At 38.1% G+C, this 144,179-nt stretch overlaps 1 protein-coding gene across 2 annotated transcripts; it reads left to right on the top strand.

Moving 5' to 3' along the window:
* The first annotated feature begins 63,883 nt into the window (after nt 1–63,883).
* On the top strand, nt 63,884–143,826 carry plxnb1a (plexin b1a). Of its 2 annotated transcripts, XM_085259038.1 has the most exons (39): nt 63,884–64,183; nt 102,957–103,062; nt 103,683–104,547; nt 104,865–105,104; nt 106,349–106,531; nt 110,492–110,620; nt 112,500–112,600; nt 112,736–112,868; nt 113,041–113,197; nt 113,538–113,646; nt 114,174–114,282; nt 114,648–115,343; nt 116,678–116,776; nt 116,955–117,077; nt 117,434–117,527; nt 117,664–117,833; nt 120,024–120,175; nt 120,260–120,365; nt 125,620–125,756; nt 125,839–126,012; nt 126,675–126,909; nt 127,017–127,259; nt 128,133–128,309; nt 128,431–128,579; nt 128,680–128,780; nt 128,866–129,083; nt 129,366–129,544; nt 129,639–129,705; nt 130,723–130,869; nt 131,827–132,001; nt 133,406–133,509; nt 133,629–133,713; nt 134,074–134,246; nt 136,309–136,469; nt 137,517–137,664; nt 138,563–138,627; nt 139,148–139,223; nt 139,450–139,524; nt 141,462–143,826. In XM_085259038.1, exons 3-39 carry the CDS (start codon nt 103,693–103,695, stop codon nt 141,564–141,566), a joined length of 6,450 nt encoding a protein of 2,149 aa, XP_085115164.1. In that variant the 5' UTR covers nt 63,884–64,183; nt 102,957–103,062; nt 103,683–103,692; the 3' UTR covers nt 141,567–143,826. The 2 variants fall into 2 exon arrangements, with proteins under 2 accessions (XP_085115164.1, XP_085115165.1); XM_085259039.1 differs by lacking the exon at nt 114,648–115,343.
* Nucleotides 143,827–144,179: the final 353 nt, after the last annotated feature.

Genomic DNA, 144,179 nt, shown 5'->3' with positions numbered 1-144,179 from the left:
ACGGAATTTTGAATGAAAACAACAGAATTTGAATAAAAAGAGTAGAATTAGAATGAAAACAAAAGCATTTGAATGAAAACAACCGAATTTCAATAAAAAGAACGGAATTAGAATGAAATGAATAGAATTTGAATGAAAACAACGGAATTAGAATGAACAGAACAGAGTTTGAATGAAAACAATGGAATTTGAATGAAAACAACAGAATTTAAATGTACAGAACAGAGTTTGAATTAAAACAATGGAATTAGGATGTACAGAACAGAGTTTGAATGAAAACAACGGAATTAGAATGTACAGAACAGAATTTGAATGAAAACAAAGGAATTAGAATGTGCAGAACAGACTTTGAATGAAAACAACGGAATTAGAATGTACAGAACAGAGTTTGAATGAAAACAACGGAATTAGAATGAACAGAACAGAATTTGAATGAAAACAATGGAATTTGAATGAAAACAACAGAATTTGAATGAAAACAATGGAAGTTTAAAACAAACAAAAGAAGTAGAATGAAAACAACAGAGTTTGAATGAAAACAACGGAATTAGAATGTACAGAACAGAGTTTGAATGAAAACAACAGAATTAGAATGAACAGAACAGAGTTTGAATCAAAACAATGGAATTAGAATGTACAGAACAGAGTTTGAATCAAAACAACGGAATTAGAATGTACAGAACAGAGTTTGAATCAAAACAACGGAATTAGAATGTAAAGAACAGAGTTTGAATGAAAACAACGGAATTAGAATGAACAGAACAGAATTTGAATAAAAAGAATGGAATTTGAATGAAAACAACAGAATTAGAATGTACAGAACAGAGTTTGAATCAAAACAACGGAATTAGAATGAACAGAACAGAATTTGAATCAAAACAATGGAATTTGAATGAAAACAATGGAATTTTAAAGCAAATAACAGAATTAGAATGAAAACAACAGTATTTGAATGAAAACAACGGAATTAGAATGTACAGAACAGAGTTTGAATGAAAACAACGGAATTTGAATCAAAACAATGGAATTTTAAAGCAAATAACAGAATTAGAATGAAAACAACAGTATTTGAATGAAAACAACAGAATTTGAATCAAAACAACGGAATTAACATGAAAACGACGGAATTTTGAATGAAAACAACAGAATTTGAATAAAAAGAGTAGAATTAGAATGAAAACAAAAGCATTTGAATGAAAACAACCGAATTTCAATAAAAAGAACGGAATTAGAATGAAATGAATAGAATTTGAATGAAAACAACGGAATTAGAATGAACAGAACAGAGTTTGAATGAAAACAATGGAATTTGAATGAAAACAACAGAATTTAAATGTACAGAACAGAGTTTGAATTAAAACAATGGAATTAGGATGTACAGAACAGAGTTTGAATGAAAACAACGGAATTAGAATGTACAGAACAGAATTTGAATGAAAACAAAGGAATTAGAATGTGCAGAACAGACTTTGAATGAAAACAACGGAATTAGAATGTACAGAACAGAGTTTGAATGAAAACAACGGAATTAGAATGAACAGAACAGAATTTGAATGAAAACAATGGAATTTGAATGAAAACAACAGAATTTGAATGAAAACAATGGAAGTTTAAAACAAACAAAAGAAGTAGAATGAAAACAACAGAGTTTGAATGAAAACAACGGAATTAGAATGTACAGAACAGAGTTTGAATGAAAACAACAGAATTAGAATGAACAGAACAGAGTTTGAATCAAAACAATGGAATTTGAATGAAAACAACAGAATTAGAATGTTCAGAACAGAGTTTGAATCAAAACAATGGAATTAGAATGTACAGAACAGAGTTTGAATCAAAACAACGGAATTAGAATGTACAGAACAGAGTTTGAATCAAAACAACGGAATTAGAATGTAAAGAACAGAGTTTGAATGAAAACAACGGAATTAGAATGAACAGAACAGAATTTGAATAAAAACAATGGAATTTGAATGAAAACAACAGAATTAGAATGTACAGAACAGAGTTTGAATGAAAACAACGGAATTAGAATGAACAGAACAGAATTTGAATCAAAACAATGGAATTTGAATGAAAACAACAGAATTAGAATGTACAGAACAGAGTTTGAATCAAAACAACGGAATTAGAATGAAAACAACAGAATTTGAATCAAAACAATGGAATTTGAATGAAAACAACAGAATTAGAATGTACAGAACAGAGTTTGAATGAAAACAACGGAATTAGAATGTACAGAACAGAGTTTGAATGAAAACAAAGGAATTAGAATGTGCAGAACAGACTTTGAATGAAAACAACGGAATTAGAATGTACAGAACAGAGTTTGAATGAAAACAACGGAATTAGAATGAACAGAACAGAATTTGAATGAAAACAATGGAATTTGAATGAAAACCCAGATAGCAAGGAAACATTGAAACAATGTTGAGTCAATATCAGGCTGTGTCATTGAATCAACGTTGAAGTGTGACGTTGACCTAACGTCACTCTTGCACCCTTTTTTAACGTTGAAACAACGTCAGGTTTTGATGTTGAATCAATGTTGAAACGTGACGTTGATTCAACGTTATATTTTCTAATACTGCTGACATTGAAACAATGTCAGATTCTGATATTGAAACACTGTTGAGCTATGGTGTTGATTTTCCACCTCTTTCGCATATTTGCTTTTTATTAAAACAACAGTTAAATCATGACTGGAAATCTACCTTTCTTTATAGGTATTTTAACCAATACTAAACTACTGCATGTTTCCATCAATACTTCAACCACCTAAACACATAATTGTACTTATTCCTTAAATTGGACACCCTTTATAAAAAAAACCCCAAATGTCTCACAATGTATCATGTCAATATTAATATCCTAAAATAAGAAAGCATTGCATGTGATGTAAGAGAGAAAAAAAATAAACAAAAAAAGGTCAATAGGCATGTTTCGCTTGCTAAATACTTTATTAAAAGACAGTTTCCTATTTACGTTTATATGATTCACAGAAGTTTGTAATTTTTTGCATGATGTGCGTCCTGCACCACCCAAATGATCTGGGGCGTATCGGAGCCATTTCTGCACTGCTTGTGCAAAGACAAACTCGGACATAGAGTTTGCCCCTAACTGCTGCGTCAGGCTCCAATCAAGGCAAAGCGTCTCACCTATAGACACATTTTAAGAGATGGAATTAGCGTGTCTCATGTCTTAAATGTGTATGCAAGTGCTTGTGTGTTTAACCAACAGGCCGTTGTTATGTATTTAAATCACATCTGACAGCTATTACACTTTATAGTTACAAAGTGTACATAACCTTTATATACTTACCATTGCCTTATTTGCCTCTTGTGATTGAAGAGCTGGCTCTGCATTGTTTAGCTCCTCAATGTTGTGCAAGGGCAAATCCAGAGGCAGTACCCCAGCATCTACCGATTCATTGCAGCCGGTATTGCGGATGGCTCTGACCTCCTCACGGAGTTCGTTAACAGCTCTCGTCAGGTCTGACAGAAAAAGATAAAAAAAAATTAAGTATTTAAGAATACAGACAACTTATCAAAAGTTTCCTTGTGTCACACACAGATATGTACAAAGACACTAGACAGTATTTTATTACCTGGTATTTTCACTCGAGGGGCCTGGGGAAACCATTTCTTTGTGGGCTGCTCATCCTCTGAGTCACTATATGTGTACAGGGGATTTGGTCTAAAGAAAAAAAGTTGAAAACGGTCATAAGTAATTACAAATGTGCTTTTGGAATATTTTTTCCTAAAGTTACAGTTTGATTTATAACAACACACACAGGAAACGGAGATGTGCAAGAAGGTACAGTATACAAGGAATTTTTGAAGTGCACAAGTGTACACGGCTTTGCATTTATAAAAAGTTTACAAGCTTCCACTTTTTGGACTATATTATGTGGTGATATAGCAGTATGCAAGCACCACAGATATGTATAAAAGACAAGATCATAAATTCTTAGCAATCAAAGATATGTTTGTGAAATAAAAAAAGTTTTACTTGTGCTTTCTTTTATGACTGGTCTGAGTTTCAGCTTCGGACTGAAGGTCAGACATATCACAGTGTTCACTTAGATATTTCTGAAGACTGCGTTCTGCTTCGTGAAATGTGTCTGGAAGTACAAACACAATGTATGGCCAGACATAAATTAGGACACGAAAAACTTGTTATTGTTACATTTATACAACACCAATCCAGATGATACCCACCATGGCTTATCAGAAGTCGGACTGGTGCATAGGTGAGCCATGTTGCACCAGGATGAACTCTCCTCTTTACTGTGTCGTGGATCCTGAATGTGTCTCACGGAGGATATGGAGGCCATGACAATTTCTCCCCATTTATCCATGATCTAGGGACTATTTCTGTACCACCAGTGCTAAACTGCACAATGCACCAGTCTTTCATTTTTAACTTTTTTTTTAATTTGGAGTCCTTTTTTGCCCTGTCTAGGATAAACAGGAAACAGATAATTACAATATATTTCATAGTCACTACAAAACTTGATCTATTGATTGAACTAAATAATAAATAATAGCTTAAAATGTATATAGGCAACAATTACAAGCAAACCCGTATATGTAAGCATTTAAACACTGAAGATAATAAAATTAACAGTATTTTGTCTAAGTCTGCCATTGTAGGAATTCATGGCACCGAGACAAAAACTTGGCGCACAGTGTGGCGTCAAAATAGGCGCACACCTTTGACGCTGCGTTTTCTCCGTCTTCCTCGTCCACACGTAAATGCTAAACGCAGTTTACGTGTGGACAAAAGGTGCAAACGCAAGTTAGGTGAGCGTGCAGCGTAAAGTTAGGTGAGCGTGCAACGTAAAGTTTGAATTGAGTGCGAATCGAAGCGGGTGCTCTCCAATCATTAAAAGTAACAAAGTCATTGAACATATTTATACAGTTACCTTTACGTTTATCAATCATATATCACAGATTTACAATTTTTTGTAGTACTATGCTAAAAAGCAACTACAGAGCGAAAGTCTGGGTCAAGCGCCGAGCTGACGGCAAGAACAAAGGAACCCTCGAAGCGTTAAAGCTAGCTTTGTAAGGGAATATAACGGAAAAGTATGAAACGAAAATGTTTTCTTTGTTGATAGACTTTGTTTGCAGTGCAATTTATTTGTTGCCGGATTGTAAGAAGAAAGTAGACACAATTTCGGGCTCCCACATTTTATCCGAAACTTTACATTAACAAGTTTTTTTTTTATTTTTTTACTGTTATCCAAATGCAACCGTGGAAATAACGAATAGAACAAAAGTCATTCATTCTTACCTTATACTAATCGTGGTGCAGGCCAGTGCAGTGCATGAACTGATGCCTTCTCCGGTCAATTCCGCTGAGAGTAAATCTAATGTCCCGCTCTACTGTACAAGACAATGGTTACCTGGAGGGATGTACCAATGTGATAGGGGTGCTGCGGAATAGTCCAAGTGGTAGCAGCTTTAATTTCCCGCTCAACCATAAATCGATGGTTTTTCAACGTGATTGTTGTCACCTTGTCAACTATAAATAGATCAACAATCAACGATGACAGAACAACAGTGAATCAATGTTATTTCAATGTCAGTGTCAGGTTTCATCAGTATTTCAATGTTGTTTCAACATTGGTTTTGTGTTGACATTTCAATCCTGACGATTCTGATGGTTCAGATGGAAAATCAACATCTGTTCAATGACTCCTTGCTATCTGGGAACAACAGAATTTGAATGAAAACAATGGAAGTTTAAAACAAACAAAAGAAGTAGAATGAAAACAACAGAGTTTGAATGAAAACAACGGAATTAGAATGTACAGAACAGAGTTTGAATGAAAACAACAGAATTAGAATGAACAGAACAGAGTTTGAATCAAAACAATGGAATTTGAATGAAAACAACAGAATTAGAATGTACAGAACAGAGTTTGAATCAAAACAATGGAATTAGAATGTACAGAACAGAGTTTGAATCAAAACAACGGAATTAGAATGTACAGAACAGAGTTTGAATCAAAACAACGGAATTAGAATGTAAAGAACAGAGTTTGAATGAAAACAACGGAATTAGAATGAACAGAACAGAATTTGAATAAAAACAATGGAATTTGAATGAAAACAATGAAATTAGAATGTACAGAACAGAGTTTGAATCAAAACAACGGAATTAGAATGTACAGAACAGAGTTTGAATCAAAACAACGGAATTAGAATGTAAAGAACAGAGTTTGAATGAAAACAACGGAATTAGAATGAACAGAACAGAATTTGAATAAAAACAATGGAATTTGAATGAAAACAACAGAATTAGAATGTACAGAACAGAGTTTGAATCAAAACAACGGAATTAGAATGAACAGAACAGAATTTGAATCAAAACAATGGAATTTGAATGAAAACAACAGAATTAGAATGTACAGAACAGAGTTTGAATGAAAACAACGGAATTAGAATGAACAGAACAGAATTTGAATCAAAACAATGGAATTTGAATGAAAACAACAGAATTTGAATGAAAACAATGGAAGTTTAAAACAAACAAAAGAAGTAGAATGAAAACAACAGAGTTTGAATGAAAACAACGGAATTAGAATGTACAGAACAGAGTTTGAATGAAAACAACAGAATTAGAATGAACAGAACAGAGTTTGAATCAAAACAATGGAATTTGAATGAAAACAACAGAATTAGAATGTACAGAACAGAGTTTGAATCAAAACAATGGAATTAGAATGTACAGAACAGAGTTTGAATGAAAACAACGGAATTAGAATGTACAGAACAGAGTTTGAATCAAAACAACGGAATTAGAATGTAAAGAACAGAGTTTGAATGAAAACAACGGAATTAGAATGAACAGAACAGAATTTGAATAAAAACAATGGAATTTGAATGAAAACAACAGAATTAGAATGTACAGAACAGAGTTTGAATCAAAACAACGGAATTAGAATGAACAGAACAGAATTTGAATGAAAACAATGGAATTTGAATGAAAACAACAGAATTAGAATGTACAGAACAGAGTTTGAATCAAAACAACGGAATTAGAATGAACAGAACAGAATTTGAATCAAAACAATGGAATTTGAATGAAAACAACAGAATTTGAATGAAAACAATGGAAGTTTAAAACAAACAAAAGAAGTAGAATGAAAACAACAGAGTTTGAATGAAAACAACGGAATTAGAATGTACAGAACAGAGTTTGAATGAAAACAACAGAATTAGAATGAACAGAACAGAGTTTGAATCAAAACAATGGAATTTGAATGAAAACAACAGAATTAGAATGTACAGAACAGAGTTTGAATCAAAACAATGGAATTAGAATGTACAGAACAGAGTTTGAATCAAAACAACGGAATTAGAATGTACAGAACAGAGTTTGAATCAAAACAACGGAATTAGAATGTAAAGAACAGAGTTTGAATGAAAACAACGGAATTAGAATGAACAGAACAGAATTTGAATAAAAACAATGGAATTTGAATGAAAACAACAGAATTAGAATGTACAGAACAGAGTTTGAATCAAAACAACGGAATTAGAATGAACAGAACAGAATTTGAATCAAAACAATGGAATTTGAATGAAAACAACAGAATTAGAATGTACAGAACAGAGTTTGAATCAAAACAACGGAATTAGAATGAACAGAACAGAATTTGAATCAAAACAATGGAATTTGAATGAAAACAACAGAATTAGAATGTACAGAACACAGTTTGAATGAAAACAACGGAATTAGAATGTACAGAACAGAATTTGAATGAAAACAAAGGAATTAGAATGTGCAGAACAGACTTTGAATGAAAACAACGGAATTAGAATGTACAGAACAGAGTTTGAATGAAAACAACGGAAGTAGAATGTACAGAACAGAGTTTGAATCAAAACAACGGAATTAGAATGAACGGAACAGAATTTGAATGAAAACAATGGAATTTGAATGAAAACAACAGAATTTGAATAAAAACAATGGAATTTGAATGAAAACAACAGAATTAGAATGTACAGAACAGAGTTTGAATCAAAACAAAGGAATTAGAATGAACAGAACAGAATTTGAATCAAAACAATGGAATTTGAATGAAAACAACAGAATTAGAATGTACAGAACAGAGTTTGAATCAAAACAACGGAATTAGAATGAACAGAACAGAATTTGAATCAAAACAATGGAATTTTAAAGCAAATAACAGAATTAGAATGAAAACAACAGAATTTGAATGAAAACAAAGGAATTAGAATGTGCAGAACAGAGTTTGAATCAAAACAACGGAATTAGAATGAACAGAACAGAATTTGAATCAAAACAATGGAATTTGAATGAAAACAACAGAATTAGAATGTACAGAACACAGTTTGAATGAAAACAACGGAATTAGAATGTACAGAACAGAATTTGAATGAAAACAAAGGAATTAGAATGTGCAGAACAGACTTTGAATGAAAACAACGGAATTAGAATGTACAGAACAGAGTTTGAATGAAAACAACGGAATTAGAATGTACAGAACAGAGTTTGAATCAAAACAACGGAATTAGAATGAACGGAACAGAATTTGAATGAAAACAATGGAATTTGAATGAAAACAACAGAATTTGAATAAAAACAATGGAATTTGAATGAAAACAACAGAATTAGAATGTACAGAACAGAGTTTGAATCAAAACAAAGGAATTAGAATGAACAGAACAGAATTTGAATCAAAACAATAGAATTTGAATGAAAACAACAGAATTAGAATGTACAGAACAGAGTTTGAATCAAAACAACGGAATTAGAATGAACAGAACAGAATTTGAATCAAAACAATGGAATTTTAAAGCAAATAACAGAATTAGAATGAAAACAACAGAATTTGAATGAAAACAAAGGAATTAGAATGTGCAGAACAGACTTTGAATGAAAACAATGGAATTAGAATGTAAAGAAGCGAATTTGAATAAAAACAATAGAATTTGAATGAAAACAACAGAATTTGAATCAAAACAACGGAATTAACATGAAAACGACGGAATTTTGAATGAAAACAACAGAATTTGAATAAAAAGAGTAGAATTAGAATGAAAACAAAAGCATTTGAATGAAAACAACGGAATTTCAATAAAAAGAACGGAATTAGAATGAAATGAATAGAATTTGAATGAAAACAACGGAATTAGAATGAACAGAACAGAGTTTGAATGAAAACAATGGAATTTGAATGAAAACAACAGAATTTAAATGTACAGAACAGAGTTTGAATGAAAACAATGGAATTAGAATGTACAGAACAGAGTTTGAATCAAAACAATGGAATTAGAATGTACAGAACAGAGTTTGAATCAAAACAACGGAATTAGAATGTACAGAACAGAGTTTGAATGAAAACAACGGAATTAGAATGTAAAGAACAGAGTTTGAATGAAAACAACGGAATTAGAATGAACAGAACAGAATTTGAATAAAAACAATGGAATTTGAATGAAAACAACAGAATCAGAATGTACAGAACAGAGTTTGAATCAAAACAACGGAATTAGAATGAACAGAACAGAATTTGAATCAAAACAATGGAATTTGAATGAAAACAACAGAATTAGAATGTACAGAACAGAGTTTGAATCAAAACAACGGAATTAGAATGAACAGAACAGAATTTGAATCAAAACAATGGAATTTGAATGAAAACAACAGAATTAGAATGTACAGAACAGAGTTTGAATGAAAACAACGGAATTAGAATGTACAGAACAGAGTTTGAATGAAAACAAAGGAATTAGAATGTGCAGAACAGACTTTGAATGAAAACAACGGAATTAGAATGTACAGAACAGAGTTTCAATGAAAACAACGGAATTAGAATGAACAGAACAGAATTTGAATGAAAACAATGGAATTTGAATGAAAACAACAGAATTTGAATGAAAACAATGGAAGTTTAAAACAAACAAAAGAAGTAGAATGAAAACAACAGAGTTTGAATGAAAACAACGGAATTAGAATGTACAGAACAGAGTTTGAATGAAAACAACAGAATTAGAATGAACAGAACAGAGTTTGAATCAAAACAATGGAATTTGAATGAAAACAACAGAATTAGAATGTACAGAACAGAGTTTGAATCAAAACAATGGAATTAGAATGTACAGAACAGAGTTTGAATCAAAACAACGGAATTAGAATGTACAGAACAGAGTTTGAATCAAAACAACGGAATTAGAATGTAAAGAACAGAGTTTGAATGAAAACAACGGAATTAGAATGAACAGAACAGAATTTGAATAAAAACAATGGAATTTGAATGAAAACAACAGAATTAGAATGTACAGAACAGAGTTTGAATCAAAACAACGGAATTAGAATGAACAGAACAGAATTTGAATGAAAACAATGGAATTTGAATGAAAACAACAGAATTAGAATGTACAGAACAGAGTTTGAATCAAAACAACGGAATTAGAATGAACAGAACAGAATTTGAATCAAAACAATGGAATTTGAATGAAAACAACAGAATTTGAATGAAAACAATGGAAGTTTAAAACAAACAAAAGAAGTAGAATGAAAACAACAGAGTTTGAATGAAAACAACGGAATTAGAATGTACAGAACAGAGTTTGAATGAAAACAACAGAATTAGAATGAACAGAACAGAGTTTGAATCAAAACAATGGAATTTGAATGAAAACAACAGAATTAGAATGTACAGAACAGAGTTTGAATCAAAACAATGGAATTAGAATGTACAGAACAGAGTTTGAATCAAAACAACGGAATTAGAATGTACAGAACAGAGTTTGAATCAAAACAACGGAATTAGAATGTAAAGAACAGAGTTTGAATGAAAACAACGGAATTAGAATGAACAGAACAGAATTTGAATAAAAACAATGGAATTTGAATGAAAACAACAGAATTAGAATGTACAGAACAGAGTTTGAATCAAAACAACGGAATTAGAATGAACAGAACAGAATTTGAATCAAAACAATGGAATTTGAATGAAAACAACAGAATTAGAATGTACAGAACAGAGTTTGAATCAAAACAACGGAATTAGAATGAACAGAACAGAATTTGAATCAAAACAATGGAATTTGAATGAAAACAACAGAATTAGAATGTACAGAACACAGTTTGAATGAAAACAACGGAATTAGAATGTACAGAACAGAATTTGAATGAAAACAAAGGAATTAGAATGTGCAGAACAGACTTTGAATGAAAACAACGGAATTAGAATGTACAGAACAGAGTTTGAATGAAAACAACGGAAGTAGAATGTACAGAACAGAGTTTGAATCAAAACAACGGAATTAGAATGAACGGAACAGAATTTGAATGAAAACAATGGAATTTGAATGAAAACAACAGAATTTGAATAAAAACAATGGAATTTGAATGAAAACAACAGAATTAGAATGTACAGAACAGAGTTTGAATCAAAACAAAGGAATTAGAATGAACAGAACAGAATTTGAATCAAAACAATGGAATTTGAATGAAAACAACAGAATTAGAATGTACAGAACAGAGTTTGAATCAAAACAACGGAATTAGAATGAACAGAACAGAATTTGAATCAAAACAATGGAATTTTAAAGCAAATAACAGAATTAGAATGAAAACAACAGAATTTGAATGAAAACAAAGGAATTAGAATGTGCAGAACAGAGTTTGAATCAAAACAACGGAATTAGAATGAACAGAACAGAATTTGAATCAAAACAATGGAATTTGAATGAAAACAACAGAATTAGAATGTACAGAACACAGTTTGAATGAAAACAACGGAATTAGAATGTACAGAACAGAATTTGAATGAAAACAAAGGAATTAGAATGTGCAGAACAGACTTTGAATGAAAACAACGGAATTAGAATGTACAGAACAGAGTTTGAATGAAAACAACGGAATTAGAATGTACAGAACAGAGTTTGAATCAAAACAACGGAATTAGAATGAACGGAACAGAATTTGAATGAAAACAATGGAATTTGAATGAAAACAACAGAATTTGAATAAAAACAATGGAATTTGAATGAAAACAACAGAATTAGAATGTACAGAACAGAGTTTGAATCAAAACAAAGGAATTAGAATGAACAGAACAGAATTTGAATCAAAACAATAGAATTTGAATGAAAACAACAGAATTAGAATGTACAGAACAGAGTTTGAATCAAAACAACGGAATTAGAATGAACAGAACAGAATTTGAATCAAAACAATGGAATTTTAAAGCAAATAACAGAATTAGAATGAAAACAACAGAATTTGAATGAAAACAAAGGAATTAGAATGTGCAGAACAGACTTTGAATGAAAACAATGGAATTAGAATGTAAAGAAGCGAATTTGAATAAAAACAATAGAATTTGAATGAAAACAACAGAATTTGAATCAAAACAACGGAATTAACATGAAAACGACGGAATTTTGAATGAAAACAACAGAATTTGAATAAAAAGAGTAGAATTAGAATGAAAACAAAAGCATTTGAATGAAAACAACGGAATTTCAATAAAAAGAACGGAATTAGAATGAAATGAATAGAATTTGAATGAAAACAACGGAATTAGAATGAACAGAACAGAGTTTGAATGAAAACAATGGAATTTGAATGAAAACAACAGAATTTAAATGTACAGAACAGAGTTTGAATGAAAACAATGGAATTAGAATGTACAGAACAGAGTTTGAATCAAAACAATGGAATTAGAATGTACAGAACAGAGTTTGAATCAAAACAACGGAATTAGAATGTACAGAACAGAGTTTGAATGAAAACAACGGAATTAGAATGTAAAGAACAGAGTTTGAATGAAAACAACGGAATTAGAATGAACAGAACAGAATTTGAATAAAAACAATGGAATTTGAATGAAAACAACAGAATCAGAATGTACAGAACAGAGTTTGAATCAAAACAACGGAATTAGAATGAACAGAACAGAATTTGAATCAAAACAATGGAATTTGAATGAAAACAACAGAATTAGAATGTACAGAACAGAGTTTGAATCAAAACAACGGAATTAGAATGAACAGAACAGAATTTGAATCAAAACAATGGAATTTGAATGAAAACAACAGAATTAGAATGTACAGAACAGAGTTTGAATGAAAACAACGGAATTAGAATGTACAGAACAGAGTTTGAATGAAAACAAAGGAATTAGAATGTGCAGAACAGACTTTGAATGAAAACAACGGAATTAGAATGTACAGAACAGAGTTTCAATGAAAACAACGGAATTAGAATGAACAGAACAGAATTTGAATGAAAACAATGGAATTTGAATGAAAACAACAGAATTTGAATGAAAACAATGGAAGTTTAAAACAAACAAAAGAAGTAGAATGAAAACAACAGAGTTTGAATGAAAACAACGGAATTAGAATGTACAGAACAGAGTTTGAATGAAAACAACAGAATTAGAATGAACAGAACAGAGTTTGAATCAAAACAATGGAATTTGAATGAAAACAACAGAATTAGAATGTACAGAACAGAGTTTGAATCAAAACAATGGAATTAGAATGTACAGAACAGAGTTTGAATCAAAACAACGGAATTAGAATGTACAGAACAGAGTTTGAATCAAAACAACGGAATTAGAATGTAAAGAACAGAGTTTGAATGAAAACAACGGAATTAGAATGAACAGAACAGAATTTGAATAAAAACAATGGAATTTGAATGAAAACAACAGAATTAGAATGTACAGAACAGAGTTTGAATCAAAACAACGGAATTAGAATGAACAGAACAGAATTTGAATGAAAACAATGGAATTTGAATGAAAACAACAGAATTAGAATGTACAGAACAGAGTTTGAATCAAAACAACGGAATTAGAATGAACAGAACAGAATTTGAATCAAAACAATGGAATTTGAATGAAAACAACAGAATTTGAATGAAAACAATGGAAGTTTAAAACAAACAAAAGAAGTAGAATGAAAACAACAGAGTTTGAATGAAAACAACGGAATTAGAATGTACAGAACAGAGTTTGAATGAAAACAACAGAATTAGAATGAACAGAACAGAGTTTGAATCAAAACAATGGAATTTGAATGAAAACAACAGAATTAGAATGTACAGAACAGAGTTTGAATCAAAACAATGGAATTAGAATGTACAGAACAGAGTTTGAATCAAAACAACGGAATTAGAATGTACAGAACAGAGTTTGAATCAAAACAACGGAATTAGAATGTAAAGAACAGAGTTTGAATGAAAACAACGGAATTAGAATGAACAGAACAGAATTTGAATAAAAACAATGGAATTTGAATGAAAACAACAGAATTAGAATGTACAGAACAGAGTTTGAATCAAAACAACGGAATTAGAATGAACAGAACAGAATTTGAATCAAAACAATGGAATTTGAATGAAAACAACAGAATTAGAATGTACAGAACAGAGTTTGAATCAAAACAACGGAATTAGAATGAACAGAACAGAATTTGAATCAAAACAATGGAATTTGAATGAAAACAACAGAATTAGAATGTACAGAACACAGTTTGAATGAAAACAACGGAATTAGAATGTACAGAACAGAATTTGAATGAAAACAAAGGAATTAGAATGTGCAGAACAGACTTTGAATGAAAACAACGGAATTAGAATGTACAGAACAGAGTTTGAATGAAAACAACGGAAGTAGAATGTACAGAACAGAGTTTGAATCAAAACAACGGAATTAGAATGAACGGAACAGAATTTGAATGAAAACAATGGAATTTGAATGAAAACAACAGAATTTGAATAAAAACAATGGAATTTGAATGAAAACAACAGAATTAGAATGTACAGAACAGAGTTTGAATCAAAACAAAGGAATTAGAATGAACAGAACAGAATTTGAATCAAAACAATGGAATTTGAATGAAAACAACAGAATTAGAATGTACAGAACAGAGTTTGAATCAAAACAACGGAATTAGAATGAACAGAACAGAGTTTGAATCAAAACAATGGAATTTGAATGAAAACAACAGAATTAGAATGTACAGAACAGAGTTTGAATCAAAACAATGGAATTAGAATGTACAGAACAGAGTTTGAATCAAAACAACGGAATTAGAATGTACAGAACAGAGTTTGAATCAAAACAACGGAATTAGAATGTAAAGAACAGAGTTTGAATGAAAACAACGGAATTAGAATGAACAGAACAGAATTTGAATAAAAACAATGGAATTTGAATGAAAACAACAGAATTAGAATGTACAGAACAGAGTTTGAATCAAAACAACGGAATTAGAATGAACAGAACAGAATTTGAATCAAAACAATGGAATTTGAATGAAAACAACAGAATTAGAATGTACAGAACAGAGTTTGAATCAAAACAACGGAATTAGAATGAACAGAACAGAATTTGAATCAAAACAATGGAATTTGAATGAAAACAACAGAATTAGAATGTACAGAACACAGTTTGAATGAAAACAACGGAATTAGAATGTACAGAACAGAATTTGAATGAAAACAAAGGAATTAGAATGTGCAGAACAGACTTTGAATGAAAACAACGGAATTAGAATGTACAGAACAGAGTTTGAATGAAAACAACGGAAGTAGAATGTACAGAACAGAGTTTGAATCAAAACAACGGAATTAGAATGAACGGAACAGAATTTGAATGAAAACAATGGAATTTGAATGAAAACAACAGAATTTGAATAAAAACAATGGAATTTGAATGAAAACAACAGAATTAGAATGTACAGAACAGAGTTTGAATCAAAACAAAGGAATTAGAATGAACAGAACAGAATTTGAATCAAAACAATGGAATTTGAATGAAAACAACAGAATTAGAATGTACAGAACAGAGTTTGAATCAAAACAACGGAATTAGAATGAACAGAACAGAATTTGAATCAAAACAATGGAATTTTAAAGCAAATAACAGAATTAGAATGAAAACAACAGAATTTGAATGAAAACAAAGGAATTAGAATGTGCAGAACAGAGTTTGAATCAAAACAACGGAATTAGAATGAACAGAACAGAATTTGAATCAAAACAATGGAATTTGAATGAAAACAACAGAATTAGAATGTACAGAACACAGTTTGAATGAAAACAACGGAATTAGAATGTACAGAACAGAATTTGAATGAAAACAAAGGAATTAGAATGTGCAGAACAGACTTTGAATGAAAACAACGGAATTAGAATGTACAGAACAGAGTTTGAATGAAAACAACGGAATTAGAATGTACAGAACAGAGTTTGAATCAAAACAACGGAATTAGAATGAACGGAACAGAATTTGAATGAAAACAATGGAATTTGAATGAAAACAACAGAATTTGAATAAAAACAATGGAATTTGAATGAAAACAACAGAATTAGAATGTACAGAACAGAGTTTGAATCAAAACAAAGGAATTAGAATGAACAGAACAGAATTTGAATCAAAACAATAGAATTTGAATGAAAACAACAGAATTAGAATGTACAGAACAGAGTTTGAATCAAAACAACGGAATTAGAATGAACAGAACAGAATTTGAATCAAAACAATGGAATTTTAAAGCAAATAACAGAATTAGAATGAAAACAACAGAATTTGAATGAAAACAAAGGAATTAGAATGTGCAGAACAGACTTTGAATGAAAACAATGGAATTAGAATGTAAAGAAGCGAATTTGAATAAAAACAATAGAATTTGAATGAAAACAACAGAATTTGAATCAAAACAACGGAATTAACATGAAAACGACGGAATTTTGAATGAAAACAACAGAATTTGAATAAAAAGAGTAGAATTAGAATGAAAACAAAAGCATTTGAATGAAAACAACGGAATTTCAATAAAAAGAACGGAATTAGAATGAAATGAATAGAATTTGAATGAAAACAACGGAATTAGAATGAACAGAACAGAGTTTGAATGAAAACAATGGAATTTGAATGAAAACAACAGAATTTAAATGTACAGAACAGAGTTTGAATGAAAACAATGGAATTAGAATGTACAGAACAGAGTTTGAATCAAAACAATGGAATTAGAATGTACAGAACAGAGTTTGAATCAAAACAACGGAATTAGAATGTACAGAACAGAGTTTGAATGAAAACAACGGAATTAGAATGTAAAGAACAGAGTTTGAATGAAAACAACGGAATTAGAATGAACAGAACAGAATTTGAATAAAAACAATGGAATTTGAATGAAAACAACAGAATCAGAATGTACAGAACAGAGTTTGAATCAAAACAACGGAATTAGAATGAACAGAACAGAATTTGAATCAAAACAATGGAATTTGAATGAAAACAACAGAATTAGAATGTACAGAACAGAGTTTGAATCAAAACAACGGAATTAGAATGAACAGAACAGAATTTGAATCAAAACAATGGAATTTGAATGAAAACAACAGAATTAGAATGTACAGAACAGAGTTTGAATGAAAACAACGGAATTAGAATGTACAGAACAGAGTTTGAATGAAAACAAAGGAATTAGAATGTGCAGAACAGACTTTGAATGAAAACAACGGAATTAGAATGTACAGAACAGAGTTTCAATGAAAACAACGGAATTAGAATGAACAGAACAGAATTTGAATGAAAACAATGGAATTTGAATGAAAACAACAGAATTTGAATGAAAACAATGGAAGTTTAAAACAAACAAAAGAAGTAGAATGAAAACAACAGAGTTTGAATGAAAACAACGGAATTAGAATGTACAGAACAGAGTTTGAATGAAAACAACAGAATTAGAATGAACAGAACAGAGTTTGAATCAAAACAATGGAATTTGAATGAAAACAACAGAATTAGAATGTACAGAACAGAGTTTGAATCAAAACAATGGAATTAGAATGTACAGAACAGAGTTTGAATCAAAACAACGGAATTAGAATGTACAGAACAGAGTTTGAATCAAAACAACGGAATTAGAATGTAAAGAACAGAGTTTGAATGAAAACAACGGAATTAGAATGAACAGAACAGAATTTGAATAAAAACAATGGAATTTGAATGAAAACAACAGAATTAGAATGTACAGAACAGAGTTTGAATCAAAACAACGGAATTAGAATGAACAGAACAGAATTTGAATGAAAACAATGGAATTTGAATGAAAACAACAGAATTAGAATGTACAGAACAGAGTTTGAATCAAAACAACGGAATTAGAATGAACAGAACAGAATTTGAATCAAAACAATGGAATTTGAATGAAAACAACAGAATTTGAATGAAAACAATGGAAGTTTAAAACAAACAAAAGAAGTAGAATGAAAACAACAGAGTTTGAATGAAAACAACGGAATTAGAATGTACAGAACAGAGTTTGAATGAAAACAACAGAATTAGAATGAACAGAACAGAGTTTGAATCAAAACAATGGAATTTGAATGAAAACAACAGAATTAGAATGTACAGAACAGAGTTTGAATCAAAACAATGGAATTAGAATGTACAGAACAGAGTTTGAATCAAAACAACGGAATTAGAATGTACAGAACAGAGTTTGAATCAAAACAACGGAATTAGAATGTAAAGAACAGAGTTTGAATGAAAACAACGGAATTAGAATGAACAGAACAGAATTTGAATAAAAACAATGGAATTTGAATGAAAACAACAGAATTAGAATGTACAGAACAGAGTTTGAATCAAAACAACGGAATTAGAATGAACAGAACAGAATTTGAATCAAAACAATGGAATTTGAATGAAAACAACAGAATTAGAATGTACAGAACAGAGTTTGAATCAAAACAACGGAATTAGAATGAACAGAACAGAATTTGAATCAAAACAATGGAATTTGAATGAAAACAACAGAATTAGAATGTACAGAACACAGTTTGAATGAAAACAACGGAATTAGAATGTACAGAACAGAATTTGAATGAAAACAAAGGAATTAGAATGTGCAGAACAGACTTTGAATGAAAACAACGGAATTAGAATGTACAGAACAGAGTTTGAATGAAAACAACGGAAGTAGAATGTACAGAACAGAGTTTGAATCAAAACAACGGAATTAGAATGAACGGAACAGAATTTGAATGAAAACAATGGAATTTGAATGAAAACAACAGAATTTGAATAAAAACAATGGAATTTGAATGAAAACAACAGAATTAGAATGTACAGAACAGAATTTGAATCAAAACAATGGAATTTGAATGAAAACAACAGAATTAGAATGTACAGAACAGAGTTTGAATCAAAACAACGGAATTAGAATGAACAGAACAGAATTTGAATCAAAACAATGGAATTTTAAAGCAAATAACAGAATTAGAATGAAAACAACAGAATTTGAATGAAAACAAAGGAATTAGAATGTGCAGAACAGAGTTTGAATCAAAACAACGGAATTAGAATGAACAGAACAGAATTTGAATCAAAACAATGGAATTTGAATGAAAACAACAGAATTAGAATGTACAGAACACAGTTTGAATGAAAACAACGGAATTAGAATGTACAGAACAGAATTTGAATGAAAACAAAGGAATTAGAATGTGCAGAACAGACTTTGAATGAAAACAACGGAATTAGAATGTACAGAACAGAGTTTGAATGAAAACAACGGAATTAGAATGTACAGAACAGAGTTTGAATCAAAACAACGGAATTAGAATGAACGGAACAGAATTTGAATGAAAACAATGGAATTTGAATGAAAACAACAGAATTTGAATAAAAACAATGGAATTTGAATGAAAACAACAGAATTAGAATGTACAGAACAGAGTTTGAATCAAAACAAAGGAATTAGAATGAACAGAACAGAATTTGAATCAAAACAATAGAATTTGAATGAAAACAACAGAATTAGAATGTACAGAACAGAGTTTGAATCAAAACAACGGAATTAGAATGAACAGAACAGAATTTGAATCAAAACAATGGAATTTTAAAGCAAATAACAGAATTAGAATGAAAACAACAGAATTTGAATGAAAACAAAGGAATTAGAATGTGCAGAACAGACTTTGAATGAAAACAATGGAATTAGAATGTAAAGAAGCGAATTTGAATAAAAACAATAGAATTTGAATGAAAACAACAGAATTTGAATCAAAACAACGGAATTAACATGAAAACGACGGAATTTTGAATGAAAACAACAGAATTTGAATAAAAAGAGTAGAATTAGAATGAAAACAAAAGCATTTGAATGAAAACAACGGAATTTCAATAAAAAGAACGGAATTAGAATGAAATGAATAGAATTTGAATGAAAACAACGGAATTAGAATGAACAGAACAGAGTTTGAATGAAAACAATGGAATTTGAATGAAAACAACAGAATTTAAATGTACAGAACAGAGTTTGAATGAAAACAATGGAATTAGAATGTACAGAACAGAGTTTGAATCAAAACAATGGAATTAGAATGTACAGAACAGAGTTTGAATCAAAACAACGGAATTAGAATGTACAGAACAGAGTTTGAATGAAAACAACGGAATTAGAATGTAAAGAACAGAGTTTGAATGAAAACAACGGAATTAGAATGAACAGAACAGAATTTGAATAAAAACAATGGAATTTGAATGAAAACAACAGAATTAGAATGTACAGAACAGAGTTTGAATCAAAACAACGGAATTAGAATGAACAGAACAGAATTTGAATCAAAACAATGGAATTTGAATGAAAACAACAGAATTAGAATGTACAGAACAGAGTTTGAATCAAAACAACGGAATTAGAATGAACAGAACAGAATTTGAATCAAAACAATGGAATTTGAATGAAAACAACAGAATTAGAATGTACAGAACAGAGTTTGAATGAAAACAACGGAATTAGAATGTACAGAACAGAGTTTGAATGAAAACAAAGGAATTAGAATGTGCAGAACAGACTTTGAATGAAAACAACGGAATTAGAATGTACAGAACAGAGTTTCAATGAAAACAACGGAATTAGAATGAACAGAACAGAATTTGAATGAAAACAATGGAATTTGAATGAAAACAACAGAATTTGAATGAAAACAATGGAAGTTTAAAACAAACAAAAGAAGTAGAATGAAAACAACAGAGTTTGAATGAAAACAACGGAATTAGAATGTACAGAACAGAGTTTGAATGAAAACAACAGAATTAGAATGAACAGAACAGAGTTTGAATCAAAACAATGGAATTTGAATGAAAACAACAGAATTAGAATGTACAGAACAGAGTTTGAATCAAAACAATGGAATTAGAATGTACAGAACAGAGTTTGAATCAAAACAACGGAATTAGAATGTACAGAACAGAGTTTGAATGAAAACAACGGAATTAGAATGAACAGAACAGAATTTGAATAAAAACAATGGAATTTGAATGAAAACAACAGAATTAGAATGTACAGAACAGAGTTTGAATCAAAACAACGGAATTAGAATGAACAGAACAGAATTTGAATGAAAACAATGGAATTTGAATGAAAACAACAGAATTAGAATGTACAGAACAGAGTTTGAATCAAAACAACGGAATTAGAATGAACAGAACAGAATTTGAATCAAAACAATGGAATTTGAATGAAAACAACAGAATTTGAATGAAAACAATGGAAGTTTAAAACAAACAAAAGAAGTAGAATGAAAACAACAGAGTTTGAATGAAAACAACGGAATTAGAATGTACAGAACAGAGTTTGAATGAAAACAACAGAATTAGAATGAACAGAACAGAGTTTGAATCAAAACAATGGAATTTGAATGAAAACAACAGAATTAGAATGTACAGAACAGAGTTTGAATCAAAACAATGGAATTAGAATGTACAGAACAGAGTTTGAATCAAAACAACGGAATTAGAATGTACAGAACAGAGTTTGAATCAAAACAACGGAATTAGAATGTAAAGAACAGAGTTTGAATGAAAACAACGGAATTAGAATGAACAGAACAGAATTTGAATAAAAACAATGGAATTTGAATGAAAACAACAGAATTAGAATGTACAGAACAGAGTTTGAATCAAAACAACGGAATTAGAATGAACAGAACAGAATTTGAATCAAAACAATGGAATTTGAATGAAAACAACAGAATTAGAATGTACAGAACAGAGTTTGAATCAAAACAACGGAATTAGAATGTAAAGAACAGAGTTTGAATCAAAACAACGGAATTAGAATGAACAGAACAGAATTTGAATCAAAACAATGGAATTTGAATGAAAACAACAGAATTAGAATGTACAGAACAGAGTTTGAATCAAAACAACGGAATTAGAATGAACAGAACAGAATTTGAATCAAAACAATGGAATTTGAATGAAAACAACAGAATTAGAATGAACAGAACAGAATTTGAATCAAAAACAATGGAATTTGAATGAAAACAACAGAATTAGAATGTACAGAACAGAGTGTGAATGAAAACGAAGGAATTAGAATGTACAGAACAGAATTTGAATGAAAACAAAGGAATTAGAATGTGCAGAACAGACTTTGAATGAAAACAATGGAATTAGAATGTAAAGAAGCGAATTTGAATCAAAACAATGGAATTTGAATGAAAACAACAGAATTTGAATCAAAACAACGGAATTAACATGAAAACGACGGAATTTTGAATGAAAACAACAGAATTTGAATAAAAAGAGTAGAATTAGAATGAAAACAAAAGCATTTGAATGAAAACAACCGAATTTCAATAAAAAGAACGGAATTAGAATGAAATGAATAGAATTTGAATCAAAACAACGGAATTAGAATGAACAGAACAGAGTTTGAATGAAAACAATGGAATTTGAATGAAAACAACAGAATTTAAATGTACAGAAGAGAGTTTGAATGAAAACAATGGAATTAGAATGTACAGAACAGAGTTTGAATCAAAACAATGGAATTAGAATGTAAAGAACAGAGTTTGAATGAAAACAACGGAATTAGAATGAACAGAACAGAATTTGAATAAAAACAATGGAATTTGAATGAAAACAACAGAATTAGAATGTACAGAACAGAGTTTGAATGAAAACAATGGAATTTGAATGAAAACAACAGAATTTAAATGTACAGAACAGAGTTTGAATGAAAACAATGGAATTAGAATGTACAGAACAGAGTTTGAATCAAAACAATGGAATTAGAATGTACAGAACAGAGTTTGAATCAAAACAACGGAATTAGAATGTACAGAACAGAGTTTGAATGAAAACAACGGAATTAGAATGTACAGAACAGAGTTTGAATCAAAACAATGGAATTTGAATGAAAACAACAGAATTAGAATGTACAGAACAGAGTTTGAATGAAAAAAATTGAATTAGAATGAACAGAACAGAATTTGAATCAAAACAATGGAATTTGAATGAAAACAACAGAATTAGAATGTACAGAACAGAGTTTGAATCAAAACAACGGAATTAGAATGAACAGAACAGAATTTGAATCAAAAACAATGGAATTTGAATGAAAACAACAGAATTAGAATGTACAGAACAGAGTTTGAATGAAAACAACGGAATTAGAATATACAGAACAGAGTTTGAATGAAAACAAAGGAATTAGAATGTGCAGAACAGACTTTGAATGAAAACAACGGAATTAGAATGTACAGAACAGAGTTTGAATGAAAACAACGGAATTAGAATGTACAGAACAGAGTTTGAATCAAAACAACGGAATTAGAATGAACAGAACAGAATTTGAATGAAAACAATGGTATTTGAATGAAAACAACAGAATTTGAATGAAAACAATGGAAGTTTAAAACAAACAAAAGAAGTAGAATGAAAACAACAGAGTTTGAATGAAAACAACGGAATTAGAATGTACAGAACAGAGTTTGAATGAAAACAACGGAATTAGAATGAACAGAACAGAGTTTGAATCAAAACAATGGAATTTGAATGAAAACAACAGAATTAGAATGTACAGAAAAGAGTTTGAATTAAAACAATGGAATTAGAATGTACAGAACAGAGTTTGAATGAAAACAATGGAATTTGAATGAAAACAACAGAATTTAAATGTACAGAACAGAGTTTGAATGAAAACAATGGAATTAGAATGTACAGAACAGAGTTTGAATCAAAACAATGGAATTAGAATGTACAGAACAGAGTTTGAATGAAAACAACGGAATTAGAATGAACAGAACAGAGTTTGAATCAAAACAATGGAATTTGAATGAAAACAACAGAATTAGAATGTACAGAACAGAGTTTGAATTAAAACAATGGAATTAGAATGTACAGAACAGAGTTTGAATGAAAACAATGGAATTTGAATGAAAACAACAGAATTTAAATGTACAGAACAGAGTTTGAATGAAAACAATGGAATTAGAATGTACAGAACAGAGTTTGAATCAAAACAATGGAATTAGAATGTACAGAACAGAGTTTGAATGAAAACAACGGAATTAGAATGTACAGAACAGAGTTTGAATCAAAACAACGGAATTAGAATGTAAAGAACAGAGTTTGAATCAAAACAACAGAATTAGAATGAACAGAACAGAATTTGAATAAAAACAATGGAATTTGAATGAAAACAACAGAATTTGAATCAAAACAACGGAATTAACATGAAAACGACGGAATTTTGAATGAAAACAACAGAATTTGAATAAAAAGAGTAGAATTAGAATGAAAACAAAAGCATTTGAATGAAAACAACCGAATTTCAATAAAAAGAACGGAATTAGAATGAAATGAATAGAATTTGAATCAAAACAACGGAATTAGAATGAACAGAACAGAGTTTGAATGAAAACAATGGAATTTGAATGAAAACAACAGAATTTAAATGTACAGAAGAGAGTTTGAATGAAAACAATGGAATTAGAATGTACAGAACAGAGTTTGAATCAAAACAATGGAATTAGAATGTAAAGAACAGAGTTTGAATGAAAACAACGGAATTAGAATGAACAGAACAGAATTTGAATAAAAACAATGGAATTTGAATGAAAACAACAGAATGAGAATGTACAGAACAGAGTTTGAATGAAAACAATGGAATTTGAATGAAAACAACAGAATTTAAATGTACAGAACAGAGTTTGAATGAAAACAATGGAATTAGAATGTACAGAACAGAGTTTGAATCAAAACAATGGAATTAGAATGTACAGAACAGAGTTTGAATCAAAACAACGGAATTAGAATGTACAGAACAGAGTTTGAATGAAAACAACGGAATTAGAATGTACAGAACAGAGTTTGAATCAAAACAATGGAATTTGAATGAAAACAACAGAATTAGAATGTACAGAACAGAGTTTGAATGAAAACAATGGAATTAGAATGAACAGAACAGAATTTGAATCAAAACAATGGAATTTGAATGAAAACAACAGAATTAGAATGTACAGAACAGAGTTTGAATCAAAACAACGGAATTAGAATGAACAGAACAGAATTTGAATCAAAAACAATGGAATTTGAATGAAAACAACAGAATTAGAATGTACAGAACAGAGTTTCAATGAAAACAACGGAATTAGAATATACAGAACAGAGTTTGAATGAAAACAAAGGAATTAGAATGTGCAGAACAGACTTTGAATGAAAACAACGGAATTAGAATGTACAGAACAGAGTTTGAATGAAAACAACGGAATTAGAATGTACAGAACAGAGTTTGAATCAAAACAACGGAATTAGAATGAACAGAACAGAATTTGAATGAAAACAATGGAATTTGAATGAAAACAACAGAATTTGAATGAAAACAATGGAAGTTTAAAACAAACAAAAGAAGTAGAATGAAAACAACAGAGTTTGAATGAAAACAACGGAATTAGAATGTACAGAACAGAGTTTGAATGAAAACAACGGAATTAGAATGAACAGAACAGAGTTTGAATCAAAACAATGGAATTTGAATGAAAACAACAGAATTAGAATGTACAGAACAGAGTTTGAATTAAAACAATGGAATTAGAATGTACAGAACAGAGTTTGAATGAAAACAATGGAATTTGAATGAAAACAACAGAATTTAAATGTACAGAACAGAGTTTGAATGAAAACAATGGAATTAGAATGTACAGAACAGAGTTTGAATCAAAACAATGGAATTAGAATGTACAGAACAGAGTTTGAATGAAAACAACGGAATTAGAATGAACAGAACAGAGTTTGAATCAAAACAATGGAATTTGAATGAAAACAACAGAATTAGAATGTACAGAACAGAGTTTGAATTAAAACAATGGAATTAGAATGTACAGAACAGAGTTTGAATGAAAACAATGGAATTTGAATGAAAACAACAGAATTTAAATGTACAGAACAGAGTTTGAATGAAAACAATGGAATTAGAATGTACAGAACAGAGTTTGAATCAAAACAATGGAATTAGAATGTACAGAACAGAGTTTGAATGAAAACAACGGAATTAGAATGTACAGAACAGAGTTTGAATCAAAACAACGGAATTAGAATGTAAAGAACAGAGTTTGAATCAAAACAACAGAATTAGAATGAACAGAACAGAATTTGAATAAAAACAATGGAATTTGAATGAAAACAACAGAATTAGAATGTACAGAACAGAGTTTGAATCAAAACAACGGAATTAGAATGAACAGAACAGAATTTGAATCAAAACAATGGAATTTGAATGAAAACAACAGAATTAGAATGTACAGAACAGAGTTTGAATCAAAACAACGGAATTAGAATGAACAGAACAGAATTTGAATCAAAACAATGGAATTTGAATGAAAACAACAGATTTAGAATGTACAGAACAGAGTTTGAATCAAAACAACGGAATTAGAATGAACAGAACAGAATTTGAATCAAAACAATGGAATTTGAATGAAAACAACAGAATTAGAATGTACAGAACAGAGTTTGAATCAAAACAACGGAATTAGAATGAACAGAAAAGAATTTGAATCAAAAACAATGGAATTTGAATGAAAACAACAGAATTAGAATGTACAGAACAGAGTGTGAATGAAAACGAAGGAATTAGAATGTACAGAACAGAATTTGAATGAAAACAAAGGAATTAGAATGTGCAGAACAGACTTTGAATGAAAACAATGGAATTAGAATGTAAAGAAGCGAATTTGAATCAAAACAATGGAATTTGAATGAAAACAACAGAATTTGAATCAAAACAACGGAATTAACATGAAAACGACGGAATTTTGAATGAAAACAACAGAATTTGAATAAAAAGAGTAGAATTAGAATGAAAACAAAAGCATTTGAATGAAAACAACCGAATTTCAATAAAAAGAACGGAATTAGAATGAAATGAATAGAATTTGAATCAAAACAACGGAATTAGAATGAACAGAACAGAGTTTGAATGAAAACAATGGAATTTGAATGAAAACAACAGAATTTAAATGTACAGAAGAGAGTTTGAATGAAAACAATGGAATTAGAATGTACAGAACAGAGTTTGAATCAAAACAATGGAATTAGAATGTAAAGAACAGAGTTTGAATGAAAACAACGGAATTAGAATGAACAGAACAGAATTTGAATAAAAACAATGGAATTTGAATGAAAACAACAGAATTAGAATGTACAGAACAGAGTTTGAATGAAAACAATGGAATTTGAATGAAAACAACAGAATTTAAATGTACAGAACAGAGTTTGAATGAAAACAATGGAATTAGAATGTACAGAACAGAGTTTGAATCAAAACAATGGAATTAGAATGTACAGAACAGAGTTTGAATCAAAACAACGGAATTAGAATGTACAGAACAGAGTTTGAATGAAAACAACGGAATTAGAATGTACAGAACAGAGTTTGAATCAAAACAATGGAATTTGAATGAAAACAACAGAATTAGAATGTACAGAACAGAGTTTGAATGAAAACAATGGAATTAGAATGAACAGAACAGAATTTGAATCAAAACAATGGAATTTGAATGAAAACAACAGAATTAGAATGTACAGAACAGAGTTTGAATCAAAACAACGGAATTAGAATGAACAGAACAGAATTTGAATCAAAAACAATGGAATTTGAATGAAAACAACAGAATTAGAATGTACAGAACAGAGTTTGAATGAAAACAACGGAATTAGAATATACAGAACAGAGTTTGAATGAAAACAAAGGAATTAGAATGTGCAGAACAGACTTTGAATGAAAACAACGGAATTAGAATGTACAGAACAGAGTTTGAATGAAAACAACGGAATTAGAATGTACAGAACAGAGTTTGAATCAAAACAACGGAATTAGAATGAACAGAACAGAATTTGAATGAAAACAATGGAATTTGAATGAAAACAACAGAATTTGAATGAAAACAATGGAAGTTTAAAACAAACAAAAGAAGTAGAATGAAAACAACAGAGTTTGAATGAAAACAACGGAATTAGAATGTACAGAACAGAGTTTGAATGAAAACAACGGAATTAGAATGAACAGAACAGAGTTTGAATCAAAACAATGGAATTTGAATGAAAACAACAGAATTAGAATGTACAGAACAGAGTTTGAATTAAAACAATGGAATTAGAATGTACAGAACAGAGTTTGAATGAAAACAATGGAATTTGAATGAAAACAACAGAATTTAAATGTACAGAACAGAGTTTGAATGAAAACAATGGAATTAGAATGTACAGAACAGAGTTTGAATCAAAACAATGGAATTAGAATGTACAGAACAGAGTTTGAATGAAAACAACGGAATTAGAATGAACAGAACAGAGTTTGAATCAAAACAATGGAATTTGAATGAAAACAACAGAATTAGAATGTACAGAACAGAGTTTGAATTAAAACAATGGAATTAGAATGTACAGAACAGAGTTTGAATGAAAACAATGGAATTTGAATGAAAACAACAGAATTTAAATGTACAGAACAGAGTTTGAATGAAAACAATGGAATTAGAATGTACAGAACAGAGTTTGAATCAAAACAATGGAATTAGAATGTACAGAACAGAGTTTGAATGAAAACAACGGAATTAGAATGTACAGAACAGAATTTGAATCAAAACAACGGAATTAGAATGTAAAGAACAGAGTTTGAATCAAAACAACAGAATTAGAATGAACAGAACAGAATTTGAATAAAAACAATGGAATTTGAATGAAAACAACAGAATTTGAATCAAAACAACGGAATTAACATGAAAACGACGGAATTTTGAATGAAAACAACAGAATTTGAATAAAAAGAGTAGAATTAGAATGAAAACAAAAGCATTTGAATGAAAACAACCGAATTTCAATAAAAAGAACGGAATTAGAATGAAATGAATAGAATTTGAATCAAAACAACGGAATTAGAATGAACAGAACAGAGTTTGAATGAAAACAATGGAATTTGAATGAAAACAACAGAATTTAAATGTACAGAAGAGAGTTTGAATGAAAACAATGGAATTAGAATGTACAGAACAGAGTTTGAATCAAAACAATGGAATTAGAATGTAAAGAACAGAGTTTGAATGAAAACAACGGAATTAGAATGAACAGAACAGAATTTGAATAAAAACAATGGAATTTGAATGAAAACAACAGAATTAGAATGTACAGAACAGAGTTTGAATGAAAACAATGGAATTTGAATGAAAACAACAGAATTTAAATGTACAGAACAGAGTTTGAATGAAAACAATGGAATTAGAATGTACAGAACAGAGTTTGAATCAAAACAATGGAATTAGAATGTACAGAACAGAGTTTGAATCAAAACAACGGAATTAGAATGTACAGAACAGAGTTTGAATGAAAACAACGGAATTAGAATGTACAGAACAGAGTTTGAATCAAAACAATGGAATTTGAATGAAAACAACAGAATTAGAATGTACAGAACAGAGTTTGAATGAAAACAATGGAATTAGAATGAACAGAACAGAATTTGAATCAAAACAATGGAATTTGAATGAAAACAACAGAATTAGAATGTACAGAACAGAGTTTGAATCAAAACAACGGAATTAGAATGAACAGAACAGAATTTGAATCAAAAACAATGGAATTTGAATGAAAACAACAGAATTAGAATGTACAGAACAGAGTTTGAATGAAAACAACGGAATTAGAATATACAGAACAGAGTTTGAATGAAAACAAAGGAATTAGAATGTGCAGAACAGACTTTGAATGAAAACAACGGAATTAGAATGTACAGAACAGAGTTTGAATGAAAACAACGGAATTAGAATGTACAGAACAGAGTTTGAATCAAAACAACGGAATTAGAATGAACAGAACAGAATTTGAATGAAAACAATGGAATTTGAATGAAAACAACAGAATTTGAATGAAAACAATGGAAGTTTAAAACAAACAAAAGAAGTAGAATGAAAACAACAGAGTTTGAATGAAAACAACGGAATTAGAATGTACAGAACAGAGTTTGAATGAAAACAACGGAATTAGAATGAACAGAACAGAGTTTGAATCAAAACAATGGAATTTGAATGAAAACAACAGAATTAGAATGTACAGAACAGAGTTTGAATTAAAACAATGGAATTAGAATGTACAGAACAGAGTTTGAATGAAAACAATGGAATTTGAATGAAAACAACAGAATTTAAATGTACAGAACAGAGTTTGAATGAAAACAATGGAATTAGAATGTACAGAACAGAGTTTGAATCAAAACAATGGAATTAGAATGTACAGAACAGAGTTTGAATGAAAACAACGGAATTAGAATGAACAGAACAGAGTTTGAATCAAAACAATGGAATTTGAATGAAAACAACAGAATTAGAATGTACAGAACAGAGTTTGAATTAAAACAATGGAATTAGAATGTACAGAACAGAGTTTGAATGAAAACAATGGAATTTGAATGAAAACAACAGAATTTAAATGTACAGAACAGAGTTTGAATGAAAACAATGGAATTAGAATGTACAGAACAGAGTTTGAATCAAAACAATGGAATTAGAATGTACAGAACAGAGTTTGAATGAAAACAACGGAATTAGAATGTACAGAACAGAGTTTGAATCAAAACAACGGAATTAGAATGTAAACAACAGAGTTTGAATCAAAACAACAGAATTAGAATGAACAGAACAGAATTTGAATAAAAACAATGGAATTTGAATGAAAACAACAGAATTAGAATGTACAGAACAGAGTTTGAATCAAAACAACGGAATTAGAATGAACAGAACAGAATTTGAATCAAAAACAATGGAATTTGAATGAAAACAACAGAATTAGAATGTACAGAACAGAGTTTGAATCAAAACAACGGAATTAGAATGAACAGAACAGAATTTGAATCAAAACAATGGAATTTGAATGAAAACAACAGAATTAGAATGTACAGAACAGAGTTTGAATCAAAACAACGGAATTAGAATGAACAGAACAGAATTTGAATCAAAACAATGGAATTTGAATGAAAACAACAGAATTAGAATGTACAGAACAGAGTTTGAATCAAAACAACGGAATTAGAATGAACAGAAAAGAATTTGAATCAAAAACAATGGAATTTGAATGAAAACAACAGAATTAGAATGTACAGAACAGAGTGTGAATGAAAACGAAGGAATTAGAATGTACAGAACAGAATTTGAATGAAAACAAAGGAATTAGAATGTGCAGAACAGACTTTGAATGAAAACAATGGAATTAGAATGTAAAGAAGCGAATTTGAATCAAAACAATGGAATTTGAATGAAAACAACAGAATTTGAATCAAAACAACGGAATTAACATGAAAACGACGGAATTTTGAATGAAAACAACAGAATTTGAATAAAAAGAGTAGAATTAGAATGAAAACAAAAGCATTTGAATGAAAACAACCGAATTTCAATAAAAAGAACGGAATTAGAATGAAATGAATAGAATTTGAATCAAAACAACGGAATTAGAATGAACAGAACAGAGTTTGAATGAAAACAATGGAATTTGAATGAAAACAACAGAATTTAAATGTACAGAAGAGAGTTTGAAGGAAAACAATGGAATTAGAATGTACAGAACAGAGTTTGAATCAAAACAATGGAATTAGAATGTAAAGAACAGAGTTTGAATGAAAACAACGGAATTAGAATGAACAGAACAGAATTTGAATAAAAACAATGGAATTTGAATGAAAACAACAGAATTAGAATGTACAGAACAGAGTTTGAATCAAAACAACGGAATTAGAATGAACAGAACAGAATTTGAATCAAAACAATGGAATTTGAATGAAAACAACAGAATTAGAATGTACAGAACAGAGTTTGAATCAAAACAACGGAATTAGAATGAACAGAACAGAATTTGAATCAAAACAATGGAATTTGAATGAAAACAACGGAATTAGAATGAACAGAACAGAGTTTGAATGAAAACAATGGAATTTGAATGAAAACAACAGAATTTAAATGTACAGAACAGAGTTTGAATGAAAACAATGGAATTAGAATGTACAGAACAGAGTTTGAATCAAAACAATGGAATTAGAATGTACAGAACAGAGTTTGAATGAAAACAACGGAATTAGAATGTACAGAACAGAGTTTGAATCAAAACAACGGAATTAGAATGTAAAGAACAGAGTTTGAATGAAAACAACGGAATTAGAATGAATAGAACAGAATTTGAATCAAAACAATGGAATTTGAATGAAAACAACAGAATTAGAATGTACAGAACAGAGTTTGAATGAAAACAACGGAATTAGAATGAACAGAACAGAATTTGAATCAAAACAATGGAATTTGAATGAAAACAACAGAATTAGAATGTACAGAACAGAGTTTGAATCAAAACAACGGAATTAGAATGAACAGAACAGAATTTGAATCAAAAACAATGGAATTTGAATGAAAACAACAGAATTAGAATGTACAGAACAGAGTTTGAATGAAAACAACGGAATTAGAATGTACAGAACAGAGTTTGAATGAAAACAAAGGAATTAGAATGTGCAGAACAGACTTTGAATGAAAACAACGGAATTAGAATGTACAGAACAGAGTTTGAATGAAAACAACGGAATTAGAATGTACAGAACAGAGTTTGAATCAAAACAACGGAATTAGAATGAACAGAACAGAATTTGAATGAAAACAATGGAATTTGAATGAAAACAACAGAGTTTGAATGAAAACAACGGAATTAGAATGAACAGAACAGAATTTGAATCAAAACAATGGAATTTGAATGAAAACAACAGAATTAGAATGTACAGAACAGAGTTTGAATCAAAACAACGGAATTAGAATGAACAGAACAGAATTTGAATCAAAAACAATGGAATTTGAATGAAAACAACAGAATTAGAATGTACAGAACAGAGTTTGAATGAAAACAACGGAATTAGAATGTACAGAACAGAGTTTGAATGAAAACAAAGGAATTAGAATGTGCAGAACAGACTTTGAATGAAAACAACGGAATTAGAATGTACAGAACAGAGTTTGAATGAAAACAACGGAATTAGAATGTACAGAACAGAGTTTGAATCAAAACAACAGAATTAGAATGTACAGAACAGAGTTTGAATTAAAACAATGGAATTAGAATGTACAGAACAGAGTTTGAATGAAAACAATGGAATTTGAATGAAAACAACAGAATTTAAATGTACAGAACAGAGTTTGAATGAAAACAATGGAATTAGAATGTACAGAACAGAGTTTGAATCAAAACAATGGAATTAGAATGTACAGAACAGAGTTTGAATGAAAACAACGGAATTAGAATGAACAGAACAGAGTTTGAATCAAAACAATGGAATTTGAATGAAAACAACAGAATTAGAATGTACAGAACAGAGTTTGAATTAAAACAATGGAATTAGAATGTACAGAACAGAGTTTGAATGAAAACAATGGAATTTGAATGAAAACAACAGAATTTGAATGAAAACAATGGAAGTTTAAAACAAACAAAAGAAGTAGAATGAAAACAACAGAGTTTGAATGAAAACAACGGAATTAGAATGTACAGAACAGAGTTTGAATGAAAACAACGGAATTAGAATGAACAGAACAGAGTTTGAATCAAAACAATGGAATTTGAATGAAAACAACAGAATTAGAATGTACAGAACAGAGTTTGAATTAAAACAATGGAATTAGAATGTACAGAACAGAGTTTGAATGAAAACAATGGAATTTGAATGAAAACAACAGAATTTAAATGTACAGAACAGAGTTTGAATGAAAACAATGGAATTAGAATGTACAGAACAGAGTTTGAATCAAAACAATGGAATTAGAATGTACAGAACAGAGTTTGAATGAAAACAACGGAATTAGAATGAACAGAACAGAGTTTGAATCAAAACAATGGAATTTGAATGAAAACAACAGAATTAGAATGTACAGAACAGAGTTTGAATTAAAACAATGGAATTAGAATGTACAGAACAGAGTTTGAATGAAAACAATGGAATTTGAATGAAAACAACAGAATTTAAATGTACAGAACAGAGTTTGAATGAAAACAATGGAATTAGAATGTACAGAACAGAGTTTGAATCAAAACAATGGAATTAGAATGTACAGAACAGAGTTTGAATGAAAACAACGGAATTAGAATGTACAGAACAGAGTTTGAATCAAAACAACGGAATTAGAATGTAAAGAACAGAGTTTGAATCAAAACAACAGAATTAGAATGAACAGAACAGAATTTGAATAAAAACAATGGAATTTGAATGAAAACAACAGAATTAGAATGTACAGAACAGAGTTTGAATCAAAACAACGGAATTAGAATGAACAGAACAGAATTTGAATCAAAACAATGGAATTTGAATGAAAACAACAGAATTAGAATGTACAGAACAGAGTTTGAATCAAAACAACGGAATTAGAATGAACAGAACAGAATTTGAATCAAAACAATGGAATTTGAATGAAAACAACAGAATTAGAATGTACAGAACAGAGTTTGAATCAAAACAACGGAATTAGAATGAACAGAACAGAATTTGAATCAAAAACAATGGAATTTGAATGAAAACAACAGAATTAGAATGTACAGAACAGAGTGTGAATGAAAACGAAGGAATTAGAATGTACAGAACAGAATTTGAATGAAAACAAAGGAATTAGAATGTGCAGAACAGACTTTGAATGAAAACAATGGAATTAGAATGTAAAGAAGCGAATTTGAATCAAAACAATGGAATTTGAATGAAAACAACAGAATTTGAATCAAAACAACGGAATTAACATGAAAACGACGGAATTTTGAATGAAAACAACAGAATTTGAATAAAAAGAGTAGAATTAGAATGAAAACAAAAGCATTTGAATGAAAACAACCGAATTTCAATAAAAAGAACGGAATTAGAATGAAATGAATAGAATTTGAATCAAAACAACGGAATTAGAATGAACAGAACAGAGTTTGAATGAAAACAATGGAATTTGAATGAAAACAACAGAATTTAAATGTACAGAAGAGAGTTTGAATGAAAACAATGGAATTAGAATGTACAGAACAGAGTTTGAATCAAAACAATGGAATTAGAATGTAAAGAACAGAGTTTGAATGAAAACAACGGAATTAGAATGAACAGAACAGAATTTGAATAAAAACAATGGAATTTGAATGAAAACAACAGAATTAGAATGTACAGAACAGAGTTTGAATCAAAACAACGGAATTAGAATGAACAGAACAGAATTTGAATCAAAACAATGGAATTTGAATGAAAACAACAGAATTAGAATGTACAGAACAGAGTTTGAATCAAAACAACGGAATTAGAATGAACAGAACAGAATTTGAATCAAAACAATGGAATTTGAATGAAAACAACGGAATTAGAATGAACAGAACAGAGTTTGAATGAAAACAATGGAATTTGAATGAAAACAACAGAATTTAAATGTACAGAACAGAGTTTGAATGAAAACAATGGAATTAGAATGTACAGAACAGAGTTTGAATCAAAACAATGGAATTAGAATGTACAGAACAGAGTTTGAATGAAAACAACGGAATTAGAATGTACAGAACAGAGTTTGAATCAAAACAACGGAATTAGAATGTAAAGAACAGAGTTTGAATGAAAACAACGGAATTAGAATGAACAGAACAGAATTTGAATCAAAACAATGGAATTTGAATGAAAACAACAGAATTAGAATGTACAGAACAGAGTTTGAATGAAAACAACGGAATTAGAATGAACAGAACAGAATTTGAATCAAAACAATGGAATTTGAATGAAAACAACAGAATTAGAATGTACAGAACAGAGTTTGAATCAAAACAACGGAATTAGAATGAACAGAACAGAATTTGAATCAAAAACAATGGAATTTGAATGAAAACAACAGAATTAGAATGTACAGAACAGAGTTTGAATGAAAACAACGGAATTAGAATGTACAGAACAGAGTTTGAATGAAAACAAAGGAATTAGAATGTGCAGAACAGACTTTGAATGAAAACAACGGAATTAGAATGTACAGAACAGAGTTTGAATGAAAACAACGGAATTAGAATGTACAGAACAGAGTTTGAATCAAAACAACGGAATTAGAATGAACAGAACAGAATTTGAATGAAAACAATGGAATTTGAATGAAAACAACAGAGTTTGAATGAAAACAACGGAATTAGAATGAACAGAACAGAATTTGAATCAAAACAATGGAATTTGAATGAAAACAACAGAATTAGAATGTACAGAACAGAGTTTGAATGAAAACAATGGAATTAGAATGAACAGAACAGAATTTGAATCAAAACAATGGAATTTGAATGAAAACAACAGAATTAGAATGTACAGAACAGAGTTTGAATCAAAACAACGGAATTAGAATGAACAGAACAGAATTTGAATCAAAAACAATGGAATTTGAATGAAAACAACAGAATTAGAATGTACAGAACAGAGTTTGAATGAAAACAACGGAATTAGAATATACAGAACAGAGTTTGAATGAAAACAAAGGAATTAGAATGTGCAGAACAGACTTTGAATGAAAACAACGGAATTAGAATGTACAGAACAGAGTTTGAATGAAAACAACGGAATTAGAATGTACAGAACAGAATTTGAATGAAAACAATGGAATTTGAATGAAAACAACAGAATTTGAATGAAAACAATGGAAGTTTAAAACAAACAAAAGAAGTAGAATGAAAACAACAGAGTTTGAATGAAAACAACGGAATTAGAATGAACAGAACAGAGTTTGAATCAAAACAATGGAATTTGAATGAAAACAACAGAATTAGAATGTACAGAACAGAGTTTGAATTAAAACAATGGAATTAGAATGTACAGAACAGAGTTTGAATGAAAACAATGGAATTTGAATGAAAACAACAGAATTTAAATGTACAGAACAGAGTTTGAATGAAAACAATGGAATTAGAATGTACAGAACAGAGTTTGAATCAAAACAATGGAATTAGAATGTACAGAACAGAGTTTGAATGAAAACAACGGAATTAGAATGAACAGAACAGAGTTTGAATCAAAACAATGGAATTTGAATGAAAACAACAGAATTAGAATGTACAGAACAGAGTTTGAATTAAAACAATGGAATTAGAATGTACAGAACAGAGTTTGAATGAAAACAATGGAATTTGAATGAAAACAACAGAATTTAAATGTACAGAACAGAGTTTGAATGAAAACAATGGAATTAGAATGTACAGAACAGAGTTTGAATCAAAACAATGGAATTAGAATGTACAGAACAGAGTTTGAATGAAAACAACGGAATTAGAATGTACAGAACAGAGTTTGAATCAAAACAACGGAATTAGAATGTAAAGAACAGAGTTTGAATCAAAACAACAGAATTAGAATGAACAGAACAGAATTTGAATAAAAACAATGGAATTTGAATGAAAACAACAGAATTAGAATGTACAGAACAGAGTTTGAATCAAAACAACGGAATTAGAATGAACAGAACAGAATTTGAATCAAAACAATGGAATTTGAATGAAAACAACAGAATTAGAATGTACAGAACAGAGTTTGAATCAAAACAACGGAATTAGAATGAACAGAACAGAATTTGAATCAAAACAATGGAATTTGAATGAAAACAACAGAATTAGAATGTACAGAACAGAGTTTGAATCAAAACAACGGAATTAGAATGAACAGAACAGAATTTGAATCAAAACAATGGAATTTGAATGAAAACAACAGAATTAGAATGTACAGAACAGAGTTTGAATCAAAACAACGGAATTAGAATGAACAGAACAGAATTTGAATCAAAAACAATGGAATTTGAATGAAAACAACAGAATTAGAATGTACAGAACAGAGTGTGAATGAAAACGAAGGAATTAGAATGTACAGAACAGAATTTGAATGAAAACAAAGGAATTAGAATGTGCAGAACAGACTTTGAATGAAAACAATGGAATTAGAATGTAAAGAAGCGAATTTGAATCAAAACAATGGAATTTGAATGAAAACAACAGAATTTGAATCAAAACAACGGAATTAACATGAAAACGACGGAATTTTGAATGAAAACAACAGAATTTGAATAAAAAGAGTAGAATTAGAATGAAAACAAAAGCATTTGAATGAAAACAACCGAATTTCAATAAAAAGAACGGAATTAGAATGAAATGAATAGAATTTGAATCAAAACAACGGAATTAGAATGAACAGAACAGAGTTTGAATGAAAACAATGGAATTTGAATGAAAACAACAGAATTTAAATGTACAAAAGAGAGTTTGAATGAAAACAATGGAATTAGAATGTACAGAACAGAGTTTGAATCAAAACAATGGAATTAGAATGTAAAGAACAGAGTTTGAATGAAAACAACGGAATTAGAATGAACAGAACAGAATTTGAATAAAAACAATGGAATTTGAATGAAAACAACAGAATTAGAATGTACAGAACAGAGTTTGAATCAAAACAACGGAATTAGAATGAACAGAACAGAATTTGAATCAAAACAATGGAATTTGAATGAAAACAACAGAATTAGAATGTACAGAACAGAGTTTGAATCAAAACAACGGAATTAGAATGAACAGAACAGAATTTGAATCAAAACAATGGAATTTGAATGAAAACAACGGAATTAGAATGAACAGAACAGAGTTTGAATGAAAACAATGGAATTTGAATGAAAACAACAGAATTTAAATGTACAGAACAGAGTTTGAATGAAAACAATGGAATTAGAATGTACAGAACAGAGTTTGAATCAAAACAATGGAATTAGAATGTACAGAACAGAGTTTGAATGAAAACAACGGAATTAGAATGTACAGAACAGAGTTTGAATCAAAACAACGGAATTAGAATGTAAAGAACAGAGTTTGAATGAAAACAACGGAATTAGAATGAACAGAACAGAATTTGAATCAAAACAATGGAATTTGAATGAAAACAACAGAATTAGAATGTACAGAACAGAGTTTGAATGAAAACAACGGAATTAGAATGAACAGAACAGAATTTGAATCAAAACAATGGAATTTGAATGAAAACAACAGAATTAGAATGTACAGAACAGAGTTTGAATCAAAACAACGGAATTAGAATGAACAGAACAGAATTTGAATCAAAAACAATGGAATTTGAATGAAAACAACAGAATTAGAATGTACAGAACAGAGTTTGAATGAAAACAACGGAATTAGAATGTACAGAACAGAGTTTGAATGAAAACAAAGGAATTAGAATGTGCAGAACAGACTTTGAATGAAAACAACGGAATTAGAATGTACAGAACAGAGTTTGAATGAAAACAACGGAATTAGAATGTACAGAACAGAGTTTGAATCAAAACAACGGAATTAGAATGAACAGAACAGAATTTGAATGAAAACAATGGAATTTGAATGAAAACAACAGAATTTGAATGAAAACAATGGAAGTTTAAAACAAACAAAAGAAGTAGAATGAAAACAACAGAGTTTGAATGAAAACAACGGAATTAGAATGAACAGAACAGAGTTTGAATCAAAACAATGGAATTTGAATGAAAACAACAGAATTAGAATGTACAGAACAGAGTTTGAATTAAAACAATGGAATTAGAATGTACAGAACAGAGTTTGAATGAAAACAATGGAATTTGAATGAAAACAACAGAATTTAAATGTACAGAACAGAGTTTGAATGAAAACAATGGAATTAGAATGTACAGAACAGAGTTTGAATCAAAACAATGGAATTAGAATGTACAGAACAGAGTTTGAATGAAAACAACGGAATTAGAATGAACAGAACAGAGTTTGAATCAAAACAATGGAATTTGAATGAAAACAACAGAATTAGAATGTACAGAACAGAGTTTGAATTAAAACAATGGAATTAGAATGTACAGAACAGAGTTTGAATGAAAACAATGGAATTTGAATGAAAACAACAGAATTTAAATGTACAGAACAGAGTTTGAATGAAAACAATGGAATTAGAATGTACAGAACAGAGTTTGAATCAAAACAATGGAATTAGAATGTACAGAACAGACTTTGAATGAAAACAACGGAATTAGAATGTACAGAACAGAGTTTGAATCAAAACAACGGAATTAGAATGTAAAGAACAGAGTTTGAATGAAAACAACGGAATTAGAATGAACAGAACAGAATTTGAATAAAAACAATGGAATTTGAATGAAAACAACAGAATTAGAATGTACAGAACAGAGTTTGAATCAAAACAACGGAATTAGAATGAACAGAACAGAATTTGAATAAAAACAATGGAATTTGAATGAAAACAACAGAATTAGAATGTACAGAACAGAGTTTGAATCAAAACAACGGAATTAGAATGAACAGAACAGAATTTGAATCAAAACAATGGAATTTGAATGAAAACAACAGAATTAGAATGTACAGAACAGAGTTTGAATCAAAACAACGGAATTAGAATGAACAGAACAGAATTTGAATCAAAACAATGGAATTTGAATGAAAACAACAGAATTAGAATGTACAGAACAGAGTTTGAATCAAAACAACGGAATTAGAATGAACAGAACAGAATTTGAATCAAAAACAATGGAATTTGAATGAAAACAACAGAATTAGAATGTACAGAACAGAGTGTGAATGAAAACGAAGGAATTACAATGTACAGAACAGAATTTGAATGAAAACAAAGGAATTAGAATGTGCAGAACAGACTTTGAATGAAAACAATGGAATTAGAATGTAAAGAAGCGAATTTGAATCAAAACAATGGAATTTGAATGAAAACAACAGAATTTAAATGTACAGAACAGAGTTTGAATGAAAACAATGGAATTAGAATGTACAGAACAGAGTTTGAATCAAAACAATGGAATTAGAATGTACAGAACAGAGTTTGAATGAAAACAACGGAATTAGAATGTACAGAACAGAGTTTGAATCAAAACAACGGAATTAGAATGTAAAGAACAGAGTTTGAATGAAAACAACGGAATTAGAATGAACAGAACAGAATTTGAATCAAAACAATGGAATTTGAATGAAAACAACAGAATTAGAATGTACAGAACAGAGTTTGAATGAAAACAACGGAATTAGAATGAACAGAACAGAATTTGAATCAAAACAATGGAATTTGAATGAAAACAACAGAATTAGAATGTACAGAACAGAGTTTGAATCAAAACAACGGAATTAGAATGAACAGAACAGAATTTGAATCAAAAACAATGGAATTTGAATGAAAACAACAGAATTAGAATGTACAGAACAGAGTTTGAATGAAAACAACGGAATTAGAATGTACAGAACAGAGTTTGAATGAAAACAAAGGAATTAGAATGTGCAGAACAGACTTTGAATGAAAACAACGGAATTAGAATGTACAGAACAGAGTTTGAATGAAAACAACGGAATTAGAATGTACAGAACAGAGTTTGAATCAAAACAACGGAATTAGAATGAACAGAACAGAATTTGAATGAAAACAATGGAAGTTTAAAACAAACAAAAGAAGTAGAATGAAAACAACAGAGTTTGAATGAAAACAACGGAATTAGAATGAACAGAACAGAGTTTGAATCAAAACAATGGAATTTGAATGAAAACAACAGAATTAGAATGTACAGAACAGAGTTTGAATTAAAACAATGGAATTAGAATGTACAGAACAGAGTTTGAATGAAAACAATGGAATTTGAATCAAAACAACAGAATTTAAATGTACAGAACAGAGTTTGAATGAAAACAATGGAATTAGAATGTACAGAACAGAGTTTGAATCAAAACAATGGAATTAGAATGTACAGAACAGAGTTTGAATGAAAACAACGGAATTAGAATGAACAGAACAGAGTTTGAATCAAAACAATGGAATTTGAATGAAAACAACAGAATTAGAATGTACAGAACAGAGTTTGAATTAAAACAATGGAATTAGAATGTACAGAACAGAGTTTGAATGAAAACAATGGAATTTGAATGAAAACAACAGAATTTAAATGTACAGAACAGAGTTTGAATGAAAACAATGGAATTAGAATGTACAGAACAGAGTTTGAATGAAAACAATGGAATTAGAATGTACAGAACAGAGTTTGAATGAAAACAACGGAATTAGAATGTACAGAACAGAGTTTGAATCAAAACAACGGAATTAGAATGTAAAGAACAGAGTTTGAATGAAAACAACGGAATTAGAATGAACAGAACAGAATTTGAATAAAAACAATGGAATTTGAATGAAAACAACAGAATTAGAATGTACAGAACAGAGTTTGAATCAAAACAACGGAATTAGAATGAACAGAACAGAATTTGAATAAAAACAATGGAATTTGAATGAAAACAACAGAATTAGAATGTACAGAACAGAGTTTGAATCAAAACAACGGAATTAGAATGAACAGAACAGAATTTGAATCAAAACAATGGAATTTGAATGAAAACAACAGAATTAGAATGTACAGAACAGAGTTTGAATCAAAACAACGGAATTAGAATGAACAGAACAGAATTTGAATCAAAACAATGGAATTTGAATGAAAACAACAGAATTAGAATGTACAGAACAGAGTTTGAATCAAAACAACGGAATTAGAATGAACAGAACAGAATTTGAATCAAAAACAATGGAATTTGAATGAAAACAACAGAATTAGAATGTACAGAACAGAGTGTGAATGAAAACGAAGGAATTACAATGTACAGAACAGAATTTGAATGAAAACAAAGGAATTAGAATGTGCAGAACAGACTTTGAATGAAAACAATGGAATTAGAATGTAAAGAAGCGAATTTGAATCAAAACAATGGAATTTGAATGAAAACAACAGAATTTGAATCAAAACAACGGAATTAACATGAAAACGATGGAATTTTGAATGAAAACAACAGAATTTGAATAAAAAGAGTAGAATTAGAATGAAAACAAAAGCATTTGAATGAAAACAACCGAATTTCAATAAAAAGAACGGAATTAGAATGAAATGAATAGAATTTGAATGAAAACAACGGAATTAGAATGAACAGAACAGAGTTTGAATGAAAACAATGGAATTTGAATGAAAACAACAGAATTTAAATGTACAGAACAGAGTTTAAATGAAAACAATGGAATTAGAATGTACAGAACAGAGTTTGAATCAAAACAATGGAATTAGAATGAACAGAACAGAATTTGAATCAAAAACAATGGAATTTGAATGAAAACAACAGAATTAGAATGTACAGAACAGAGTTTGAATGAAAACAACGGAATTAGAATGTACAGAACAGAGTTTGAATGAAAACAAAGGAATTAGAATGTGCAGAACAGACTTTGAATGAAAACAACGGAATTAGAATGTACAGAACAGAGTTTGAATGAAAACAACGGAATTAGAATGTACAGAACAGAGTTTGAATCAAAACAACGGAATTAGAATGAACAGAACAGAATTTGAATGAAAACAATGGAATTTGAATGAAAACAACAGAATTTGAATGAAAACAATGGAAGTTTAAAACAAACAAAAGAAGTAGAATGAAAACAACAGAGTTTGAATGAAAACAACAGAATTAGAATGTACAGAACAGAGTTTGAATCAAAACAACGGAATTAGAATGAACAGAACAGAATTTGAATCAAAACAATGGAATTTGAATGAAAACAACAGAATTAGAATGTACAGAACAGAGTTTGAATCAAAACAACGGAATTAGAATGAACAGAACAGAATTTGAATCAAAACAATGGAATTTGAATGAAAACAACAGAATTAGAATGTACAGAACAGAGTTTGAATCAAAACAACGGAATTAGAATGAACAGAACAGAATTTGAATCAAAACAATGGAATTTGAATGAAAACAACAGAATTAGAATGTACAGAACAGAGTTTGAATCAAAACAACGGAATTAGAATGAACAGAACAGAATTTGAATCAAAACAATGGAATTTGAATGAAAACAACAGAATTAGAATGTACAGAACAGAGTTTGAATCAAAACAACGGAATTAGAATGAACAGAACAGAATTTGAATCAAAACAATGGAATTAGAATGTACAGAACAGAGTTTGAATGAAAACAACGGAATTAGAATGAACAGAACAGAGTTTGAATGAAAACAACGGAATTAGAATGTACAGTACAGAATTTGAATCAAAACAATGGAATTTGAATGAAAACAACAGAGTTTGAATCAAAACAACGGAATTAACATGAAAACGACGGAATTTTAATGAAAACAACAGAATTTGAATAAAAAGAGTAGAAATAGAATGAAAACCAAAGCATTTGAATGAAAACAACCGAATTTCAATAAAAAGAACGGAATTAGAATGAAATGAATAGAATTTGAATCAAAACAATGGAATTTGAATGAAAACAACAGAATTTGAATGAAAACAATGGAATGAAAACAATGGAAGTTCGTCCTCCTGCTCCGTTCTCCTGCTCCTCGCAGGTGAGCGCTTAGCCTTATGGGCCTCGGGTTACGCGTAAACTGGCATTCGCGACGACCGGGGATGCTCTCTACTCCACGATTACTATGGGGTCAAATTGTACCCACGATGGGGTATTTCGCAACCCAATGCACATTCGTAAGTTACGATGGCAAACACTGGGGTCTGGAGGGACCCTGAACCGCCGGAGCAATCAACTCTCAACTTCACATCATCATCATCATCATCATCGTCGTCGTCTCCTTCTCGGCAGTGTTCGCGTAAACGGGTCTAAGTCAGGACCTCGGACTCTCCCTGCCTCCTAGTCCTCCTTCCTCCTTCTGCTCCGTTCTCCTGCTCCTCGCAGGTGAGTGCTTAGCCTTATGGGCCTCGGGTTATGCGTAAACCGGCCTTCGTGAGGACCGGGGATGCTCTCTACTCCATGATTACTATGGGGTCAAAGTGTACCCACGATGGGGTATTTCGCAACCCCAATGCACATTCGTAAGTTACGATTGCAAACACTGGGGTCTGGAGGGACCCCGAACCGCCAGAGGAAACAACTCTTAACTTCACATCATCATCATCATCATCGTCTCCTTCTCGAGAGTGTTCGCGTAAACCAGCCTAAGTGAGGACCTCGGACTCTCCCTGAGTCCCCTTCCTCCTTCTGCTCCATTCTCCTGCTCCTCGCATGCGAGCGCTTAGCCGAATGGGCCCCAAGTTACACGTAAACCGGCCTTCATGAAGATCGGGGGTGCTCTCTGCTCCGTGGGTACACTGTGACCCTTTTGTAATCGCGATGGGGTATTTCGCAACCCCAATGCACATTCGTAAGTTACGATGGCAAACACTGGGGTCTGGAGGGACCCTAAACCGCCGGAGCAAACAACTCTCAACTTCACATCATCATCATCATCAATGTCTCCTTCTCGGCAGTGTTCACATAAACTGGCCTAAGTGAGGACTTCAGACTCTCCCTGCCTCCTCGTCCCGCGACCTCCTTCTGCTACGTTCTCCTGCTCCTCGCAGGTGAGCGCTTTGACGGATGGGCCTTAGGTAACGCGTAAATGGGCCTAAGTGAGGACCACGGGTTCTCCGTTGCTCCTCGTCTTCCTTGCTCCTTCTCCATCGTTCTCCTGCGCCTCGCTAGTGAAAGAGCAGCTGCTTGGCCTGCCTATTACGCAAACACCGCCCTCCAGTTGGACCTCAGGCTCTCTGAGCCTCCTCGTCCTCCTTGCTCCCTCTACATCCTTGTCACGCTCCTCGCTTAGGTTTGCAGAGGGTGGGTTTTGCGAAAACCGCCGTCGGTGAGGACATCGAGCTCTCCGTTGCTCCTCGTCCTCCTTGCTCCTTCTCCATCGTTCTCCTGGGCCTCGCTAGTGAAAGAGCAGCTGCTTGGCCTGCCTATTACACGAACACCACTCTCTGTTTGGACTTCAGACACTCCTTGCCTCCTCCTCATCTATGCTCCCTTTACATCGTTCTGATGCTCCTCGCTAGCGTACACATAGGTCTGCGGAGGGCGGGTTTCGCGAACACCCCCTTCGGTGAGGACCTTGGGATCTCCGTTGCTCCCTGTCTTCCTTGCCCCCTCTACATTGATCTCAAGTGCCTCGCTAGTGAAAGAGCAGCTGCTTGGCCTGTCTATTACGCGAACACCGCCCTCCGTTTAGACTTCAGAAACTCCTTGCCTCCTCCTCATCCTTGCTCCCTCTACATCGTTCTCATGCTCCTCGCTTGCGTACGCTTAGGTCTGCGGAGGGCCGGTTTCACGAACACCCCCTTCGGTGAGGACCTCGGGCTCTCCATTGCTCCTTGTCCTCGTTGCTCCTTCTCTACCGTTGTCATGCCCCTCGCTAGTGAAAGAGAAGCTGTTTGGCCTTCCTATTACGTGAACACCGCCCTCCGTTTATGCTCCTCGCTAGCGTACACTTAGGTCTGCAGAGGGCCGGTTTCGTGAACACCCCCTTTGGTGAGGACCTCGGGCTCTCCGTTGCTCCTCGTCCTCCTTGCTCCTTCTCCTTCGTTTTCATGCGCCTCGCTAGTGAAAAAACAGCTGTGTGGCCTGCCTATTATGCGAACACCACCCTCCAGTTGGACCTGGGGCTCTCCATGCCTCCTTGTCCTCCTTGCTCCCTCTTCATCGCTCTCATGCTCCTCGCTAGTGAAAGAGAAGCTGTTTGGCCTACCTATTACGCAAACACCACCCTCCAGTTGGACCTCGGGCTCTCCGTTGCTCCTCATCCTCCTTGCTCCCTCTACATCGTTCTCAAGTGCCTCGCTAGTGAAAGAGAAGCTGTTTGGCCTGCCTATTACACGAACACCGCCCTCCAGTTGGACCTCGGGCTCTCCGTTGCTCCTCATCTTCCTTGCTCCCGCTACATCGTTCTCAAGTGCCTCGCTCGTGAAAGAGCAGCCGTTTGGCCTGCCCATTATGTGAACATGGCCCTCCGTTTATGCTCTTCGCGAGCGTACGCTTAGGTGTGCGAATGGCTGGTTTCGCGAACACCGCCCTCTAGTTGGACCTCGGGCTCTCCGTTGCTCCTCGTACTCCTTACTCCCTCTACATCGTTCTCAAGCGCCTCGCTAGTGAAAGAGCAGCTGCTTGACCTGCCTATTATGTGAACACCACCCTCCAGTTGGACCTGGGGCTCTCCATGCCCCTCGTCCTTCTTGCGCCCTCGCCTTCGTTCTCATCTGCCTCGCTAGTGAAAGACCAGCTATGTGGCCTGCCTATTACGCGAACACCGCCCTCCGTTTGGACTTCAGACACTCCTTGCCTCCTCCTCATCCTTGCTCCCTCTACATCATTCTCAAGAGCCTCGCTAGTGTACGCTTAGGTCTGCGGAGGGCGGGTTACCTGAACACAGCCTCCGTTTAGACCTCGGACCCTCAGTGTCTCCTCATCCTCCTTTCCCTTTTTAAAAACATTTTCCTCGCTCTCACGCGCCTCGCTGGCGAGCCCTTAGCTTTGGGGAGGGTGGGTTTCGCGAACACCACCGTCTGTGAGGAACCCAGTACCTCCTACACACACACACATACAGGAGGCAGTGAGGAGTAGAAGGAGGTTGTTGCTACGCCTGCGTCGCGACACCAGGGCTCATTGTGTGTGCGCCCGGAGCAGCTACGGGGGAAACACATGGGACAACCGACCAGTTTGGGGCCATGGTTTATTCAACGTGTATTTTCAGTGTGGTTTAACTTGCTAATCTGATCTGAAATACTTTCCTTGAATGTGCCTTAATTTCACCTCTTTTTTCTTTCTTCTATTCTTAGCTTACTGAAAATGTTGGCGACCAAAGGCCGGATCCAGGGATGTGTGCTGCTTGTGCTACTGGCGTTATGTGGGCAAACTGCTCGCTGTCAACATCGATACAAAGGTAAAGTGCAATCCCAGGGTTGTGTGCTGCTTGTGGTACTCGCTTTATGTGGACAAACTTCTTTCTGTCAACATCAATACAAAGATAACAAAAGAATAGCCTAGTGTAACGTAGTGTTTTATGTTTTTTTTTTCTAGAATGATTCAAATGTTACCATCATTTCCCCAACCCCGCAGGCTCTGCGACCCGTGAAGAACTGAGACTCCTTCTGGTCGGTAAAACAGGATCGGGAAAGAGTGCATCCGGAAACACCATCCTGGGGGATGCGAACGCTTTCAAAGAAGATGTTTTGCCTGAGTCTTTCACCGACGGCTGTCTCAGAAAAGAGGCAGAGGGCGAAGACGGTAGAAATATCGCTGTGATCGACACTCTGGGGCTGTCTTTTGGATGAAATAGATGAAATGGTGGATTTCAATGGAGGAAACCACTACACCAACGAGATGTATAAGGCGGCCCAGAAGAAACTCGAAGGAGAAAGGCTGAAGAGGAGAAAGGAGGAAGAACAAAGAAAAAGGGAAGAAGAAGAGAGGATCGAATTGAAGGAGCGGTGTAAATTCTTCCGCCTCGCTTCCCTGGGATTATTTGGCACAGGAGCGTACTTTACATCTTATGTTCTCATGGGGCTCAGTGGAGCCTTTGGATATTCTCAGTTAAAGACGCCAAATTTGACGGTTGGGCATCTTCTTTACTCGTCGATACCGTGAAAACTGCGTAGGTGTATCACCTACTCGACCTAGTGATCAACGAGTACCGCACCGAAGCATGCAACGGGTGCAAGACCAATCACCCCAGCTAGAGACAACACGAGTGTCTGCGAGTCTTGGTGTCAGGGTCCCTGTGCCTACCCGGTCGGCTCAGTATGGCTACATATGTTTTTCATTTTGTTCCTGCTCTCTCCCTTCCTCTCTTTCCCTCCTCCCTCTGCCAGGGCGGAGCTCACCTGTGGGCTTCTGCCCTTGGTCCACGCACCTGGTCGCCATCACGCACCTGTGGCTCGTTACGAGAGTGTTCCAGCTCCTTTGTAAGACGGCAGCTCTGTGTTTCTCGTCGCTGGACCGTTGCCGACCCGCATTCCCTGGACCAACCCTTGTGTTTCCTGAGTGATTGAGTGTGCGAGGAGTGGAGTACGTCATCGTGTTTTCTGTGGAGTGTGGAGAGGAGCGTGAGGAGTGGACGGAGTGCGTGTGGACTTTCAGCGTCTTTTCCCTTTGTGTGTGGACCCCCGGAGCCTGGCTTCCCCCTCACCTCTGTAAATAGATCACCTGGTGTGCTGTAATAAAGATTCTTGTGTTTCCCAACTCAGAGCCTGCGCGTGTGTCCGTTCTATCCCGCTGTGACACTTGGAGGATGACTTTTACGCTGAACATTATTACAGCATCAGGAAAAGACTCCTCACGCCGCGTTTCATTCCTTCCATTCAACGTCTCCTGATCATGTATTCACAGCCACCGAAGGCGCTGTACAGCACCGAGCACCTGAAACACGGACAGTTTGTTGATATTGTAATCAAAAATACAGCCCCGGGGGGGCATTTTAAAAACGCACCCTCCCTATTGCGCATGTCCCTTAAAAGTATGGCCTTCCAGATTGCCTCAGTTGTATCGTGAGTGTAATTTCAAATAAAATGAAATAAAACTCAGAAGCGTCTGTGTGTTGTATTCTTCTTTTTCTTCTTCTTCTTATTATTATCATCATTATTGTGATTATGCTTCATTTTTATGTACTGGGGTATCAATGACCCCCACGCTGCCACAGCAGATTCTGTGCGTGGCCCCCAAGTGCTACGTTTTGTTTCCCGATCCCCTGACGAACCTATTAGAATCGCTCTGGGGCACTCTTCGACCCCAAATGATCGTTCTGTTTTTTTCATTTTCATTCACCTGTCTCTACTGAGGGTGGGGTACTTTGGGACCCCCGGGGTCTGGGGCTGCCCCGAAGGGGAGCACAAGGGTTAACAGCGGCCTCCCATGGACGAACATGATAGAGCCTGCCTGAAACTAGGAGAAAAATTGAAACGGGAGTGGCATTCAGGGAGGGAAACATGGGTGTACGGGGCAGGAGCCAACCCTGATGCGCGGCCTGTGAAATGCGACCCAGGGGTACTCTGGGACCCCCGGGGTCCGGAGCTGCCCCAAAGGGGAGCACAAGGGTTAATACAACTCAGTGTTTATATAAGTAAAAATAAACTATGGGGGTGTCCAAATTCAGAGGCTGCATCCTCCTGAGGCCACATTTGTAGGCCGATTACGTCACAGCGATGCAACGAAGGCTGTCCAAATTCGTGGACTCCTCTAAATGCAGCCGACAAATGCGTCAGATTTGAAGGATGCGTTGGGTATGTCCATCGTGGCCCATCATATCCCACAATTCATAGCGTAGCCCAGCCGGCGGCAGCCACTTAGTTTTAATATTACTCTTATTACTCTTTCTGGGTCATAAAATAAACTTGTAAGATGTTTTCAATCTTACAAGAGAATGTAGCTGTGTAAACAAATATCTGCTCAGTTTATCAAGATATCACATATTTGCAAAAGTGCACTGACATTTTCAGAGACGGCTGTTACCCACCGGCTCGATAGCTAGCCGGGGGGTTCTCATTAGGTTTTCCTTCAACCCTCAGTTATGTATTGATGTATACACTGTGATGGAAACTTCATGGAAACAGCTGTTTAACAGCTGCACTGTAGTGATGTGTTGGTCGCAAACGAAATGGCTCTTAGGCTACGTTCACACTGCAGGCGAAAGCGCATCAAATTAGATTTTTTTTGACCCTATGCGACCCATATCCGATCATGGTATGACAGTGTGAACGGCACAAATCCGACATTTTCAAATCCGATCTGGGTCACTTTCGTATGTGGCACTGAATCCGATACATATCCGATGTTTCAGAAAATGACTGCTGTGTGAATGGTCAGGTCGCATCAAGTCCGTCTTTTATGTCACTGACACAAGACAGACGCCAATTATCAGCGCCAGAGAAGGCCCGATAAGACATCGCGAACGCTTCCTGGCCATCCAGTGTAGATGTTAGTGAAACTGTTGGGAAGACAACGTGAACATATTATTTGTACTGTATAATCTGCAGATTCTGACAGAAATCTGCAACTATCCTTTGAAGCACGGCTACTCTCTAAAACAGCAATAAGGATAATTATTAGGTTATTTACATTATTATGCAAATAATAAACAAAATAATTTAAAGCAAAGATTGGGAAACGTAAAGTCCGAAGTCTTTATATTAAGGGCCATCAGTCAAACAATATTGTTTGCTCTGGGTCTGAACAGAGCGCGTTGTGTGTGACGTCTTCTTTGGGCCGCTTTGAGGGTTCACACTAGAGCGCGTTTGCTGTCGCATTTTATTTCTAGTGTGAACAAGCAGACAAAAACATCAGATTTGATCAAAAAATCGGAATTGAGCATTAAGACCTGCAGTGTGAACGCAGCCTTAGAGCCGACTCTTTGAAGTGAACGACATGAACCAGCTCCTTATTGGGAGCCGTGGGGTTTTTTTTCTTTCTCTCACCCTCTGTCTCGCACTTTTTTTGCTTCACTCCGCACGCGAGCCTTGTGCTTTGCGCTGGGAAGCGGGGGGAGGGGTGGTACACTCGCAGTAGCACAGGAACAGAGCCGGAGCTAAAGAGAGAGGGAAAGAGAGCCAGGGACAACAACGTCACATTAGAAAGGTATAGTAATTATCCACAACTATTTTCAGTTGCGTATGATAAAAGATTTATTCATGCAGACCCATATGACAGAGAATGTGCATCTTCTTTTTGTTTTCATATTTGTTTATATTTATATTTAATTGTGTTGTGGTTTGCAGTGTTTTGTGTTGTTTCACTTTAAATTTGTTTAAAAGGAAAAAGCTGAAAATTTAAATAGTTAAAAGTTGAAATGTAAATAGTTGTTTTTTGTATTATATGACATATTTGTTACATTTTATTTGGAGTGAATAAATAAAAGTATATTTACGGTGGCCCCTAGAGACAAAGCATGTACAAACTCCAAAACACGTAAAAACTCTATAGCACGTACAAATCCCGAAGCACATATAAACTCCAAGACGCGTACAAACTCCAAAACACGTAAAAGCTCCATAGCACGTACAAACCCCGAAGCACATACAAACTCCAAGACACGTACAAAACATAACAGAAGTGCTCCAGGATGCTAGAGGCAGTGTCGAGCTTTTGTTACCTAGTTGGCTACACAAGCCAGGAAGTACCAACGCCCAGATTTGGTGTGTGGTAGTAACAGGTAAATGAATTTTTTTTAAATTATTTGAATATATATGAGTGCCTGTGTATAAATACACAAACAATACACATATGCTTTCAATTGTGTAATTTAAGTGATCTAGGTAGCTCTGTTTTGGAAGTTCAGTTAACGCTAGAAATGTGCTTTGGAGTTTGTACATGCTTTGGAATTTCTTGTGCTTTTTGGAGTTTGTACGTGCTTTGTCTCTAGGTGCCACCGTATATATTTATATATAAACATATATAAATAAAACCACAGGGTTTTTTTACATCAGTAATTCCTTTCGTGCATAATTTTATATTGTTGTTAATAATAAATTAATTAAAGCAACAAAACAACTTCAGTTTATCTCATTATACTCACTGATCTGGACCTCTTCAGGTCCTGCGTTTGGTGCAGCAGTGCAGTTGGTTATACTAATGGCTTATCAAAGGTTGTTGTACGTGTAATTCTATTTTATGTATTTGGAAGCAGTAATTAGCAAATACCTTGGAAGTGTTTCACAGAGCTGTTGAATCTATCCGTCAAAATGTTCTGACATCTTTAACACAAGCTGAAAATCTGAACCTTTTTCAGTGAGGATTCTTTCCATTACTGATATCAGGTCAGTGTAACTAATAAACTGACAGTTCTCGTAGGACAAAAACAGGGACATGTTGTCCTCTGGTCTGTGCGCTTCTCAAAATGGACCAATTTCATAAAAACTGGAGGAAGTGGGAGAGATTTGTTGAAGGTGCTAATGTGGGATGATGGGCAGTGGGTTATATAACCAGAGCTTAGCTTAGCTATGTTACTTAGTATTTTCACGCAACCACTGGAAGAAGGAAAGCTTGCTAAGGACGTGGCCACTGTTTTTAGAAGGCAGCTCTTAAAAGAGACTGGAAATACCCTTCCGAATATCACCAGGGGTGGACCGTAAAGTGCTCAGTGGACAGCAGTGTTGGGCAAGTTACTTTGAAAAAGTAATTAGTTAGAGTAACTAGTTACTTCTTCAAAAAAGTAACTCAGTTAGTAACTGAGTTACAATATTATAAAAGTATTTAATTACTAGGAAAAGTAACTATTGTGTTACTTTAAAAAAATGTTTAAATATGTAAAACAACTTGGATCCAGTCTTAATCAAAGTTACTAAAATAATAAAAAATAAATTACTAAACATACTTGAACATACTAAAACATATATGCAACTCTCTGTTATAAAACCAAATATATAATTGAAGTAAATAGGCACTTTACAGAAGGAACTAACAGTAAACATTAATATATATGTATACAAACTATTCAAATGTTACTGTGATAATATGACAAAACACCAATCAGATAATATTTTATAATTGTAGAGAGAAGTATTTTTTAAATTTGTCATAATTAATACAATAAAACACAACAGATGTGTCAGAACCTTTGATATTTATTGCACATAAACAGGCTGCAACTGACTGTCAAATAAGCATTAAATTAAATTATGCTTTTTAAGCAATGTAGTGCAAATTAAATGAGCCGAACTGTAACAGCTTTAGAGAACTCTGGCTAAACAAGTATTTTCCTCCATGCAAAAGTAAATAGTTGAGGTGATTTCAATTTAACACAGAAAAAATACACTGTATAATAAAACTAAAAATTTTTATAAGGTATAAAAATGTAAACAGATAATACAAAGTTTCAACTCCATGGCCATTTAAAATCTATTTGAAGTCAAACGTGCTGTTCTTGCAGTATAGGCATATTAGAGAGTACTGTTTTAATGTCCTCTGCGTTTTTAAAACATGGAGAATTCTTATTTGCCACATCCACGAACCCCTTACATCCATTCATCCTAGCCATTAAACCAGTGGTTGTATCTCAAAACAAGGAGCTTCTCAAATTTCTCATCAGAAAGTCTGTTCCTCTTTGGAGAGAAGATGAGCTTTCCCAAGCTAAACAGTCTTTCTACTGGTGCACTGGATGGCGTGGATGCATTGTATCTGAGTTAAATCCTGATTTGAAATAATCTATGACTTGACTTTCTGCAGTAGCAGAGGTGTCGTCCTCATCTTCAAAAGGGAAAAAAGTCATCCTCTGTGGCTGAGTCTGTGCTAAGTTGGCATGTTGGTGTGCTGGTACCTGCTCGCTGGTCTTGGTCAAGGACAAATTTCCGGCACTCTGCCAGCAGACTTGCCTTGGCCTTGTCCTTCCTTTCCTGTGTCCGCAGCCAACGTAGTTTGAACTTGGGCACAATCATAGCAGCCAAGAGAGCATCTTCACTTTCCAACACCTCTGAAAATCTTGTTTTGATTGCCTGAAAGTAAAGTATGTAAAGAATATATTATGCAACCTATCTATACACATAGACACACACACCACATTATATATCATGTGGATCTTTAAAAATATATTGCATTTAACATTACATTTTTCATAATTGTTCTTTTTAAAGTACATGGTTTCTGTTCTTGCTTTACAGCAAAAGGTCTGATCTCTAGTCATACAACTCTAAAGCGTAGAATAAGATGTATAAACGAATAATATGCATTTTCCATCCATATGTATAAAATACAATTGATTAAAAATACAAGTTCTTACTGTGACAACTGCCTCTGGAAGATTTTCAAGAATTTGCAGGCCACTGCTCAACTCCAGGGTCTTAAACATCAATGTCTCCAGTGTGGGTAGGAGTATCCCATAAAAAGTGTTGTCTTCTCCCTGAAAAATGTCCAGTGCCACTGTAAGTGGCCTCATGACAGTGCAGTACTCCCTGATGAACTGATGTTCCCACTCTGTCATGGCTGTCAACCCAAACTTGGAGAAGATGGTGTTCAGCTCAACAAGCGAAATCTCACAGATTCGAGCCAGGGAATCATAAAACGAATTCCATCTTGTAGTGCTAGGAACTAGCAGTTTCTTTCCAATAATGCCATCCACTGTCTCTGCAGCCACTGTTGAACGGCTGGCCTTGTTCTATAACCCTGTGCACTTTGTGGTAGCGCTTCTATATACTGCCTTTGTTTCTGATTGTGAAAGTAGCCACTTGTCAACATCATTACAAGAAACAAGACTTAATGTGTGTGATGCACATCTCTGGTGTGGCGGCAGAGTGATCATCACACCTACATTTTCGTCGTTGTCATTATCATCACCAACACTGTTTTTTTAAGGCATCGTTCATGTTTGTAAAAGTTACCTCATCCTCATCATTCTCAGAGTCATCCTCCTCAACTGGCTGGTACTTTTTAAAGGCCTTGACAAAATTAGAGCCATTGTCCGTCACAGTTGATGTTATGTTGTTTTTACTGTGCCATTATGTTATTGCCATTGTGTATTATGTTTTGTTTGTTTGTTTTTTGCTTTTGGTTTTTTTTTTGTTTTTTGTCTATTTATGTGGATGACTGTCATAATTATAAAACATAATAATCAATAAAAATAAAGTATAAAAAAAAGAAAGGTGGTGGATTAGCCAATTGGTCATGATCAACTGTAGGCTGGATCAATTACAATACATCTGTATTGAGGGGAAAAGGAACACGATTCGTCCCGTACTTCAGCTAGAATGGAAAAAAAAGACACAAAGCTGAAGTTATTCTGTGGCTTTGCTGCAATGCTGTTTCTTCTTCTCTCATTCTCTCCCCTCTCTCTCCTATTGCTACTTCAATCATGAAACTGATCGATGATCATCCGATCGTCTCTCTTGTTTGTTTATCGCCCACTTTGTGCCAGAAAAAGGAAACCAGCGGATGTTGTGCTAAACAACAGCAGCACGTTCAAGTTTGATCAGCTGTTGTTATAATTTATTTAATATTCCTTTCTAGTATCAGCTGATGTTTGCTGGAGTGACAGCTGTAAAAGCTGCTGCTCATGATATCGGTTTGGATATGTGGTGAGAGGGAAACATGAAGATGATACAAATCATACATATATACCAACAAGACAGTGTACAGCACTGTCACAACAGCGTTTGTTTTAGTTCAAAGGCTTTATGGTTTTTCCTATAATACCTGGTAGTGTAGTCGGACGATTTTTTGTCAGTTCAGCCTTATATATTATGTTTAACCCGAGTGACCACCCGGTCAGCTGGTGGGTAACAGGCATCTCCGAAAATGTTTAGAGCACTTGTGCAAATATGTGATGTCTTGATAAATTGAACAGATATTTGAAGTTTACACAGCACCATTCTCACATGAAAATATCTTAAAAGTTTATTTTGTGACCCAGAAAGAGTAATATTTCAAACTCTGCCACTCTGTGTTCCTCCGCCACTGCCTCGTTTGAGTTTTGGGTGAAATGGATTCTCGAATATTGCATTTCGTCATTTCGAGCTGATTGGAGACCAGAACAGCCAATCAGATTTTTTTACATCCAAGTCTGTGATTGGCTGGTTTTGTGGCACAAATATAACGGTGTATAGAAAGAGTTGAGCACGCACGGGCAGAAATGTTGAGAGCGCGAGCAACACATTGCGAGCGAGTGCAAATACAAAAACTGAGCGAGAGGGGCTGCTTTTGTGTGTCTGTATGGATAATAGAAAACACTGAAATACATTTTTTGCATGCAGCAATGAATTTGTTCATTCAAATTTAGCTTTTCTTTGCTCAAAATAAATTTCTCCTCAAAATGCAACACTTGCAACTGCAATTTTTTTTTTACGTTCGCTCAGAATAGTGGCACAAAAATAACGGCATACAAATCCTGGACATGGAGGAATGGTGGTTTGAGCGTGGAGTCAAGGAGGCAATTTACGTGAAAAGGGAAAGACCATCTCTAAATCGAGGAGGGGGCCTAAGGGTACATCTTTCGCCATCTAAGGCTACGTCCACACTAGCCCAGATAGATTTGAAAACTGCGTTTTCATCTGAAAATGCTCCGCGTCCACACTATCGTTTTCATTCGTTTTCACAGAGTTGTTCGCCCACATTGAAACGACCGAAAACCCTTACGTTCCAGTACTGCGCATGCCTGAAACGCAAGACAATTCCACCTGCCTCATTTCTGCCTGCGGTTTATTTACTTTCCGGCTCTTTGAAACGTCGCGGCAAAATGTCGAGGAAAAGCACCGAGTTTTTGAAATGGACTAACAATGAGGTGGAGTTGCTGCTGCGAGTAACACAAAAGGAAAAAGTTGCAAAAGCGAGTGAGAATTAAAGAATTTGAAGAAAAGTTATCTGGAGCATCTACAGACTGATATTAATCTTAAATAGGACTGTCAAAATTGAGAGCAAACAAATTAACTGCTGTATAATGCCCTCCGCTATCTTAGTTTAACCCTCCTGCCATCCTTTAAAAAACTCACACCCATGACCCTAGGGACCATTCTCAGCCACGCCATAAAAAGACCATATATCCATATTTTATTCCACTTTAAATTAGCCAACCTTGTTAAACTACTTCTCCCTGAAATATTAATGTAAAATTTTAATTATATTTTCGTTGTTTTAACCCTTCAAATCCCAGTGTTATTACATGAGCGCCCTGTGTTATAAGCCCCAAAAACCAAAAAACAAAACTAAATATTTCCACAAAAAACCAGTTGAAGTAATATGTGATTGTCATTATAAGTAGGCCTTTAGATGGACCAAAGATTGGCACCAACATACATTTTGACCTGCCATTATTTTTTTTTGCATTTTTTTTGCAATTTAAAAATGAAAACTTCAAGGCCCTGAGTCTTCATTGACATCCAAGAAAAGAAGAAAAAATAAAATCATATGATGATAATTTGGGGTTGAAAAATAGCGTTTATAATGGAAGTCAATGGGCAGAAAATGGTCCCCAGGGTGATGGGTGTGGGGATTTCTGCTGCTCAGCCATTTTAGGCTGATTTAAGGAATTCACACTGGAATATTAACATTGACAGGTAAAAACTATCCTGTGGCAAGTTTGGTTATATTCCACTGAACACAGTGGAAATGGCAGCCATTTAACACATAGCAGTGGCACAAAAAGGTCCCAAGAAGGCAGGAAGGTTAATTGGTCACATGACTGCAACACATGACTAAAATGTGTCGTCATTTTCAAAAAGTTTTTGCTGTCCACACTGCCCTGCGATTTCAAATGTATTTTTTTTGAGAGCGTTTTCCTTCAGCGAAAAGGCCGTCCCAGTGTGCACGGGAGGCCGAAATGGAGAAAAAACGATGTGTGGATGTAGCCTTACAGTGCTGTGATTGCAACCATTACCCAACTCTCTGTGAATGGTACTCAGGGGCTTTCATCAGTGGTTGTTGATCAATGGTCATGAGAATTTGCATATTAATGATCGAGGAACTGACCTCCCAGCCCTTCAGTGGTGCTAGTTTCAGTCATTACTGAACTGTACTGTTTATGAAGCTGGGGAAACCTGCAGTCAGCTGAGACTGAAGCAGTCACTTGGATGAGTGATGAAACGTTTCTCCCACTGAAAACGCTACGTCCAGATGAACAGACAGTGGCGTGTCCAGCGGGGTGGCCTGGGGGGGGGGGGCACAGGCCACCCCCCCAACCAGACTGACCACCCCAGGTGCCACCCCAAAGCTAAAACAATAAAATTCAATGAAATATCAAATGTACGATTATGTTTTCACAGTGAAGCTCAGATATCCGAGTGTAAGTGAATACAGCATCGGCTTCTGCACTATGAGCATCATGTTAGCAAAGGTAGGAGAGCCAAGCACGAAAGACGGCACCGCAGAAAACAGTTTTTCGGGGAAAGATTAACAGTTTAACATAGCTGGACTGGCCATCGGGTATACCGGGCATTTGCCCGGTGGGCTGATGACTTATTTTTTGTAACAGTATAAACAATGAGAGGTGGTGGATTGGCCAGATGCTGGCCGATGTGTAAAAATAAGTCAGTTGTTTGGTGGTGGCTATGGCGGAGCTTCCACAGAGGCCAGCAGGTGGATGAGGGAAGGGGAGGCAGGAGGAGGAGAGACACGAGGCAGCCGCCAGTCTGAGTGTCAGGTGAACTGAACTTCAGGTAAGAAGTTATGACCTGCAGTCTATCTGGGTCAAATATAAACCAAGTTTAGGTGTCGTTTATTTTTGTTGTGCTGACTTTTTACAGTCAGTTACAATAACTCGTACTGCGTGCTAGCTAGCATGACAGAGTTTCTATACAGCTGGGTGGGTGCTATGTTACTGATAGTGAACTTTATTTTATTCATAAGGTTAGTTAGTAGAGTTGCCAACGGCTCCTTAAAAAATGGAATGGTCTCGTATTCAGAGAAAATATTATGCGTTTTGTATTGAGCTGAGAAGAGACGCAGTTTGTCCCGGACTTCAGCTACAATGAAAAAGACACAAAGCTGGAGTTATTCTGTCTTTGCTGCACAGCTGCCTCTTCTTCTCTCATCCGCTCCCCCTCCCTCTCCTGTTGCTACTTCAATCATGAAACTGATCAATGATCAGCTGATCGGCTTTTCTCTCTTGTTTGTTTATCGCCCACTTCGCGCCAGAAAGAGGAAACCAGCGGATGTCGCGGTAAACAACAGCAGCACCTTTAAGCTTGATCAGCTGTTGTTAGAATTTATTTAATATTAATTTCTAGTATCAGCTGATGTTTGCTGGAGCCACAGCTGTAAAAGCTGCTGGTCATGATGGTTTGTATATCTGGTGAGAGGGAAACATGAAGATGAAACCAGGAGATGTCCTTACTGAATCATCAGAGCTGAACAGGTGATGGAGAAACGGGTTTACCTTTTAGGTGACATGAATGAGTTGAAGGGAAGTTATGAACTGTTTCTGAGAGACAAATAACACCAGGATCCTTTTCTATGTAGCTGACAGCTGATAACTGTGCAGGGGCGGGTCTAGCAAAGTGTTGCCAGGGGGGCCAGGTAGGGTATTAACAGGGAAAGGGGGGCACAAAGAAATACTTTTCTTTCTTATTCTCATTTAAAATATCTAGCTTTTATTAAATAATTATCTGAATCTTGCGAACAAAGTTTTTATCTGACGTAAAATTTATAGAAATCATACATATACCAAAAAGACAGTGTACATCACTGTCACAACAGCGTTTGTTTTCATTCAAAGGCTTTATGGCTTTAATACCTGGTGGGCCAGTCTGCAGTGAAAATTAGTGATGGTAAATTTGATTATTTTTACTGAATCGAGTTTTAATGAGTCACTCACCAAAGTGAATCAGGTTTTTTGAGTCATTTGATTCACTGAGTCAGTTGACCAGAGAGTGCAAAAAAAATGTACATTTTCACTCAAACTTAATTTGTTTCTCTTTTCATGTAAATCCTACTGCTAAGATGAATGATTCTAAAAAAAAAATCCAACTATTTTATAGAGCAAAAACATTTCTAAAATTAAGCAATTTCCTATAAAAATTGGTTAATAAACATTTATTTTGTTTATTTTTATTTTATTAGTATTTTCCTTAAATGTGTTAAATGTATATTTTCTCATCTAAATGTCCACTGAGCTGTGCGCCAGGGGGCGGTAATGCGCCTTAACATTGGTTGCCAACCAAGAAGAAGAAGAAGCTGTGAGCCAGGAGGGAGGGGTGAGTGAGTGAGTGAGTTTTTTAGTTTAACATTTATTTAAGTGCATTATACATAAAAATCTGATCACAGTGATTGTACAAGGTTTTAAAACATTTAGTCAACAAACAGTTTTGTGGAACTTAAAAACACTGCCCTGCATGTTAAAATACATCAAACACATCTAAATTTAGAAATGAATGAATTTAAAATACATTTTCCACATCTAGGAAGCAATTCTGAACACATAAATTGAGGCCACACTCTTGAAATCTTAAGTGGTAGCTGTTTTAAACAGACATTTGATGAAGTAAATTTGGCCCCTTCCTTTTTAATGCATAAAATGTAAAAAAATAAATAAAAAACTCACATAGATAACATATGTGGCATGCATAAGACATAATATTTTACTTAACAATAGTCTTCTCTTGTAAATCTGTTTCTGACTACCACTGACTTTCACAGCAATTACTAGAGCAAATATTCACATTTGTTTATTTTATAGTGCAACGTTCAAAACAGCATTCCATAGAATTTAGTCTTGCTCAGCATTTGCCCCTGAAACTTGGCATCTTTTAGCCTGCACTAGTGCATCAATATCAGGCATCGTATCCTGAGTAGCAGCCAGTTTCAGAATCTCATTTAAGTGCTTATGTGTGAGCTTTGAGCGTAGCTTTATTTTATTAATGGTCATGAGTGAGAAAACTTGCTCACCAAGGTAGGTAGTCCCAAACATGGACAACATTTTTGCAGCCAGTGCTGTCAATTTAGGATAGCGTGGTAGGAGATACTTGTAAAATGTGTCCAAGCCCACAGAGGCAAATTTGTCCTTCAATTCTACATCACACTGCAAATCAATGATTTCAAGTTGCATGTCAACAGGCACATCAGAAGCTCTGACTGTGAATGGTGAGCGAAAAACTGCGAATTCTGTCTCGAGTTCGCTAAAGACCTGAAATCGTTTCTCAAATTCACTCAGCAACCCTGAAATCTTGTCTTTGTACTGTTTCACGTCAGGATTAACACTGGCTGCGCACACATCTCGGAGCAGGGTCTCCGCTTGCTATCTGCGTCTCCCATAACGTGAGCTTTAACTTGAATGCATGTATGCTGTCATAATACTGTGTTACAATTTTTTTGCGTCCCTGCAACATTCTGTTCAGATTATTCAAGTGCTCTGTAATATCAACCATAAATGCAAGGTCCTGCAGCCAAAGTGGGAACTGTAATTCCTTAACAGGTTTTCCTTTTTTCTCCATAAATTGTCCGATTTCCCCACGTAGATCAAAGAAGCGCACAGCACCTCTGCTTAACCACCTTACCTCAGTGTGGTCTGGCAGACCATGGGTAATGTTACAGTCACTGAGAAGGCTGTCAAACTGACGATGATTGAGACCTCTGGCTCGGATGAAATTAACAGTTCGGACAACCACCTCCATGACGTGATCCATTTTTAAGGACTTGCAGCATAATGCCTCCTGATGCAAAATGCAATGAAATGTCCAAAAATCACCCCCTCCAGCAGTGTTCGTACAATATAAATATTATATTGTACGCACGTGATCCTATATTGTCCGAACGTGATAATTATGTATATTGTAATAACGTGATATTATGTTGTTCAAACGTGAAAAGTATATTGTACAAACATGATAGTATATTGTACAAACAGGAAAAGTATCTTGTTAGAACAATAAACCTTTCACGTTATAACGTGATACACTTGTATTTTTCTTTTGCCTGGGTGGCAGCTCTACGCTTCCGTAGGACAGCTCCAGATTTGACCTCACACTTTTACTGCTTTTTTTTTAAGACGTGTCAATAAAAAAAAATGTTCAGAATGGAATTTGTTCTTTTATGAAAATATCTCAGCACCAGAAACATTCAGGCACACGTCACACTTGGGAAGTAAAGCTGACCCTCTGCCAGCAGAGGGCAGTCACGCATCGTTGTGGTTGGTGCAGACAAGGAGGAGAGTCCCGGCTTTTGACGTCACTTCATTTTCATTCTGAAGGACTTCCAAACTAGACTTCACTGGAGATTTAAACAAACAAAAACAACCACAAAACTTCCTCAAAGATCCGTGACGACAGCTTTCTTCATCATGATCAGCTGCACCTTAGTGAACCCTTGTATGGTCACATACTGTTATCTAAACTAATAAGCACAGGGAATCCAGATAATGTGGAACTGTCAGAGAATATAAACTTTTCTCTCTGTATGTGGTCTGAGCAGGTTTGAATTACATCCGTGCTTCTGCGTGAAATCTGTCACCACGCTCCATGAACTTACACCCTGCTGTCAAGCCGCAGGAGAAGAGCAATACGTCTGATGTGGATTTTCAAAATAATCCTCTCATGTTATAGCGCCTTGATATAGAACACGGAAGTATGGATGAAGTTAAGATGGAGATGAGAAAATAAGCAAGATAAAGTGTGTGTGTGTGTGTGTGTGTGTGTGTGTGTGTGTGTGTGTGTGTGCGCGCGCGCGCGCGTGAGAGAGAGAGAGCAAGAGTTTTGGATAATGTTAATTGAACTTACTAGGGCACTTTTGAATCATTTCCATATTCCATTTCCATATTCCACGAACGAATAACATTATGTTATTCACAGCCGACTGCAGAAAGCATTCACCATGGTGAATGTAAATACAAATATCTGTGATCCTCAAGACTTACACACCTTTTACTGACAACTATTACTTCTTATAATAACAGCAATTATTATTAGTTAGGCTCCAGGCCTTAAGAGGGTCATATGATGGGGTTTTTCTCTGTATGTATCATTGTAGTTTCTACCTTAGAATATAAAACGCCTTGAGGCGACAGTTGTTGTGATTTGGTGCTGTATAAATAAAACTGAATTCAAATGAATTGACTTGATGGACTCTTCTGACAACTAATTGAGGGATTTGTTAAATTTCGACAGAAGTAGAGATATTTTCTACTAATACTACAGTCGAGGCTTTTATTTTGTAGGCTAGACTATCATCCGGTCTCGGGGTACAGACTCGGAGATTGACGCTCACTCAGCCTCACGCAAAGCTGTTGAACCCGCTCAGCTGAGTAGAGGTCCCCGTCCTGAGGCCAAACAACAGACCGCTCCTGGTTCTGAGGGGAACACCCACCCACACCCACAAAACCCACCGGACAGGACTGGGACTTTCTTTCTACGTTCAGTTGTTTTTTTCTAAACTGCGCTGAGAAATCCTTTCTTTCTCTTTTTTCCTCCCCGTCTGAATCGCGAAGTAGAGGTTAACCCCATCAGATACTTTCTGCTTGTTAGCGTGGATGTGAGTCTCCGTTTCACTGCAGTCAGCACTATGGACGGCTGATTCACCAGCTTTACACCTAACAGGTAAGTTCAAGGCCGTCCTTGATTAAAATTGATTAAAAAAACAACAACAAAAAACAAGCAGGAGTTGTGGCAAAAGAACCTCTTGTAAAATTAAGAATAATAGCCTGTTATTCTCATTCAGTTTTTCTTTGTTAAAGACAGAAACCTGCTTGGTGGCATAATGCGCATAATGTAATGTAAGTTTAATTCATATTAGATACTTGTTTGACATGGAAGGTGGGCCTGCTTTGTAATTTTGCAATATTGTGCTCACAGTTTGTTTGGATATAACAGAATTTGTCAGCGTAACGCACAGTCTCCGTGCCAGCTTACCCAGCACACTCAGACCAGATTGCTTTACAATGGACATAGAGCGGGGCCACCGTGCGCACTCTCTTTGTCAGCTGATGTAGGAATGTCCATGAGCTGTGCGAGCCCATGTCAAATGCCTTGCTCACCTGCTAACATTCTCCTGGACATACGCGGCTGCCTCTTTACTGCCTCGTTTAGAAAACAGAAATCATGCACTTTGTGTTCACTGAACTTGGACGGAGTTCACTGGCGTTTAGAGGCGTGAACATGGGCTCGCTCTCACTGTTGGGTAATGATTGTGGATGTTGTTTATGTCGCGTGTGGTGACGAGAAACATCTCACCAGCCTTTAGACAATGAGGAAGCTCACCCTAAGACAAAGACGTTTCTCTCATAGATTGATGTTCTTGAGTGCGGGGTGAATGCATGGTTTGGTTGAAATGGCTAAAAAAGGGAAGCTTGACTTTAGCTCAACAGCTGGTTCTCCTGTTTTAAAACAGCTGTCAGATTTAATCCAGCAACATGAGAAACAGCTTAGAGATTGATTAAATCAAATCAGAGCCTCCAGAAAAACTCTCCTCTAAGTATCGTGAGAGGTCAGTGATGGAAAGCAGGTTTTCTTCCCATTTTTTTAAAGGGGTCAAATGTTTTGATAGGACAATTCATATGCATTTTTAATGGCTGCATAGCCCGGTCTTGAACCTTGCTTATGTAGGTCCTGTCATCCAGACACTTTTGGAATAGCTGGCCATCTGCTTGCTGATGGTCTGTTCCAAAGCACGATATCGCATTACCCACGATGGACTGTGGGGGATGAAAGAAAGTGCTTTTTATTGCTTTATCACTTTGTAGAAAAGTTACACTGTTCATAGATTTAAAGCCAGTTTGTCAGTTGTGCAATGTAAGCTGACTGTAGAGATGCTTGAATGAAAAGTTTGTAAAAGGGAATATAAAACTTTGTTTCTTTGAGGGTTTTTATCTTACAATATAAAGTGCCTTGATGTGATTACTGTTGTGAATTGGGACCATATAAATAGAATAAAACAAATGTAAATGTTCTTTGAAGAAATATACCAATATAGCTTATGGTTGCCAGTATTTGTTGGTATCTACATTTTTGCGTGATATCAGACACACTGATTGGATTGCCTATTGGCAAACAATATATTACCAATTATGGTGGCTAAGGTTTTTGTCACAGTGTCACAAAATAAGGTGTTGAAGACCTGAAAGATTGTAAATCTGTTTCTTTTTGTAATGAATATTAGAGCCAAACTGCTATAGACATTTGAGGACAATATCGATATTTGGACACTTATCAATATATCAACCGATAGTTTATTTTTAAGCTAATTTCCTTAGCATTTTGTTTTAAAATCTAAAATGTGTTATTTATTCACTTGTTTATGCATGTGTGGCATTCCAACTAACTGTTGTCCTTATTAGGGAGTTGCAGAGTAACTTCTGGTGGACAAACTATGCAGCATCAATACTCATATCATGGCTGAATGATGATTTTCCCTGTCTCTTCTTTGCTTTTAAAATCTTTATTTATTGGCTATTAAAAATGATGATATTGGTAAATCATCATATACCTAATATCACCTGATAACATTAGTCTGTAAGTAAATTGGTAGAGTTTTAATGAATCATTTTGGTTTGGAACCAGTCTCCTGGAGAGGGGCTGGACTCTGTCTCAGTCTCAGTCTGGACTTGCCCCTGGTGAGAGGCGGCGAGCTGGGGTGGGTATTTTAATATCCCCTCGGCTTGCTGCCGGTATGTTGGGGTTTTTCCCGGTGGATGACAAGGTTTGTTCCCTGCGCCTTAGGGTCGGGGAACGGTTCCTGACTGTCATCTGTGCTTATGCGCCGATTGGCAGTTCAGAGTACCCAGCCTTCTTAGAGTCCCGGGGGGGGGGGGGGGGGGGGTGCTGGAAGGTGCTCCACCTGGAGACTCTGTTGTCCTGCTGGGAGACTTCAATGCTCACGTGGGTAACGACAGCGAGACCTGGAGGAGCGTGCTTGGGAGGAATGGCCTCCCTGATCTGAACCCAAGCGGTGTTTTGTTATTGGACTTCTGTGCAAATCACAGTTTGGCCATAGCGAACACCTTGTTTGAACATAAGAGTGTCCATAAGTGCACGTGGCACCAGGACGCTCTAGGCCGCAGGTCGATGATCGAGATCGATTTTGTAATTGTATCACCAGACCTGCGACCATATGTTCTGGACACTCGGGTAAAGAGAGGGGCTGAGCTGTCAACTGATCACCACCTGGTGGTGAGTTGGGTCAGGTGGCGGGGGAGGACGCTGGACAGACCCGGTACACCTAAACGCGTAGTGAGGGTGTGCTGGGAACGTCTAGCAGAGGCCCCAGTCCGCGAGATCTTCAGCGCACACCTCCAGCAGAGCTTCAACAGCATTCCGAGGGAGACTGGGGACATTGAGTCCGAATGGACCATGTTCAGCATCTCCATTGCCGAAGCTGCTGCATTGAGCTGCGGCCGCAAGGTGGTTGGTAATCCCCAAACCAAATGGTGGACACCAGAGGGGAAGGGAGCCACCAGGCTGAAGAAGGAGTCCTATCGGGCTTGGTTAGCCTGTGGGACTCTGGAGTCAGCCGACAGGTATCGACAGGCCAAGCGGAATGCGGCTCGGGCAGTGGCTGAAGCTAAAACTCGGTGTGGGAGGAGTTCGGAGAGGCTATGGAAAAAGACTTTCGGACTGCCTCGAAGAGATTCTGGCAAACCGTCAGGCGTCTCAGGAGGGGAAAGCGGTGCTTTACCTGCACTGTGTATAGTGCTGGTGGAGCGCTGCTGACGTTGACTGAGAAAATTGTCAGGCGATGGAAGGAATACTTCGAGGACCTCCTGAATCCCACTGACATGTCTTCCGAGGAGGAAGCAGAGTCTGGGGATGAGGGGAATGACCCACCAATTTCCGGGGGCGAGGTCACTGAGGCAGTTAAACAACCCCTTGGTGGCAGAGCCCCTGGTGTTCATGAGGTCCGCCCCGAGTTCCTGAAAGCTCTGGATGTTGTAGGGCTGTCCTGGTTGACACGCCTCTACAATGTTGCGTGGAGATCAGGGGCAGTACCCCTGGACTGGCAGACCGGGGTGGTGGTCCCCATCTTTAAGAAGGGAGACCGGAGGGTGTGTTCCAACTACAAGGGGATCACACTCCTCAGCCTCCCTGGGAAAGTCTATGCCAGGGTGCTGGAAAGGAGAGTTCGTCCGCTAGTCGAACCTCGGATACAGGAGGAACAATGCGGTTTTCGTCCTGGTCGCAGCCAAGTGGCGGAGGGCTTTCGCTTTGGTGGCCTCAGAATCTCATCTCTGCTTTTTGCGGATGATGTTCTGTTGGCTTCATCGGGTGAAGGCCTCCAGCTCGCACTGGAACGGTTCGCAGCCGAGTGTGAAGCAGCGGGAATGAGGATCAGCACCTCCAAATTTGAGGCCATGGTTCTCAGCCGGAAAAGGGTGGAGTGCCCACTCCGGGTCGGGGATGAGTTCCTGCCCCAAGTGGAGGAGTTCAAGTATCTCGGGGTCTTGTTCGCGAGTGATGGGAGAAGGGAGCCGGAGATCGACAGACGGATTGGGGCTGCGGCTGCAGTGATGCGGACGCTGCACCGGTCCGTCGTGGTGAAGAGGGAGCTGAGTGTAAAAGCGAAGCTCTCAATTTACCGGTCAATCTACGTCCCTACCCTCACCTATGGCCACGAGCTGTGGGTAGAGACCGAAAGAACGAGATCGCGGATACAAGCGGCAGAAATAAGCTTCCTCTGAACGGTGGCTGGCCTCTCCCTTAGAGATAGGGTGAGAAGTTCGGCCATCCGGGAGGGGCTCAGAGTAGAGCTGCTGCTCCTCCGCATGGAAAGGAGCCAGCTGAGGTGGTTCGGGCATCTGACAAGGATGCCTCCTGGGTGCCTCCTGGGTGAGGTGTTCCGGGCATGTCCCACTGGGAGGAGGCCCCGGGGCAGACCCAGGACACACTGGAGAGATTATATCTCTCGGCTGGCCTGGGAACGCCTTGGTATTCCCCCGGATAAGCTGGAGGAGGTGGCTGGGGAGAGGGAGGTCTGGGCTTCTCTGCTTAGGCTGCTGCCCCCGCGACCCGGCCTCGGATAAAGCGGATGAAGATGGATGGATGGATGGATTTTGGTTTTACCTAACACTAAAAGAGGAATAAAAACAACCAAAAGAAAATGGCGTTGTTGTTCATAGGTTTTTCTAAATACTGGTAGCCAAACTTTAACAGTCAGTGCATCCATGATCCGTATACTGCTGTACTGCCTTGAGCTGTAGCTAGTATAACCTAGCAAACATTTTAGCTTGAATTAGCTAATGAGAACTTGCATATATTCATATATTGTCTTCATTTTTAGCGACATCTTTCTTGTCTTTATCAAGGTCCACAGTAGTAATAAGTTGTGTATTCAGTCTGTTTAATGTATTGTAATTTTCTGAACTAACTTAAAAGTTGGAATCGACATTAGCTCATGTATTTTGTTAGCTTTAAATATTAGTCTATTTTACTTTACTGTTTCAAGTGTTTCTGATGTATGACTGACAATAGATAGTGAATCTATCTGGAAGGCTGAATCTATAGATAGTGAATCTATTGTCTATCTATTACACACACAGAGAGATCCAAAAGTAAAAAAAAAGAAATACATACAGTGGACATTCAAAAATATGGGAGTTTAAAAATTATAGTAAAAAGTGAATGATAATAGAAAGCCAGAATGGTTAAAATAACATGTAAGGATTTATATGCTTTCAACTAACACACATTAATTTAGTTCTGTTTATCACTTACAACCTTTTGTTAAATTTTGTTAGGCTTCAGACTCCATACAGCAAGAAATCTTCTGGGTCACACCCAAAACAGTATCGCAGGGCGGCTGCCATTTCTACATGGAGAGCTTTTGAAATCAAACTGTGGCTCATTATGCTCATTATATGTGGCATACAGCTAGCATTTAGGTTTCTTCCGGAGCTCAAACCTCTCAGACACACGGAGAGGAATGGGTCGAAGGCCACTTCAGCTGCAGCTGGTCATTGAAAAAGTGATGCTGCTCAAACCACCGCTTTCTAGCCCTTTCTGTGAGTCACAGAAGCAGGACTGCTCAGCACGCATGCAGCAAGGACAGGGCTTTTTGATTTATAGGTATCAAGTGTTGACTGCACTGTAGGTTAAGTAGTTTGCCTTTAAACAGTGAGAAAAGTGGAAATGAGTGGGAACAGTAAACGGAGTGCTTTTTCCTTTTGAAATCAGAAGCCTCCCCAGCAGGCCGTCTCATCCATAACCTTCTCGGGTGTCACATACCGTAGTAGGATGTGAGATATATTTTTAGCAGCATTTTTAGTAACACAGGCATCGGTTGCTAATCATAAAAACAGGAAAGGATGTGATCCCTTGCTGAGTTTTGATGAGCGCTTGTTAATGAGTAACTGTGTTGTTAAGTTGTTAGGTGATTTCAAGGCACTTGTTTGCTTAATCATAATCAGAAACATGAACTGGCATGGAAAGAAATGAGAGGGCAAACAGCCTATCCAAGTAGGTGCATCAGTGTTTGAGAGGGGGACAATGTGCACACCAGATTCTGATGATAGAAGTATTAGGGCGTTCCCCATATCGGTCACTGCAACAGCTGGTGGTCCCTTATGGTACATTCTTCTGAGTGTGTGTGTGTTTGTGGTAGTAGGGTGTGGGAGTGGAGAATCTGCAGAGAACACTTGCTGGGGCACCACTGTGGCCACAGGCATCCCTAGGAAGATAAAGGAAACTAAAAGGCATTGTTCAAGCTCTCGGCCTGTATTTTCTTCTCTTCTCTAACTCCAAGCTGCTTCTTTTATCGGTTTTCCAAGCTTAGTTAAGACAACTCACATTTGGTTGACCCTGCTTCAGATACGCTTGCTATCTCCTGGCTAGATTGGATCTTAGGCCTCAGTAAGCCCTCGCGGGAGTTGGCTGACAGTCAGATTGGCAGCCTAATAAATACTCCTTTTCATTAGGAGCAAGCTTTCATTCACTGTACTTAAATGGAAACCCCCTTTCAATTCCCCCATCCTATTGACCATACAGGATTTACAATAGAGGCGCAGGGCGTTTGTCAAGAAAAGCGCGCGAACACACACGCACGCACGCACGCGCACACACACACACACACACACACACACACACACACGTGTCACATACTGAATCTTGATTCATATCTTTGGTTCCGCTGGAAGGGTGCAATATAATTCAGCCTGAACTCTTCTTGGTAGAATCAGTTAACTAAGCAGATGGATGGGGGTGCCCAGATAACCACCAATCCACAGATAAGGTTTCTTTTCTTGGCGGTGTTAGGAAGTGGAAAGCTCGTTACTCATTGTCTACAACACCTTATCTAACAATTTATCTCCTATGATTTGGAACATGCCCCTTGGAAATTGTAGGAAAGATATTTTTTTAGTGGGAAATCTGACAGGTTTGTAGAAATTTGAATTAGATTGACTCAAAAAGTACAATTTCATTGTACTTTTGTTCTGAGGAACTCCACAAAGAAAAGTAGTAATATTCTAGAATAATTTAGAGAAATTTCAAAGGCAGACTTCTTGTTTTGTAGTGCTTGACTGACAGTGTCCTAAAAATGTTTCTGTAGTGTGGTGTACAATACCTGGTATTTCATTTGAGTTTAGAAGAAAGCATAATGTGTCCTATGTGGTTGCCCCTTAATTTGATTGAAGATGTGTTACTGCCCAGGTGTTAAGAATATTTACCACACTTACCTTTTTGTTCATGGACAGGAAACGGCATTTTTTATACAAATAAAATAATCTCACAATGAGTGTAGATGTGACAGTAACTTCTATTACTAATAATGTTTATTTTACAAAACTTTCCATTGAGCAAGCTACTTACCTCATCGCAGAATAATGCTGGCGGATAAAGGAGTGCCTCTTGTTCTCTTTGTTGTGTTAGCAGCTCTTTCCTAGCTGATATTTTATGAACACATTAGTAGTTTTTATCTTGCTGTCCGCCCTTTTTTTCTTTTTTCTTATCAACTTTTAATTGGGTTTTTTATTTTCCATAACTAAATTATTCATCTTCTCCCTTTGTTCTTTGGATTGCTTATCACACTTGCACATGAAGCTGGAAAGCTTGAATATTATACTGATGTTTTCTTGGGGGGGTTGATATTTCCGTAATTTTGGCCTGTAGGTGTTTGTGTACCGTGGCTGAATTGTAACTTTAATATTGCTCTCCCTTTCTGCCGGGCAGCTTCGTCTGAGAAGAAGATGTTCAGAATGAAGTATCAAAATTTGGATTAAAAAAAATTCAATATCCGGAATAGCATAGAATCCCTAGCTAATACAACAATAAGGTCAACATTAATCCTCATTCATGTAATCCTTTTTGAAAAGGTAATCTTCTTACAATAGGTCCGAAGAAGGCATGCCTTATTAAACCCAGAGGGTGTGGCTTTTATTGTTCTGAAGCAGCCCTCAGCCGTAGGACAGTTGTGCATGTGCCACTATCCACCAGTGCCCTGCCTCAGCCACATCCCTGGTCCCTTTACCAAGCTCCCTGGAGAGCCTCAGCTCTGGCTGCAGCTCATGCTCTAGACAAAACCCTAAACCCCCAGCTGCCCCATTCTGTATTACTGCTTTAGGCCCCTAACTCTCCCTCTTCACTACAGAGTTACAATACATATAAGGCACTCTTGCTGAATTGGGTTAATTAATTACAACAGCTAAAAGGAAATGACATCTTGATCTTGTTCATGTCAAAACCCAGAAGCCTTCAGAAGAAATGTCACTAATAAGCATAATTTATATTCTGCGTTGAAGGTTGAAATGACTCTGCTGTAAGAACTCGATCTGCATCCCCATCAAATGCCATTTTAGGGACTGTTCAAACAGCATCTGTTTGCTGTACATAATGCAACCATTTTTATTGGATTTCAGATTTGACTTTCCGCTCTTTTCCAGTTCTTTGTACAGGCTTGTGTCTGAGACATCACTGATGACGTTGGATCTGCTGATGGTAATCAGGGGTCTGACTGATTGCTGAGCCTAGTCCTTGGTGGCACTAAAGAGAGTTGTGTACATATTTGAGTCCATGCTGCCTAAACTTTTAGACAGTTACATGTATGTCCAGTTGCTGCAAAGCTGGAAACATAAACCCTCTTCCCACTAAACTGTTGTCCCTGAAATCCAGCCCTAGGCATCTGGGCAGTTGCCTTTGGACCCAGTAGAGTTATGCTAGTGATGTGGCTGACTCACAGGTGGAGCATTCCTTTTTTATAAGACATGCCTAAGCTGCTTGAGCTCTTTGGTATACTGGCAACTGCCATTTAATGCCATGGGTGTTATCAGTGTTTCACAGTTAGTTCTCAAGATCAGGCTTGAATTAATGACTGCTAGTAACAATTGAAAATCACCAGTGGTCAATGAATGATCAATATAATTTGCACAAATGTCAAGATAACATTGTGAGAATTGGCTGATCAAACACACCCAACTCAGCTGCTTCACTCTGCTGTCAGTTGAGCTAATGGATTACTTGTTTGTATATTTGAAAAGTAAGGTCCAGAGGCTTAGTCAGCTTTGCTTTCTTCATTGTCTGCAGGGGTCCGCTGTTACTCGGCTGTTTGTCTAATCCTCAGGTTTATCAGCAGTGAAAGGGATTTTTAGAGTGTCAGTCTAGATGTCAACAGACAGTAGATGGATTCAATCCCCTTAGGCTACTCAAGAGAGGGGATGAGGGCAGAGCTGTAACTGTCCAAGGCTATTGATCATCAGTAAACCATACTGCTGCCATTTACTTTGTCCGTGTTAAACAGTCACTGGTATTAATGAGGTTATTTGAGCAATAGCTCTTTGGATTTGAAAAAGTTGAATTTAGTTTAGACCCTACTGAAAATGCAACTCGCTACTTAACTGCTTCCTTAATTGGATAATATTTACATTTGCTGCTCTCGATTATTCTTTCACTTTCAAATCAGCTCACTTGGCACTTTTCATGGTGGATAAAACTAAAATCCTCTTATGATTAATGAGAAACTGGGGGAAAGTTATAAAAAGTTGAAGAGTAAACCATAAAACCTCAAGGAACGATCAGCATGAAGTCCACTTCAAACGGAGCGTAGGGAAGATAAAGCTGGCCTTTGCTAATTTAAAAACAAATCACAAACCACATGAAAGTTTTGATTGATGTTTGGACAGTCGCATGTGACAATGAGCCTTCCAGATTACATGTATGCTAACAGGATGTCAGAAAAGTCAAGGATATGGAAGGGCTGCGGTCTGTGGTCTGAAATAACTTAAAACTTGCAATAATGTTCCTGCAAACATTAGGTTAGCAACCATAGCTAGTTGTCTTGGTATTATCGTGTTGATGTACCTCACAGTCCCATCCTTCATAAACCAAACAATGCAGGACTTGAACCCTGTTGAATATATTGTTTTCCAAGTTATATTTTTTTCTCAATAGTCTGTTGGAAGTAATTGGCTTCACTTCTGCTTTTCTAATGAATGCAAACATCTGGGTAGCCTACTTCTGTGATTGCCATTGCTTTTTTGTACAGAAGTTACTTGATTTCCTGTGCAGCACGGATTCAACAGTTACATGCACAACTGACCTGACAGCTAATCTGCAAATTCTGGCTAGAATTTTTTAATCTGTCTGACAAGTAAATTCAGAAAGCTATGTTCTACAATCAATTAACTTAGTTTCTTTGCGTTGGTTGTATGTTTTATTTAGTTGTGCAATAAATGCTGGCCTTCCAATTATGCTTAAACAGTAACTCAGCAGGAAATGCTGATCTCATTCTATGTGAGATTTCTCTGGAAGGCTGGTATTGAACCTGAAAAGTGGCTTTAAATTACCCTGTTCTCTAGCTCATGGGAACTGACAGATAGATGCTTTTCTGCCAGACTGTTCCGAGCGTTTGAGTGGCTGCTCACTCAATGTTATATTAGATGAGGAGACGAGCAGAATGGTATAATTTAGTAAAGGATCTTGGCCTTGTGGGCGGAGTGTAGCAGAGAAAAACTGGGATTTGGTGTGTGCTTACTCCAAATGCAGCAGCTGCAGCAGAAAGAGGAGGAAATCATTTAGATGGTTTGTTTGAACGGTTCGACCGTGGCAGTCCACTAGTCTGCCGCATTTCTATGATCCAGTTGGCAGTCAGCCATAATCAAAACATGCCTTCTTATTAACATAAAGCCAAGGCTGTTGATATAAGGAAGCTAGAACCCTTGTGGAAATTGTATTTTTTCCTTGATTTGTGTATGTTCATGTCTAGGTCAGTGCTGAAGTTATGCACTGTAATAATCCTATAGTCAAATCCATTTTGAATTGGCTGAGATTTTTGTCTCCTTTCCCCCCTGCTATGGTAGATGCTACGTTTCACTTTAAAAACGCAGCTGGTTTTTAGAATCACTGAATTAAAAAAGTCATAATACATTTTTTTTTACCAATTTTATTTTATGTTTGAAAAAGAACTAAAGAAACTAAACTCCTGAACCCCTTTGTGCAGGTTTTAGAAAATATAGGCCCTAAAAGGAAGGGCCCATATGTCACGCAAGGACTATAAAGTAAAGTGAGAAATGGTCTGCTTAGGGAGTAAAGCTCCTACTGCTATACTGCTTCACTTAGTTAACATTTGTCCCTCTCCTCACCCCCAACCGGCCGCAGCAGATGGCTGCCCCTCGCTGTGCCTGTTTCTGCCCGAGGTTTCTTCCTGTTAAAAGGGAGTTCTTCCTTTCCACTGTCTGAGAAAACCCTAATAATCAGATGTCCTCCTATAAGCAAGGATTCAAAGGGGGTCAGCTGATTGTAGGGTCTTTACTATATAAATCGCATGTAGGTTATTTAGCACTATATAAATAAAACTGAATTAAATTTGACATGTGGCTGCTGTTATACATTTCTGGTTAACAGTGGCTGCAAGGTGTAGTGGTTTACACATTCACCTAAAAAGTAAAAGAACCCTGGTTTGATATCAGAAGGAAACACAGATCTCTTTGGGGTTGTGTCAGGAAGGGCATCTGGCATTAAAAACCGCCAAATCAAATACATGGAGCTACCTGCTGTGGCAAGCACTTGTGATTAAGCTTTAGTTGAGTCATAATTTGCTCCACGACATGTCACAGCATAGTGAATAATGCCTGCCAAAGCAAACTTTATAATTTGCTTCATTTACGTGATCAAAAGCCCCAAACTTTCCAACTTGCATTGGCTGATTTTGCATGATTATTTTTTTTCTTGTCTTGTGATAGTAAACCCTTTGAGGTCTAAGCCAACTCTAACCGTAACCATAGCCTAGCCGCAGACTTTGTTTGGGAAGTTTGTGAATTGTTTTGATGTTTGTCAGAATTATGTTTTCTTCTCTTCTTGCACAGAAGAAAAGAGGATGATAAGTGCATTAATCATATAGCAGTCATACACAATTTAAGTACCAAAAAATAAATTATTTGTAGCAGGATAAAACAGTATCAGTGTTATTTTCCTATCAGTCACTTCTGCACGGTTAAGATCTCAGTGGGTTCTTGAGTCATGGTTCATTAATAGATGGTGATCAACAATAACTCTTGTATGTATAATGGATAAAATATACATTGGGTTATTTATTTATTTATTGGCATGGAGTGTGGAAGTGTAATTTCCTGTTGCAGGAAACAAGTATATGGATGCTCTCAGCTATGTTTACTTAATATGTATGTAACAGAACAAGTGATGTGGCAGTGGGGAGGCTAACCAAAGTGAGCACAGTGTGTCTGGGTGTAGTCGGGGAGTATAGATTTTCATAGTGGTTACAGCATAGTCGACCACACAGTAAGTGAACAGGAGGAAATGATCCAAACACAGTAACTGAATCTTTATAGACACCTGAATGTTTGACAGCTTGATGTGCACCTCTGTAGTTCTGTCACACTCCGGGCTCACCTGCTCTGTTGGTCACAGCAAACTAGGTATTTGGAAAATAGCACAGTGTAAGAAAATGACTTATTTTCCCAACATGAACGAGTAAATCTGTTTTGTTGTACGATTCACAGGCTGTTGGTGCGAAGGAAGTGAAACTGATATAAAGATTTTTGCACAGCAATTCAACCGAAAGCAAGTGTCTCTATTGTGGGACTGTTTTCACTTCAGAAAAATGAATTTCATGTTCAGCAGTAGATTGAAGTAGTGACACATTTTTATATAAAGATTCTTACCACACCGGAAAATATAGAATGAGAATAGGTAATAGTTTAAGAAGACTTCTTTTTATATAAAAATAGTCAATTAATTTAACAATTAATAGGTGTGTTTGTGATATCTGAGGATTCACATAACTTAGTAACTCTAAACAAGGGAGTCACTAAAGCAAAAAGTTATTATTTGAAAGATAAGAGGATAGGCTAACCTTAGAGATTAAAAAAAAAAAGAGCTTCACCTGCACATAGTGGGTTTTTTTCTTTTCTTTTTCTTGGCCAAGTTATTTAACGTGAATGAATTTGCAACTTAAATGTTGCCTGCTAACCAAGGTCGCTAGCATTACCTGATAACTCCAGCCTCTTTCCCAAATATAGTAACTTGTAGTTCCAAAAAACTACCATGGTGGTAAAACATTAATGTTGAGGGTTCAGAATACACAGAATACCAGCGGGTGACTGTGTCCATCGTGTACAGTATGAGTCTTGGAAAAAGGAAGCTGCTTTTGAATCTCATGTCTGTGTGTTGGAGGTTTAAGTACACAGCAACACAACAATGTACCAAAGTATTGACATAAAACAATTTGAATTTATTACAGGCAGAAACATAACATAACAAATACAACATAACAGACATAATATAATACATAAAAGAAAATACTGCAGCAAAGTTACATGTCGGTGTAACAGTAGATGTACATACTGGAGTTGACAGAAACATACCAGCACCCTTATTTTTGCACCTCACCTACCTTTGCACCTTCCCTTTGGATGACATCAGGCTAGCTGTTTTTCCCAAGTTCATTGACACAGCGATATTTAATATATGGAGCTTGACTACATGGTTGTAGACAGAAGGTAGCTGCTACACGGCATCTATCTCCAGGTGGGGTCCTTGCCCCCTTTTATTGTTCTGAGTTTACACCAATGATACCTCCCAACAGGCTCAGCCCACAGGCTATGCAACCTGCTTATTATTCTAAGATCAAGCTTTCACATAAAAGAGGGTGCTGGCATTATGAGAAACGGCCCACAAGTTGTTGTTATTGAGCCTGTGTGTGTATGTGGTCTCCATTAGTTGAACAGTAGTCAGACCAAGTCTGTTTGTCCAGCTGCTGAAGGTCCCCCCCCACCCCACCAGACTCTAACTCATACACTCACACATCCACATCCACACACACGCACACACTTGCACACGTTTGCACTGGCTACAGTCATTCCCAATCCTAAACTAACTTTAACCCTTGACTAACCAAAGCTGATTTTTTTTTTAACATTTAGTATGCATTTATAAAAATCTTTTTGCCTTGAATATTGAACTGCTTTTTACAGACCAGATTATCCTTATCCCATCAGCATCACGACCACACACACACACACATATGCATACACACCTTGGCCTTCTGGCTTTGTGTTCCATTTAAATGGATCTTCCTCTACCCCCTCTTCTTACAGAGCCATATCTATACAGGCCATGTCTGCCTGCCTCTCTCTCCTCCCTCTGTCCCTCCCTTCTGTCATTCTTTGAATCTTTTCTTATCCTGGGGGTCCACAGTTTGACCCCAGTTGCCCTTGACACATGCACTTCTAAAGCTTCAGCCAATCAATAGAGACTCCAGTGTCCCGGTGTCAGATGTTGGCTCCGCTAATTGAAACCAACAACAACCCGTAGTGAGCACGAATGAGCATTTTTGCCTGTGTGTTGAGATGATGAATGAGGAGGATGGAGGAGCTGCCACATTCACATGGTGATCACCCAGTCATCAGCTATTGTCAGGACCTTCATTTTTGCAAGATTAGTGAGAAAAATTGTACCCCAGTCATGTCAGCTGTATGACAGCCAGACAAATGTGGCTCGAGAATTGTGGTTTTAAGGTAGCAGCAGCACTCTCACTTGCAGGCTGAGGCTGGCACTATTCTGTATTCTTCTTGTTTTCAAAAATACCTTAAAAACACCACTGCTTTACACCTCTGTATAACAGCTGGGCACAAAATGAAAAGCTTAAAGAGAAAGTGGAGGAATTGTTGATGCCAGCTTGGAGCTGTGCTTTGATACACACTGCTTATAGTGTAGAATGCCATGAAAGTGATTTTGGTATTGATAATTTTAAATAATCAGCTGTGTTATTGTTTGCCATGAACAGTGCATTTTTAGTTGTTTTTACTAATTTTACTAGTTTTTCAGCAAACAGTGGAACTTTTTGGCGTGACACGACAGACGTGCATCACGCTTATTGGTAGTTTTTGATTTTTCTTGGAATGTAATGACATTCAATTGTACACAGTGTAAAAGCAAAGCTATCAATTTACCAGTGTTATACTTCCCTATCACCTATGGTCACAAGATCTGGGTAGTGACCCAAAGAATGAGGTCACCGATACAAGCGTCAGAAATGAGTTTCCTTTGAAGGCTGGCTGGGTTCTCCCTTAGAGGTAGGGTGAGGAGCTTGGTCATTTGAGAGGGACTCAGAGTAGAGCCGGTTGAGGTGGTTCGACCGTCTTACTAGGATGGCTGCTGAAACGCCTCCTAGTCGAGGTGTTTTGGGGCCCGGGGCAGGCTTTATATTTCTTGGCCGGCTTGGAAAAATCTCAGCGTTACCCCGGATGAGCTGCAAGAGGTGGACAGGAATAGGGAAGTTTGCTTGTCTGTTTAGATATACTACGACCTGAACCTGGATAAGTGGTAGAAAATGGATTGATGGATGAGAATTGCTTTGGCTCAAACAAGGAATTTTACCTTCCTTCCCTCTCCCTTTAAACTAGGCTTCTTCTGATTGACTGCTGCTCTCAACCGAAAGATTTGACCAGCAGGTAGGTGGTGCCTTTGTGCTCACACCAACAGCTGCTGGCTCGAGATAACAATGTTAATATCTGCTCTCTGTGAGATCACACAGAGCTAAGAGTAAAAAAGAAAAAGGCGTTTTATTTGATTACAATAAATGATTATAAAGTGTGACAGCTGCAATTACCTTTAGTTATAAACTTATATATATTATTTTATTTTAGTTATATAAGTATAGTCCTATTTTTGTGTTGTTGTTTCTTTTTCTTTTCTTTTTTTTTGTTGTTGTTATTTTCATTTCAGAGGGAGAAATAATCTGGACATAGGGAGCCAAATAAAAGTGCAGGATATAAAGGTAGTGATCTAACCTACCTCAAATAACTGTAAAAATTCCAAAGAGGAACTCGGACTGATATGAGAATGATTTATTGCCTCATGTCGTTCATTTGGAGCATTTATTGCCTTAAATGAAATGATTCATAAAGCACTTATAAAAGCAAAGTCTCACTAAAAGAGCTTAAACACATGTTGGCTGTGCTATTGTGATGTCTCACCCAGCTGCATTATCAGGGAGCCTATTAACAGAAGAGGTTACAAGTGGTCTAAAGGGAAAAGGCTCTCAGCTTTTTAGCTCTTGACCATGTGACCAAGCAGGAGACAAAAACGCAGCCAGTGCAACTGTTGCTCTGCAAAGTGTAGAAAAATACGAGGCGTATGGCATGCTTTAGAGTGTGGAGTGCAAATTATCTAACCACACGGTAATGTTTTCACTATCAAGACTCTTGTAAACCACTTGCACTGTTTAATTTTCATCTTGAATGAAAAGACAAAAAATATTGCTGGGTTCATTGTTCCGACAAAAAAAGGGAAAGGGGGGGGGGGGTCCTTTCATAGCTACTGTAATTAATCCCAAGCATCAGTCAGACTATTCTCATTAATAATGCATTTCTTAGCAGCAGTGCTGACACAGGGAGTGGATTTGAGTCTTTATTCAGACATTCAGCAACAATGCCAGGCAACCCTCGGAGCCAATCTGCTTTACTCGAAAGCCAGCCGCTGAGAGAAGCAGGTTTCACTGCTCAGCCGTGCCCTACGTTTCCAAACAATGACGATTACAATACACGTGGAGCTCAACAACAACAGTCCCATAATCTGTCTTCTAAATAAAAACACACCACCCTTCTAGATTCAATGTATTAAAAAAAAATGTGTGCACTTTTTTCTACTTCCCTTTTCTGTACTTAAACCACCTAATGTGTTAAAGGTTCAGTTTGCAGGACTTTATCCAATAATACATTCAGCCCCAGTTTTACTCTTAGTTTTGTGTAATCAGACTCAAATACTATATACATTTCACTGAACTCAAGAGTACAAGACTATCTGCATTTGGATTTTAATAGATATTTGAGTCACATGTCTAGTTTGAACATAGTACCAAGCAGAGCAGCCAAGTAGCCAATGTAAGCTGCTATGCAGGGGTCTTTAGCAGTGGTTTGAGGTACTCAAGATCCTTTAAACGGCTTCATCAAATAAAGCATATTTAAAAATGCTCCATCTACATGAAGGGGAGCCTTTGACTCGAGTACACATCACTGGATTCTTGATACTGATGCATCACTGTGCCAGCCAGTATATGTATATGTCAGTGAAAACTGGCATATACATATGCCGAAATAACAAATAAACACTAATGCTGACTACAATTGACCAAGTGTAGCATTGGTAGACATTTCCTTTGCTCTCCCAGCTTTGTAGTGGTCACAGTAAGCAAGTCTCCATTTCAACTGTGAAGAGAAGTCTTCAAGCTGCAGGTTTGACAGGACGAGTTGCAGCAAGAAAGCCATCGCTAAGACATCAGAATAAGACAAAGAGGCTTGCCTGGGCCATGAAACACCATCACTGGACTACAGAAGACTGGAAGAAGGTTTTATGGATTGATGAATCAAAATTTGAAATCTTTGGTCCATCATATAGGATCTTTGTAGGTCGCTGAGTAGGCGAAAGGATGGTTCCACAGTGTGTGGCATCAACTGTCAAACGTGGAGGAGGAAGTGTGGGGCTGTTTTACTACATCCAGGGTCAGTGACTTGCACAGAGTGAGAGGCGCCCTGAACCAAAACTGCTACCACAGCATTCTGCAGCACTATGCAATACCCTCTGGTATGCGCGTAGTTGGTCAGGAGTTTATCCTCTACAGCAAGATAATGACCAAAAACACAAGTCCAAACTATGTCAGAACTACGTGAGGAAAAAAGAACAAGACTGTAAGCTTGAAAACATGGAGTGGCAGCACAGTCTCCAGACTTAAACCCCACCATGCTGGTTTGGGATGAACTGGACAGAAGAGTGAAAGCTAAGCAACCTACAATATCTGTTATATCTGTCAAAGTTGGCTGTATCAAAGGTTTTAGGATAAATTTTGATCTATAAATTGATTTGATGATTTCTTTTTAAACTCCAAATGCTTCTTTGTACTATGCTTTCATTTCAGAGTGCAATGAGACATTAAACTGCATAATTGGCAATAAAAAATGGAAAAACTGGGGTGTTCTAAAACGTGTGACTGGTAGTGTTTATGTTGAACTAGTGCAAAATAAAAAATTTAAATACATTTTATATGTACTTTACATTCAAAATGTAAAATATTAGAAATAAATATCTAGTTTCACTCATTAAAAGCTAAGAAAGGTCAAATAATGTTACTTAATTTAGTTTTATTTTGAACAAATGTATTAATCAACTTGAAATATATAAAAACAATGCCAACTTTATTATAGAAAGAACCCTCTTGTTTTGCAGTTTTAGAGTAGTTGTTGGAAGTTGCTCATTACCCATAGACATCTGAACATGACAATGGGCACAAAGGAAAACCACTTTAGCCTTATTATAGCAGATTTTGCATGGTAGCCTTTGAAATCGAAACGTAGTACTCTATTTGTGTAAATGGACTTAACCTACTTTCTACCGCTGGGGCCTTTTTTAAAGCTGGTGAAAGTAAAAGACATTCAGTTTTTGTTGTTGGTCTAGTCTGACCTGTCCAATGATGTAGTTTATATCTATATAAGTTACTCCCTCTCTCTCTCTGTGTGTGTGTGTGTGTGTGTGTACCTAGCATTATCTTCTAGCCCATACAGATCAGTCTAAGATTCTGTTTTCCTTTCACTGGTCTGAGCCCAGCCAAAACCATGTGGGCAGGCAGCGGGATCTCTTTGGGGCTGCAGCGGTTTGGCTTTGATGGGGATGTTTGCTTCCACAGCGGCCTCTCTTAGATTCACATACAATGAACTGAATCTGGCTTTCCTTTATCCTCTTTTGTTCTGGGGGTTTTTTTTTTTCTTTTTGCCCACTTTGGTTGTTTTTTTCTGGTCTTTTCTGTCTTTTGTCTTGTTAGAATTTGCTCTCTCTCTTTCTCTTTTATTATCACACATATAGGCACTCACACATAAAACAGCTTTCTTTGTATTTCTTGCCTCTTCACTCCCCCCCCCCCCCCCCCCCCCCTCCTTTCCAAACCCATCTCTCCCTTGGTTAAAGCATCTAGTTTGATCAATCATTGATGATCCCAGGTGTCCTAAGACCTCTGGGGAAATCCTGATTGGCTACACAGTCCCTATGCAGACTCCCCACCACACACACAGACCTGCAAGGCCCAAATATGCGTGTGCGCACACTCACACACACAAACACACACACCCTCCTTGCTGTTTCAAGATTTGAGTTAAATCTTATCCTAACCTTCTCCAGTCTCTCTCTGGGTCTCGCCTTTGCTCTTTCTTATCTCACCCTCTCCTCTCTGTACCCCACTCGATGTCAGAGAGCCAGCTTCAATTAAAGAAGCAGTGGGGTTCCTTAAGCCATTAGCCATATTAGTGTTGGGTCCTTGCCCGCGCCCCTTCTTGAACAAAGACCTCTGAATGCTTCCTGGAGTAGGTTGGTTGGCATTTGTTTGGATTCACTGATTTGCAGCCACGTACCCTCTTGACGACCCAGTCGGAGGTGGTTGTGGTTTGGCCATCTCATTATGGAGCACATTGTCTTTGTGGCTCCCTACATATTCAATTATGCTTTAACACATGTTAAAGAAAGCATTGATTGGATCACACTCTAAACCAGGGCTCGAGGGCTGGACTTTACCACAGTCGATGTTACTGCAGCTGATTACCACAAAATGTCAGTGACACTGTTGGTTATTGACTGAAATAGATGACATTTGAATATAAACAGCAGTTCTTGTGTGATTAATGATATCTAGGAGCCTCCTCTTGCCTTCCTGAGAGTTTCGTCATATGCTTAACCTTTGGCAATAATTCCTTTGTCCCCAGATCACAATCACACACCTTAGAGCTTCAACACAACCAGACTCCACTCATCAATCATCTTTGATTTTCTGCCACCTATTTAGATAGCAGGGTAATGTCTGCAAGTATGGACACTCTCTGTGTGTGTGTGTGTGTGTGTGTGTGTGTGTGTGTGTGTATTTGCATATTCCTGAGGAAGATGGAGAGAGCACAGTCTATTAAGCATTTGACAATTGAAGACCTCCCACTCTAAAAGACCTGCTCAGATTGTTCCCTCGCCCTATCCCAGGAAGCTGGGGGGTGGGGGTGGGGGTGGCATAGGCGTGTCCACGAATTGGTGGTGCGGGGGTGTGGGGCGTCCATTTTCTTTCTAATGAAGCTGTCCTTCACACGGCTTGTTGACAGAAGGCAAGGATGTTCCTTCCACCTGTCTACACTCCAATACCACTTTTGAAGCTAAATGAGCCGAAGACGTTTTTGAACATAAAGGAACCAACAGGAAATGGTAAACTGTCAAAATATTATGACTGAAGTCTTCAGTATTTAGCTCCCTCATTAAATGTACTCTTTCAATTGTTCCTCACCAGTGGGCATTTTCTACAGCAGTTGCTAAATCCTGCTACAAGCTTTGCAAAGTCAGTTAACTCCACAGTAATCTGGTAATCTGATGGTTTTTACATAGCATACATACATACACATACATATTTAATAGGTATTTCTTTGAAAGAATAGGTGTTTCAAGTGCAAAGAAAAAAATAGAGCTTAAATGAGAATATTAGACCAGTTGTTCTGACAAAGCATACTGGTGTAATATTTTATAATGTGCATCTGTTTTTTTTAATGCTCCATTTAAAAAAAATATTTGCTTTATCATGCAGGCCTACTTGTTGTTCCTAGAGTATTTAAAAGTAGAATGGGAGGGAGAGCCTTCAGTTTTCAGGCCCCTCTTCTGTGGAACCAGCTTCCAGTTTGGATTCAGGAGACAGACACTATCTCTACTTTTAAGATTAGGCTTAAAACTTTCCTTTTTGCTAAAGCATATAGTTAGGGCTGGACCAGGTGACCCTGAATCCTCCCTTAGTTATGCTGCAATAGACATAGGCTGCCGGGGGATTCCCATGATGCATTGAGTTTTTCCTTTCCAGTCACCTTTCTCGCTCACTATGTATTAACAGACCTCTCTGCATTGAATCATATCTGTTATTAACCTCTGTCTCTCTTCCACAGCATGTCTTTTATCTTGTCTTCCTTCTCTCACCCCAACCGGTCGCAGCAGATGGCCGCCCCTCCCTGAGCCTGGTTCTGCCAGAGGTTTCTTCCTGTTAAAAGGGAGTTTTTCCTTCCCACTGTTGCCAAAGTGCTTGCTCATAGGGGGTCATATGATTGTTGGGTTTTTCTCTGTATCTATGAAGCGCCTTGAGGCGACTTATGTTGTGATTTGGCGCTATATAAATAAAATTGAATTGAATTGAATTGAATGTTCTTTTTCATCAATGTCAATAATGACCTTCAATGTGGCATGACGTCAGGGTTTGCTGAGTAAGACCTTTACTCCACTCGTAACCACCAATACCTAGTTACGCCTTACTTGGTCAACATTGCTCAATCAATTACATAGATTTTGTTTCTACTTGGATAATTGCCCAACTATCTTTTGTTAGTGTTCATGACAACGTTTTGATATTAAAGCTGTTTAACCAACCATTTCTACCTTCTGTAAAGACCTCACCAGGACCAGGAAGTGCCCACCAGTAATGGACAAAAAAACCCCTGCTGGACTGTAGAGCATGATCCAGAATGAAATGTGAATTAGGAACGCCTGTCACTAGTCCCTTTTAGAGGCTTCAGGGGGATTATGTCAGCATGGGTGCCCTGGCTGCAGATGAAACACATCTTACATGAAAGTAGACTGCCTTTGCATGCATGCAAGGTTACTGACTTTCTAGTGACTTATTAGGGACAGGCAATGACATGTCAGGTGGTTCCTAACAACCAAGTAGCAGCAACCAATCCAAACAAGTTTTTCCTCGTCTTCCCAAGGCTGGGAGAAATTAATGGAGGAATGTTTATAGTCACCATAATTTGACATCCTTCATCAGAATCCTTTGCGTGAGGGCTAACACAAGTAGCCTAAAGTAGCCTATTCTCTTGCTGATATTTGATTTGTGCAAACATACAGAAGAGTCAGTGTGAAAGCAGAAGTGACCCAGCTCATTTATCAGTCTGCCAGTAGTTTCATATTTCCAACTGGCTTGACCATGTTTTCAAGTAAAGTTTAAAATGGGCCTCTCTAACCTCTAGAAATGATTTCTGTTGTTTTTAAGAACTGATATAATGATTTAATGGTGCAGGACAACAGCAGCAAAGAATCCCTCACCAAGCATTCAGAAAATGTGCGGCATTCAGATAGGCGCCTGAGATACCAGCATTGGTGGCGGGGGGGCTATGGTGAGAGAGAGAGGGAGAGAGAGAGGGAAAGACACAGGCGTGAGTATATATTGAGATGGGTGAGACAGGAGGGGATGCAGGACTGGCTCCACTTAGCATGTTATGAGTCAAGGGTTGGCTAGGGGTCATGAGCTGCATGAATAAAACAGATCATGTTCATGGGTCTTTCTTTCAAACTCAAACATCCAGCAATAAGTTCCTCTGGGAATAGAAGAGGGTTACTTTCAGCTTCTTCTGGGTCGCATCTGAGAAGACACACTGCGTGTTTCATAACCATAAAGCTTATTAAACTGAAGGTTTGGCACAAAGCAGAGCAGATTTTCTGGTTTCAGGCCAGGCATATTAACGGTTATTGGTCTCGTGGTTACATGTGGCACTTTCTTCTGTCATTGTCAGCTCTGTAATTCAATAATCCAGCTGAAAATCAGGGCTGATGTTGACCAGAGCCTCTGAATCATAAAATAATGGTAGAAAAAAAAAACTAATAAGAAGCAACTCTGGCTTAAAGAAGGGCAGAGGAGAGCTCAAGTGTTCTTAGTCCACAGACAGTGTGACAAGCTGATTAAAATGCCCACAGACTGGGAGAGCTGGACCTCCACTCTCTATTCACTGGATCCAGGCACGTCGTCACGACAACGAAGGACGACAAAGGACTTTTTCTCAGGCTATTGAGTGCCATGAAAGAAGAGGCAGTTGTGTGTGTGTGTGTGCGCGCAACTTTGAGTAGCGATGTGGTTGTACAAGTTGTAGGTGGTAATGTATGCAGGCCATCCGCAAACAAATGAATACACATGCACGTCCCATTGCTGCCTCCTTAGAATTCTGCCACACAATGAGCGTACTAGTGTGTCCTTGATGACGTGATGCTTCATCCGAGCATATGGCCGGTCTGAAATGAGACCCTCAGCTGGCACAGGGATGCTATTTAAACTTCCTTTGTCTGTTTGTTGACAGAATGCAAATGGCCTTTTGGGTCAGTTTTTGCCATAATTTTCAGTCTTTAGTATGATAAAACCTTATGAAACAAATGGAATAGAGCCTGTGTGTTTATTATAAAATATTAATGCAACTCTGCTATAGAATCAATTCTTCTTTCTCTCGTCATTAAGGAGTAGCAGCTCAGCCTAGCAAAGGTCTTGTTACTCTTTAAGCTTTAGAGACATCTACTGTACCCTGAGACTGTATAACAGATCTACTCAGTTCTGGATTTTGAATTTTGAAGCCTCAGTGTTAGGTTTTGGGTGTTTGTGTGTTTATTTTTTCATATTTAATTTTTTTAGATTTTTCATTTAATTACATTTTTAAGAATGACCACACATGGGTGAAAAAGTTAGCAGGGCATAAACTGCGTTACATACATACACTTTTTAGACAACCATATTGGGCCATACGCATCTTTGAATTCAGGTGTTGCCATTACTACAGGCATTAAAAATCATGCTACTTAGACAAACATTGGTGAAAGGATGGGTTGTTCTAAAAAGCTCACTGAATTCCAGTGTGGTACTTTAATGGTACTTTACCGTTCCAATAAGCCAGTCTCTGAAAATTCTGCCCTTTCCTCAAAGAGTTCCAAAGTGTTCAATGAACCATTGCAGCAGTATGCACACAATACATCAAAGTTACACTCTGTAACTGGAGTTCCAAACTTTTTCTGGGGTTAACATCAGCTCAAAACCTATGTGCTGGGAGCTTCATATTTGTGGTTAGTCTGGTACTTTGTCCATATGGTGTACTTTCTAATAACAATAAATGGCACACTTCACAAAAAATACATTACGATGAGCAAATTTCTAGTAACTTCTTGACTTGGCTGTACCTCACATGTCATATTATTTGTTAGATAATTGTATTAAAATGTATTAAAACAGGCCTAGTTGACTGTGACTGTCTACAGCTGCTCCTCTCAGCACATCTGTCCACCAAAAACTTTTTACTAACTTTTCAGCCTGAACAGTGTTCAAAAAGATGCGTTATGAAAATTTGCATACACTTTGCAGTTGTTATGAATGAGAAAAATATTAATAGAGGCTCAAACTGTGCTTTGTACCATACTGTAGAAATGCTTTTTAAAGCTATCAGGTTATGCATTTTAACAATGGAGTGTATGGGCTTTAATGTACTTTCAGAGCCAGCCTGAAGTGGCCCGTACAGAAACACTTCCTCCTTGCAAGGGGCAAGTCCCAATAATACAAAACATCCTACAATAATAGTGCAATGTTCCAGCTGACTCAAAATTCATACCTTGGAACTCGGGAGTGACGTCAGCCATGATGTCAGTCAGTGTGTTCTAGTTGGAAAGTTGGAAAAGCATGAAAAACACAGGACTTGTTTTGCTTCTGAGCAAGGTAGAGCCATTCATGCATTTGTCACTTAAAAGCTGTGGCACATTGATTGGTAGAGCCTGGTCAGAGTCACAGATACATAACATTGTTAGACAGATTTAAATCCTTAAAGTTTAACTACTGTTTATGTTATATGTCTGTGAAGATTCTCAGTCATCCAGGTCATCGTAGTCTAAGGAGCTTGGAAAGAAAAGCATCTGGACTTCTTTAAGTTGCTTGAAGACGTTTCACCTCTCATCTGAGAAGGATGAGAACTGAACTGAAGAAGCTTCTGGGATGAGAGGTGAAACGACTTCAAGCAACTTAAAGAAGTTCAGACGCTTTTCTTTCCAAGCTCCTTAGACTACTGTTTACATCCTACTCTAAGAAGTAGTCTTGGATTGTTATTGTTAGTTGGAAATCCGAGTTTAGGTGGCCTTACAGTTGAAAATTCCAGCTTCTGACTCAATCTGGAACGCAACGTCATTTCGTTAGCCCGTTTCAGCAGTTTCATACACTGCTTGAGTTCTGGTATTCACTTTAGATTGTCTTGAGTTTTAAGGACTAGTTCAGTACTTGGAAAGCTAAACAAAAATGTAATACCACTTAATAATATCTGTCCTTCGTTATATATAAGCTGCAGATGACAGGTGGTCGGCCTAACTGAAGATGGGCTTTAGGGCAGTTTTTGTTTTATCATCCTTTCCTGATTTTTTTTCTCATGTTGTCATTCCCGGTAAGGCTGACTGACTTACTCTCCTATGGAGGCCAGAGACTTGAGGTCTGTAATTGTGGCAGCATTTGTTGGCTGCTTTCCATGCTGTTGTGGTACAGCCCTTTCAGCAAAAGCTCCTTCCAAGGATCTGACCACGGGCCACTTAACACACTCTCTCTCACACACGGGACAATGAAAGCACACACTTTTCACTATTATTATCTTCATTTAACTATATGGTCCAGTTTCAGTTTTAGTTCAAAGTGTACCTCTTGAGATAGACGGGATTGTGGAGGCTGTGTATTTCATCAAAAACTATAATCAAATATCCACTTTGAGATTTATAGCAGACATAGTTATTAAGAAGCCATATTTTACTGCCCTCCAGAGCCAGTTAGGTCCCACAGCCGTTTGCTCCTCCCCGATTAAAGTTAAAATTGAGTCTCAGCTGCAATTGTCAATCACTCTCTGTCCTGTCTCTCTTTCTCTCCCTCCCTCTCGCTGAGCCCGTCCACCCCCTGCTTCCTTTTGACTGTTCTTTGATCCTTCTGCCTGTTGAATGTTGAATTGAAGAATTGCAGCACCATCGGTTCCAGTCTGTCATATGTCTGTGACAGCATAAGTTGCCCCTCTCTCCCACCTAGTCTACGTCAAAAGGTCAAAGACTTTGTGTTATGCACAGAGGAACCAGTTGCACCGTACAATGGAAATGTCACTCTCTCTCGTCAGAAGCTGACATGTAAACCTTTTGCACAGTGTGTGACACTAGAACTATTTATAAGAATTTCCAATGAGCAGGGTATATAAAATGGATGAAGATCAATGATACATCAAAGTGTTAAAAATAACTGATAGACTCATTTTCTCTTTCTTGCGATTCAGGAGATATTTGAGGCGCTGTCAGTTTCCTCTCTTATATTTTCCTCATGAGAAAAGTCAAATTTATTTCATCATGGGCATGGTGAAATCAATATTTAAACAAATATTATCATCATGATTGCTACCACCACCACAACTGTCAGTCAAAAGACCTTTTACATGTCATTACTAACAAAATGCATGCTAATAAAAGCAACCCAAACATTTGTAATTGCTGCATTACATCTATGCTTGGCATCTTTAAAATGACTTCCAAAAGACAAGAAGACGGCATCACTGTGCCATGAGTTTGTGACTGAATGGGGTCAAGTTGGCATTTAAATTAAAACTAAAATGTGGTGAATAGTTGTGATAAATCGTAAAAAATCTAATTGCCCTCAGAGTCCAGAATTTTGCACAAAAACATAGCTGCTTTGCATTGTTACAATTTAACTGTAAAATGATAAAGGTGCTTGACAACATTGGTTCTCCATTGCAGATGACATGGACTCACTGGCACAGAGTGACTGAGATTGATTGCAACCTGTCGACAATCATCTGTATTTATTCTGTATTTATTTATTGAGATTCTACGCGGCGCGGAGAACAACAAAGGCACAGAACAAAGAAGCGCCGGGGAAAACGCGCTGGTATTAGGAACAGACTGAGACAGCAGGCGCATCACGCACCACTGCCCAGTATCCTACTGGCCAATGTACAATCCATGGAGAACAAGCTCGATGATCTAAGAGCAAGGGTCACCTTCCAACGTGACATGAGGGACTGCAACATTCTGTGCTTCACGGAGACATGGCTGACCCCCACCGTGCCGGACCAGGCCGTAACTCCGTCGGATTCATTCTTTGTGCTCCGCGCGGACAGAACGGCAGAGTCGAACAAAACCAAAGGTGGGGGAGTGTGTTTCATGATAAACAGAAAGTGGTGTGATGCCAGGAGCATTTCTACTCTCTCCAGCGGCTGCTCGCCACATCTGGAGTTCCTGAGCATTAAGTGCCGCCCTTTCTATCTGCCCCGTGAGTTCACCTCAGTCATCGCCACGGCGGTCTACATCCCACCCCAAGCGGACACAGGTATGGCTTTGTCCGAATTACATGATGTGCTGAGCTCGCTTCAAAACAAGGACCCGGGCGCAGCCCTCATTGTAGCAGGAGACTTTAACAAAGCGAACCTCAGACAAGTCATGCCAAACTTTTACCAGCATGTCTCATGTCCAACGAGAGGGGATCGAATTTTGGACCACTGCTACACGCCATACAAGCAGGGCTACAAAGCTGTCTCACACCCGGCTTTTGGGAAGTCTGACCACAACGCCATCTTCCTCATTCCCCAGTATAAACAAAGCATACGGAGGGAAGACGTGACCAAGAGGGAGGTAAAACGGTGGACTGCCCAATCAGAAGCTACGCTACAGGACGCACTCAACGACGTAGACTGGGACATGTTCAGAGCATGCGCAGTCGACATCAACGAGTTTACGGAAGTAGCAGTATGCTTCGTCAATATGCTAGCGGAGGAGATTATCCCCACTGCGAGAGTCACCACATTCCCAAACCAGAAACCGTGGATGGACAGATCGATCCGCACTGCAGTAAACGCCAGGACCGCCTCCTACAACGCGGGTCTCGCCACTGGCGATATGAGCGCCTACAAAGCGGCCTCATACGGCGTGCGGCGCGCAGTGAGAGATGCCAAACGCCGGTACCGGGAACGTGTGGAGTCCCGCTTCCACCAGGGCGACACACGGAGTATGTGGCACGGACTACGCACCATTACGGACTACAAAGCCAGGGACACTGCGCCGATCAACGCCGACTCTGCATTCACCAACGAGCTGAATCGGTTCTACGCCCGTAGAGGGCAGGGATAGCTCAGTAGGTAGAGTGGTTGCCCCATGATCGGAAGGTCGGGGGTTCGATTCCCCTTAACAGCTACCCTGAGGTACCCCTGAGCAAGGTACCGTCCCTACACACTGCTCCCCGGGCGCCCAATGGCTGCCCACTGCTTCACTGAGTGAATGGGTTAAATGCAGAGAGCAATTTCCCCACGGGGCTCAATAAAGTACAATAATAATGTACAATAATGTTTCGAGGTTAGCCAGGCGGCTAATGCTATCTACCGCCTGACTACCGAGGACAGTGACGTCATCAGCGAGAGACCGGTGACCAGCATCGCGGAGCATGACGTCCGAGCGGCACTGAGGAGAGTGAACACAAGGAAAGCGGCGGGGCCAGACGGCATCACCGGCCGTCTGCTGCGCTGCTGTGCTGACCAGCTAGCAGGTGTGTTCACTTACATCTTCAACGAGTCCCTGGCGAAGTCTGTGGTCCCCACATGCTTCAAAAGATCCACCATCATCCCTGTGCCCAAGAACAGCAAACCCTGAACGATTACCGGCCAGTTGCACTGACCTCGGTAGTAATGAAGGTGTTTGAGAGGCTGCTGAAGAACATCATCTCCTCCTCCATCCCAGACACCACAGATCCGCTGCATTTCGCCTACAGATCCAACAGATCCACAGAGGATGCCATCGCCCACGTCCTACACACCACTCTCAGCCACGTGGACAAGAAACAGGGTAACTATGTGCGAATGCTGTTTGTTGATTACAGTTCAGCGTTTAACACAATAGTGCCCTGCAGACTGTTCACAAAGCTGAGGGATCTGGGACTTAACAGCCGTCTGTGTGCATGGGTGTTGGACTTCCTCACTGGCAGAACTCAGGTGGTGAGGGTGGGCAGGTGCTTCTCCAACAGCATCACCATCAACACAGGAGCACCTCAGGGATGTGTCCTCTCGCCACTGCTCTACTCCCTCTACACTTCAGACTGTGTGGCCACCCATGGCTCCAACACCATTGTGAAGTTTGCTGACGACACAGTGGTGTTGGGTGCCATCTCCAACAACGATGAGGCGGCCCACATTCATCAAGTGAAGAATCTGGCATCGTGGTGCCAGGACAACCACCTCCAGCTGAACGTCAGCAAGACCAAGGAGCTGGTGGTGGACTTCAGAAGGGGTCAGCACAGAGACTACAAGCCCATCATCATCAATGGAGCTCCAGTGGAGAGGGTGCAGTCCTTCAAGTATTATGGTGTCCACATCTCCTCAGACCTGACATGGGCTGCCCACATTCAGGTCCAGACCAAAAAGGCTAGGCAGCGCCTGTATCACCTACGACAACTGAGGAAGTTCAGGGTCTCTCCAAAGATCCTCAGGATTTTCTATACAGGCGCTGTGGAGAGCATCCTCACACAGAACATGACATCGTGGTTTGGGAACAGCTGTGTGAAGGACCAAAAAGCTCTCCAGAGAGTGATCCGTACAGCAGAACGCTGCTGCAGGATTGCTCTCCCCCCGCTTCAGGACACCTACACCAGGAGACGCCAGACTAGAGCAGCGCAGATACTGAAGGACCCGTCCCATCCAGGCAACAAACTGTTCCAACTTCTGCAATCTGGTAGAAGGTTCCGCATCTTCCGGGCAAGGACAGAGAGACTCAAGAGGAGCTTCTATCCCCAAGCCATCCGTGCCCTAAACACACACACCCGCCCGCTCACATCATCTATAATTGACTGAGACAGGACTCTTCCAGACACTCTAAACCAAGGCACAATGTACATTTCAATTCCTTTAATTTTAAATATGTTTATATTGTCTATCCTGTAAAATAGTCAGATGTCTATTCATATTAATGCACAGAATTCACCTGCTTGCTGCTACTACTGCACATTCACCCAGTGTATATACTATATGTGTATATATATATATATAACGTTCTTCCTCTACACCCCCCCCCCCCCCCCCCCCCCCAATTTTTGCACATGTCGAGGAGCGTGTCAGGCTACATTTCACTGTGTGTTATACTTGTATAACTATGCATGTGACAAATAAAGAACCTTGAACCTTATGTATTAGAAGACAGGTGTTTACAAACCTCCAACAGTCTAAGAGTGATTGTAGTCAGTCTGAGAGGGATAGTTTGGAGGCAGGTTGCCTCCCACCAATCAAAAGTGGTCGCCACAACTATTCTCAATCAATCGTTGACAGGAAAAAGTGATTGCCATGCTTTTTTTTTTTTTTTCTGTGTGTGTGACTGTGTCATTAGGTGAATGAGTTGGCTTTTTTAATGCATTTAATTAATGTCATATTTAAAGGCATTGGATTGTCCTTAACACATTCATTTTTTCTGCTAGGACTACTCTTAGCAACAAAAATATCCAGCTAACAATCTAGCTTATGTTGGCTGTACAAACCAAAACAGGAATATATTTTTTTGCTACGTCATGCATGTTTTTTTTAAAGCATCCTGTCTCTCATGAGTGAGTGAATTAAATAGCTGGATGCTGCTTAAGCTGTGGCTCTCAGTTTAACACTAGGTAGCACAGCAAATTGGCAAGTAAAGACCGTTAAGATAAATAGCAGCTACCTGATGCATATGAATCTCTAATGAAGGCTTAGCTGGCTAAAATATCAGAGCTTGACTGCCACTGAATCGTAGGTGCTGATGTCAATACAATATAATTCATCTCAATTAACTAATGACACATCTTTAAATGAGCCTTTATCTTTTTGTGTCTCATGTTAAAAGAAAACAAAATCCATGTTGGATTATATTAAACAACATTTTTCCTTTCCTAAATATCTGCTACCAGTTCAGCAGCAAATGCAGGTTGTTGAACTTTTAAACTTCTAATGCTGAGTTGTGCTTTTATACTTTAATTTACTGCACCAAGTAATTGTTTTTTTAATGATGTATACTATTTAAAGGTATTTTTATTTCAGTATTGCCTCATGCACAAAAGACATGTTAACATTTTGTAGCAGGAAAAGCTGCTGTAGTGTTAATGGCTCTTATATTTTGCTGTTTTAATCTTACACAGTGTGAACCAGTAAATAGAATTCAGCCTGCATTGCTTTATTTTTTACTGTGATGTGTTGTTATATCTTCTGTTAATGCAAGTTTAATTGTTTTTTTTAACACTTTGGTGATCTGATAAAATAAAGATAAAATTTGATTTTCTTTCTTTCATAGTGGCATCAACCTGCTATATTGACATGAATAGTCTTTTTTACTCATAGACCAGTTTTGTTAGCACACTGGTGCAGAGGTAGCAGGAGATAATTAGTATTAGATTTGGCAGATGAAAGCCAGTGGCGCTTACAATGCATCTCAGGTTGAGGGGGACACGCTGGACCAAGCAGCTAGGCTCAACACCTGCTTCTTCCGGGCAGAGCACTACTGCCTCCAGGGTGAAAGGATCCTGTCATAAAACGGGCTAAGTAAGTGCATGTGTGGGTAGACTCTCTTTTTAAGGGAAGTGGCTTTTATCCCGTGTCCGTTAACTGTAGCCACTTGGTCAGAGAGCTGTGAAAGGGACACTATTCCCTGCTGCAGCAGACAGAGAGCTCCTTCAGCACACCGGAGGGACAGAGAGAGAGACCCTCTGTGTCTGCATGTGAACTGCGGGGGGAGAAATGGCCATTGACCCTAAAGAGGGCAACGGATATGGAAAAAGGCCAAGCATGTGTGCATCTGCCTCTCATAATATTAGTGATCTAAACATACTGATCTAACTATCTAAGTGGAGAGACACAACCAGCAACCACACTGTTGTTCCAGTAGTTCTAGTATGCTATGCTTGCAGGACACACAACACTAGACAATGGCATCTTGTCTATCAGGGATATGCTCCGCTGTTGTTCATGTTGATGGTTGATTGGAAGACTCCAGCTGTCAAATCTTTGTTCTCTTCTTTGACAATCTAATCATCATTTGTATGAAAATATGAGCATCATGCTTCCAAGCACTCACACAACCAAAACACGATCCAGAACTTGCTGCAAATGAATAGTTTAATGTTGACTCATGGGTATTTTCACATCTGCATCCATGTTGTGGGGGCAGGAATCTAAGCAAAAATGACCAGACCTCCCTTCTTCCGTCCTGGGTCCAGAAAGCATTTCAATGAGATCCTTCAACCATCTCGACTGAATAGCTGAGCTCCTGTCCGGAGAACCTGTCTCTAAGTCTGAGCGCAGATACCCTCGTAAGATAACTAATGTCCCCTGATTGTATCTGTGATCTACCCCCTGTTCATGGTCATTGGTGAGCGTAGGACTGTAGAACATTATGTCCACAGTCATACATTCATTCTCAGATTGCACTTGACCACAACTGTGTGGAGACTTTCTGCTCAACTCTTCCCCTACTGGTGAACGTGATCCTGAGATACTTCAAGTCATCCACTTGGTAATAGGAACCCACTCTTTTTAGACTGAGAAAGTCAGTGAGTGCTAATTCTCATTACAGATATTTCACACTTGAACACCTCTGTTGATGCAGATTTTTTAAAATTATTAATTTACCCTTGTTCTTTTCTTCTTCTTGTTGTTGCTTCTACCTTTATATCAGGGCAGGGGTGTCCTACTCTAGACCTCGAGAGCCAGTGTCCTGCAGGTTTTAGATGTGTCCTTGATCCATCACAGCTGATTTAAATGGCTAAATTACCTCCTCAACATTTCTTGAAGTTCACCAGAGGCCTGGTAATGAACTAATAAGGGTGATATTTAAAACCTGCAGGACACCGGCTCTCGAGGCCTGGAGTTGGCCACCCCTGGGTCAGGGAAACTAGTGTACGCTACCACACACATTGTCAAAGAACTGAAGCTACTTCCAGCTACTCTCTGCTTCTGATCAGGATGCTGCTGAATTTGCTGTTTGTTGTTTATCTTTATCTGGATGTCTGCAACTGAAAAAATTCAGTTCTTCTCCACCATCATTAGAAACCTCACAAACACTGCAAGTGTTCTCATAGACTTTGTTTGTAGTGAGTCAGTCTCACAAAGCTCTCTGCAGTTTTTTTTGTCATAAATCGATTTCAAGCATTTCCTGATAAATACATGTTCCTGTTCTGTATATTCTCACTTGCATCCTATTTGCGTGTGGCCACTGAAAGCCCTGCTGATCTCTAACAGATCCTTTGCCACTTCCTCTACTGTATTCTCTGGAAGGGATCCACAGATGCTACTGTTGCAGAGCCCGGGGCCTGGGGCGAGACGCCAGCCAACCCACCACTACATAACAATGCAAGGCAGTGCTCCATGGCTCCGGGCCCAGTGTCCCCCCACTGTCTCTGCGCTGTTGAACTCACATATTTTATGGGGTCTTTGGTGGTCAGTGGGCTGTCGCGGCTCATTAGGAGCTTTAGAAATGATCTTGCACAGCAGACTCTCGCAGTGATTAATAAACATGGACAGAGAGAGAGCGCGACAGAAATGGGTAGGGTGAAAGTTCACAGATGAGACCGCATTCTGAGACATTTATAGAGGTCATTAAATATGCTGGGTAGCACAAACACAGTACAGTAAATCACCATTTCTCTTACAGTTTATTGGGTTAAACTAATTATCAGTAGCCAATCATCCAAAAAGAAACATGAAAATACAACATTTGTGAGAAAATCCCAGATAAACTTTTGCTTTTGCTTTGTTTACATGTCACAGTTTACTTCATAGTTTCTATATGACGACCCTTTCCCCTCCCCTTTTCAGCTGAAATGGGCCAACAAGAGGTTATTTATAGGTTGCTGGACTGCGTCCCATGGCTGAATATGCTGCATACCAGACACAACTGATGAACACTGGAGATTGTTGATGAAAGGCATGAGAGAGGCCGCCCCTTTGCAGCTCTAAAGGGTGTCACTGGTATTTGTTTGACTACCAAGCACTTCTACAGACCAGATGTCGTGAATAAAGCAGAGCTCAAGGACAGGAAACGTTTAAAAGTTATGAAATGAAAGTTGTTGGATGAAGTAAAAGACATGGAGTTAAATGATTTTTTTAGAAGAAGCAATCCAAATTTAATGATTGCTCATTTCATTGATGGATGAAGCGAAAATGTTGCTTATCTTTAAAAGGTCTTATACACTGACAGAAATATCCCAGATCGGACTTCCCCTCTTTGACTTTTACATTGACTACGACTCTATTTCTCACGTCTCTGTTCCTTCCCATCCCTCTCTACTCTGCCCCACACCACAGTCATTCAGTCTGATCTCATGGTAGCTTGTAGGAAGACATCACTGATGACTAGCAAGAGGAAGTTCCCATGGCAATGGGGTCACAGTTGGCTATAAATATGTTGACCTCGTCATGTTGTCCGGTCAAAGAGCAGGTGAGGACGCCTGTTAAGAGTGGCAGTGAGAATTTGTGTAGAATAGTTCCCAGGCTCTCCATTACAGAGGCTGGATAGGCCTAAAATATCCAGCTTAACAAGTTATTAGCCCTGACACAGTAATTGTTTTAAGTTAGTTTTAGATTGGAGTAGATTAAATTAGTCTTTATTGTCCCTCTTAAGAAAAAAAATTGTTCTGGGAAACGGCTGGCATAGTTCCATCCAAGTGCAATCAAATGCAGCATGCTGTATCACAACTAGACCAGAATATATTTCACAGTATGGTACACTGTACTTTACTGGATCCACTGAATTATAGTAGCTAGCTTCATTATTACGTTAACCTGTAAAATAAAAACAAACCCCTTTTAGTCTGAGCACCGCAGTGTTTCTATGATCCTAATGCGAGACTTTCAGTGACAACAACCGTTCTCTTACAGATGAAATCCCATTCATACGTAAACAAATATAAACCCCCCCCAAAAAACTAAATTTCGAAGCTTCCTCAAAGTAATTTTTTATGTTATAGCTGATTTAGTACAGGCAATAACAAAAGACAGCTAGTGTTATCCAATGTTGGCAAACCTTACCTATGAAGTTATAAGGAGAAGTCTTAAAGTCAACTTTATTACTGTGCTATGACTCTTTATGACTTATGCTTTATGCGACCATTGAGCATGTATTAAGTTCATGCTCATGAAGCCAGGCATAGCCGTTCACACTGAGCACAGCACCCACTAGAGGAGGTCGGGGTCTCAGGCCACCCTCAGTGTCCTGCTGGAGGTCATTTTTACATCCTTGGCAGTGCTCATCCTGTTCCTCCTTGCACAAAGGACCAGATACCATTCTTGTTGATGCGTTAAAGATCTTCTACAACCCTGTCCAGCTCTCCTAGAGTAACTGCATGTCTCCTGGAATCTCCTCCATGCTTTTGACACTGAGACATAGCAAACCTTATGGCAATGACATGTTTATTGATGTGCCATCCTGGAGGAGTTGGACTACCTGTGCAACCTCTGTAGGGTCCAGGTATTGCCTCATGCTGCTGGTAGTGAGAAAACAGTCAATAAAATATCAGAAGCATCCATGTGTAAAAGCATTTCTGTTTTGGGGATTGTCTCATTGTTGCCCCTCTAGTGCATTTCTTGTTAATTTCAATAACACCAAAGCAGCTGAAACAACCCCCTCTGCTACTTACCTGACCAGATCAGTATCTCACAAGTTTAGCTGACTTAAATCTACAGGGTGGGCCATTTATATGGATACACCGTAATAAAATGGGAATGGTTGGTGATATTGAAGTCCTGTTTGTGGCACATTAGTATATGTGAGGGGGTAAACTCCTCAAGATGGGTGGTGACCATGGTGGCCATTTAGAAGTCGGCCATCTTGGATACAACTTTTATTTTTTCAATAGGAAGAGGGCCATGTGACACATCAGACTTATTGGTAATGTCACAAGAAAAACAATGGTGTGCTTGGTTTCAACATAACTTTATTCTTTCATGAGTTATTTACAAGTTTCTGACCACTTATAAAATGTGTTCAATGTGCTGCCCATTGTGTTGGATTGTCAATGCAACCCTCTTCTCCCACTCTTCACACACTGATAACACTGCAGGAGAAATGCCAGCACAGGCATCCAGTATCCGTAGTTTCAGGTGCTGCACATCTCGTATCTTCAAACCATAGACAATTGCCTTCAGATGACCACAAAGATAAAAGTCTAAGGGTGTCAGATTGGGAGACCTTGGGGGCCATTCAATGGACCCACGACGACCAATCCACTTTCCAGGTAACTGTTCATCTAGGAATGCTCGGACCTGGCACCCATAATGTGGTGGTGCACCATCTTGCTGGAATGTGCCAGCTTCAGTGCATAAAGAGGGAAACACATCATCGTGTAGCAATTTCAAATGTCCAATGACCTTGAGGTTTCCATGAAGAATGGACCCACTATCGTTGTACCCCATATACCACACCAAACCATCACTTTTGTTGTTCCAACAGTCTTGGAGGGATCCATCCAATGTGGGTTAATGTCAGACCAATAGCGGTGGTTTTGTTTGTTTTTCTTCACCATTCACATAAAAGTTTGCCTCATCACTGAACAAAATATTCTGCGTGAACTGAGGGTCCTGTTCCAATTTTTGTTTTGCCCATTCTGCAAATTCTGTGCTGCAGTAGCTGGAGTTTGTAAGGGTGCCATTTGTGAGTAGCTAATATATTTACCGAAGAGATGTTCGACTAATGCCACTCTCCAGTGACATGCGGTGAGTGCTACGCTGTGGGCTCTTGCTGAATGAAGCTAGGACACCCACTGATGTTTCTTCATTAGTGACAGTTTTCTTGCGTCCACATTTTGGCAAATCCAACACTGAACCAGTTTCACGAAACTTAGCAAGCAGTTTGTTAACTGTAGCATGGGAGATGGGTGGTCCCGTAGGGTGTTTTGCATTGAAATCTGCTGCAATGACCCGGTATCACCAGATATCAACACAATTTCGATCCGCTCCTTACGTGTTAACCTCTTCGACATGTCAATGGCTGTGAACAAAGAGAAACTTGTAAATAACTCATGAAAGAATAAAGTTAAGTTGAAACCAAGCCCACCATTGTTTTTCTTGTGAAATTACCAATAAGTTTGATGTGTCACATGGCCCTCTTCCTATTGAAAAAGTTGTATCCAAGATGGCTGACTTCTTTTTTTTTTTTTTTTTTTTTGATATACAATTTTTATTCGTTTATCAAAAATAGCATAAAACAACACAACCAAACAGAGAAGAAGAAAGAAAAAAAAAACCCCCAAAAAAACAAAAAACGGCTGACTTCTAAATGGCCACCATGGTCACCACCCATCTTGAGGAGTTTGGCCCCTCACATATACTAATGTGCCACAAACAGGACTTCAATATCACCAACCATTCCCATTTTATTACGGTGTATCCTTATAAATGGCCCACCCTGTATATTCTGATTTAAAAGTGTTCCTTTCAATTTTCTTTTTCTTGAGTAGTATACATGTAGTGTTGTTAATGTTATTTCAGGACAAAAAAAACCATTACACTTCACCATTAAATTAAAAAAGGAAATGCGCTTTCATTTGTAACATGGTCTCACGAAGCCAAAACATACATGAACACTTTTGATGGAAGTGTTTTGAATGCATCACGTCAGTGTTTATGTAAGCATATGATAGCAATGCGTGTTGTTTCAGTGGACGCGATCATAGTTTCAAGTGCGGTATTTCATTTTGCAAGATGTGTGTGAGGTTATGACAACACAGATGATTTGGGAAAATGATCCACAGTTTCTTGTAGTTTCTGTTTCAGATGTTTGAGAAAATCCGTCACATGCATGAACACCAAACAGTGACACTGGTCATACTGGACAGTTCTATTTGAGAACCATTCATTCAGTAGCCAAAAACTGTTGGACTCCTGACGTCGCCCATTGGTCACATTGCCTTTTACTTTTAGGATTGCTGCTTACTTGATTGAAAACAACATGGATGTGAGGGCTGTAGGCAGTGTGAATCAATAAAACATGAGAATTTGTTTGTTTTATATGCATATTTCATGAAGACTATTCCTCCCATGTCTGTACGATTTTGAGCCCTGTTTAATAGAGTGTACTCGTTGGCTTCTCACACACAGTGTATAGTATTAGTGTATAGTGCATCATAAACCGGACGCAAATCCTTTGACAGTGGGCGTGGAGGTTATTCCTTATAATACTTCTTATTCTGCTCATGAATAAGTAAAGAGGAGGCCTTGAGACACACTCACTCACTTACCACACACACGCACCTGCTCCTGGATGGCCTCTGGTTATGCAGAGATGCGCACAGATCCACACCCATTCCCAGAGATTCCCCTCCCCTCCCACCTCCCTTGTCTTTGTCCTGATTGCAGCCCCAGGGGGTAGACAGTTAGGTGAGATGGCACTGCATGTCTAATCTCTTAGAAATCTATTTGCACTTCAAGGTAATGCTGCACAAAATTGCATTTTTTTTAATACCATACTCGTATTTTTCAGAGTCTGTCATTATGCTGTGTGTTTGGCCAGAAGTAATACTTGCCAGTGCTCAGTTTCAGTATTCTTCATATCCCTGGTTTAGGGCTTATACTTGTGTATTAGAATCTATACATTTTTAGTGTTTAAATTTTTTTTGTTACGAGGCTTCAAATTATTGATGTTTTGTTAAGACTAGATGTGTTTATAGTAGCTATCATGAACATAAACTCTCCCTTTAGGATAAAAAAAAAAAAAAGGTGGAAAGAGGCACTATTGTACAGAGGAGTTGTTTAATTCTATATGACCCTTTCCAGGGTCAGTGAAAGGTCTGGGGAACCTGTTCAATAATTGAAGGAGTTTTATCTGTAATGTGAAAGCTCTCAGTGTCCATACACCACTTTCCTCAGAGGTGTTGAGTGATGGCTGTGGAAATGGGAAATGATAGGAGTTGTTTTGAATGTTTCCAATGGTAAGGGATACTGTGGCTGCTGGCGTTTCAATTCCATTAAATGCACTCTGCACAGCGACAGAGTTAAACGCTATGCAAGTAATCTTACACGCTGGTGCTATGACATTTTCAAGAGGGGGAATAAGAGTCACCTTAAATCTTGCTTCTGTATGTCATGAATTTGCCATTCTTTTCCTGCTTTGTGTGCAGATTGGATATCCCATGTGTTGCTGCTGTCCAGACAGATGAAAGGATGGGGATATAATTCTGGATGATAAGGTGAAGAATTTCTTCAGCTGAACAGAGAACATAAATGGTGAGATCCCATTTTTCTGAACAAAGCACCATTTTAAAAAGGCTAAAACCAAAAATGTGCTGTCAGATGTTAATAACCTGTCTGCACCCAGTGGACCCAAATCAATTTGTTCATACAAATTTCAGTTGGGCAGATATCACTCAAAGATAAATAAATAGTTCATTTGCTGTTCTAGCTTTATATTAATGTATACAGGTAATGGTATAAATAGGGGGAATGACACATAATAATACAGAGCCCATTTCTGTTAGTGTGGCAAAGAGGAATATCCTGTTTCAGACATAATACCTGCTAGTGGGTCCGTTTGGTGTTGGCTTTGGTCATGTTCGGCAACTGTCATAAGAAAGGTACAGGATATTACTTGAAGGCATTTAGTTAAACTGTGTGCATGCTTGGAATAATCAGCATTAGTTAGAAAAAAGAGCATTTTCTTGCTAGCTTAAATTCTTAAGAGGTTTTCAACACGTAATATTTCTGATGTTAAACCTAAGCTCTATAAAACTCTCTTAAGTTGCACTTTCCTTAGCTATATGGAAGCAGCTTTTAGCCTTATTAAATGCTGATGTTCAATCTTAAATATACGCTAGTGCAAGCCTTTAACCCTTTTTTCCCATCCTCAGAGTGTTTGCCATGCTACATGGGAACTCCACCCTGGTCTTACTGTTCATCCTCACCATTTTTGCCACTGTCTATGGTCATTCCTACCCCCGTTTTTCCCGTAATGACACTGAGTTCCAGCACCTGGTGCTCCACCCCGACCCCTCTGCGGGGACTGTGTACGTGGGGGCCAGGGACCACCTTTTCCAACTGGATGGCTTAGATGGACTGCGGTTGGAGCAAGAAGAGAGCACTGGACCTGTAATCGACAGCAAAGAATGCCTGCCCCCAGTCACTGACACAAATTGTCCCCAAGCCAGAAGAACCAGTAATCACAACAAATTACTGCTGGTGGATCCTAAAGCATTGGAGTTGATCACATGTGGCAGTGTGCACCAGGGCACCTGCCAGAAACGTAGCCTGAGGTCAGTCAGAGAGGTTTTGTTCTCTACCGAGAGGCCTGTGGATACCCAGTATGTTGCAGCCAATGATCCATCAGTGTCAACAGTTGGTTTGGTAGTGCGGCCAAGTGGCGGAGATAGAACTGTGATGTATGTTGGTCGGGGCTATACCGCCAGCCACCCACCCATCTCCACACGCCACCTTTCATTAAAACCCATCTTTTCCTATGAAGAGACAGCTAAACTAGCTGTGGCTGGGCGTCTTTCGGAGTATGATCATCATTTTGTGACAGCGTTCACACGGGGCACGTACGTGTACTTCTTATTTTACCGCCGTGACATCAAGTCACCATCAAGGGACTACCGGACATATGTCGCCAGAGTGTGCATGGAAGACACTTCCTACTATTCGTATGTGGAAATTCCTCTTGTCTGCCTATCACAGTCCCATTCACCTAGGAGTTACAATCTGCTCCAGGCAGCCCAGGTATTGAGTCAAAACATTATGAACACTTGTGCCTGATATCTTGTTGGTTCTTCACATTGCATCACAACCATTTTATTTTAACCATTTTATTTATTAGTGATAGAATTGCCACCCCAATATTTTTGGTGGCCCCCATTTATTTCCCTTAAATAACTAGAATCAACATTTAAAATTGTGCTTTGTATTTCCTTCAGTTAACTTTGTCTAATATTACAATTATTTTGATGATCTGAAACATGTAAGTGTGACAAGTATGCTGAAGAATAAGTGTTCATCAGGGTTACGCTGACCCTTTTTCTGTGCCTTTGTTGGAACAGGTGGGACACGGGCCGGGTCTGCAGGGTGAGGATCTGCTAGGAGTCTTTTCCACCAGCACCAGCCCCACAAACGACAATCCCTCACATGAGTCAGCTCTGTGCATTTTCTCTCTACACGAGCTGGACAGATACATCAACTCAACCCGTGACCTCTGCTACACCAAAGATGGGCGGGGGGAGGGAACAGGAGAGGCCTACATAGAATATGAGGTCAAGTCCAGCTGTGCCAACCTGCCCGTGGTAAGAATACAGGAGTAAATGTTTTGGGGATTAAGCGCTGACCTGCTTTTGATGTCGATCTTTCCCGTGAAAACAAATATTTTTTTTGAGCCTTTGCATGCTCATGTGAACCTTTCAGATTGCTGAGAGAGAACATCCTTAATGCTTTGTGCTAGTTATAGCAGGAAAGCCTCACAGTAGATACATTAAAACTCTCTATCATAAGGACTTATTCCCTGATGTCGACCCATACCTCAGCTATATCGACTAATTTGATGTAAGTGTTCAGCGGAAGCCAAAACAGATACAACCATGTAACGAAGAATGACAGGACTGGTAAGATTAAGTGTAGTAACAAGAAGAAGTAGTGACTACATATAATGGATGGATGAAAGTGAAGTAATGAGGTCCTTGTTAAAAAAAACCCTAAGGTCTCTAAAGCCCCAGGAGTAGCTCTGCCCAGCTGCAGCCATTCAGAGACCCTCTCCACTGCCCTGCAAACTGCTCAGGTCCTGCCAGCCCACAGAAGCATTTAATGGGATCGTTAGGGATCAATAAACCAAACTACCCCTGAATCATATGTGAAACTGCTTAATGAGCTCTGACAAGGAAGGACGAGTCTTCTTTTGAAAGCCACGGGCAGAAGAAAATAGAAAGGGAGAGAGGGGAAGAAACAGAGACGTGAAGAGAAAGCCTGTGGAATATAGTGCAAAAGAGGAGGAAATGAAAGTAAGGAAATAGATGAATGGGGAAGATAAAGTTGTATTAAATCATGAAGTTCCCCTCCTAGCAATGATGAAACGTTATCATTATTTTCTTAATAAACAAACTGAGCAAACTAAAAAAAGATCTCTCATTCTACCCACTCCTCCTCCTCCTCCTCCTCCTCCTCCAGGGCCAATTATCTAGAAGCAGAGCTTGGAGACTTAGTGGAAAAGCGGAATTTGGAGTGGTTGCTTTGCAAAGCCAAAGGAAAGGAGAGACCATGTCTCTGAATGAGTCTGCTTTAATCTATGGTGCAATCCTCTTACGATGTATTAAGAGGATTCAGAGGCTCTGAGGCAACAGTGGGAATATAAACTTATTTGCTCTAAAGCTTTAGATGTTTGGCATGACTTAAAACAACAAGGGAAAAATAATAGCTGTATTTGAAATGTGATATAAAAATTTAAATGTAGCTTGAAATTGTAGCAATAAAAGTCTCTGTTGTGTTTATTTGAAGATGAACCAGCAAGACAAACTCTCTATCCCGTCACATGTTTTAGAATACCCTGAAGGCATATCCCTGCGGCTCCGACCACACCCCAAGTCCAATGGCAAACAGGGAACCGCTGAAAGCTAAACCTGCATGGCACACCTCATCTGCCCGTCTCACCGCCGTGGCAGTCAGTGTCAGGGATGGACATAGCATCGCATTCCTGGGAGACTCCAAAGGGACCCTTCATAAGGTAGCTCAGACTTTTAGTTTTTGTTTCTGTGTGACCTTGGAGAGCCTCCCCTGGTGCGCAGAGTGGGAGGCAGGGAGAAACCCCTGACTCATGGAAATATTTCTACCAGTTTCTTATTAACCCGGTGGTCTAATTTTTCATTCATCGCGCTCACATAAGTGTCAGGGATTAACTGGATCTGTGTCCACGCAGGCCTGCCTTTGTGCTCTAACTTGTCTATGATTCACATCTCAGCAAAACACACCTTACACCACATAAAACACCCTGAAACACACAAATCCAATTTCAAAGATATTTAATCCAAGTCCACGCCAGTTCCCATATACTTCTACATCACTGTGTGACTCCGGCCTGGAAGATTCCTATCATTCCAGCATTCACAGTGTTCCAACAAACACAGGCTAGCATACCTTTGTGATCCCACGCTTAACGGGTTTGCTTTTTCTTCTGCACACTGCAACATGTTGGAGACAGGGTCTTATTTTGGGGGGGTTTTTGTTGGAAAGTTTCGTCCAGAGTAGATTTCTAACATCACTTAGACTTTTTATCAAAGTCTAAGTGATGTTTTCAGCTCTTCTGTACAAAACAAAACAAGAAAAGAGAACGCTTCTACCTTCTGAACAACATCTGCATAGATGTGATAGTTACATGAAGGGATCAAGATAAGAGGATTGTAGACACAACCTGTTTTGCTCTGTTTGTGTGTGTGTGTTCTTGTGTCAACTAGAGAGAGTGAGACACAGAGCCAGACTTAGTACTTTTAGGTAGCAGATCAAAGCTGCACTCAACGTAGTCATCTGAAAAAAGCTATTGTAACAGGATTAGCGTATCACAGCAGGACAAATTCCACAGCATCCAGATATGGGACTCCATTTGAGCGCGTGTTTGTGTTTCAGAGGAAAGAGGTTGACAACTGGTGACCCACTTTAAATGTAATACTGCAGTAATATGTTGATGGTCTGTAATTGGTGTAACTGACTTGATTTTTGTGGTTGTAGTCAGCAGGCTTTACCTGCGTTGCTTTGTTGGAATTAAAAGACCATTTCTGCATTTGCCTAACTGCGCATATTTGTTTTCACACCAAGGTTTCAATAAAACAATCGATACTGCTCTTACATTGGTACATTAACTGTGGAGCTAGAGCTGGAGGTTGTTTGGCTTACGCGAGCATTATGGATGGAAGCATAAAATGGAAAACATAACAACGACCATCTTACTGCTTCCTTGTTTAACTGGTACAAAAACCACACTGAACATGTAGGAACTCGAGTGCAGGAAGTACAGTACTTTTCATCCACGCAGGTTGTAATTATATTTATTCTGTTTATAAAATTTGCAACTTTGCAAATCTAATCTACGCCGTGCTATCGTGTTCTTTTTAGAGAGAAGAGGCTTTGTTGCGGCAATTCTTCCAAATAAGCCATATTTGTTCAGTTTTTTAATTATGCTGTTAAGAACTTCAACATTTACCTGTATAGTCTGAGATGAAGCTCTCTGGCTCCTTGCAGTTTGCCTGAGCAATGAACAATCTGACCTTGTCTGTAAAGGACCTTATGACCCTTCCCACATTGATGGGAGCAACAATTGCTTCTCTAAGATCATCGTCAATGTCTTTTCTCCTTAGCAGTGTGTTACCCACACACATAAATTCTTCAGACAGGCAAACTGCTGAAACCTCTGCTTTTATAGAGATGCTCACACTTGCTAATGATTCATTAATGTGCATTTGATTAGGAGCACCTGCCTGCTACTTACCCTCTTATTTCCTACAGAAGGAGTAAAGGTGTGCTTAGGTTGTCAAACAACACTTTTTAAAAATAATAATACGTGTTGTTGTCCAAACAGATTGTCTAAGGAGCGTGTAAAAAAGGTCAATGGACTTGTATCAATTTCTTGAATAGATTTCACCTCTCACCTAAGGCTTCTTTGGGGTTGTTCATTTAATTTTAAGACTAGATTATTTGTTATTAAGTTATAGGTGTGTGAAGAGTGGGTACATTTTTTTTCATGACTGTAGATTCAGAATTCTTTAAATTCTGCTGACAGTTGGTGCTTAATTTGGCTTATAGTCTCTCCTTTCAGACAATTTATAAGGATTGTGTTGCTGAATGAGTAAATAACAGTCTCAGGGTATGAAAACTTGTCGCAGAATTAGGAAAGGACTCACTGTACAAACTATCTTATGAAGACGATGGGCTAGTGGATGTATAATTCTGAATGAATAATGACATTTTTAATCAAATCAAATCAAATCACTTTTTATTGTCACATCACATGTGCAGGCACACTGGCACAGCACATGCGAGTGAAATTCTTGTGTGCGAGCCCCACAAGCAACAGAGATGTGCAAACACAACAACACAAACGAGCAAAATACAAGAATGGCCAACCTGAAACTAATAAATATATGTACAATATATAATAGTGTATGCATTTCTGGATGTGTATACTAAATATTTTCCTACGTGTGTGTGTGTGTGTGTGTGTGTGTGTGTGTGTATACACATTTTTACAAATTAAATAGTAATAAAATAAAATAATAATAATAATAATAATAATAATAATAATAATAATAAAATATATAAAATATACAGAGTTGAATATGTGCAAAAGTGCAAAATAAGAAACAGTGTCTGTGATTTCTTTGCTGGCTTGGTTTTTAGAGCCACAAGTGAACATATTTTTGAGGGCTGACTACAGCTGTCTACTGCAATAGACAGACACAGACACCTATTAATTGGTGCTAAAAGACTAGAATTTCACTAAAGTGGATCCAAAGCATCTTGGAAAGGTTGCATCACACAGAGGGCCGTGATATTTGTCAGATAATTCCATTAATAACGATCCACCACAAACACGGTCAAAAGGTCCAGTTCAGTGAACGAAATAGCTGAGATAAGTGAGTCCCATCAGACAGGTGTTGGCTACACAGCCCTAATTTTAAGTATTAACAAATGGGTGAGTGATTACGAAAAAACATCTCCCTTATTGGTGTCAGAAGGGGGAAAATTAGGTATAGACACTTTAAAGATGGATGTTGGATATTTTGACATGGAGCTCTTTGGAGATTGACTTGCTTTCAGAGACAGCCTTCAGTGCGCATTAGATGCTGCTCTGGGCAATTAAGTATTGGCTTTGTTTTTCAGGCCTGATGATTGCCACTTAATACCTTAAAGAAGCATTAGCGTGGTGGAGATACAAGTCACCTGGACGTCTTGATGGTTAACTTCCTTGTTTTGAATGAGCAAGTGGAAGAGCAGTGGTGTTCCTGAATTGGTTTATGTCAGAAGTTTCAAAATAAAAGTCAAAACGGGATGGTGTTGGTCGCTATCCTGGAAGTGGGTTTTTTTAATCCCAGCAATAGTAAAATGACAAATAATGGAGGAACATTGATTTACTGTTAAGGAGCAGTAGGCTAGAGTCAGGTTGTTGCTCATAGCTAGCTGTTTCCAGGAGATGGCCTGCCATTTTCAGCTTAAAAAAAGTTTCTATGATGGACACATCTCTTTAATGTTCCAAAGTCACAGAGCATTACAAAGCAGCTTCCCATGCCATTATGTGTTGAGTGCATCCTCTTAATGGGATAACTGATTCTCCATTCTGTCCACAGTGATCTCATTAACATGAAGTAACATGAGAGTTTGAATGCCTGGGAATTGCTTAAGCCAGAGGTGTCTTCCTGTACTTCATATTAGATTTGACTGTGTGATAATCACATTCATGCCCACTTCTACTGCGCTCCTTTGCAAGTCTGATTTGATTTGTGTTTGAGTTGTACGCTGAAGAAGGTATTCGTTTGTCTTTTATTTTTTTGCCTGTCTCAGTTTAGTCCTGCAGTGAGGGGAATAGATCACGCTCATCCTTTCTGTCCTGGAAATTCAAATTGAGTTGGACTGATATTTGCTACGTCATGTATACCACGAATTCTATGTCTTGTGCTTTTCTGCTATAAACGTCCAGGTTTATCTTGGCCGAGATGGCACTGTGGAGGTATACGAGAACACAACGATCCACCCCAACTCTCCCATTAACAGTGACCTTTTGTTGGATCAGAATGGAGGACATATCTACATCATGACCAAAACCACGGTAAGTTTACAATGAATTATAAACACTTTAGGATAGTTTTAGGTTTCCCATATTTTAAGTCCAAATATTCAACAGCTGCAGGGTTTGTTTTTTTGTTTTTTTTTGACTGAGTATCCCCATTCAACCACTCAACCAGATGTCTCCATACACAAGACTGAACATGGATTGTAATCCATCGTCAACACTATTTATTGTTTGTCAGAGTTTTTCAGGCTTTGCGTCTTCCTCAAGCTGTTTCTCTCTCACTAATAAAAGAGGATAACAGAATATAAGCCAAAGAGTAAAAGAAAACACTGAGGCCAGCTGGCTGTTGAGGTCAAAAGTCACTAACCCCACTGTGAGTTGTACAACAGTCTGCAGGAGGTGTAAAGTCGCTTTTAACAATGGTATTGATCAGAGAAAGTGGCCTCCATTGTGTTGGCACACTCCCTACAGAGTGTGTGTGGGTAGCTATAGATGCTGATAAATGGACTTGGGGAAACTGCAAGTCTATACACAAAATTGATTGTGTCAGTCCGACACCACGGAGCACCTGAATGTAGCGCAGCAGAAGTTACATTTAGCATACACATGTGAGGCAGTTCCAGTTTCCTCATATACATTGCATTTGTCAAGAGACTGCTGGTATATTTGCATGCGAAAAGTGAAGTTCAGTTTATGGTAGTTAGAAAAAAAATTATGTGGTTAACCAATGCCAACAATAAAAGGGATAAAAGACAATATGTAAATAGGAGAGCTCCTACTTCCTAAAGTTTCTTTTTCATAGTAATGTGTGACAAAGATAGCATTAGCATTCCTAAATCCAAGCTTCTTTTTCTGCATTAAGTTAAAAAAGTACATAAATAAAAACACACAGTACAGCATCAGCCTTGCGTCAATAAATAGTATTACTTTTTGTTACCTATCTTTAGTGCTTGAATTTCTAGTTAGATTAAGTTTAGCTGTATTATTGTAGGGTCATTAACTTACAATATAAAGTGCTTTGAGGCAGCTGTTGTTGTGATTTGTTGCTATATAAATAAAACTGAAAGTGGATTGAACTCAATTAAATGTCCAGTAGATGTTTGTAGGCGAGCAGCCAGTGTAAATATTTGTTAGCTAGTCAGCCGAGCTAGCTACTGACTCATATTGGTCTGGCTTGAAGAAACAGGACACACAAAGGGCCATAACACTGTTATTATAGTTACTGAGACAAACATAGTTAAATGTGAAGCTAAGATTAGAGAGCTAGAGATTAAATATCTCGCTTCGTACGTGTCGGTAAGTATGGCAGATTTATTTTGTAATGAGCAACTTAGCCATCTTTAGTAGTCTGATGTGAATAAAAAGGAAATATAAACACAATAAAACTGTCATTACAAGCTGAAACAAATATTGAGTATAACATTCAAACTAGCTAGCTAAAGATTACATGTATAGCTAACTAAATATTTAAGAATTGTTTTTATGTCATTTTGCCATAATTTGTCTTTATTTCCATTTTCACTAAAGCAAAGCAATTATCACATTAAAAACCAAAGACAACCTCTTCAGTATTTGCCACACTAATGCAATAAACCAATTATCAAGTCCAAGTTATTACATTGTGGTTGCCAGTTTGATGAGTTCCCAGGGACTCTGATGCAAGTTAAAATCTTTGTAAAGCCATATGCCTATAAAAAGCATTCACATTTTACCACAAGATTATTGACTTACTCATGATTATCCATGTTCACATATGAACAATTTTTGCTTTATTTGAAGCTGAAGATTTTATATATAAAAAAAGATTGGTTCACTTTAAAGACTTCATAGGATTCATAGGACATTAGTGCCATTGTTATCTACTTTAATCACCTCACTAGTTTAGCCTTACTTCTTCTTTCTTTCTTCATTTCAGGTAGAGAAACGTCCAGTGGCAGAATGTGGGGATCACTTAGACTGTCAGTCCTGTCTGTCTGCCAGAGACCCCTATTGTGGCTGGTGTGTCCTGGAGGGACGGTAAGAAATGTATTATTATTATTATTATCATATTAATTTTCCTTTAAGATATAGGGAGATGTAAATGCATCTTTACTGTGGCCATGATTCTCTTTTCTGATCTTATTCGATTTTCTTACATGTAACATTATTCAGCTGTGGTCAGCGGTGGGAGTGCCAGCGGGGATCTGAGCAGGGTCACTGGTTGTGGAGTTTCAACCAGACACAGCAGTGTCTCAGTATCCAACACCTCAGCCTCTACAATATCAGCCGTGGAGAGGAAACTGATGTAATACAGGGGGAAAGGGGCAGCAGATCGAAGCACAAGATTACGTTGTTGTTTCCAGTTCTTGAATTAAACCCTCAGTGGGTAGAGTTAAAAAGTAACCATTTACTTTAATGAAATGCCCTCTTTGTCTCTTTTCCTCCTTTCTTTCTTCATACTGTCCTTTCCTATGTAGATTACAGTGTCAGTAGAAGGCCTACCCAGTCTAAAACAAGGCGAGGCCTATTCTTGCTTCTTCCAGTATACAGAAACACCGGCTTTGCTCACTACTGCTGGTGTGATATGTTCCACCCCTGATGCCAGCAGTCTGCCCCCCATTAGCCATGGAGATGGTGGGTGTTGCATCCACTCATGTAACTGTTGTAAATAGTGGCTGGAGTGTTTTTGGACTGATTCACAACTTGCATGTATTTGTTTCTAAGTGGCAATGTGAAAGCTACTTCCTTCTAAAGTGCAAACAATAGCTAGTGTCAGATGACAAAGATACATGACATATATTCAGGTTTTACTTACTATTCTCTTTGTAAAAGCAAAGTTGAGGCTGCCCTCAAATAGTGTCCTCCAGTCGCTCACTGAGAATTTCAAAGAATTTGTATGTAGTTACTCCGTGCACATTTTTGATTTATTGATCAGTCAACTTGAAGCTAACGTGTCCTGGCTTACTTGTTGCAGAGTTTGTAATGGTTACCTTATCGCTGCGCTTCATAAATGTCACGGTAGCAGAGACAGAATTCACCTTCTACAACTGCAGCTTGGTGCAGCAGCTGTCTGGACGCAGGCCGTGAGTACCTCTCTAACCAAGACACATGCGTACACACACTCACATTATTAAATCTAATTTGGCGAAATGCATTAGATGCTAGTAAGGTGTTTCCAGCTTGTTACTGCAGTAAGAATGCCTGTTTGCACATTAGGTGTCTGAGTCTCAATTGTTAGCACTTTGGCTTAATTAACCCTGTTGTGGATACGGACATGGACAACTGGACACACTATGGCTAAGTAGCTATTCCTGGTATACTTCTTTGAAGTCCACCACCTGGGCCACTTGTTTAGTTGGTGCATTGTAACAGAAATTTTTCAGTGAAGTCTGCACGGTCACAGAAATAGCCCTAACCCGATATTTCCATAGGAATTGCTTGGAAAAATTCATAATAATTTTTATATGTTTCAGTTACAATGATTATTTTCTTTGTTTGTATAGTAAGTGTAATGTAGCGTTGGGTTGTGTGAAAGAGTCTGATTGTTGTCATAACAGCCCTTTCAGAGATTGCGATCATGTTTTTTTAACATTGCTGTGTTCTCTCCCAGATGCCAAGGGTGTATCAGCAGTCGTTGGGGGTGTAACTGGTGTATCCACCAGCATGTCTGCACACATAAACATGTCTGCACCGAAGGAGTGACTATCTACAACCAAAATGTGAGTCTGCACGACACAGAGAGGGCTTTTAACTGTGCTGTGCATATAGATTCTATAAGGGGAAACGGATAGCCTAAGAGTGTTGTTTGTTTTATGAGCATTTATCATACTGCTTTTCGCACCACACATACCAATTTTTGCATGCATTTTCTGTTGTTTGTTGTAGTTCTGTTTATTTTTTTATTTACTGTCCCTGTTCTATTTTTTGGTTTACCATGAATGTTTTTATGTTACTCATAAGTTACTCCTTAATGTTTTTTTGCTTTCACCTTCTGTTTTATCCTAATTTGTCTTCCCCATGCTTCTTTTCCCTTCCCCTCCCCCTCCCCCCTTTGCTTATTCACTTGTGTTTCCTCATCGTCAAGTTCAAACCTCCAACCCCCACCACACCAACACCCAGCAGAAAACTGACCCCTCCACCTCCTACTGTCCCGACTGCTACAACAACAACTACTGCAACAACACAGCCACCACCCACAAAGACATCTGCTCCCACCACTACAGCTGTCCCCACCACTACAATCAAAGTAATGCCACCAACAACCCCCAATGCTGAATCCATCACACCTATTGGCCTCCCTACAACTTCTCCCTCTGTCAGGACCTCTACGGAGCACACTGAGGTCACCACCATTGGCTTCTTCGATGTGGGAAGAACAACAAAGGGTACTGATGAACCTACCAGAGGTTTTTCAAAGGATCAGCTCACTGATAGCTTAAATATCACACAAAGACACACAGTCACTCCATTACCCAGCAGCACTAGTCACCAAACAGACTCTCATTCTTTTGAACCATCTGGTGGATCTTCCTCTGAAATGAGCATGAGCGCTTCCAGCGAAGTAACCCTTTTATCAGACCCAAGAGATTCCAAAACTCAAGAGAATGACTCACCACTGTGGCTGAACAGGTCGACGAACCCAGAGAGTGAGGTGGTCTCAACAAGTTCATCTGTCATTCCGACATTTGTATTGACACAATCACCTGAAACAGATATTGACCTCAGCTTTGATTCTGGAGAGAACTCCCAATCTGATTCTACAATTGACTCTTATTTTCTGGTGAGTGCCAAAGCCAGAAAAAGAACTACTGTCACAAGTCACCAAGAGGAACCACTTAAATCCCCTAAATATACATTTAGGGGAATAGGCTTATTTGTCTCCTGTTGACAGGTAAAAAAAATCAGTGCCATGCACTGTGAAGCTACATGTATCTGGCAGTTTGCTTAGCTGAACAGACAGCTTAAGTTGCTCGTACTCACTGATTTCTGTCTATTAAAGCCTCAATATTAGCATTTTTACTACCAAAAGGAGATTTTGAAGAAAGAGCTGTCAGCCAACTGTAGCTAGCTTGGTTAGAAAGGTGTGTGTGTGTGTGTGTGTGTGTGTGTGTGTGTGTGTGTGTGTGTGTGTGTAAATAAATAAATACAAAAAACAAAAAACTCAAATTGCATCTACAAAAAATACCCTTTAATAAGGCTAGGTAAGCAAATAGTTCTTATATAGTGCTTTTCTACTCTATCTTGAGTACGCAACTTGTGCATTCACCCATTCGCACAAGCACTTTTTTCTAAGTTCTTCCTAACAGACTAGGATCGAACTACCAACCTTCCAGTTAGTAGGTGACCTGCTCTACCGCCTGAGCTACAGCCACCCCAAGTTTAGGTTTAAAGCTTTACTCTAGGTGGTTTGCAAAAGGTGCCAAACCAGCAATGACTGACATTACTGGAATTTTTTTGAGGTTCAGTGGATTGTCTATCATCATATCATAGCTGTTAACTTGTTGAGCACTAGCATGATATTACAGTGCTACAAGCTAAGCGTCCGTCCCTGTGCTTTACTCATACATCTTATGCTACATTGTGGGACATGTCTTTGTGTTGGTTATCGTCTTTTTGTTTCTCTTAGTTTTATATTTTGTTTGCATTTTTTCTAGGACAGCAACGTTTTTTATGGGATTTACTTTTCTTTGACAGCTTGTATTTCAAAGATGAACAGAAGAATTCTTATCCATAATATACATCATTATCTATAGTAAGGGCACCATCTTATTTTTTAAATGGACAGTTTAGTGGGGTTGTTCTTAGTTTGGTGGATGGAAGTAGAATGTGGCTTGTCCCAAACTACCTTTTACCCATTGCCTATATCAAATTTGTCCAAATCAGAGTAAAAATATGAACTTTAAAAAATAAACAAACAAACAAAAATGTCCAGAGCTGGAGAATTAATTAGGATTTTATTAACCCTGAAGATTTTAGTTCTTATAGATGTTCAGTGAAAGAAAAAAGAAATGAGCAGGTGCCTGCGTAACATTAAACGTTGAGGGCAGGATGCATGTGCAGGTCTATAAGTGGCTGTATTGTCTGTATGTGTAAATGATTTTACCGTGTCCTCAGGAATGCCCGTGTGTCGAGAAAGTTCAGGATTCTCCTCTTCTCCCTGTCAATGTTGAGCGGAAGATCACTCTGGTGGGACAATACCTAAACCTGTTTCAGGTTTGTCTCATCCTTAAATCTCAACATATATTCTCTGTTACATATTTTAAAATTGAGATTTGTTTCACTTTGTCAGTCAAAAACACTTTTAGAAACTCTTTTGTGTTGATACCAGGACACATAAGTTAATAATGTGTTTATTTTGGAATGTATTTGTGGGTCCACTCTGTACATTCAGGATGAAGATTTAAACTACGAGTGTGTACTGGACATTGAGAATAAGTCAGTGGTAGTGGATGCCTCAGTGCAGCCGGATACTGCAAAGCCATCAGTCTTCTTTATCACCTGCCAACCGCATCAGGTCAGATTACTGCAAGTCTGAAAGACTGATAACTACTCTGATTGTCTGTCTCAGTGTAACTGAGTAAACGTCCTGTGTGTGTTTGTACACCAGTTTCAATAAAAAGCTGCCTTTAAATGATGATTTATAAATACTTATTTATTAATGATAACCTGTTTAGCACAGCCAACATTACAACTAGTCCTATGTTACACCAATAAACGAGGGACATGTGCTGAACGAAGCCTGTTTTTGCATCAGTGAGCTTCATTAGCTCTCAACCAGATAACTGGACGTACGCTGTAACAGCTGTACACATGGTTTGCATCACACGACCTTGTACACATTATTCTTTTTGACTGCTCGTCTTGTTTCAGTATGTGTACTCGGTCTCGCTGGAGGAGTACCCAACCACAATCAATGTGAGGAGAAAAAACAACTTCCTCATTGACAGCGCTGAGGATCTGTATGGTGGGTTTGCATAGCTGTGCATAGTTGCACTATAGACAACTGTTGTTTAGAGCACAATAGTTTTGTGTATAGTGCATTCATTTCATATTTACTACTATAGTGCTCTCTGTTTACTTTATACCCTCTCTTGCTTCAGTGACTCTGTTCAATTGTTCGGTGGGGCGGTCAGACTGCAGCCGGTGTCGCACAGCTGACCCAAAGTATGGCTGCGTTTGGTGTGGTGGGGCCAGCAGTTCTCACTGTGTGTACCAAGACTCCTGCACCGATGAGATCAAGCACACCTGCCCAGCACCAGTCATCCACTTTGTAAGATATTTCTACCTTCTTTCCAACACTTTACTCACTTTCATTAAGTAGGGCTGAAAGGAAAACCAAAAAGTTTTTCGTCACACATGGGGCATTGTTAACTCTCATTTAACATAAAACTAACATAACTGACAATGTAAATTCATTGTTTTCTACTTATCTGAAGCTGGATTGTGATGGCAGCAGGCTAACCAGGCTTCCAGCCACACTTTCCAGTTCTTCCTGGGGGATCTTAGAATGAACTGTTCTATGGACACAGTTCTAGAGTTGGATGTCTCGAGACCACTTTTACGTGGTCTTGGTCTTGTCTTGGTCTCGACGGACTTTGGTCTTGGTCTTGTCTTTGTCTCGCTGTCTTGGTCTTGCTTTCTCAGATCGACATAGTGTTCGGAGATTTGGAGTCAACCATCGGCGGAGCGCGGGGGGGTGGCTTACTGGGCTTAAGCCTGGGTCATTTTTTCAGAAGCCCGGAGTCTTTTGGAGTGTAATTTGTTTCATAGTTAGATGCCTTATTGACAACTGTATAAAACAAAAACTACACACAATATTCAAAACAAATAGTGCACAGTCATAAATTCCCCCTAATTTTGGTATGATCTGAGCTCAGGCACTAGGTGACTGAGCACAGCACTTGCGCATGCATGTGAGCAAGGGGGGAGAAGCTGCTGCCTGCGAGTTTGCTGCAGACAGAGGAGAGCTTAAATTTGACCAGGTACCAAAGCAAATCATTCGTACTTTACAAATAATGTAAATATGACTGTGTATCACAAAAGAGTAACCACTGAATAAGCACTTAACAGCTTAGAAAAAGTGATTGGATGAATGAATTAGTTATATAAAGAGCTTTGAGTGCTCGGGTAGAGTAGAAAAGCACTGTAGAAGAACCAGACCATTGGCATGCAAACCAGATGCTGAAACCACCCAAACTGGCTGCTTTCGATATGGAGGAGCAATGGCTCTACTCCAACTCCTCACCCTACCTCTGAGGCTTAGCCCATTTGATCTCATTTTATCTGCTTGTATTCATGACCGCACTCTTTCAGTCATTACCTATATTTCATCACCATGAAATATGACTTATATATGAACCTCCACCTGATGTGGAAGGTGCATGATCTATGTTATATTTTCAAGCATGCCTGATTAAGCCCTATGGACACAGGCCTGATCAGCAGACACTTGCCTTCAAGTTCCCCTTCCCAAGCTGGGTTCCAGGAAAGGTTCCCATTTTCTTGCTTCCGGGCAAGGTGGTTGAGCTGCAAATCTTCCTCTTCATTTGTGTTTTCCGAATCGCTCGTTTTGCCAGTGGGAGACCATAAGAGTGGCTAATGCCCCAGAAACAATGGCTCCCAGGATCACACGGAAATGCAGACCTCTCCACTACTGAAAAATTGTGATTTGCTGAGGGGGAATAATAACATGTGTCTCATATGTTTTGATTTTTTATCATACAATCAAAGTTGAAATCAGATTTAAGGTGAGCACACAGATAATGTCCACCTTCAGCAGATGCCTAGAGAAACAAATTTACTGTGTCATAATCTTATCATTTTATGCCATTAAAGGCAAATATCTACGTTCCTCACAGTATGTTGAGAGGTGCTTGCTCACAACACCTGTGCATTAAAGCGGACTCCAAACCCTCATCATTTCATTTCTTCCATTTACATTCAAAATAATATACAAGATAACAACTGACGTTAAAACCCCCCACATATATCCAACAGTCTGATGAGCCCCACTTTTATTGTTGTTGTTATGTTGCTCATGCGAATATGTGCATGCTCACCTTCTGCTGTTCACACAGTTCATGCTGGCATACTGGTAAAGTTTAGAGCGTGTTTCCCCTATCTTTGCCCTGCCACCCCCAGCAACAATTCTTGCTTCAGGAAATAACAAAAGACTACAAGGAGATAAAAAAAAAAGAAGTTTTAATTCATTACAATGTCACTCTGTTTTGCTTTATGGTGACATTAGTTCTTTTTCTATGCTCAGGGATTCACTGTGAGCTAATCAGATGTAGAAGTAAATGATAGTAACTCCAGCTGAGGAACCAGTACATATGGGTCAATCATACCATGAGTACATCCTTATGTCCCCGCTGGTCCCTCATTTCTATCCTCCTAACTTGGCCACTGAGACATATCAGTTTTGATCATGCACAATATTCAGTTTGCTCTTGTGTTACAGCTGGACCCAGTATCCGGTCCCGTCGAGGGAGGGACAGTGGTGACCATTTCAGGCTCCAACCTTGGTCAGAGAGCCGAAGACATCCAGGGCTCAGTCACAGTGGCAGGTGTTCCTTGCAATGTGATCCACAGCAGATATGAAGTCTCCTCAAGGCAAGTCAGGGGCACACCTGTGTGTACACCGTTCTTTTATGTACCATACTCCCTTTGTGACAGTTCTGTGACTCTGTTGTGTAGGATAGTATGTGAAACTACAAGCAGTGGAGGGGAGAAGAGTGAGCAGGCCTCAGTCAAAGTGATGGGAGGAGGAGTCGGGCTGTCAGCTCAGTGTTTCCATTTCCAGGTAAATTAAGCAGCCATCAGTGTGTTTACATTAAACTGTAAAATGAAGTATGTGTGTGTACAAATCTGTTTTTCCTGTCTTCCTTCTTTCATCCCAACCGGACGCGGCAGGTTTCTTCCTTTTGAAAGGGAGTTTTTCCTTCCCGCTGTGCTTGCTCATAGGGGGTCATATTATAGTTGTTTTTTTTCTCTGTATGTATTATTGTAGGTTCTACCTTACAACGTAAAGCACCTTGAGGCGACTGTTGGTGTGATTAGGTGCTGTATAAATAACATTTACCGTAAATCCCGGACTACAGAGCGCACCTGATTAAAAGCCGCATGCTCTAATTTTAGAAAGAAAATCAATTTTGTACTTGAACAGGCCGCACCGGATTTTAAGCCGTATGCGTTTCAATTGTAATATAAGATATTTACACAGAGGTATTACACGTGAGGATTTTTAACGTTTAATTGAATCCGTAAGGTAACATAAACATGGTAACATAAATGTTAAGGTAACATACAAAAACACATACTGCAAATGCTTTTTTTTCTTCGAACAGCGCCTGTTACACGGCTACCTTTAAGTATACGTACGTATCAGTAACACACAAATTACGTTGCTTATGTTTTTTTTACGGAACAGTGCACAAACAACATTACAACGTCTCTTAACAACCAGTAAAAATATATACCGTATATATACTACTTAGAAATTTTATTGGTCTACTGTTACCAGGCAAAATGTTTTTGGCCGCAAGAAAAAAAATATGCATTAGCCGCACATCAGTATAAGCCGCAGTGTTCACAGCGTGGGAAAAAAGTAGCATATGACCCGAAAACTACGGTAATTTAATTGTTTAGTCCAAAATCCAGCATTTGCAAAAGAGGGACGAAAGGAGAACAAAGCAAAACAAAATATAATAATACATTAGGTTGTGTGTATGCACACATGTTCAAGAAACAGCAATGCTAAAGAGAGATTTTAGGAGAAAGGCCTTGCAAGATATGTGTCGAGAATGACAAAGGATGAGGTCCACAATTAAGAGGCTGAGGTTGGCTCAGTCAGCAGCCTATTTGTTCTGTATTTAATGAATTGAACATTTTTTCTCTTATCATTTATCTTGATTTGTGTCCATTTCGGTTATTTAGACTTACTCGTACAGTGTTGAGTCAACCCCAAACTGTTCAGAAAGAAGCCTGTTCACTCTTCAGAGAGCTCCAAATTCATATTACCCAGCTACCACGAATGGGTCAAAAAGAAAGAAATAATGCACTAAAAATGTAAATAAAATGAAACATTTCAAAAGTTTAAACTTCAAATGGGAACATAACAAAGTAACAAACGTAACAAAGGACCTAAAGATTCAAAGTAAAAGGAGTTGTTTCCTGAGAACCACTGTTGGGTTTTATAGTGGCTCAAGCACTGTATCAGTCAGCAGGTACACCTTCCTGACATATTGTACTTATGTGTCTGTGTAACCGGTTTCTGCTTCATACCGCTGCAACAGTTCGGCCCAAACAGACTCCTTGATTCTGCGTTGTGTTGTGTTTTTAAGAAGACAAGGAGTCTCTGATCGATCGTTGCCACTTTATTTCCTGAATGGAAACAACGGTGTATTATCAGTGCACAGGCTCGCCACACACCACTCCGCACAGCACACTCTCGTATGGCTACGGCAGACTGGCAGCGACTACTGCAGCCATATTACAATTTCTAATATACAATAAAATAACAGCAACAACAAGTGATGTACCTGAATGGAAACAACGGTGTATTATCAGTGCACTGGCTCGCCACACACCACTCTGCACAGCACACTACGGCAGAACATCTCATTAGCATTCCGCTTTAGCATATAGTTTCACACATTAATAAACAAATGAAAAGTACATAAAATTGGTGTTGGACATGTGTCCACTAAGCACTTATTACACTCGGTGCCCATCAGCTAATCAAACATGTTTTATGTGTCTGTACTACTTAGCTATATCGTGTGCGGAACAATACAACTCACCTCTCGTATGGCTACGGCAGACTGGCAGCGATTACTGCAGCCAGCCTCACCTAACCAGCCACCCCGAGAGGGGGGGCGCTGTTTCCCCATTACACTGACATTTGTGGCAAGTGGAATAATACCACATAAACACTGTTACATCTACATATTCTCATGATGTCAATGTATATGAACAACAGTGTGAAGCCCTTATAGATAGCTCAGGCAGGCACTTCCAGCTGCACTTCCTCACACACTTGCAGTCTGTTTCTATCTATCTACAGATTTTCTCTCTGACATGCCTGCAGTACCTGCTCTTTCAACCCCTTCATCACCTTCAGCATCCACCTCAGCCTCAGTGGAAGGGGGAATATTTATGCATCGCTCACTAATGTCTTTCTTTTGCATGGTCCTCTGATTGGCTCAGAAGCTAGACACCTAAATTCTGTTCTTTTCTATTTTAACATCTTGAGATCAAAAATCTTTTTGCTGTGCGTGTCCTAGGCCAACATAAGCACCATTAATCTGTCAGTTAAATGTGAGCTTTCTGGCTGAACTGTTATAATCAAAATGAAGTTTACAGCAGTAACAGTTCTATTCATAGCAGTAGAGCTGTAACTACATACAGGGAGTGCAGAATTATTAGGCAAATGAGTATTTTGTCCACATCATCCTCTTCATGCATGTTGTCTTACTCCAAGCTATATAGGCTCGAAAGCCTACTACCAATTAAGCATATTAGGTGATGTGCATCTCTGTAATGAGAAGGGGTGTGGTCTAATGACATCAACACCCTATATCAGGTGTGCATAATTATTAGGCAACTTCCTTTCCTTTGGCAAAATGGGTCAAAAGAAGGACTTGACGGGCACAGAAAAGTCAAAAATAGTGAGATATCTTGCAGAGGGATGCAGCAGTCTCAAAATTGCAAAGCTTCTGAAGAGTGATCATCGAACAATCAAGCGTTTCATTCAAAATAGTCAACAGGGTCGCAAGAAGCGTGTGGAAAAACCAAGGCGCAAAATAACTGCCCGTGAACTGAGAAAAGTCAAGCGTGCAGCTGCCAAGATGCCACTTGCCACCAGTTTGGCCATATTTCAGAGCTGCAACATCACTGGAGTGCCCAAAAGCACAAGGTGTGCAATACTCAGAGACATGGCCAAGGTAAGAAAGGCTGAAAGACGACCACCACTGAACAAGACACACAAGCTGAAACGTCAAGACTGGGCCAAGAAATATCTCAAGACTGATTTTTCTAAGGTTTTATGGACTGATGAAATGAGAGTGAGTCTTGATGGGCCAGATGGATGGGCCCGTGGCTGGATTGGTAAAGGGCAGAGAGCTCCAGTCCGACTCAGACGCCAGCAAGGTGGAGGTGGAGTACTGGTTTGGGCTGGTATCATCAAAGATGAGCTTGTGGGGCCTTTTCGGGTTGAGGATGGAGTCAAGCTCAACTCCCAGTCCTACTGCCAGTTTCTGGAAGACACCTTCTTCAAGCAGTGGTACAGGAAGAAGTCTGCATCCTTCAAGAAAAACATGATTTTCATGCAGGACAATGCTCCATCACACGCGTCCAAGTACTCCACAGCGTGGCTGGCAAGAAAGGGTATAAAAGAAGAAAAACTAATGACATGGCCTCCTTGTTCACCTGATCTGAACCCCATTGAGAACCTGTGGTCCATCATCAAATGTGAGATTTACAAGGAGGGAAAACAGTACACCTCTCTGAACAGTGTCTGGGAGGCTGTGGTTGCTGCTGCACGCAACGTTGATGGTGAACAGATCAAAACACTGACAGAATCCATGGATGGCAGGCTTTTGAGTGTCCTTGCAAAGAAAGGTGGCTATATTGGTCGCTGATTTGTTTTTGTTTTGTTTTTGAATGTCAGAAATGCATATTTGTGAATGTGGAGATGTTATATTGGTTTCACTGGTAAAAATAAATAATTGAAATGGGTATATATTTGTTTTTTGTTAAGTTGCCTAATAATTATGCACAGTAATAGTCACCTGCACACACAGATATCCCCCTAAAATAGCTAAAACTAAAAACAAACTAAAAACTACTTCCAAAAACATTCAGCTTTGATATTAATGAGTTTTTTGGGTTCATTGAGAACATGGTTGTTGTTCAATAATAAAATTATTCCTCAAAAATACAACTTGCCTAATAATTCTGCACTCCCTGTACTGATGTAATGATGTAACGGTATAGCAGTTCAGCACGTTCTTCAATTCAAACAAGTCGGGTTACTCAGGCGTTACGCACGGTGAAATGCTAAGCAGACTTGTTCATTTTCTGTCTCTCTTATCAGACACGCACAGATACACGCACTCATGCGCGCGCGCACACACACACACACACACACACACACACACACACACACACACACACGGTCTGCATATGTGAGAATCAGATAAGACATTGCTTTTCTTTGTTGTGAAATCTAGCTGCCAAGATCACTTATGAGGAAAACTGGGTTATATTCATACGTGATGTTAAATGTTTATGTGTCCATAAACACCCTTCTTATCTGCAGAAACTGCTGCAGCACAGTGCAGCAATTTACAAGAAATTAAACAAGCATTTCAAAAAACCAAACAAAACCAGGCCATCTCAGGGGCATTTTCACACCCAGATCACAGGCAGCAGTTATTTAGTTTGAACTCTGCTGTGATTCCCCCTGAGTTTGCTCCAGTTGCACATGCAAGAACACGCTAATCGCCCTGGGGTGTGGACCAAAGCAGATGGACCCAGACCTGACCGAGATGGGCGGGAGCGGGGCGGGTCCCCTGGTATTTTTTAAAACGCCTCCTTTGGAGAAAGTGATGAGGCTGCAATGTGTCAGCACTCGAGTGTGGCATTAGGAAGAGTCGTCCACAACTGCTGCTGTTTGTGAGAGAAGCTTTCTCACAACAGAAATCTGGCCAATTACGGAAACCTCAGCTCCCACATGGATTTTCTTAATAAGGCCTCAAAGTGTGTTTGAAATGCAAGAAAGGCACTGCAATACAATACAGTAGGAGCGCATCTACTTATTTACATAGCAGAAGAAGGACTGAAGCCCTGATGGTAGACTTAATTAAGTCTACCATCTTTGCAAATGACAAGCAAATGAATTGCTACCTTCAACGGCCATCAGGCACACTACCAGTGTTTCCCAGAATGCCCTGGCCTTTCTTTTTATCTTCCCTATAAATCTTCATCTTAGTATTGAGTTATCGATTACACTTTTATTCTTTGCGTCTCATGCTTGATCTCTCTTCTCTCTCCAGAATCCCGTGCTAAGCAGCATCTTCCCCCACAGAGGGCCCAAAGCAGGTGGCTCCTCTCTCACCATCACAGGCCAAGCACTGAGGACAGGACACCTGAACGAAGTCAGCGTCTTAATTGGAGGAATACCGTGTGATGTGTAAGCACTTCCAGAATAAATCCTGTTCATGCTGCAGGATTTGATTTGTGGGTTAAAATCTAAAAGACGTTCCTCTTCTCAGGCGCGACATCCAGAAGGATCACATCAGCTGTCTGACCCGAGGCAGCAACAGGACGGGAGAACACGGCATCACTGTGCGGTTTGGTGGTGCAGAGCGCCACCTGAAGGGCTCGGTGTATCATTACACCCCCAACCCAAACATCACCAAGGCTGCTCCGTCCAAAAGCTTTCTCAGGTGCTTTAGTGGAATATAACTGTATACATCTAGTCCATTAATGAAGTCAAGTAAAATGCTTTTAATATTATAAAATCCATTTTTATTAAATCACCAATAAAATGGATCATCACCCATATTATCTATTTGATGAGCTTAAAAACTTTAGTTTCAGAGTCTAAAGAGAAACATAAGTTTTTCCATATTGAAACAAACCTATAGAAAGCTATAGAAAAGGGACACACACGGTTTATAAAACAAACCCCAATCCAAGATTAATACAGTCACCTCACAGCAATCTGCTGGCCGGCCGGGGCCTTTCTGTGTGGAGTTTGCATGTGCTCCCTTTGCCTGCATGGGCTCTCCTCCCACATCTTAGGGATTTTGGTGATTCTAAACTGGCTTTAGGTGAATATGATTGTGAGTAGAGGACTGTAACTCTGTGTTAACCCTGTAATGGACGGTCAGTGTGGCCGGCGTGTGCTCTCCTCTCACCCAATGACAGCTGGAATGGGCTCAACACAGGCTGGGTTAGCCCCCCAAATTACACTTGTATCAGTGCATGTGTAAGGTATTAAGCAATTCGGTATTAAATATTGCAGTATTGTAAAAGTGACGACAGACATATTAAATTAACACAAATCCACTGAACTCATTTTCTTTCCTACTGCTTTCCCCCACAGTGGAGGCAGAATCATCACAGTTTCTGGTCAGAACCTGGATGTGGTCCAGGAGCCAAAAATGAGGGTTACCCTCAGTCCTCGTGATACTCTCCCTCCCAGGAGGCGGAGAAGTGTGGTTAAGAAGAAAGAAGGAAGCCTGAACCTAGGACAGGATCACCAGGGTCCGCTGAAGAGATGGAGGAGGATTGTTCCAGAGGCGGACTGCCCTGAGGGGACGCTCTGCCATGTCAAACAGGTGTCTTCATGGGATTGTACAGAAATGATTATTTACTGCACTGATTTTGTTTAAAATACGCATCCAAGGATTATCTTCTTTTTCACTTCCCCCGTGCTCTCTTCCAGTACGAGTCTCGCTGCACGGTGAACAGCTCCTCCCTCATCTTGTGCCCGACCCCAGCCGTGGGCCCGGAGGCCATTAATGCAAGGGTCAAAGTTCACTTCCTGTTGGACAGCCTTCATTTTGACTTCAACACCGTGGGTAAGGAAGCCTTTAGGTATGAGCTCAACCCCACGCTCTACAAGCTGAACCGGAATGATCCCAGCAAGCCGTACCATCACAAACCCGGCAGCATCATCTCTGTCGAGGTGAGTTATGGGAACCTCGAGCTCGAAATAAACTGGCACCACTTTGTTTCTGCTCAAGACTGTGTTAAACAAACAGTCTCACAGTGTTGTTGAAGTCAGTCTGAAAAAATAAAATAAAACGCTAACAATGAATAGAAAACGCAACAACATGCCACTTTATGGAAGAAGTAGTTGTTGTGGTTAGATGGACAAAACTCTCTGGTGACAGGTCTGTCATTTCCTGTTTCTGTACTACTTTCAGCAGTGTGGTAAGTTTTAACAGTCAGTTTCTTTAGTAAGGTCCCTACCTGAGAGAAGCAACCTCTCTGCACTGCAGTAAAATACACTGCGCTGCAGGCATGATAAGAGCTGTATGAATGCTCCTAATATGGAAAGGAAATTGGATAAAACCCATATAAAGCCCACATTTAATAATTGCACACTATCAAAATAGTCATAAAAACGATCATCGTGATTGACAAAGTAATGCAGATAATGTGTTTCCTATTTCATGTGGAGTCATTCTCAAGGCACACTCAGACCAAATGCTGTATGCATACATTGCCTCCTTGTGGGCACAATATGCAACTACATCTTTAAATAACATAAAAGGCTTTAAGAAGTCTGCATAGGACCACCTCCTATCCTCAGTAAGTCTTCCCACTTACTGGTTCAGGTTTCAAAGAACATATTGAGAAATAAATCATATGAATGTCCTTCTATAAAATATAAATGATAATAACATTTTATTGAATGCTGTAGCTGAGTGGAAGAAGAGCAAAATTACATTCTTTCCGCAGAGGCTGGGTTTCTTCTGACTAAACACATGAAATGCTGTTGTGTTTTGTCAGAGCTGCTTTAGAAAAGCCGTTCTCTGTTTTTTTTTTTATCAAGGGAGAACATCTAGATCGAGCCATGTCCAAGCGCGAGGTGGAGGCTTGGATAGGTGACGGCCTGTGTTCGGTGAAGACCCTGACACACAGCCACTTGTACTGCGAGCCACCGGCTCAGCAGCCCTCGGTGAAAGGTAGGAAGAAGCAGGATGGCGTGGACAGTCTGCCTGAGTTTACGGTGAGTACATGATGCAAAGAACTGTGAATTTGAGTTCAGTGAACCCTCTCTAGTTCATATAGTAAATACTTAGGATTTCTTGCTGTAGTGTTAAACTTGTTCTTTTTCACCTGCTTTTCAGGTGAAAATGGGAAATCTGAACTTTTCTCTGGGCAGAGTAGAGTACGACAGCCAGACACAGTCTACATTTCCTCTAGAGGCTCAGGTGGGAGTCGGTGTTGGAGCATCCATAGTGGCTCTCATTGTGCTCATCATAGTGCTCATATACAGGTAAACATGTTCAATTCACTGAGCATCAGTTTCTCCTTTGATCAACATATTGGTTGGTTTTGGCTGTAATATTGCCTTTTCATCATGGCTTGTGGGTCAGGAGAAAGAGCAAACAGGCCATGAGGGACTATAAGAAAGTCCAGATCCAGCTGGAGAACCTGGAGACCAGTGTCAGAGACCGCTGTAAGAAGGAGTTCACAGGTAACTTCCTCTTTTTCTTCGGGACTTTTAGAGAATACATGTCCTTAAAGTTAGACTAAACCAAGACCTTTATTCTTTTTTTTAGACTTGATGACAGAGATGATGGACATGTCCAGTGATTTGGTGGGCTCTGGGATTCCCTTCCTGGATTACCGAACGTATGCTGAGCGTATTTTCTTCCCGGGGCACCAGGAGTCCCCACTGAGACGAGATCTGGATGTCCCAGAGAGTCGAAGGCAGACGGTTGAGCAAGGGCTGATTCAGTTGTCCAATCTGCTGAACAGTAAACTTTTTCTCACTAAGGTAAGCCTCCACAGCTGCTTTTTATTAAATCTGTGTTTATTTATTTATGCTGCCTACATTTGCAAAGCAAGCCCCTTTGCAACCCACAGAATTGTTGGTTCTATTTTGCTGCTACTACTCTCCAATGTCAGCCTTATGTGCATGCAATAGAAGGATGGGGAGTTCCCATACTAGAGATACAGAGCTATTCTGCCAAGGTTTACCTGGTCTCGACAGAAACGAGGGGGATTTTTCACACACAGATTAATTAACTCCATATTCTCACCTTTTTTGTTTTTCTAGTTTATTCACACTCTTGAGGTGCAGCGGACCTTCTCCCCCAGGGACCGGGCCTACGTGGCCTCTCTGCTGACTGTAGCTCTGCACGGTAAACTCGAGTACTTCACAGACATCCTGAAGACGTTGCTCAATGACCTAGTGGAACAGTATGTGGCCAAGAACCCCAAACTGATGCTGAGGAGGTGATGCCGTTTTTTTAACCTGTCCTAGTTGGCGAGTAGGAGATGTTTTTCATCCACGGATCATTTACATGTGTCTCATTTTTTTCCTCCCCAGAACTGAATCAGTTGTTGAGAAGCTGCTGACAAACTGGATGTCCATTTGTCTCTTCACGTTTCTGAGGGTAAGTTGTTTTAAGGTTGACCAGACATTAGCTGGTTAGACACTGGCGGTCAGTGAAACATGACGAACATCAGTTACTACTATAGTGTTATTTGAAGTTATAAAAAAGAATATTTTTACTGTCTCTTTACTGTGAAGTTTTTATGTCAGGAAAATGTTTTAAGAGCCTGAAAAGGGGGGAAATCTGCTAAAATTGTGCTTTCAAGGTCATTTTTAACAACTTTGGTACAGAACTGCTAAAATTTCTTCCCTTTGAAACGCACAGCACAGTCTTAGCAATAAGATGATCAGAAACATTCATTAGTTTATATTTTTTGTAAAAAAAAAAAAAAATTAATTCAATTTGATTTACTTAATTTTTTTAACCCTTTAAGGGGTATAGTTGGTAGAGTTTACCCTTCCTCTTCCTCTAAAAGACAGTGTTAGGGTTTTATCAGAAAACCTTTTATGTTCAAATGATTCTGAAAAAAGACAAGATAATCCTTGTTCTAAGAAATAAAGCAAAAAATTTGATTAAAATAAACTAATAAAAAAAAAATCACACGATGGTGTGTACTATTTTCTTCACAGTATTAAAGTATTAAAACTGGCTTTAATTTCTTTTTTAAAGAGCAATGGGAGGCTCCGGTGTTAAACTAAGCAAGAAGACAAGTCCATCTAAATCTCTAGTTTGAGGCCTGACAGTTCCTCAACAAGCAGTGTCGTTAAATAGTACCAATAATACCATGGGAACACACAAGTGCTTGATGCTAAAAACTCTCATCTTCATATGATTAGATACTCCAATAAATGTTACAAATAAGCAGGAAGGAGTGCTAACTGCAGCGCTGCATGAATTTGCTGTCAGTTGTTGAATTATAACATTGAAACACTTCATTATAGGAGGAACAGATGCGCTGTATTTAAAGCACATTTCACAGAAAGTCAGTGGAGATCAAATGTCGCTCACCAGTAAGACAGTGTGACTGATCAGAAGTGGAATACCACTTTAATGAATGAATTCTTCATGCCTGGCCAGGAATCAGCAGGGGAATCTTTCTACATGCTGTTCAGAGCAATAAAGCACCAGGTGGATAAGGGACCTGTGGACGCTGTGACTGGAAAAGCCAAGTACACACTTAACGACAACCGACTCCTGCGAGAGGACGTGGAGTACCGCACACTGGTTAGAACTCACACATCCTTTGATTGCAGCATTGTTAATGTTGGAAGGAGAAACCCATGTTTTCCTGTTTGGTTTATTATCATATGCTGATATTTAACTGAATAAGCTAATAAACTAAGTACGTCCTTACTGTTTCCACAGGAATTAAGAGATTTAATCAAATGCCTACACATCAACGTGTTGATGATTAATTTGTCATCAAGACGTGAGAACCTTTATAAAAGCAGATTTTTGTCACTTTGGTCTGGAGCATTCAGGGTTGCATAAAAACAATACAACAGTCTTACCAGGAGTGGGTGTATCAGGAAAGAATGGTCAGACAAGCTTGAACAAAATTCAAGAGCTCCTCAGTTTAAAGTTGATGACAGTACAGTTAGAAAAAGGATGAATAAGTGTGGCTTATTTGGAATTCCTGCCAGAAGAACATCAAATTGGGTCATGTGACAGGACAATGCTCCCAAACGCAGCAGCAAATCAGCTACAGATTGGATGAAAAAGACAAGAATCAAGATGTTGCAGTAGCCTAGTTGAAGTCCAGACATCAACCTGATTGAAGTTGTGATGGGGCCTTAAGAGAGAGCGGTGCATGGAAAAATGTTCACTAACCTCAAAGACCTGATGTGAGAGTGGGACAAAGTGTCTTAATGCTTAAACTGATGACATTTTATGTTATTGTTGCTAAAGGTGGTTATACAAGCTACTGAGTAATGGGGTGTGCTTTTCACATAACTTTGACATCTTTAAAATAAAACATGACTAAAATTAATGTAAACGTCAAACTGTTAAGATTTAAGCTTAAACAATTTAAAGTCAAACCAGTGTGGATGGTTGCACACAAGTGAACACTCAAACACTCCTCCAAAGTGCCGTGTGTCCTACAGTGTTATCAGTGTTACAGTGTCCTACAGTGTTACAGTGTGTTTTATCCATAACCAGCATTTGTTTACATGTGTCCAGACTCTAAATGTGGTGATGCCAGCTGCAGCTGCCAGCGGCGGCACCACAGCGCAGACGGTTCCCGCTAAGGTGCTGGACTGCGACACCATCACACAAGTAAAAGAGAAACTTCTGGAACAAACCTGGAAGGGAACATCTTTTTCTCAGCGGCCGCACATCGACTCGTTACATCTTGGTGAGTCAGATTCATTTCACAACAGCATAACTCTTTCTTGTGTTTCAGTCTTCTCTTATGTGAGGATTTTAATTATAGAGATGCAGACGTTTTTTTTTTTTTTGTGTGTGAAGTGCATAAGAGAAAACAAAACAACTGTCATTGAGTCAGTATTTAAACATTAAACAACCTCACCAGTCATCTAAACAACACTCGGTTCTGGTTTGAAAAAGTAAAAGGTGAAAACGCATCTGCTGAAAAGATATCACTTCTAAATCTGAAATAGAATAGAAACTAGTGTATAATTACATCTTCCAACAAATTTATACATTGTGATGAACCTAGAATTAATCCATAAAAATGAATAGGAGTGGAAGCTGCCGTATTGCTCTTCCATCTTGAATACAATGGCCGAGATGGAAATCGCCACTGCAACGAGCACATTTCATGCGTGTGACCAGCCACATACGTAGTACATCAAAGGTGGAGGAAAAGAGAACTTGCAGGTATTAATGTGCCATAGAAGTCAAAACACTTTCATTAATGTTTGTACCTTTGGACTCAAGCTATGAAGGATCGTACCTGTTTCATCATCAGAGAAATGAGTGAAAAGCCGAAGGAAAGAGACAACGCCACAGGCATCTTAATAAAATGTCATCACCTGAGCAGACGTCAGGGCTCTAACACACAGAAATGTGCAACAACATGCTAATTTATTCCTGATATTGTCAGCAGATTAGACATTTGACCCTCCCGTCTCCGAACAGCTGCGACACCCGACTAAATAGCATCAATAGCTGGTTATAGGATAATATTATACCAGCTAATGTTAAGCTCGAGTGGCCCGAAAATCACACTTTCCATCTGATAAACAGTTTGAGTCATTCTCACACACTCAAGTCAGCAGTGTTAGATCCATTTGACAGACACGTTCAGGGTACCCTCAGCAACTTCTCAGTATCTCTGTCATCAGTGAGAGGTGAATGTCACTCGCTCATCAACTCGTATCTGTTTAAATTTTACAGCCTGCGCCAGAGTAAATAGACATGGACACATTGACAGTTGAGGGAAACAGGAGACTGGCGGCCAGAGATGTTTGTCTGCTGTTCATCTGTAATCTGTCACTGCCTGCAGTCAGTGACAGATTACAGTCACTGTAGGTAGGATCATGCATTTGAATTGGTGAGGGGTAAGAAAGCCAAATTCAGCTGACTGCATTCTGCAGTCCACTGGTGTGTAGTTGTGACATTTTACACAGTGCACCTTTAAACAAGCAAAGCTGCCAGCTGGTCTACCAGATTCAACCCAGGAAATAACATCTGTGGTCCCTGAGGGTTTTCGTTTTTATCAATCCTCAAAGTTTACTGTCTTAATTCTGCAGCTATTAGCACAAGCTCAAGGTTACCTGAACATTTCTCCCTTCAGAGTGGCGTGCAGGTGTTGCAGGTCACCTAATCCTATCAGATGAAGACCTGACATCAGTAGTGCAAGGTTCATGGAAGCGCCTTAATACACTGCAGCACTACAAGGTGAGTGCTGACATCACACAAACACTGATACACACACACACACACACACCTCAACTCATTAAAGTTTTGGAAGCAGTTTTAATCACATTGTGAATGTTGTCATGTGACTGTGTAATCAGGTCCCCGACGGAGCGACGGTGGCCCTTGTTCCCAGAAACAACAAACATCACCTTCACGACAGCCACGATTACATGCCAGGAGAGAGTAAGTTCATTATTATCTGTTACCCCTGTGTTGGTATTATGGTTATACGTTGCTGTCTGTATGCAGACAACTGCATCTAATGGCAATGGTTGGCGACCTTCATTCAGACGTTTTATCTGAGCAGATGAACTCAGTCTAAATAACCAGAGGAGGGCGCTGTTTGACTGTTTATGCATATCCTATTTTACAGTGGCCGTGACTTAGGTGTGAAGATGAGTTTGTGGGGGGAATAAAAGCTGTAATAATGAACAAAAACATCAGTTGTTCACTGCGTACAAACACTTGAAACAAAGACAAACAGCTCAAATGTAGTGACCTGTTTCTCACCTACCCATCCAACTGTTTGTCCCCTCCTACCAGAGACCCCTATGCTGGATGATGGGGAAGAAGGAGGCGTGAGACTGTGGCATCTGGTAAAAGCCAGCGAGGAGTCTGAGCTGCCCAAGCACAGGAGAGGTAGTGTGAGAGAGAAGGGTGGGGAGCGAGCCAAAGCGATCCCCGAGATCTACCTCACACGCCTGCTCTCCATGAAGGTAAAACACAAACAAGGTGGTGGTCACTCACTAATATCTTAATAGGTTTTGTATATTTAAATTGAACAGACATCAGATGGTACTTATACCTCTTTTTTATTTTTCATAAACAAAACGTGTTACTGAGTGTTATTCAGGTTTGTGTTGCCTCCAGGCAGCAGAGTAAACAGCTGGGAACACCAAATGTAGTGGTTTTGTTGTGGATTCTCCACAGTTGATATACAAATATGAAATGAGTCAGCAGCAAGAAGGTGTGATGTGCAGAGACATGACATACATGTTCACAACAGAGATGCCACAAAACCCTGCTACACTCGGTCCAATCCAACAAATCCAAGTTTTTTCATTTAGAGATTACATAATTGAAAAACATATTTGCTCATGTTCCATATTTTCCTTATGAGCCAGCCAACACTGAGTATGTGAACACGGTGGCCTTTGTGACTATGACGTGGTGCTATTTTGAGCTCACGTTTTCACAAAGAAACCTTTGTCAGTTAGGAACCAGCGTGAGTCTAAATTATTTAGAGCTCATGAAATATTTATCTTTATAATGTATGTTGACCCAAGACGTTATGTAGTAATGATGAACAATGAATAAACTGGGAACACAGTGGATTTAAGATGCACAAATGTCAAATAAATATTTGGCTTGTTTTTGCCGTTACTATTACATTAATATTTAATTGAACATGTTTCCATAGTTTCATGTCAGCGGCTCTGGCATATAACCACCCCTTTTACACAAATAGCATCCAGCTTTGGACCTCTGCACACCTTGAATGTGCATGTGAGGAGCTGCTACACTGATGCATCAAAAAACAAGAGGAAGAAGAAAGGATTTCTTTTTTCCTTATCACTGTGATACTGTCACCGCGGGTTTATGACTGACGCCTCTCACTCCATGTGATCTCCTGGTGACCCTGAGCTAATTAAAGGTTTAAGAAAATAGATGATTAAGTGAGGATAAGATGACCAGACAAAATAAACGAACTGTATATTTCATAAGTTGCAATGTATGCCTGTGCTGCTTACTTGCAGAATTGTTTCAAGAATTTAAATTGGCCCATCCATGATGGGAGACTTTAAAAAGTCCCCAAACAAACAAAAATAAAAATCTATTTGTCAAATTCTGTACATTACAGGTCAAAATGATGCACTTTCAGTTTTAGATTTAAGGCTCAAGAAACTTGGGATCCTGTATTTCCTACAATTCACTGTTTCACTATTAAATATAACCTGAATATAGTCAGAGCCCCTGTGACATCATCAAACTCACTGGTTTACAGCATGTAGCTTTTTTTTTTTTTTTTTTGTGAAAAAACCCCCATATTTCATTAAATAGAAACTTCCATCAATTGAACGCCTTGCATATTTCTTATTTTTGCACCAAACACCATGGTTCATTATCCCATGGACCATTAATATAGAATCTTATTCATTAAATATGACAGAAACCGCTCAGTTCAGACAGGTGCCTTAAGGGTCAGTCCTCTGGGCTTTCAAGGGGTAAAGAGTTAAATCCAAATTGAGAAAACCTCCTGTGACATTGGGATGGGAAAAAATAGACGCGGGCTTGTTCAGAGCCTCAGGAAATGCTACATAACTGTTAGATCAGCGGTCCCCAACCTTTTATGCGCCATGGACCGGTATATGCCCGACAATATTTTCACGGACCGACCTTTAAGGTGTCGCGGATAAATACAACAGTATAAAACTAGTATCGGTACCGAAAAAAAGAAGATTTATTCATAACACATGTGAAAGGACCCAGGAAAACCGAGTTAACGCTAAAAACGCTAACAAAATAACGCTGAAAACCGATAAAAACCCTGAAAACCATACATTTCACACCTGAGCCTCAACTCTCGCGGCCCGGTACCAAACGACTCACGGACCGGTACCGGTCCGAGGCCCGGGGGTTGGGGACCGCTGTGTTAGATGACACATGTACCTTAACTTAGCTTCATGTGCATAATCTGTGGAGTGCCCCTTCAAAGAGAGCATCCCCTCTTTGTTTCATGGTTTATTTATCTCTGTCACTTTCTCTGCTCTGTCTCAGGGCACTCTGCAGAAGTTTGTGGATGATTTATTCACCGCCATCCTCAGCACCAGCCGTCCTGTACCTCTAGCTGTCAAATACTTTTTCGACCTGTTGGATGAGCAGGCTCAGCAGCACAACATCATGGACCCGGAGACCATCCACATCTGGAAAACCAACAGGTAACTGGGTGAAAGACGCTTATATTGGGTTTGGATGTTGAGAGGCAGAGTTGGAAGCCAGGAATGGGTCATGGGCCGTGAGACATATGAAACACAGCATAGATATGCTTCGAGGGGAATTTCATCCATCGAGAGATTGAAGAAGCACCCCACACAGAACATATGGACAACAGCTGGTTTTATGGTGTTACTGTACTAGGACTTTACTTGCAGATCTTGTGGAAACAGCAGAGATTTGCCAGGGTTTGCCAGGGCTCATGAACCTTGCCAGAGACTTATTAAACTGCTTGTTACTTTGAAGCATTTGGTTGATACACGAGGAACATATGACATCTTAGATTAGATTTTGTCACCTTTGTATACATCACTGCTATGTGGGTCTTCCGGGGAAACCCATTGTCACTTAGGCTACTGGCAGTGGGTCCACCTGCACTTGGCTGCATCTTATTTGTTTTCTATGTACTTGTAAAGAGCTCACCAGAAAAGTGGTGATGATTTCACAGACCGTGGACCTTACATATTGTGAATAATGACAAATAAATATACAAAGGACACAAAAAGAAGTGTCTTGTATGTTTGTCTTATTGGTGATAACAACCATTCCTGTGTGTTTACCATGTTTCTCATATTTTAAACTCTCTAAAAAGGCTTTAAGTGTATTTTTGTGCAAGCTTGTTAATGCGATTACTCAAGGATGAGGTGATTATTTATATGTGCTCTTTCTTTAAAGCTTATCTAGTCAGTCATATAAATGTTATGGCGCTCTTCATTGATTCATGTCGTAACCAAACCTCCTCAGAGCAGTTCGTTTAGACAGCACGTGAGCTTTGCGTTTTCACCACATTCCAGATACACGAAACCAAAAGGCCCAGGACACCAGAGTGTGTTAGAATCAAACAAAAGGGATGGAAGCACCAGTAAAGAACCTGCACTTTTTTTCTGCATAAGAGGGGATTAGAAGCATTTTTTAAAATCTGATGTATAACTGTACTTTTACATTACAATCACTGCTTAAATGTGTAAATGTTTTCTTGCTTTACCAAACAGCTTGCCACTGCGGTTCTGGATCAATATCCTGAAGAACCCGCAGTTCATCTTTGATGTGCAGACATCAGACCACGTGGATGCTGTGCTGTCTGTCATAGCTCAGACCTTTATGGATTCTTGCACCATAGCTGACCATAAACTGGGACGGGTGAGCTTCATTTGTAAAGGACAAATATGAGACACTTACAGAGGGAAGAAAAATAGCCTTTTGGCTAATTCTGACACATTAACATTGATTTGTAGATTAATATGCACTGTCCCTTTTTTTTAAAAAGAAAAAAGAAAAAAAAGAATTTGAATTAGATTTTAACTTATGTCCTTCTGTGTTTGTGAGCCCTGTGTTAATTATGTACGTTTCATTTTAAGATGGTCCCAAAATTAGATTCCAGAGAATGAAGCAATTGCATCTGCTGTGACCCTCCTTGCAGCATTGCTGTGCACACTTTTTTGTCTTCATAGCACTTCAGTGTCTACCCATAGTAGATGTGAGAGAGGCCTTTCATTACTTAGAAGTTAACCAGGGTCTCTTTTTACCTCAGAGACGATAACACACCTTGTTATTAGTGTGCTGTTTGTTGGGCGCCTTTTTCTGTGGAGCATTTTCTTAGACTGTCTCAATGTGGACATTTCAAAATCTTTAGAGATGTAAAAAATACTTTTTTCTAAGATCCAAAGATCCTGTGTCTTAATCCTGCAATATACAATCCCACACTTTCAAACTGTGAAGGTCAGAGGGTTTCACACCTGATTAATTCACAGCCGACTCTAATTAAACATAAAAGAGCATCGTATAGTTTTCCTCAGTACATAACCAAATCTAATAGTCTGGGCTGGGTTTTGTCTACTTAAGACTTAACACATAATATGTAGCAAGGATCAGATATTACACATCATCTCGTGCATAATAGGAATGTGAGTCTAATGAGCCCTGCAGCCTTGTTTTGTACTCGGTGCATGTTGACATCAACAAAATTATTTGTGCACATTATTACTCCTTGTTTTACATGCCTCGTTACTCTTATGTGACATCTGTCTTCCTTACTCAGGACTCTCCTATCAACAAGTTGCTGTATGCCAGAGACATCCCCCGCTACAAGCAGATGGTGGAGAGGTAAGAATATGGCAGCCGGTCGTCCCACTGACCCCAGGCATAAAAAACACTCTGGAAGAGAGAGGAGGGAGGGGTGGAAGGAGAGAGTGAGGCACAGGACGATCTGTCAGTGCCAGACAGAGGGTAGACTAAGCCCGCGAGGCTCCATGCATGGATGGTCTGAGAGCAGACTGCTACACTTACTACTACCTTCTGCACATTAAGCTCGGCATGTCGCCCTGCTGAAATAAGTGTTGCTAGACAAGATTTTAGGTAACACATGTGCTTGTTTTCGAAGCCTTATTAGCCTGATCTGCATTTAAAAATGATCACTTCATCTTTCTCTACATGTTTTCCCCACTGATACACCAGAGACTCATAATTTGTCATATTTTCTTATTTAAAATTAAACAAGTCAAAAATGAACTGACAGTAATCAGTGGAGAGAGTGGCGAGCTCTTAGGGGTAAACATCTCGCTTGCATTTGGGTTCAAATTTCTGTGGATTTAATGTAAAAATCTGTGATTCCCTGTACCTCCAGGTACTACGCAGACATCCGTCAGACCATCTCTGCCAGTGACCAGGAGATGAACTCGGCCCTAGCAGAACTCTCCCGTGTACGTTACCTACTCTTGTTTTCCCATTTAGTCAAAGTAACCTTTTTTTTACACAATGGCTGAACACATAAATACTTTTAGGACCTGGAAGATTCCATTTAGCTGGGAGAATGACAAGCTGGATGTGGAGTTTGAAATAAAATATGAATAGCAACCGATGCAGTTTTTAACAGCTTTCCACCGCTGACGTTTCTTCGCCTCTCTATTTTTTACTCTCCCTGAACAGAATTACGCTGCTGAGGTCAACTGCCTCGTGGCTTTACATGAACTTTACAAGTACATCAACAAATACTACGATCAGGTGAGTATCACAAAATTACGCAAACATGATGCTTGCATTGCATAGTATGCTGTCAGGGGAGAGATTTACTAGTTGTGAGCTGACAGGGATTTCATGTAATCATTATTTAAAGAGCTGGCTATGTGCATATGTATGAACTGTCAGGAGTGTAGCTCAAGTTATTGATTGACAAACTGATTGAATTCCCTGAAATATTTGGATGTCCGATCTCTGAAGTCCACAGTTGTCTCATACAAAACAGCATTAAATACTCAACAGAAACAGTATTTGCTTTTTGTAGTTCTTGTTATAATTTGAATCTCACATCCCATTCGCCAATATGAAGTGGGCAGGGTTTACGCTCTGTATTGCAATCTATTTCCAGACAGAAATCAATATTTCAGGTTCACCACTAGGATCTGTCATGTCATCTGGTTTTTGTTTTTTATATATATATAGTCCCCACAAAGTGGAGTTTGTGGGGATAGGTTAATTAATTAATCCAAATTACCCATAGGTGTGAATGTGGGAGTGAATGTGAGCGCAAATGATTGTCTGTCCCTGTGTGTTAGCCCTGCGACAGACTGGCAACCTGTCCAGGGTGTACCCCGCCTCTCGCCCTATGACAGCTGGGATAGGCTCCAGCGCCCCCTGCGACCCTGAGAAGGATAAGCGGAAGTGAATGGATAGATTGATATATATATGTAGTCCTCCTTTCCTGACACATAGGATGATCACAGTGCACAATGCAGACTTAAGGTTTCATATGGTATTGCTCAAAATTAGTAACTGAGCCCATAAACTCACCAGGAAAAGTGTTTACTAAGGTCAGCGCAGATGGCTGTTTCCTCAGACTTTCACTGAGATTTTGCAGCAATGTGCTGTTAACTTGTCTGCCATTTTAGATGTGTCACACTGTACGCTCAAGGCTCCAGTCATAGAGGCTTAAGCTGGGCAGACACTGTACGATTTTTTTCAGTCGCGTTATTCAGCTTCTGCTCAAACTGTACGATTGACTTGCAGGGGTTAGAAGTTCGTAGGTCACGATGCAGGGTCTCACACTATACGGCCCGATGCTCTGATGCAACCCGAGTGCTCAAACTGTGCGTCCATAAAAATGAAGGTTATAACAGAAAATCTGTCGCTCGCTCTCCCTCTCTGTCTTTCACTCACACAGACACGCACACCACCATCAACTTTGCTAAATTGCTAATGAAAAGGCAGCTGTGATTGAGCAGCAATGTAAATCCAACAATTTTCACGGTTGTTGTGGTCGTGATGATTTTGTGATGCCACATCGAAAAGGCTCGGATGAGCTTTCCAAAGTTCTACAAGTGCCTCCATCGCTTGTGTCCAGATCACACACTGTACTGCCGTGCTACTCCGTCTTTTTCACCGACGTTTATGTGTTTGCGCGTGCGCAGTGTGAGCAGCTGCGGTGACGGGAGGTTTGAAATCCTCCCGACCAAGCGATTGATGATCAGGAGCTGGTCGTGAGGTGTTAATCGCTTCTCGTTACCCCACATATACTACACGATGCACGATGAAGGCCAAAATCAGGTCGATCACCAAAACGGTCGCACGACTGAAAAATCGGCTCAAAATGGGCCAAAAATCGCACAGCTTTAGGGACAAGTCCACAATGATCTGGCAACCACTGAAAGGAAAACGTGTATTCCCAACCAGTTGATTCAAACTTTCTTGGAACTGTTTTGATTCTAGTAGATTTCCAAAGTTGCCTGTAGTTTGCATGGAAGATGCCATCTTGTCTGCAAATGTGCACCCAGGAATATCCTTAAGTTGGGGTCTTCAACTACACTTGACTGCAGCAATCTACTAGCAACCAAAGCGTGAGAAGCTTCTATAGGAGTGAAATCATTTCAAGGAAGATAGCTCATTGCTCTAACTTTAATATGTTAAGTAAGAATTTTAATTGAACTCTTTTTGCCTTCTATCAGATTATCACAGCTCTGGAAGAGGACTGCACGGCTCAGAAGATGCAGCTTGGATACAGGCTCCAACAGATAGCAGCTGCCGTTGAAAACAAGGTTACAGACCTATGATTTCCACGGCTGGGATAGACATTTGTGGAAAGAAACTTTCTTTGACATCTCCTTGGAAAAAACAAAACAAAAAGAAAACGTTTTTTTCCCTGAGAAAAGGGACTATTTGGTCCCATACTGTGATTCTGCTGTCATTTTGACAGACTAATTGTTAGTGAGGTGTGTTTCCTGTGCTGAATTGGTGTGCACAATTACACTCCTCTTTTGTCTCATTTTGGGAGCAAAAAGAGCGCCACATCGCTGAGGAGGGGGAAAAAAACTGAGAAAATGCACATCAAAACAAAAGAATTTCTTCTGAACCTTGGATTTCTGATGTTTAAGTCACCTAAAGGGAAATTAATAACAAAACAAAAGAGATCATTTTGGGGGGGGTTTCTCTTTCTTGATGGACATTTTTCAGAGTTACTGCACAGAACATTCCTGCCCCGAGTTTAAATGTAGATTTGTTGGAGAAAAAAAGAAAATCTAAGTGTGCTGGAGGACAAAATAAAGTGACAAAAGGGAAAAGGAGGATTTGACCTTAAACACCAACAGCTTTGGAGTTTTCTACCATGTTTTCTCAAAGTCTTACAAATTGATAATGACACTGTCAGTGGTCTAAGTTATCACGTATTGAATCTGCTTCCAAGTCTTACTCTGTTGTCATGTTCAGTTAGCTGTTATTGGATGGTTTCCCTGGGTATATTTCATTTTTTAAACTCGTCATTACCAGTTCTTTTACTATAATTTGTAGCTGCTGCCTAATTTAGTTTAAAGCCAAGACTAATGTTTTATAAAAGCTCTCAATCTGCTTTTTTTTTTAAAGATAACCTACAGCTTGGGGAATTTTCTTTTTTAAGTAAAGTTTCACAAATTTTGTTGCATTTTGCAATCTTTGCTTTTATTTGCAGACGCAAAGCAGTTTGACAAAGACATTTGTAGCTGACTTAAGAACAATCCGTCCGAAAGTCAAATCTTCTACACAAGTTAAACTACATGCAGACAAAATTCATACGAGATCAAACCCGAACTTAACTAGCAAAAATATTAAAAATAAAATGCACAAAAGAACCGAGGAACACTTTTAGAAATGTCAAATACTGGGGACATTTACTTTTGATTTTAAAGGTGTCTCATAGGTTGTTCTAGAGAAGCAAAACAAATAAAATGTGGAATAAACTCAATGAATACTTGATTTGTACACTAAACTATGATGAAATCATTTTCCCTTTAAAGTCAGGTTGAATCTAACACAAGTTTTCTAGGGTCACTGTCTAAAGTACACAATTAAATAAAATTATTTATGTATTCTTTCTCACTCTGGCCCATCCTGCATAGATCAGCTGATTGTTGCGTCTGCCGTTCCAAACACGTTGCCAACCCTTACAGAGTGCCCTCGTGTCACCAATCGATACACTGTCACCACATAAAATAGTAGAAAGGTGTTTCTCCCGTCTCTGTTTTACTTACTTTTTAATTTCCATATATTGGCCATTATAAATCCTGACACCAACAGATCTGTGAATAGCTAATATTGGCTAATGACATCAGCCCGTTGATAAATTGGTCGGGCTCTACTTTATATATATTTTCAGAAAGACCTGTTTTCTCTTCTCTGTGGTCACATGACCACTGCTTAAATTCATTGTTTCAGGAAAAATATGTTTTCGCTGAATCTTGTTACGCTGATGAAGCAGTGTCAGTGTATGTGTAATTTTTTTTTCCTTTACAAAAAGGGGGGAAAAGCTCATCTCTGAGACTTATAATCACACATTGTAATTGCCTAACAAAGGTGCCTGTTGCTCTGCCACGCCTCATGCGAGAATCCTTTTATTTTCCCAGTTTAATTTATTGTTTATTTATTTTATTGCATATGTTGTTGGATTTTTCCTTACAGATCTATGAAACATTTATTCCCATCAATTTCAGATGTTTTTTGTTTTGGTTTTTTTTTTTTTGTACATCGAGTTGGATTTGAGGAGTTTCAAACTTCAAACTCAAATCCAGTTGTTCTCAGATGCTGATTATTTTTGAACATTTTGGACCCATTTTAAATGTTTCAAGGCAGTTATCTTGTAAATTTAAAAAAGCAAACAAACAGGATTTTTTTTTTTTACCATGCGCATTGGTGTTGCTTGTGTAAGCAAAGCTCAGTTCTGATGTTTGTTCTGTACATACTTTTCCTAAGTAATCATGACTTTAGCGTTCTCTAACCAACTGATAGGATGAACCTAACAACAGTTTAATGTGATGCAATAAACAGGTCCAGATGTTAACAGAAGTTTCATTTTTTGCATTATTAAATTTCTGTGTAAATATTTTTTGGAACATGAGTTAATTTTGACTTCTTTTGAAAGAAGGAGGATCTTGATGTGTTTTCAGGAGCAAATATGGTTCACTTGTACAGTTCAGTTTAATTCATGTCTAGTTCATTTTCACTTCAAAGTGCCTTTATATAATTTGAGGTAAGGATCCTAAAACATTTCAAAATTTTTTAATATATGTGATTCTCTCCTCATTAAAACACTGTAACTGAACACCTCCGTCTATCCAGACGCTAGTGAGCCAGCACAATATATATATATATATAGCCACTGGTAAAAAATGGGAAAATGTAACTCGGGCAACTAACTA

The sequence above is a fragment of the Mchenga conophoros genome, linkage group LG20, assembly GCF_057382185.1.
Source record: "Mchenga conophoros isolate Kocher_MC1m ecotype Shallow Benthic linkage group LG20, M_conophoros_male_GT1.1, whole genome shotgun sequence".
NCBI lineage: Eukaryota > Metazoa > Chordata > Actinopteri > Cichliformes > Cichlidae > Mchenga > Mchenga conophoros.
Note: the sequence above shows the minus strand (reverse complement) of the source record. Positions and strands in the feature narration are given on the sequence as shown.

Bases quoted from the DNA above. Each gene is read 5' to 3' on its own strand.
- plxnb1a (XM_085259038.1), top strand. From the start codon at position 103,693: ATGCTACATGGGAACTCCACCCTGGTCTTACTGTTCATCCTCACCATT. The intron at 130,870-131,826 runs GTTAGAACTCAC...ACATGTGTCCAG, and splicing joins ACGTGGAGTACCGCACACTG to ACTCTAAATGTGGTGATGCC. The intron at 133,510-133,628 runs GTGAGTGCTGAC...CTGTGTAATCAG, and splicing joins ATACACTGCAGCACTACAAG to GTCCCCGACGGAGCGACGGT.